The sequence below is a fragment of the Uranotaenia lowii genome, chromosome 2 (assembly GCF_029784155.1).
Source record: "Uranotaenia lowii strain MFRU-FL chromosome 2, ASM2978415v1, whole genome shotgun sequence".
Classification (NCBI taxonomy): domain Eukaryota; kingdom Metazoa; phylum Arthropoda; class Insecta; order Diptera; family Culicidae; genus Uranotaenia; species Uranotaenia lowii.
In genome coordinates this window covers 262,427,985-262,548,317 of record NC_073692.1, presented here as the reverse complement: position 1 = coordinate 262,548,317, position 120,333 = coordinate 262,427,985, and the positions used below count along the sequence as shown (strand labels likewise).

General features: G+C 39.8%; 7 protein-coding genes and 1 long non-coding RNA gene across 15 annotated transcripts; 3 read left to right on the top strand and 5 right to left on the bottom strand.

Moving 5' to 3' along the window:
* Window positions 1-38,864: 38,864 nt before the first annotated feature.
* On the top strand, window positions 38,865-39,884 carry LOC129742585 (uncharacterized). Its single transcript, XM_055734503.1, has one exon. The coding sequence runs from the start codon at window positions 38,865-38,867 to the stop codon at window positions 39,882-39,884; it is 1,020 nt and encodes a 339-aa protein (XP_055590478.1).
* A 12,877-nt stretch (window positions 39,885-52,761) lies between these two features.
* On the top strand, window positions 52,762-53,434 carry LOC129743921 (uncharacterized). The gene is made up of 3 exons (XR_008736734.1): window positions 52,762-52,953; window positions 53,024-53,199; window positions 53,313-53,434. It is a non-coding gene; the product is annotated as an uncharacterized LOC129743921 (long non-coding RNA).
* Window positions 53,435-53,848: 414 nt separating this feature from the next.
* LOC129742584 (uncharacterized) lies at window positions 53,849-54,514 on the bottom strand. Its single transcript, XM_055734502.1, has one exon. The coding sequence runs from the start codon at window positions 54,512-54,514 to the stop codon at window positions 53,849-53,851; it is 666 nt and encodes a 221-aa protein (XP_055590477.1).
* A 4,726-nt stretch (window positions 54,515-59,240) lies between these two features.
* On the bottom strand, window positions 59,241-60,890 carry LOC129742583 (uncharacterized protein K02A2.6-like). Its single transcript, XM_055734501.1, has one exon. The coding sequence runs from the start codon at window positions 60,888-60,890 to the stop codon at window positions 59,241-59,243; it is 1,650 nt and encodes a 549-aa protein (XP_055590476.1).
* Window positions 60,891-62,950: 2,060 nt separating this feature from the next.
* Window positions 62,951-66,904, bottom strand: LOC129742582 (uncharacterized protein K02A2.6-like). Its single transcript, XM_055734500.1, has one exon. It carries the CDS (start codon window positions 66,902-66,904, stop codon window positions 62,951-62,953), a length of 3,954 nt encoding a protein of 1,317 aa, XP_055590475.1.
* A 12,238-nt stretch (window positions 66,905-79,142) lies between these two features.
* On the bottom strand, window positions 79,143-81,482 carry LOC129742581 (uncharacterized protein K02A2.6-like). The gene has a single exon (XM_055734499.1). The coding sequence runs from the start codon at window positions 81,480-81,482 to the stop codon at window positions 79,143-79,145; it is 2,340 nt and encodes a 779-aa protein (XP_055590474.1).
* A 2,348-nt stretch (window positions 81,483-83,830) lies between these two features.
* LOC129746538 (zinc finger CCCH domain-containing protein 18) lies at window positions 83,831-90,375 on the bottom strand. Of its 6 annotated transcripts, none has more exons than XM_055740222.1 (7): window positions 89,437-90,375; window positions 86,332-87,231; window positions 85,570-86,273; window positions 84,987-85,506; window positions 84,833-84,933; window positions 84,560-84,767; window positions 83,831-84,502 (listed from the first exon to the last, which is right to left on the bottom strand). In XM_055740222.1, the coding sequence occupies exons 2-7, from the start codon at window positions 87,221-87,223 to the stop codon at window positions 84,321-84,323; spliced, it is 2,607 nt and encodes an 868-aa protein (XP_055596197.1). In that variant the 5' UTR covers window positions 87,224-87,231; window positions 89,437-90,375; the 3' UTR covers window positions 83,831-84,320. The 6 variants fall into 6 exon arrangements, with proteins under 6 accessions (XP_055596197.1, XP_055596198.1, XP_055596201.1 ...); XM_055740223.1 differs by having other exon boundaries at window positions 86,332-89,691; window positions 89,817-90,375; XM_055740226.1 differs by having other exon boundaries at window positions 89,817-90,375.
* A 1,827-nt stretch (window positions 90,376-92,202) lies between these two features.
* Window positions 92,203-102,141, top strand: LOC129745234 (phosphatidylinositol 4-kinase alpha). 3 transcript variants are annotated; one of them, XM_055738176.1, is made up of 15 exons: window positions 92,203-92,366; window positions 92,446-92,659; window positions 93,167-93,925; window positions 93,994-94,203; window positions 94,661-94,701; window positions 95,062-95,181; window positions 95,278-95,440; window positions 95,500-95,989; window positions 97,294-97,513; window positions 97,581-100,226; window positions 100,292-100,412; window positions 100,474-100,584; window positions 100,649-101,106; window positions 101,170-101,416; window positions 101,477-102,141. In XM_055738176.1, exons 1-15 carry the CDS (start codon window positions 92,277-92,279, stop codon window positions 101,860-101,862), a joined length of 6,276 nt encoding a protein of 2,091 aa, XP_055594151.1. In that variant the 5' UTR covers window positions 92,203-92,276; the 3' UTR covers window positions 101,863-102,141. The 3 variants fall into 3 exon arrangements, with proteins under 3 accessions (XP_055594151.1, XP_055594150.1, XP_055594149.1); XM_055738175.1 differs by lacking the exon at window positions 94,661-94,701 and having other exon boundaries at window positions 95,081-95,181; XM_055738174.1 differs by lacking the exon at window positions 94,661-94,701 and having other exon boundaries at window positions 95,081-95,181; window positions 97,285-97,513.
* The last annotated feature ends 18,192 nt before the right edge of the window (window positions 102,142-120,333 follow it).

Below are 120,333 nucleotides of genomic sequence, written 5' to 3'. Positions count from 1 at the left end.
CATCTAGTTAACAAGCATTGAGATATTGGGTACAAGTCGCTTACGACCGGTATGAGTATTGCCGATAAATGATTCAATGTGTGACGGAGTGTAGCTTGCCGCTCAATGTTTTTCTCGAAAAAATGCGTTCGATGAATTTTGAATCCTATTGAAGAAGCCCTCTATTTTCGGAATATGAACCACTCGAGTATGCACCTACTTCTGGACCAAGTTGAGAAAAAAACAAAAAAATATATTATTGATGTATTGCGTGGGAGCATGATCTGTTTGAAAGCAGATCTTGCTACTAGAAAAGGTATAGTTATTCTCGGTATAAACTGATAATTTATTAGCAATGGTAAAATCAGAGTAGTTACACTGGCTATGGTTGAGCGGTTTGAAAGAAACATTGCCAAAAATCTCACCGTTGATTTGCTCCAGGTGATGGAAACGTTCGGAATCGATATTCGTCAGGAGTATATTATCACGACGGATAATGGGAGCAATTTCATTAAAGCAGAGAAAATAAAAACAACTTCGTGCTCTCCTTGAGGCAGATGATGACAATGAAGGGAAAATTAGCTGGCAGGATGAAGATGTTTCATCGAAATTGGACGATATTGGAAATACTCAAGAGGATAAGTGAGTAAAAACTTAATGCAGTAATAAAATTAACATTCTATTTACATTTTTTCGATTTTTCTAGCGAAATCAATGACGAAGAGACAAAATCAAGTGAGTGTCATTTTACGTCCTTCAAGTAGAACTAAAACAGAAACCATAGAAAACAACGTTCTTACCCCGTTTTCTGTTCAATAAGCCCAGCAGGAAATCAAATCAGAAAAAATAAGATAAATGTAACACTATTTATGGGGGAATTATTTGAAAAGGTGTTGAGCATGTAGTTTAACGTTTGGAGGAAATTTTGTAATGTGAATTTATGGGTGTTGCATATTCAGCACATCCTCTTCATAACACTGCTCACCACGAATTTGATTCACTGTAGAAAATTTTGTGTTCAAAACTTATAGATTCTTTTTTTCAATTTATGCTGTTTGAAACAAAGTTCTTCGTCATTTTTGAATGATGTTCTAATATTGAACCCCTAAAAAACTATTTTCGTTCCCCCAATAATATTGATGAAGTTTTTCAGAAACAAAGCACAATTTGTGGTTCACCCACACATTGATGTCCGTGTTCCAGAAAAACATAAAAAAAAGGAATCCGCCGATTTCAATCTATTAGAAACACTGGACTTACTAGACAAGGCGATTGACCAAATTTCGAACTCCAAAAGTTGTCCTCCGCTTCATGTAAAAACCATCTTGAATAAATGCGAAAATTTGAAGCATAAAAAACATAGAGAAGTTTAGGGGAAAACTTTACAAAACGCACCAGCGGGGTAAGATGGCCCATTAGACTGAGTCGATTTGGGGTCATTTTGGAATTTCTCAAACCATGGGGTCTAAAAAGCTTCGTCTTGGTCCAAAACTCATCGATGATTTTTTGCAAAATTTTTAAGTATCGTTTACATGAGTAAATTTGAACTTTTAGGTTTGTATGGGAAATTTGAATATTTTGTACTAAAAATCAACATCATTTTTGTTTCGTCTGTGGAACCAAGCAAGCTGATGGTTTTTGTGCCAATTAATAAAATTCCTAAAGGAATTTTTCCGCTGAACAACTTTGTCGAAGATCGTAACATCGTATCTTACTAGGATACGAAGTTACGGTCTTCGACAAAGTTGATCAGCAGAAAATTTCCTTTACGAATTTTATTAATTGGCACAAAAACCATCAGCTTGCTTGGTTCCACAGACGAAACAAAAATGATGTTGATTTTTTAGTACAAAATATTAAAATTTCCCATACAAACCTAAAAGTTCAAATTTACTCATGTAAACGATACTTAAAAATTTTGCAAAAAATCATCGATGAGTTTTGGACCAAGACGAAGCTTCTTAGACCCCAGGGTTTGAGAAATTCCAAAATGACCCTAAATCGACTCAGTCTAATGGCCCATGCCATTCTTTCCACTAATACACTAACCGATGGCTTCGAATGATGTTTTTCTTCATTTTTATTGTAGCAAACAAGTTTTTTCATCATTCATTAGATAGATCAGAAGATCACAAAAACGACTATAGTTCTTATAGAAACAGAAGGATTAATAGAATCAGCCTGAGACTTGTAATTTTTCATGGGTAAGTTTTATGGCAAACCAGCCTGCGCAATCTGATGAAACTACAGCTTATCGTTTTTCCACTCGCATGCACTTTGGGAAACCATAAATAATATTGTTGTAATATTGTTGTATTTTACTAACTTCCCAAAAATTTCAATTAAAATCAATCATATCAAAATTGGGGCAGAATGCCCACAAGACCACGTGTTTTACGCTCAAGTTTTGAATGCTGTTAACTTTTGAGAAATACCCGATTATCAAAACAAAATGCCTTTCTTTTAAGGGGGGGGGGGGTAGGGTCTAACGGGTAAAAAAAACACAATTTTCACAATTTTTTACTAGAGCTATCGTTCAAACAAAGGTATTCAAATTTTTTGCATTATACAAAGCATTGTTAAAAGAACATTTGGTAATTTTTTCGTAGAAAAATATTGAAAAATGAGCCGGTGACGCAGCACTTTCGAGGATGAAGTTTTAGAAAACAGGATTTGCGGTGGACACTGTATCTCAGCACAGAATCATCCGAAGTCAAAAAATCAGAGCAAAATATTTTTAATAGATGTTTTTCTGGACCCCAACGTTTTTATTTAACCTTAAAATTTTTTTATGAAATTTTTGTGACTGTTTGAAGTAAAAACTACGATTTTTCACGAAAAAAATCCGCCATTTTTTATCTGTAAAATCTCTCCAAAGTAAAAAAACAAAAAAAGAAAAACGTTGGGGTCTGGTATTTTATGTGTAGAAAATATGTTCCAAATTTGAAAAGAATCGGATAAGTAGTTTTCAAATGACGATGTCCGCGGGCTTTAAAAAAGTGCTTTCGAGAAAAACGCGTTTGAAGTTTCTGCTCTTGCTTTCTTGCAATATTAGATAGGAGGACATAAAGGCCTATAATTTCTACAGTTTTGCTTCAATTGACTTGAAAATTTGACACAACATTCTTGAAATGTTTTACAATAATAAAATAAAAAAATAAAAAAATCGATTTTTTGAAAGTGTTAGACCCTATCACCCCCCTTAATAGTTCATGAATATTTTAATTAAAAAGAATGTGTCAAGATTGTAACACTGTTACATGTTGTAAATATTTACCTAGATATATTTGTATACATTTCGTAATTTATTATTTATTCGTGATAAGTACAATTATTATTGATAACATTAACCAAGAGCAACAAGACAAAATAAGCCTTTTCAAAATGCTATTACATAGAAAGGTATGCATTCAGACCACGCGCTTCACTTCATAACACTGCATCCAATCTTGCATACCAGTTCTTCTTCATAGGAAGTCGTACTTAATCGGGACTATTCCAGGCGTTCTTGATTTAGCGTCGCCTTCAAAGTTTGACCTCGTAAATGTTGGGATCCAAGGGGATGCTGCCAACCCGTGCCGAGAGCGCATCTATGACAAATACCGACGCTTGAAAGGTCGATGACCGCCTTCGGGGATCATCGGAATTCCTTTGAAAAAAAAACAGATTTTCCAAAACTTGCGACCTTACTGAGGATCCCAGGAATTCACCTCTTCCACTTTGATCCTGACCGTGATTTAAGCCCAAGCGAGTGTTTTTGTACTTGGCCGCGTTTCGTAGAAGTAATTTAACACGTGAAGTGTCCTTCTAGATTAGATTTAATTGTTCCATATTTTGTTCCTTCGTTAACAGGACGATTAAGTTTAGCTAGCTAGTCGTGCGTGTGTTTAAAACCGTGTGCTCGCCTTTAAAAAGGAAAAAGGTAAAAAATCTTTGGATTCTGTGTGTGAATGACTGTGTGAGCTAATTTTTTCGTTGAACAGCCGTTCAACGGTTTTTATCTAGGAGCTGCCACAACGCTTCTAGCGATAGCTAGCTAACCTGCCGCTCGAACCCGCTGAAGGTGCACGGGACAGGATCGAGGTTTTCCCGACCAGGAATTGTCGGAAGTGAACCACCCGTCAACACGTGGTTCAGTGGTCTGCCCGTTACAACCCCTTCCAGGCCACCAAGACTGATTCGCTGCTGATCATCATCATCACCGCTGAGTTTTCGCCAACATCGACACGCCGTAATCAACGCCGTTCCCGGTCACTGATGAGCCGGTGATACTCCGCCCAGCAGTCGAATCTATTTTCGGCAACCCCGCAACAATCAGCTCTACTTTGCCGACGTAAGCAGAAATGGTACTGTAAGTACAAATATAAAAATAGAACCCATGCGCATGTGAAGGAGATATTTTGGCCATTCTAAAATTAGCCACACACAGTTTTTGGAAACCCTTTAAGTCACGAGGTTTCCCAGTTGAGAAGGCTGCGCCAATAACAGCCCATTCTCACCCACTAAGCACACGTAGGGAAAGCAGGAAAAGGAACCCCCAAAAAGCTAATATGTAAACCTAGGTAAAATTCAAAAATAAAAACTTAGCTTAAGATTGTACAAAAATGTAAATACCATCAAGTCACCATTCACCGCCCAGACACCATTTACCGCCCAAAATCACCCTTTTGTGTGTATTTCAAAAAAACTGGAATTTTTTCTCCAAAAATAAGACCTGTGTTCTGTGTCGGCATCATTGTTCGACCATTTCACTGAAAAATCATCACTTAATTATGCTATCTATAGCCAGAAATAAAATATTTAGTTTTTCGTTTCCGGTCAAATTATTGAATTCGACGCCTGTTAGTGAACTAAGCATAACTGTGCTTCTAGGGAAAAAAGGGGTTTTGTTTACTAAATAGTACCTATTTGTCCTACAATCGACTTGAAACGATAGTTTGATTTTTGTAGAATAGATTTGCATCGGAAAATTTTCGATTTTTTCAATAGTTGTTGTTTTTTGAAGCGTTTAGTGATGGGCGGTAATTGGTGTATAAATAAAAGTGTGGGTTCCTAATTACCGGTCACGCACAATTTCTTTGTTTTTAACGCATGTATTGTGTCAAAAGTGTAAATTGTAAGAAGCATTTAGTTTGATTACGTTAGAAAATGATGTTTTATCGCTGAAAGTAACCGATTACTTGAGGCTGTTTGCCGGGAATCATCATTTTGTCAGTCAACGCACTTTGTTAAAATTTGTACAAAATTTGCGGGAAAGATTTCACAAAATGTATTCTCTCAAGATCCAAAATATGATTTTGACAGCTCGTTACATTGACAATATTAAAAAGAACAGTTTCCGTGTTGTTAGATAGTTTTTCCTTAAGAAAACATTATCGATAACCGAAAAAGTCGAGTGGGCGGTAATAGGGCCAGTTGAACATCTCAACGTTTAATTAATTATTTTTAAAAGCGTACATTTTTCGCATTCCACTAAATTTTTTATTTAAAGTAGAGCACTTTTGAGATGTATTGGAAAAGAAAGCGAATAAAAATCTGCCGTCGTTTTTTTATTACACATGTTTGAAGTTGAAAAACCGCTTAACTGGGCGGTAGATGGTGACATGATGGTAGTTATCTTTCCGTTTCATTTCGTCTCAATACAAACTTTTTCAACCGTCAATTATGTATTTTGTTGAAAAATAAGAGAATTCATGCTTTCCCAGAACATTAAGTCTGATTGAAAAAGGTGATTTCACGTGTTTATCCGTTTATTTTTTAGTTTCTAGTTTTTTGTAGTTTGTTTTTTTTACTTCGGGAAGAACTGCTCGAGAAAACAGTTCCCTCGCTTATGCTTCGGTCACCCAGGGGAAAACCGGTAAGTGAGTTCCTCCTGTGACGATCACGCAAGCGTGTGTTTTTTTCAAACGGATAGACCGTGGTTCGCGTCCCAGCTACCTCTTCGAATCGAAGGTGTAGTTTCCCTAGTACTTCTCCTTAACTTTGGTCTCCCGATCGTTTCCGCATCCGCTTTTGGATCTTTAGTAAAACCCGCCCTGAGGTTGGGTTTCTCGCCGGGCAATAAAACTCGACGAGCGGTCCTCGAAAGAGGTGGCGCTTAAATCGCTCGTTTATGAACGCGAAACTGATTAAGAGAATCCCACCCCCGCGCCTGCTATAAGATCCTATAAAAAAATTAGCATAAAGATTAAACCAATCGATCATTTGAACTCAGTTGATTCAAACTTCCGAAGCTTACTGTGCCCCAGTCTCACCTAAGCTACTAAATAAAGCCAGAGTTCTTGATGGCGAGCGTTAAAAAAAATTAAAACCCTTTTCCACCCGTCTAGTCTGCGCTAGGTAAACGCCAATGCTGCAATCTTAACTTCCGAGCCTACTATGCTCAACAACATGCTAACTGAATACATTCAAGGTGCCTTTTACTACCTTGAAGCGTGGCTTGCTGAGCCAAACCACCTCACTTGAGTGCATCAGAATGGTGCATGATGTTGTTATTTTTTTTATTTATTACCTACTGCTGCAAGGTACCAACTACAGATCGTTCACTAGTGGGTCAACCATAGGTATAAGTTCTTGGCGCGCGGAGACGAGACGATCGCGAGCAAGAAGCGAAAAAAATACCCCAGAGAGTAATGTGAGATCTTTGGAACACGATTTGCGGTGGTGAGCGTGGCCAACTTTGCGGGAAGTTTGTTCGTGACTTGCGCTAGCGCAAACAGTCAACATAGCGCGCGCGACTCGATCAGAAACGGATCTTCATCATCATCATCATCGCGAGGAGGAAAAAATCACCGAGTTCGTCGCGTACTCTTCCGTTGTAGTCTCTGGTGCGTAAGAAGGGAACCACGAAACTGTGACCGTGAAAAAGGGTTGTGGGCTTTGTTTTGGGAAATGGTGCTGTCAAAAAGTTGAAAATCAACATGCCGCTGCTACAAAGGAAAATCACCGAAAGTAGTTTTATCATCAGCATCGAAAGTGGGGTCGAAGATATCGCAGAAGAAGACCCGGTAAGGTGGAAATCAAATTGAAATAAGGGTGCTTTATCATGTAGTGTTTAAAATATTCTGTTTTGATTTCTTTTCAACGCAAATAGTGCTTTTCTAACTATTAGGTTACAGCTTTTCTAGTAACTATGGATTGCTCAAAGCAAGAAATTATCAGATGAAACTGCAGAATGGAATTGCAAATGAGATCGTGATGAATAACTCATGACCGATGACAGCTTTCAGATGTGCACCAATTTTTTCCTCATCGAGTTAATAAAAAATGTCAATGCTTAAATTTTATTGGAGCTACTAATCTTTTCAAACTCTTTGCTTGAGAAAAAGGTTGGAGTAAAATGGAAGATTAATTTTGTGTTTTACTGTTATCACATTTCAACATAATATAAAATCTTCAAACATAACAGTTTTCTTTCAATACCAAATTTCAACAATTGGTCAACCAACATCTGTAAACCAGCATATGCACTAGAAATATGCATATAGAACAACACTTGACTTTTCGGCAATAATCAATAATAGATACCGTAAAACGGGGTAAGATTAATAACTTTGTTTTTCAATATTTTTCGATTATTTTTTCTGTTAAGGGGAATGTGGCATGTTTTATATTTTTAAAACCAGTACTTGAATCCTATGAACGTAAAACATAGTTGCAAAAATTTATTAGACTACTTTAAATTAGATTTGAAAATCGATTTCGTCTCTGTTTAGAGAATTTGATGCTTTGCGGTAACATTGATCAGTCCTATTTTGACGGTTTTAACGAGTTTTCTTGATCATAAAGGATACAAAACACCTTCGTAATATTCACAAATGCTAGTTTATCAATTGCTAAGACAGTTCAGAACAAACTCAAATTATATATAAAAAAATTAATCATGAAACTCTACAAAATTGAAGACAACACTTTCGGTGGCTCAAAGATACTAAATTTGTATCTTTTGGTCCAGTGAATTCTGAGATATACAATGCTGAATTTCGGTGTTTCTTGGTTTAGATTTTTTTGCCGACCAAAAAAAAACATCGCGGTCCTTAATGTAGTAAAGCCGAACAACAATTAAAAGCGAAGGATGGAAAATGATGCAGCATAAATTAAGGAGCTATATTTTTTAACATTACTTATAACATTTTATCTGCAAAAAAATGAAATTTTGTAGTCATTCAATTCCCTAGGCCCTCGCACTATTCCCCTTTTATTTTTTCCTAGATATTTCTGCGTTTGATGGGGTTTCTAGCCTTTTGTTCTAGACTGGCTTACTCTTGGAAAGTGTTCCTATTTTTTTATCATCAATAATTAACCTCAAAATATAACATAAACTACACCAAAAACTACCAAAACTATACATTTACTAAGAAAAAAGGTTGAACTCTCACACAAATCAATCTGCTGCTCCTAAACGCTTTGATTTCATCAGGAAAGGTGTTTGTTTACGAGCCTTAGAAAAAATAGATATTTTAAGATTTTGAAATAAATTTTTTATTTACATTTGATATTTTTGAAAACAAAAAAAAAATCCCAATTTGAAACTTAATTTATAGTTCTCTAAACGTAGAAAAAAGTTTTAAGATATTTTAACTTAAGGCTAAGTTATTGATGATTATGTGGAAAAATTTCATGTTGATCTATGTTACCCCGGTAATCAATGTTGTCCCGTTTTACGGTACTTAAAAGTAATGAAATAGAACATAATGAATTTTCAAAAACAACTTCGATCAGCAAATACCTTCCTCCACCTCCACAACGAAAATTAGTTTTCAATAACAGCAGGGTTGATATCTGAGCTTTAGATTCACTTGATTACGAGTGTAAGCGTTTTGGCAAAGATGTGGCACATTCATAATCGAGGCAGAAAACATTGCCATTTTCACGATGCACTGTCAAATTTCCGTGGATTCGAACAATCAGATGCAAGAAATAAGCTCAGTTAATCATGGCGAGGATTTAAGGGGTCTTGACAACGTTGTCTAGCAACAAAGTGCTTTACTGTGTCTTCATATGTTACAAGTAATATATTTCAGTGCAAAATTTTTTGCCAAGGAGTCCACCAATAGTGAGCTAAAAATGCTAACTTTTTTGTTATTAATACTAGAGCTTTGATGTCTTCGTCAAAATTGTTTATCTGGTCAAAATACATAAATTTGTCGAATATGTCAAAGTTCTATTACATCACCCTCCGAAGTAAGAATGAAAGTAAAAAAAATACCTTGAAAAATCAGTTTTTTTTATTTGAAACGTTATGGATTAAATGGGCTTGTGATATAGCTCAGTTGGCAAGTCTGTTTTCTCCTGAGCCGATGTCCGCGAGTTCGAGCCCAAGAGCAAACATCGAACACAGTTGTACCGGATAAGTTTTTCAATAACGATCCGCCAACTGCACCGTTGATAAAGTCGCGAATGCTATAAAGATGGTAAAATGACTATAATCGAAACAAAAAAAAAGTTATGGATTAAATGGTTATATGATTAAAAGACTGTAAACGCCTCATTTTTCCCGATTTCCCTTTTTTTGTGTAAAGTTATGATTCCGATTGTAGCAATCTACCTTGCAACAAAAAAGTCATATAAACCATATTCATTTATGTAGAAATATCTGCTGAATCGATTGGTGTACGCCAATTTTTATTTTTACTACGACAAGTGGCTCATTTTATCTCTTTTCTTCCCCTTAACTTAAGAAATTTTTCAAAGAAATGCAGTCAAACAAAGTGTAATCCAACAATTTTTCATCATGAATGATCATTTTTGGTAAATTTATTCATCCTCTAGCTTGTCGCGATTCGACCAGACCGAACTGAACGCCAATTTAAAAAAAAACTGAGTTATCTATTGCAGCGGATGCGAAACATGATATCCTATCCAATGAAAATCAGAACATTTTTCCTATTTTTACTGATTTTATTAGAAAATTTCAATGTTGCATACAGTTGAAATGGCAAGAATGCGTTGTGCCAAAGTGAACTGAGAGCCAGCTTTGAGGTGAAGATGAAAAGCATGTTTTGGTCATGAAACTGATTTAGTGCGAAATATGCTTAAGTGTGTTGGTTTTTTTCTTTTCAAAACAGTTCTTCGGCTTGTCAAGAACTAATATACAGTTTATTATATTATAAATCAACGGATCACATATTGATCCAAATGAATAACTAGGGGAGAGTGGGGATACTTGATCCCCTTTTCTTATTTTCACCATATCTTTTTGGAAAAATTTAGCAACTGGACGTCTTTGATATTTTCTGACAGCTTGTAACTTCAAGTTTATATGCTCCAAAAATTAGAACGATACTTGTACCCGTTGATGAACTAGAAGCATTTTCGTGGGAGTAAAAAAAATGCGATTTTTCTGAAGTTAGGGGAGACTTGATCCCCTATTGAAGGAGGCTTGATCTTTTATTCAGGAAGCCCTAATCCTTGTATAAAAATCAAACAAAACCCCAAGATAGAATGTTAATTAACTATTTTGGTCATGTTTGTTCTCATTTAACAATTTATAGCAGACATAAGAAGAAAATTCTATAACTATGTCTCAACGCTAACAACATTGCATACTTAAAGGCGCTATTTTTTATTACTAGGAAAAAATTAATTATTTTTGCTCTTTTCTTCAGACAATTGTTTGATAAATATTAGTATTTGGATAAATATAAGTAATTTCGTGATCAGCAATCATAACGAACAATTTAGAAGAAGAATATGCCGTTTGGAAGGGGGATCAATTGTACCCAACTCTAGGGGAACAATTATACCCATAATCATCATTTTAGAAAACTTTTTCTGAAAAAAGTTGAGAGTTTTCCATTGCTTTGAAAATATGGCATTATGAAGTTCATTTTACGCTCGAACGATTGATACATTGGAACAAATATTTTTTTCATAATTTTCCCATGTAAGGAACATTTTAAAGTGATGAAAAAAGATCTTAAAGTTACATTTTGTGAAATTTTTCAAACAAAGTTCAATTACTCAAACAATTATTTTGTTAAAATTTTTTATACTACAAGCATTGTTATTTTGCTCATTTTGACACATTTTTCTAGAACATTTGATCTTTGTAAGACATTCCAGTTTCGAGATATAGCTAAGGAATCAAGTATCCCCAGGGATCAAGTATCCTCATTCTCCCCTATAGTTTAGGACAATGTACATACAAGCGGTAATCTACGTTAAACTTAAAACTCTAAGAATTTTTCTTCGGAATACATCACGCGAAACGTCAAAGTCGAAGTACCCGGAGTAGCGGTTAAATGTTTTTATAACACCGATTAGAGTTGTGTTGGCCCCATAATTGTTCAGCCGGAGAGGGACGAAGAGCTGAAGATCACGATTCCTCAGAACTCGTGGCCGTACGTTGAGTCGAAGTTCCTCTAACAATGCAGGGCAGTCTATTCTCGATGAGAGCAGATCCGCAACGACCAAGGCTCGTGTGGCGGTCCGGCGGGCTTGCAGCGTGTCGATGTCGATTAGACGACAGCGGCTCTCGTAGCTGGGAAGTCGGAACGGGTCGTGCCAGTTGAGTTGTCGGAGAGCGTATCGCAAAAAACGCCATTGGATGGCCTCAATACGTTCAGAGCCGTTTTGATAATATGGGCACCAAACAGCCGAGGCATATTCAAGGGTCGATCGAACCAAACTACAATAAAGACTCTTCAACCACTAGACATCCTTGAAGTCTTTCGTCATGCGGAAAAGAAGACCCAGACATCTGGAGGCTTTGTCGACGATGTAGTTAGTGTGAGTCTTGAAATTCAACTGTGTGTCAAGAATCACGCCAAGATCTTTCACTTGTTCGACGCGAGCGATAGCCTCGTTTCCAAGATGATAAATGGCTGATAATGGGAGCCGCTTGCGGGAAAACGAAATTACTGCACATTTACTGCGATTCAAGGTAAGGCAATTTACATCACACCAAGAGGCGAAGAGGTTGAACTGACTCTGTAGGAAGTTTACATCCTCGGGACCGTTGATGCGGCGATACAGTTTCAGGTCATCAGCATACGCTAATTTTGGTCCATCAAGGAGCAACAGCACGTCGTTGAAGTATATCAGGAATATTATTGGTCCTAGATGACTCCCTTGAGGCACTCCGGATTTGGCGGAGAACTGACTGGAAAATGATGCACCTATTCGAACAATGAGTTTTCGTCCTACCAGGTAGCTGCGGAACCATTCCAGTAGAGACCCGCAGATACCAATACGATCGAGTTTGGCGATGGCTATGGAATGGTTCACCTTGTCGAAAGCAGCTGACAGATCAGTGTAGATGACGTCGGTTTGAGATCCCATGGCAAAACTGTCTTGCACAGTAGACGTGAATGTCAACAGGTTTGTAGTCGTAGAGCGCTTGGGCATAAATCCATGTTGTTCATTTGAGAGATAAGGCTTGCAATACGAAAAAATGGGTTCCAAAACAACCAGCTCGAACAATTTGGCTATCGCACATAAGGCAGAAATGCCACGATAGTTGTTCACATTTCGTCTGTCCCCTTTTTTGTGCACCGGAAACATATAGGCCTCTTTCCATAAGGATGGGAACGTAGACTGATCGAGTAAAACTTGGAAGATTATTTGTAGAGGTATCAGCATATGTGATATATATCGCTTCAAGAAGGTAGCTGGTATGCCATCTGGTCCTGCGGAAAGGCTGTGTTTCAGCTTAGCGGTCGCTTTCAAAATGATATCGTCGTCTACAACAATTTGATTCAGCCAAGTGTTCAAATGAGGAACGTTACAAGCCGCGCTGGTAACTTGGTCTTATAAATTAAATGATAAGAAACGTTCCCGTGGCTTAAAACTTCATGTTGCGGATTGTTAACATTTATTAAAATTTCGTTCAGCCAGAATGAACCGAATCCCTTGAATTTTGTTTTCCAATTTACTTAAGGGAATGTTAGGATTTTTCACATTTTACGATAAAAGATGCTTTATTTTATTGCTTACTGTCGTTCAGAACGCAACCGGTGAGTTAAAATCAAAGATATTCCACTTTTCAAAAGTGCGAAATTTGTATGGCTCGGTTCACTCTGGCCCAACGAAAAAAAACAATTTTTCAAGCATCAGCCATACTCGTTGGGTGCTGCTCTTAAAGCGCCTATAAGTAGGCTCCTACGTTTAGAACAAATTGCCCAGTCAAATGATAGTGCATGACAATTTTTTAAACATTTTTGTTCGACCAGAGTGAACTGGGTGCAAACATAATGCTATTAAAATTCAGTTTTCTGCTTAATGTGTAATCAGAAATCAACCAGTATAACCTCGATGGCTTTTTAAGAGTCTAAATGTGATAGTAAAATTATTAAATAAAATATCTGATGAAATGGTATCAAATGGTAGGGCTGTGAACTTCGAACTCGATTTTCTTGTAATCAAGTTTATGGCGTTCAGTTCGGTCTGGTCGAATCCCAACCAACTAATCGTGTCGCTTTTTTACACAAGAATGAAAAGAAACTACTGAATACCCCCAGCTTTCCCTACATTTTTGTAATTTGTGCATAAATTTCACTGTAACAATCGAGCAATTCACATACCAAATGCAAAAACCAAGTGATTTAGTGTAATTTGTCGCTGAATGGAGTGGTGTACACCGCTTAGTGCTCAGCTTACAAAAATAGCCGCAATCACCCCGATTTTCAAAAAATCGAGCGATATATTGAAAAAAAATCATAACAAATGACTATGCATCAGAAAATGCGCAAAAATGATTGTAACAGGTGTAAAATTCATTGTTGAATCGAATGATGTACACCACTAAGCGTTTAGTTGACGAGAAGAGCCTCAATCCCCCCGATTTCCCCTAAATTTATGGAATTTCATTGAAAAATACATTGTTACAAACGAGAATTTAATTTAACAGATGCAAAAAACATTGAATCGGGTGTAAAACTTAATGCTGAATAAAATGATGAACACCGCTAAGCGTGAAGTTGATAAGAAGAGCCACAACAACCCCGATTTTCCCTAAATTCATGCAATTTATTTGAAAAAAAAAAATCATTGTAACAAGCGAAATTGCAATTGAACAGATGAAAAAACACTGAATCAGGTAGGAAACTCATTGCTGAATCGAACGAGGAACACCGCTTAGCACTGAGTTGACGCGGAAAGTCTCATTTTCCCTAAATTAATTCATAAACTCATACCGTAAATTGGGGAAACTTTGATCAACATGAAATTTTTGCAGACAATCATCATTAACTAAGTCTGAAGTTCAAATATCTGAAAACTGTTTACTACGTTTGAAAGCCTATAAATTGAGTTACAAATAAGCTAAATTTGGTTTATATTAGATGATTTTTTATATTACTTTAAATATAATTATAAAATCTTAAAATGTCTGTTTTTTCAAGGGTCACAAACAAACATCTCTCCTGATCAAATTAAAGCATTTAGGAGCAAATGAGTTGTTTTATGTGAAAGTTCAACTTTTTCTTTGTTTAGGTTTAGTTTAAGTGTTGTTTTTATGTTCATTTGGTGATTTTTTTTTGGATATTGAATAAAAAACGGTGATTCTCCATGAGAAAGCCCGTATGGTATAGTTTATTGAGGTTTAGTTTAAGTGTTATATTTATGATCATTTGGTGAAAACTTTTGGATATTGAAAAAAATACGATGATCTTCCATGAGTAAGCTTGTATATTAAAAATGGCTAAAACCCTATCAAATGGTTAAATTTGAAGAAAAAAAGAACATGCGCACAGTGCGAGGACCTACAGATTACATGAAGGCAAAATTTCAAAAAAAATGAGAAATGTTTATAATTTTTACCCCTAGATGTATGCTGCAACATTGTCCATCTTTTGATTATAAATGTTTTTGAAAAAAAACGTTGAGAAAATTAGTTTAGTCCTAACAAAAATACTGTTATTAATGTTTATGCCTTCTGTGCTAAATGGCACCATGTCAATAATTTTGAAGATGTTGAGGTACTTAAAAACCATAGTAACAGACATTTAATTATAGCTACCAATGTCTTTTGAATTTACTGCAAGCAATGATCATGTTTTATACTCCTTACCTCAGTAAGGGTTTTAAAACTTTTAGGTATTACGAAAAGCAACCCCTTCCAAAATATTCAAATCTGAATGAAAAAAGTGATCAAAGTTCCCCCAGTTTACGGTACTCTATGAACCAAAAAATCGTTGTAACAAACGAGAAAGCATCAGAAAAGGTACAAAACCATTAAAACATGTGTAAAACTAACTTTTGAATAAAATAATGTACACCGCTTAAATTCTGTTGATGAATGAAGTCCTAATTGCCTCAATTTCCCCTAAATACTTGCAATATATTAAAAAAAAATCTTGTAACATTCGAGAATGCATCAGAAAGTGCACAGAAACTACTGGACCATGTGAAAAACTAATTGTTGAACAGAATTAAATACACAGCTAGACGTGTAGTTGGCGAAAAAAGCCTGAATCGCCCCCTTAAATGCTAAGAACTAAACGAGTTATTTAATCTTATCTAATAAAAACTTTGAAAAAAATGCTGCTAATTTTGAGAGATAAAAACACAAAAAATTCAGTATTGAACCAAAAAATTTCAATTGAGGCTTAATTTAAGATTTCCTTGTGTAGATCAGTGTAACTTCATAAAAGAGTTTAATTTCTACAGCCTTATCGGTGAATGCCTTCTTCTTCAAGTAAGAAAATTTCTAGTTTTGAAAATCATAAATGGATAAAAAATGACAGGAGTTGAAAATGATCGAGGAAAGATTTTATAAGAAGCGTTTTCATCAAGCACGGACCAACTATTTTGAAGTGGTAGAATCGGAGAATGTTGAGTCCACCACAAAAGTTTTCTCAGGAAAAACCGGGACATTTTGAGAAAAAAGCGGGACGGCGCAACATTTTCTAAAAAAAGCGGAACATGTCCCGCTTTAGCGGGACGGATTTCAACCCTAACTTAATCGCCTTCAAAATCTTACCACGCAGTTTCCGGTCGACCATGTTTCTTTTACCGTTTGATAACGCGCCAGACGGTATTTCTGGACAATTTCAGCTGTTTAGCTAGCCTGAATGCAGACCACAATGGATTTTCTAAAAACTGTGCAGATTTTTTTCCCTTCTTTCGGCTTCCATGTTGATTGTTTGCAAAGTACAGTCGATTTGCGGAATGTCAAAAACAAATACGTGAAACTGACAAAATACCCGAGGGTGCCAAGAACTTCCAAATCCGTCCTCCAGGAGCGCCCCAGTATGAGCAAAAGTTTGTTCCTGTTCTAAATGAAGCAAGCTTTAGTGAAAAAATTTGTCAAGTGACTAATGATAGTGGGGGACTCTATATTTTCTACTTGCAGCTAGCATCAAAATAAGTTAATTTTGATAAAATTTTGGCCACCCATGGTTCAAAGATTTTTTATCCTAAACTATTCGTAACCGAGATTCGTAAATTTAAAAAAAAAACTAATTTAAAATAAATTGAAAGAACACAAAACGTTAAATGTACAGTCAAACGAGGCGTCATGCAACACTTTTCAACTTCGATAGCTTCTTGAAAATTAATGTCCACAGATAATCATATCGCTTGTACAATCAAAACTTTAAGGTTGATGGGTCATCAAATTGACGTAGCCAGAAAAATTATTGGTTTTATCCTTTTTTAATTTACATAAACATGCGATTTTACTCATATTAATAAAACTGGGAAAATTGCAACAAACTTTGTATTTAATAAAAATATCCAATTAAAACGTTTGAAAATTTAAAGTTTTTTAAAAGTAAATTTGTGATGTTATAACGCATAAAGCATCAATTGAAGTAATTTTTAGTTTTTTTTTCGATTAAATTTTACATTTTTCCTGTCAAAAATGTTTTTAAAGAAAAAGCATAAGGGTGCTGCATACATTTAGGGGTAAAAATACTACCAAAAACTCCTAGCTGAAATCATTAAAATTGATTGGATGTTTGGATGGATGAAATTTTTTAAATTTACAAATGCGTAATGCAAAACAATCATATTCCAGCAAATGGAAACGAGATTTAAAATGTGAATCTTTGGTTTGCATTTTGATGTATTTTAGCACAGACTGGTAGTTGAATTAAAAAAATGATAATTTAAAAAAAATTTGGTGACTGTCCGAAAATACACCAACAGTGTTAATATAAAGTTTGTAGGTGATATCATCAAGGGGGGAGTAGGGTCTAACGGGTAAAAAAACACAATTTTCACGAATTTTTTTTAGAGCTGTCGTTCAAATATATGTATTCAAATTTTTTGCATTATACAAAGCATTGTTAAAAGAACATTTAGTAATTTTTTCGTAAAAAAAAATATTGAAAATTGAGCCGGCGACGGAGCACTTTCGAGGATGCCTTTTAGAAAACAGGACACTGTATCTCATCACAGAATCATCTGAAGTCAAAAAATCAGAGCAAAATATTTTCAATAGATGTTTTTCAGGACCCCAACGATTTTATTTGTGTGGCTGTTTGAAGTAAAAACTATGATTTTTCACGAAAAAATCCGCCATTTTTTATCTGTTAAATCTCCTCAAAGTAAAAAAAAGAAAATCGTTGGGGTTTGGTATTTTATATGTAGAAAATATGTTCCAAATTTGAAAAGAATCGGTGAAGTAGTTTTCAAATGACCACTGACTTTAAAAATGTGCTTTCGAGAAAAACGCGTTTGAAGTTTCTGCTCTGCTCTGCTGCCGTATTAGATAAGAGGAGATAAAGGCCTATAATTTCTACAGTTTTGATCGATTGACTTGAAAATTTGACACAACATTCTTTAAATGTTTTACAATAAGAAAAAAAAATCGATTTTTTGAAATGCATTCGTGAAGTTCTTCGTAAGCTTGACTAGAATAGAACAAATCAATTTCTAGGTCGTTCTCTTTCGTCTAATAATAAAGGCGTTTCCGTGCATAAATGTCCTTTTCTAAAAGACAGCCAGTTTCAAGTGTCTCAAGTTTACTTCCTTGTTCCGAATTCAAGTTTGGAATTGGAGCTTGGATCCATGTCAATCTGCTTGTCACATAAGGAATAAAACAAAATACGAATGAACAGGTGCAAGTTTTTGGATGCAAGTTGAACCCGATACTTGGGCGCTTATGAGCCCCTCAACCAAACTAAGACGAATCATGGTAGAAAAGAAACGCAAAAACAAATACTGACCCCTTTAGTTTATTCTTTTTTTCTCTCATGTTAGTCTAGGAAAGAAGTGAGAAAGTAAACTAAAAAAATACTCCACTAGAAGTTTTCTGTTTGCATTCTAGATTGATATTTTGTTAATCAACGGGGTCCGGCGAAGGTTGTCTTTCTCGTTACGCTGGAAAACTTCACATGTTCCATGCGTTTGGCCAAGCCCCAAGCGCTTGAAACTTATTTCTATGGCGTGTGTTTAGAGCCGACTTAAGTAGCCACCTAATTTCGTGTTACGAAAAGACCACTTTGAATGGACATGTTTGCATGTTGGTTCTTTTCAGCCTTCTGGTTCTGGTGAATTGCTTCCTTACTGCGCGCGGTGAGACCATGATGCTTAATTGACTGACAGTCGATCTCAATGCAATAATGATTTCACTTCTAGAACGATACCTTCCCCAGGCCTTGCCTAATTTGTTCCGGCTTCGAAATTATTTAGCTAGACAAAAGAATGACTCAGCTGCCTATTTGTATCATTCTTGTCACTTGGTAAATATACCCAATAAACTTTATTGAGCCCTGTTCCGATTTGAATAGGAACCGAACTCTCTTATTGAACAAGTTTCTGCCATTTATGATGGGCAATGCATTAAGCCATTTATCCCACTTCCAAAGGCCGTAGCACTTCTTAGGGTTGGTTCCTAAATACTGCACATGCCCTAAAGGAAAGCATCATCTGATGAATATGTCTTGTCGAAAAAAATGTCCATCTTCAATAGAAGTGGCACGTCTTTTTATTGTGTTTGTACAATCAAAATATATCATTAATCAAGTCAAGATCAGGATCACTCCGTCTTATCGAAATCTTTTAAGTTCAGAAATAAGCAAGTTTTGGAAAAGTTTTACTAATTTGACCGCATGAGAGAATGTTCTAGCCTTGCCCAGAAAACAGCGGTTATCGAAATTTGGGTGCAGATGAGAGAATTATGTTTTCCATCCAATCATCAGGCTTTCAATTTCTGATTGAGGATGAGGTTATGAAACCAAAAGGTAAAATTACCTTAATGATTAAAACCTTGTTTTGATGTTAGAATCCATGATTTTTCGGAACTCTCTATAATCCAAACAACCCGTTCGACTGGGTTTACTAAAATGAGCATAAAACCAAAGCCAATCATTATCGTATCTTACTTTTTGCGAAGAATATTTCAAAATATGTTGATCAAACAATCAATACTAATTGCAACTGTTTTACAAGCAGTTACCACAAGCTCGGAGCTGTATCTATGAGAAGATTAACAACATAGGAAAACTGGAAATGGGCTCATTGTTCTAAAAATTATCATTTTGGTAGCGTTCGGAATCTTTGGTCTAGCTTAGGGTTACCATATCCCGCGACACCAAAAAGAATACATTAAGATTAAGATTTATCCAAGAAGTCAGGAGAAACGATAAACATCAGAACCCCGCTTATCCGAACTCCAGTTTTCTGAGCTCCCGCGTTATCCCAGCCATCAGGTTGACACAAGATCAATACATTTCTCGAGTTTTGCGCCAGGATGGTATGCAAAAGGATGTATCTACAGTAGATCCCCGCTTACCCGAGGTAGTCGGGGGAGAAATGAAATCGCTTGGTACATCTTTGTACCTGAAAATAATCACATTTTCGTAGGTGATGGAAAGAATTAGAGAAACATGAGGTATCAAAGAACGAAAGAACATAAGCCGTACATATCATGAATTTAGCTTAGCTTAGCTTGATTGACTACTCACATCCACCTTAAGTCATTGAAACCGAAATGCCGTTAAAAATTCGGAATTATACCTTTAAAATGATATAAAGTTCTTACTTTCCATAGTTCATTTCATCATAATAGTACTAAAGCATTTCGAATTCCATTACCGCTGGTGTGGCTCAGTAGAATGAATTCTACATCACCAATGGTTGCTACTCCGTGATTGACCGAGGCCATCAATTTTGCCCAGAGGTCAAAAGAATGATGTCTGGGATTGACTACACATTCACAATGAACAAAACTGATGCTCTCTCTTTATACCTCAATAACGGCGCCGGCCACGTCCTAGTAGTCAATAGATAGAGAGGAAAATAAGAGAAAGGGATGATAGTATGTAAAATTATGCTTTAGGACCGAGGTCACCTCTGCATCCTAGCAAAACAATTTTTGTAGGGATGGGGGGAAAGGGATATGATCAGGAGTCACCTTTGACAAGCGTATTGATCTTAGTAAACCTATTTTCCGGTGCTTTCATTGTTCCTAACAAAATGTTTTTAACTCTACACAACAAAACAAAAAATCAAGAGACATGTACATTAGACTGCCCCAAATGACCCGACTTTTGAAAAAGTTATACGCTGCAGGCTAAAATTGATCATAGGCCTAGTACAAGATCTCATGCCAAATTTGGGCCAAATCGGACCACGGGAAGGGGTCGCTCAACGAGCCTGAAGTTTGTATGGGATTTTGAGACATTTTGTTCGAGAGGAACAGGAAAAACCAGTTTTTCGTCAATAACTTTTGTCTCCTTCGACCGATTTCTTTCAAAAACGGGTTTTATTGAAGCCCTAATTATGATAAATATTTCATCAGAAGGTTGCATTTCAATTAAAGTTAAGATAAAAAAGTTATTAAACTTCAAAAATTGGCTAACTTTTTTGAGGGTGACATTCATCACTGTTTTAATGAGGCGACTAAATGTCCGACCAGAACACTCAATGTGAAATGCATGCCGTTTCGTCAAATAATGACCGATTTTAACCATTGTTGTTGCACTCGATTGCAATTTTTGATGTTTTTCTTATATTTGAGTTTGGATGATATTCACTAGATAGTTCGGAAAGAAGTAAGGGCGTAAAAATGCTTGACAATTAAAAAAAATTGCATAACCACAGGGGCTTAGGAACATCACTCATTAAAACAGTGATGAATGTCACCCTCAAAAAAGTTAGCCAATTTTTGAAGTTTAATAACTTTTTTATCTCAACTTTAATTGAAATGCAACCTTCTGATGAAATATTTATCATAATTAGGGCTTCAATAAAACCCGTTTTTGAAAGAAATCGGTCGAAGGAGACAAAAGTTATTGACGAAAAACTGGTTTTTCCTGTTCCTCTCGAACAAAATGTCTCAAAATCCCATACAAACTTCAGGCTCGTTGAGCGACCCCTTCCCGTGGTTCGATTTGGCCCAAATTTGGCATGAAATCTTGTACTAGGCCCAGGATCAATTTTAGCCTGCAGCGTATAACATTTCACAGGTTTTAAATTTCCCATACAAATTTGGGGCAGTCTAATGTACATCAGTTAACGGAAAAATCATGAAACTTATTGTGAATAATATGTATCGGCCCACTAGCGTAACAATCTCACTATTAAAACAGTGTAGATAAAATAAAAATAAAAATTTTTTAATTTACAGTTTTTCTTCGGCTGATATTTGTAAGCTACTAGGTAAACGATTTACCCCTTTAAAGAAAAACTCCTAAGCTTCTGAACTTCGTAGGTTTCCTAATCAAACTTCTGAACAATCATAAAAACACCTTTATTGAATAATAATGATGAGAAAGTAAGCTATGCAGAATTTTCAAATGATTTCTTTCAATTATGATACATTGTGAATTTTACAGGTTTGAAGGCCTCAGCCTAACCTCAAAATATGATAGATCAGAATCGATTTTCGAAAAGGGCGCAACTAAAATGCACCATTTCGGGAATAATATCGACGAATGTTTAAGCTATGTTTTTTACGAAGTTCAGTCGTGCCTTGTTTTTTGAAAATTATCATGTTTTTAATGAATACTTATAATGATTTTAAAATTTTTTTGTATTCGTATAGTATAGTATAGTTTTATAAATTTTTTGATTTTATTCTATTCAAGTCTGAAATCGTACATGAAATAAAATTAAAACTTAATGGATCACATAATTGGATGACAAATCTGAGAGATTTTATGTAAAAAAATACGTTTGAAGCATATTTTTACATGATACTTTAAAAGTCAGCATTAACGGCGTACGGCTTAAAATCGATAACTTTATAACGACTATATTTTATTCCTACACTTTGAATAGCTGACACAAAATAATACCAAAAGATTATAAAATAATATCATATGTCATTATGTTGTTTGCTATTTAAATCAAAATATGAAAATGATGTTTGTTGCCCAAAAAGCATTTTTGGGCCAGTTCAGTAAAGAAATTAGAATATAGTTGAATTCGACCCAAGTAACTTTTTAAATTCTCAACTCTAATACATTTTGAAGTATCCATAGTAAATTATTTATGATAAAAAGGCAAATAACATCTTAAATAAAATAGAAGTCAAACACTATAAAAGAAAAATTTCAAATTTATTCTTGTATGAAATTTATAACTTTTAGAATATTTTGTGATTATTGAACAAATAGGGGAGAGTGGGGATACTTGATCCCCTTTTCTTATTTTCACCATATCTTTTTAGAAAAATTTAGCAACTCGCCGTCTTTGACATTTTCTGACAGCTTGTAACTTCGTGTTTCTATGCTCCAAAAATTAGAACGATACTTGAACCCGTTGATGAACTAGAAGCATTTTCGTGGGAGTAAAAAAATTGCGATTTTTCTGAAGTTAGGGGAGACTTGATCCCCTATTGAAGGAGAATTGATCTTTTAATCAGGATGCCCTAATCTTTGTATAAAAATCAAACAAAACCCCAAGAAAGAATGTTAATTGACTATTTAGGTCATGTTTGTTCTCATTTCACAATTTATAGGAGACATAAGAAGAAAATTCTATAACTTTGTCTCAACGCTAATAACATTGCATACTTAAAGGCGCTATTTTTTATAATTAAGAGAAAATTAATTATTTTTGCTCTTTCCTTCAGACAATTGTTTGATAAATAATAGTTTTTGGATAAATATTAGTAATTTCGTAATCAGCAATCATAACCATCAATTCAGAAGAAGAATATGCCGTTTGGAAGGGGGATCAATTATACCCAACTCTAGGGGATCAATTGTACCCATAATCAACATTTTAGAAAACTTTTTCTGAAAAAAGTTGAGAGTTTTCCATTGCTTTGAAAATATGGCATTATGAAGTTCATTTTACGCTCGAACGATTTATGCATTGGAACAAATATTTTTTTCAAAATTTTCCCATGTAAGAAACATTTTAAAGTGATGAAAAAAGATCTCCAAGTTACATTTTGTGAAATTTTTCAAACAAAGTTCAATTACTCAAACAATTATTTTGTTAAAAAATTTTAAACTACAAGCATTGTTATTTTGCTCATTTTGGCACATTTTTCTAGAACATTTGATCTTTGTAAGACATTCCAGTTTCGAGATATAGCTAAGGAATCAAGTATCCCCAGGGATCAAGTATCCTCATTCTCCCCTAAATATTATGTTTGAAAATGGTTGGGTCTTACCAATTGCTGCCATAGTTTTTGTAATTCTTCCGCTTCTTATTTCATTTGATGTCTTTTCAGTTGATTCTGATAAAACATTTTGATCAAATGATACACATAGCTAAAATTAAAAATTTGCTAAATTTCCTGCTTTGAGTTCTGCAATAAAATATATTCAAAATTATTTAAAAAGTGTTCATAATAAAATATGTCTGTTTACGATGGAAAAAATAATGACGCCCAAGAAAAAACCTGATAACTTAAATAAAAAACAGCTAATGAATGATTTTGATGGAAGTTAAAACAAATAATGAAATAATAATACTTAGCTTTTGATATGACTGTAAAGTCCAGATCTGCTTCGCAGAGAACCAAGGAATACAGATTCCATTTCAATGCAAAACCACGAGTTCACATCCTTGTCGGAGACCTTGGATCTGTCCATCTCTTGAAGATCCGTCCACAATTGCCAAGCTCGAAAGGATCGAAATATCCATTCTTCAATATTCTTCAACACCATTGAAACAAAACAACAAATTCTCGAAAAAATTGAGGAGCTTGAAAACTGTGCGTCATTTCTTGGCGATGATTACTTTGATCTCATAAGCCGTACATATCATGAATTTTTAAAAAAAGATACAACGGCTCACCGGCAGGACTTGAACCTGCAATCTCCGGTTCAGTACAACGGCGCGTTAGCCAATTTCAAAATTGGCTTATAAACCCTTTACTCCACAACAAAGCAAACGGTCTAGATGCAAAACATTGAAAGGGGAAAATGCGAAGAACTATTCACTCACTCCTAAAGAGAGAACCATAAGCGTTTGTCAAAAAATAGGAAAAAAATTATCTCCATATCACTCACCCACTTGAGGAATACAGTACAAAGCAAAGGGTGTAAAAAATGCGAGTGAAAAGTTCCATGAAAACACGCTTCTATCTAAAAATAGGGGAGAATGAGGATACTTGATCCCTGGGGATACTTGATTCCTTTGCTATATCTCGAAACAGGCATGTCTTACAAATATCAAATGTTCCAGAAACTGTGCCAAATAGAACAAAACAACTATGCTGTTATCTCAACAAATTTAAAGAAAATTATCATTCGAGTTATTGAACTTTGTTTGAAAATGTGATTTGAAGATCTTTTTTTATCACTTTAACCCGTTCGAGACCGATTGCACACCGTGTGTGCAATGGAATTTCGGTGCCTTTGTCAAAAAAAATCATTCATTGTGAGTTCACTATTGCTCGGAAAATTAATATTCTTATACCAATGGAATCCGCAAATGCTAGGCAAAATGAATTGAGAAATGGTTTTGATGAAAATCATACGACATAAAAGTTATCTAAGAGTAAAGTACTATGAGTTTGAATATCGTGAAAAGGCCTCCGTCTCAAATGGGTTAAAATGATTCTTACATGAAAAAATTCTTATAAAAATATTTATTCCAATATGTCAATCGTTAAGGCGGAAACACAATACAGCGTCGGCCGTCGCGTCACGTCAGCGGTCAACGCTGTCGATAAGTACTAAAACGCGGACGCGACGCACCCGACGATTTTTGCATCACAATTCAGCGTCAAGAGACATCTTAGATGTCTCTTGACGCTGAATTGTGATGCAAAAATCGTCGGGTGCGTCGCGTCCGCGTTTTAGTACTTATCGACAGCGTTGACCGCTGACGTGACGCGACGACCGACGCTGTATTGCGTTTCTGCCTTTAGAGTAAAATATGAACTTCATAATGCCATACTTTCAAAGCAAAAGTGAACTCCTAATTTTGTTTAAGAAAAAGTTTTCCATAATGTATGTTATGGGTATAATTGATCCCTAGTGTCCAAAAAGATATGTTTATCTTGTGAATTTTTATTTTTTTTTTTTTTTATTTATTTATTAACAATTTTGTAGCAGTTGGATTAGTCTGAAGACTGTTGTCGACTGCTGAAGCCGGCGATACAGATGTGCACGTGATTAACACTTGACCCCTATGACTTCTTCGGGGGGTGGATTTGTTGGTGTTCCGGCAGGTAAACTTCAAAGTGATACTTTGCTACAAGGAATAGGATAAGCTAAGGAAGGATATTGGTAAGGTTTGAGGATTGCAAAGCTAGGGGATAATTTCCTATCCCTTTTTGCTCCCAAGAGTCCATATAAGTAGGTTTTACCGCGCCTACGTCGCGTTGCTTTAGGAGATTGTCTTGGGAGTGCTATGCAAGAATTAAAGTTTTTTATGATTGCGAAGCGAAGAGATAACCAATCCCCCGACTAACCAAACTATCTGTGTACCGTAAGGCTTCGTCAAGGTGGATCAGTACCACTAAGCTGAATTAGTTTAAGATGCGTTGAAGAGAAAAATCTTAAGGTTATTTTTGAAAGTCTCTAAATTTCTTGCGTTCTTTAAGTCTGATGGGAGTGAATTGAACAGATTCATTCCACGATAAGCTAAGCTATTTTGTGCGAAGTGTGTTCTTGCTCTAGGCAAAAAGAAATTCATGTTTTCAGCGCTTCTCGTATTTCTATTGTGAATGTTATTTATATAAATGAGTTCAAGGTTCGATTTCAGTAGGTTTCTTGAGATTTTGAAAAAGAAAGTTAAGGTTTCAAATTTGTTAAGCATTTCCAAAGGTAATAGTTTTTGACTGTATAGTAATCTAGTGGAAAATAAGGTAGGCAACTTTTTAACATATTTGAGAGCTTTGTTTTGAAGGATCTTAAGGCGTTGCAAGCGTGTTTCAGCTGCATAGCCCCAAATGGAATTCATGTAGATCAGGTGGGATTGTACATAAGCATAATAAATTTTCCAAGCTGTTTTTTCATCTAAGTATTGACGGACTTTTCGTAGAGCGAAAACATAGGGAGTTATTTTTTTGCAAATATGGCTTATATGAGCGTCCCATTTCAGATGTTCGTCAATGTATAAACCAAGATATTTTATTTCAGAGATTTGTTGAATCTGCGTTTCATTTATTGACAATGTCAATGTTCTAGAGTGACCTCTTAAGGAAAACACCATAAGTTTAGTTTTCTTTAGATTCATCGACAAATGATTTTTAGTGAAGTATTCGGACAGTAATTTTATGTCCCGTTCAATTAATGTCTTCAAATTCATCGAATCATCGGTTGCATAAAGTAGAGTGGCATCATCTGCGTACATTTGCAGTTTTCCGAAAAGCGGTGTTTGAAATATATCATTAATATAAATATTAAATAGCAATGGTCCAAGGACGGAACCTTGAGGTACACCATATTTTATTACTTTGTGAGAGCTATAATTTGATCCTATGTGAACTGCTTGAGTTCGATTGGACAAATACGATTCCATCAGTGATAATGCAGTGTTATCAAAACCATTTTCTTTGAGTTTTTGTAATAAAATTTGATGATGAACGCAATCAAATGCTTTGCTGAGATCTATGAAAACACAGGATACGATTTTTTTAGAATCAAGATTCACAGTTATATCGTTGATTAAGTTTGCAACTGCAGTTAAAGTATTTGATTTGGGAACAAATCCAAATTGGTTTCGATTAATTATTTGATTGTTTTGGCAAAAACATTGAATTTGTTCAAACAAGATTTTTTCAAACGGCTTCGAAAGTGAATTCAGAATAGATATTGGTCTGTAGTTACTCATTAGATTTCTTGCACCCGATTTGTAAACGGGTATAACTTTCGCGACTTTAAGTGAATCTGGAAATCGCCCAACATCGATTGATTGATTAATGAGTTCCGTGTATTTTTCAAGAAAGTATGATTCATATTTAAGTAAGAATCTTGGTGAAATACCATCTATACCCGAGGCAGAATTGTGTTTCAGTTTATGAATGAAGGTGCTGACATTTTCACTAGACACGTTCGAAAATGAGAATCTTATTTGTGGCTGTAGAAGATCAGGGATTGACGCATTCCAATTATTCAGTACAGTTTGGCATACATTAATGTAGTAATTATTGAATGATTCACATACTTCTTTAGGTTCTTTAATCATAAGTTCATTCTCCTCAATTTCTGTTGGAATCAAGTTTCTTTCATTTGAGGTTTTGTTAAAGATCAGTTGATTAATGTTTTGCCACAGTTTCCGAGGATCATTTATATTGGTATCAATTTGTGTCGCATAATAGTTCTTTTTAAGATCTTTTATGGACCTTGACAACTGATTTCTAATTTGTTTATAATTTTCAGTGAAAGCTGGATTACGCTTTGAGAGATGATAAAGTTCACGTTTCTTTTCAATAAGTTTCAAGATTTGTTGATTGAAATAAGGTTTTTTAAAAGATCGTTTAGATTTTATATGAATTTTCCTAGTATTACGATCAATCAGTGATTTGTAATGGATCGTGGTTGTTGGTCATCATGAAATTACTAATATCTTCCCAATAACTAATGTTTATCCAGTAATTATCTGTTAAAACTGACTAAAAATAATGTAGGGTAGAAGCACTAGTTATTGAACAGGTACCAGATCTTGAACACTAGTAAAACATGTATCGATTAAAACAATAATAAACAGTAGAAAAATGAATCCACTTGTGCCACTGTTGAAGCATTTTCTACCTCTGTTCAAATTTTTATCAAAAATCTCGGACTCTTAAAGCCACAATCCCCGAAACTTGAATATGTGTTCAAATTTCGGCTTGGTTTTTCGACTGGATCAAAAAAACAGCCTATTTTTGATTGGGGGAAAAATTAGATAAAAGACAAATAAACGTCTAAGATAATGATATGAGTGTTTTCAACTAAGTCTTTTTGAATGATTTCTGGAAGAGTAACAGCCTTTATTATCCTTATTTTCTTAAAATTTAACCAATTAAAGTGTTCAATAATTGGATCACAGAAAACGCCAATGTTTCAATTATTGAACGTTCAATCTTGCAGTACTCGTTTCGTAAAGAAATGCATGTACCAGTTATTGAACAAACATCGGTTGGTGTTCGGAAATGTAAACAAACTGTTTCTTGGTTGCTAGCTCAACCAAAATCGCCCCTGCAAGCATACTATCAAGCGAAATATCCCTAAATATATGCATTGATATTCAATGTTTACGTGTTCAATAATTAGAACATTGCCTGTTCAATATTTGAATCATTGTGTTTAATCATTGGGACAAAATTAATTTTGAATGAAAAGGCTTAAATAATAATTTCAAACATATTCCCGCGAAAAAAATATATCGATTCGAAGCTTAGAAATAAGCTTAAGCTACGCTATCAAAATTTTATCAGAAAACCTTTCGTTATTATTTATTGACCACAAATGTGTTGAATCTCAAAGATGGTGTTCAATATATAATGCTCTTACCCTATTTATTTAAAAAAAAAAACTAGAAAATTGCGCCTCAAAGTATGCAATGACTTTAGGGTAGTAAACAAACTTTTAGAATTATCTTTGTCTGATACTCACAAACTGTGAAATGAGAACTAATATGGCAAAAAATAGTCAACAGACCTATTATTTTCAGATTTAACTAGATTTTTGCCCAGGGTCAAGGCACCTTATATAAGGATCAATTTTTCTTTAGTATAGGATCAAGTCTCCTGTAACTTAAAAAATATCACTTTTTTTTAGTCTCACGAAAATACTTCTTGTTCATCTACGAGTTCATGTATAGTTTTAACTTTTGGAGCATACAAACTTGAAATTACACGCTGCCAGAAAATGCAAAAGACGGCAAGTTGCAAATTTTTTCCAAAAAGACATGATGAAAATAAGAAAAGGGGATCAAGTATCCCCATTCTCTCATGTACATATATGTATCTCAAGTAACACATGTCTCAGAAACGTAAAACTTCGTCTGATAATAGTGGGATATTTTTGACAGAAAGGTTGAAGACAAAATATTTTCAGAATTTACAGTTAGAAGTTTGGTTTTAAAGGGCTGTTCGCAATCATTCGTAGTATTTCTACAAAATTATTTTAAACAAAAATATTTTCAAAACGTTACAAATCTCTCGGTGGAGGCTTCAAGTTTAAGCTAAAAGTTTGAAATTGTGATTGTTATATTAAGTTTGCCAAATCAGTACCTGAAGCCTTAATGTTGAGTCTAAATGTGTGTTTTTTTGTGTCATGGTTCAAATTCGAAATTTTTTTATAAAAAGTACAATTTTTAATTAATGTCCTCTATCTAAATTCCAATTTTGATTCCGAGTTCGTCTTCTGCTGAGGCCTACAGTTTTAGATGCAGGAATAGATACAACATTTGTGTAACACAACACTTATTCGATTTGTATTTTAATATAATATAATAAAGTTACATATCATTTGATGTTACAAAATGCTCATAACATAGTTTCTCACATCGTGAGATAGTTTTTTTTGAAGTTTTTGATTCTCATTTTACCCCTAAAAGTATGCAGCGCATTTTATGCTTTTTCTTTAAAAACATTTGAGACAGATAAATGTGAAATTTAACTCGAAAAAACCAAAAAATACTGCAATTGGGGCTTTATGCGTTATGATATCACAAATATAGAAAAAAACGATAAATTTTCAAACGTTTTCATTTGATTTTTTTATTAAAACAAAGTTTGATGCAACTTACCCCTTTTTCAAAATAGGGTGAAAATCGCATTTTTTTGTAAATTAAAAAATAACTGGTGTAACCAAAAATTTTTCAACTACGTCAATTTGATGTCTTACCAATTTTAAAACTTTTGATGTTCAATCGATATGATTGTCTGTGGACATTTTTTTTTTAATTTTTATTTTTTTTTACATTAAGTTTTTAGAAGCCATTAAATTGAAAAGTGTTGATGCTGCCCCAATTGACGGTACCGATCAAAAACTGAACTACAGTTTTTTGTATTTTATTAATTGTATATTAGTTAACAACTTGTTTTAGTAGAATTGAATATAACGTGTTCAGATAAAGATTCGTTCTAAGCACCGCTTCTCACATGTGTTCCTTCTTCTGCTCCCAAACAGCACCGGACAACAACACCAACCAAGGATTGTGACTTTCTGGTCAACTTCATCACCGGCGAAGAGTCACTGTCGGCCAGCTTCTGCTGCAAGCTGTTCTACACGATAATGCGACTCTGCTTCTCGGCGGACGATTCCGGAACGGCCACGGCGGCAGCGGAAGCGAGGCGAAGAATCCGTGCTAGCTATCGGACCATTTGATGGGATCTCTCAACAAGCGTTGCTGCTATTCATACAGTATTGAATAGCTACCTACTGCAGAAACGCGAGCCCTTCCAAGTTTGTGCTAAGTGTTAGTTTCCATCTGGGGCACGTAGAGTGTCGCAAGATGTTTGCCGCTGGTAATTTCGTAAGGCCGCGTCTTATCGAGAAGATTTGTAGACATAAACGTACAGCCAACCCTCTTGGTGGACTTTAAATTGTCACACCTATGAGGAAAATTGCATTTAGAGCTATTTGGTAACATTAGAGAGGAAAACTATTCGAAATTCAACTCAGCCAAAGACGCAACAAGTGAAACAAACGAAACCAGTGCTAAATCTCAACATTGATCTTTTCAGTCGGGCTAAATTTAGTTTCGCTATCGAGCAATAAAGTTTTTATAATTTATAAGTCATATCGTAACTAGCTTTAAAAAATACAAAACAAAAAAAATGCCGATATAAAGTCTTGCCGTTACGTTAAGCTAAAACACAGTTGAACAGTTTCAATAAAAAAATAATTTTAACATCGACCAATGTTTTCTCTAGAGTAAAATTTATAACCGCTGACATAATGAAAGAAAAATCTTCCAATCGATTCGTTGAACAAATCGGATTCAAATGAGAAAAATGGAACAAAAATTATTGGATCTTGGATACATAAAATTCAAAGTTTTTATTCAAAATAGGCAAAAAAAACTAACAATCAAAACTGAAACTAGATGTCTGAATCGACTAGGAAAATCAAGCTTGAGGCAAAAATAAAGAATTATTAATGTTCCTGCATCGCATCTGAGTTCAAAATCATAGTTCAGATTCTCAAATGCCAATTTCATCTCAAAGTTGCGCAGTTAACCGACATTGTTTGCATTAATCATCACTACCAAAAAAGTCTAACTTTTTTCAAACTCTTCCATGCGTGGTAATAAATCACATCGCGACATGAGCCACATTAGAAGGTCTTACGATCGGCCGGCGGGATCCACGTGTTGGACATCGTTGTTCATAATAATTGTTTGCTTCGGCATTTTCAGACAAGCTTTCGGTTTTTTTCTTGCCATCACCATTATCATCCAAGAGCCAAACCATTCCAAGAGTGAGATCAAGGCCAAGCCTCTTGAGCTGCCGGCGGGCTCACCGAATAGGTAAGTAAATAGCGCGAAGCAGCGTGCGTGGTAAACACACTGCAAGCAATGGCAATCGCGAAAAAGGAAGGTAGGTGGAATGGAGGTAAGTAACTACCTTTAGTTTGCACTTGAAGGGGTAAGTGACCTTCCGCTTCTCTCGGTTTTCTGCCTTTGGTATTCAGTCGATTGAAGCCGGTTCGCGCAAATGGCATCTCGTACGTACCACCATAAGTATGAGCGAGATGGTTAAGTAGTATTGAATTATTTCCCTTACGAGTTTCGGTGATGCAATCCAGATTCGCGATCAAATAATCGTAAGATTTTTTTTCATTTTTAGAAATTTCGTAATAAAATCTGCGTCTTGTAAATATATTCCTAAAGAAAACCGACCCTTTGTGCTACGATAATTCATTTTTGCTCTATTAGTGAATTACAAAAGTTTTCCAAAAACTATCTACTTGACGCCGGCACAAAACTGAAGCCAATAAGCGCCTTTAAGTATGCAATAGTCTACCTTCTAGTAGGGGAAACTGGGTATACTCGATCTCATTTTCTTGTTTCCAGCATTGTCGTTTGCTGAAAAATATAGTGATTTTTTTGCGATTATACTGCCGTAATATGATGAAGTGACGAATAAATCATTTTTGTTTTTCGACAATAAAAGCGTTTTTCTCTTCTTCCTTATTTTTCTTAAATTTTCGGCTTTTAACGCAATATTGTCAATGCAGTTGAAATCCGATGTTTTCGCGCTGGTCATTGGCAACCTTGCCAACTAGCGACGATGAACAATTCATCAAACGCCACGGCAATCGGCAGCCCTTTCTTCTGTTTGGTTCCGCCTTTTGGAGAATGTTTGATAAATGTCTGGTTAACATGAAATGTCGTCAGTGATGTCGCCCTCGCCGATGTTGACGAAAACTCCGGTTGGGGGATTCAGCGAAAATACAATATGTACAAGCAATTCTAAAATGTACCGTCAAACGGGGAATCCTGAAACAGCAGGGTTAGATGCAACATTTTTTACCACAACACAACACTTATTCAATTTTTATTTCCGTAATGTGGTGATGCTATTATTTAATGATTACAAAATGATGATGACACACCCAAAATTCAGCCTCTGTGCCAATGGCGTGTAGTCAATTTCATAGCATCATTGGTACAAGAAGATAACGCGACCGGCACTGATTCGATTTGCGCCCACCGGCATTAACCCCCCAGCGCAACCGAATTGCGTATGTCTGAAGGAAACAAAATAAAAACGTTTTCGCGTCCCTCCCCATCGCATCACAAGCCGAAGAAGGATGGAAATAAATACCGGCCAACACCAGGCAGCCAGCGAACCGAGCACTGTGCGTGTGAATGTAGCAAAAGCAACAACAAAAACATCCTTCTAATTCAATCAACCGGCAAACACGGCTAAGCTGTGCGTGTGTGTTGCGGTGGCTACGACCGATCTTCCAAACCCACCTGCTAACTGAACGGATCTACGCCAATGCTCACGCATGACATTTGTCTGAAGAAGGAAAAGTAGAAGAACAGTCACCAAGAGCAAAGTTTTGTTAAGTCATCGTGCAGAATCCGTGCCGAATTTATTTCCATATTAGTAGCCTTTTATCGGAATTTCAGTGATTTCTTTATTTGAGAATAGTAAGTAGTTTGCAATATAATTCCCTTATTTACTAAATATTAAACTGCAACACTTTTGTTCAGATTTATTCCGAGATAAGAATTTGCCAAGGTTTTTGAAGGTTAGGACGTGTTAATTTGGACACCATAAATTGTAAGTTGAACTATCTGAGAAAACGTACAATCTTTAATAAACTATGTTTGTAGTTTTAGCTTTATCATTCACCCACAAATACGGTGTTAATTGATCCGCTCAAAAAGGTGCCGAAACTCCTTCAACAAACTAAAAAATTTATGTTCGACATGCCGTCGGGACGAAAAACGATTGAAAAGATTCCCCAGGAAGATGGCACGGTGTTGGATGCCCAGGCCGCTGTCGTGAGCAGCTGTCAAGCCTGTGATAAACCGGACACGAAAAGGATGGTGATGTGCGATGCTTGCGACGCTTGGTATCATTACCAGTGTGTCGAGGTTGGTGACAGTGTGTGCGACAAAAGTTTTGTTTGCCCTAAATGCAAGTCTATCGTTGCACTCACTGGCGCGGAGAAAACCGGAAAGGAATTGCCAGAACCTTCGTTGGCCAGTTCGACTAGTTCTAGAGTAGGTTCTTCGGCATCTACCGCACGATCCCGTTTGAAGCTAAAAATAGAAAAGCTCGAGGCCTAACGAGTTTTGCTGCAGAAGCAACTTGATTTGGAACGTCGAGCAAAACAAGTGGAGAACGAGATCGAGTTCGATCGACGGCAACTCGAGTTGGACCAGGCCTTTCACCGGGAGAAGTTTTTACGTTTAGAGGAAGACGAAAACGCTGAGAACGATGCTAGAAGCCAGAAGTCGATACTAAGCAGCATTCGGAAGGTTCAGCAGTGGAAAATTCGTACTGATGCTGTGATCACCGAGAAACTGGGCGAGCTGAGGATTTTAGATCCAGTAGGGACAGGTATCGTACCCGGAATTCAAGGTAGGCCACAACGTGCAAAATTAAACGCAATCTGTGAGGAAAAACGCCACCAGGGCGCAGTATTAGAAAGCGCAGAGTTAGGTCCCTGTTATACGGGTGCAATTCCCAAGACTTCTAGACAGATAGTTAGGAAGGCAGGTGAAAGACTAGAGGCTCAAACAGTACCGGTCTATCGAGACAAAGATTATTCCCTAGATATTTCTCCGATTAGGCCAAGCCATTCGATTGATCCAAAGTTTAACGCCGCCGATAAATACACTCCAAATTTTCCTCTTGACTTGCCCGAAAGTACTCAACTTCCCTCGAAGCGCTTTTCTCGCGGTCAACTCTATTTGGAATCGAAAGTGATGAGTAATTCGGAACGTAACCCTCCTCAAAGTGGTCGAATGTGTGAAGAAAAACCCAAATGGCATGGTGAGCAAGCTGTAATAAGTGCGATGAAAGAGCGAGAAAACTACGAAGGTTTTCCGGGCGCGACGAAACCGGAAGGGTCGATGAATGTGGCTGGCCATCGACGGAACGCTGGGTACTTGGAGGATAGAACACGTCATGACGGTTCATGTGGCGACGAAGCTAGTGTGGTGTGTGGAAACACAGAAGCTGATTTACGATTCCGGCGTGTAGGGAGTAGTCATCGTGCTGTTAGAAGCTATAATCCTACGCAACAGCAGCTATCCGCTCGGCAATTGGCGTCGAAAGAACTACCTGAGTTCGACGGAACACCGGAAGACTGGCCACTATTCATTTGCACCTTTCAGAACACCACGGACGCATGCGGATATTCCGATGACGAGAATTTGCTGAGGTTGCAGAAGTGTTTGAAGGGGCCTGCTCGGCAAATGGTTCAAAGCCAATTAATGATGCCGTCAGCTGTTCCTAGCATCATTGATACTCTGCGTACTCTATACGGAAGACCGGAAGTGCTGGTGCACTCCTTGCTTTACAAGTTACGACAAATTCCTGCGCCAAAATCTGACCGGTTGTCTGATTTGATCAATTTTGGGATGGCGGTCAAGAATTTATGTACGCATCTTGAAGCTGCTCAGCAAACCGCTCATCTCAATAACCCAACCCTTCTATTCGAGCTTGTGCAAAAGCTTCCGGCGAACCTGCAGCTAGATTGGGCTTTATATACGATGTCTTTCGATTTCTACGACTTGAGCACATTTTCTTCGTTTATGACTCAACTTGTCACAGCAGCTTCAAGAGTCACATTGAGAGTGGAAATACCAGGTGTAAACTCGGCTCAACGTGGTGCTAAGGCAGTTAATTCCCGATCGTACTTAGGCGTGCATGCAGACGTTGTTTCATTTCCGGTCGATGCAAGCACGGGTTTGGCCGAACAAAACTACACTACTACTGCCGATAGTGGAGCCGTTAGAATCGAGGTACAACCGGGGCCATCTTGCTTTGTTTGCAAAAATCCAGCTCATCGTGTAAGAAATTGTTCGCAGTTCGAGAGGTTGTCCGTTGAAAATCGTTGGAAGAAAATTCGGGAGCTAGGAGTGTGCAGAATTTGTTTGGGATACCATGCAAGACGACCTTGCAAGTCTACAAAATTGTGCGATGTGGATGGGTGCCGAGAGAAACATCACCCAATGCTGCATGACGTCAACGTGGATGGTGAAATCAGACCCACGACATCTACAGCAGTTATCAACATGCATTGTTCCAATCGCTCTACACTCTTCAAGATGTTGCCTGTAACTTTGTATGGGAACGGGAGATCAGTCGAAGTCTTGGCATTCATTGATGATGGCTCTTTGATGACATTATTAGATGAAGAAATCGCATCTCAACTAGAAGTCCGAGGAGAACCTGCTCCGTTGTGCCTCCAGTGGACCAGCAACGTGACACGCAGCGAAGCGGAATCCCGACGAGTTAACCTGGAGATTAAAGGTCGATTGAAATCTCAGAAGCTTCCACTAGAAGTGCGAACAGTGAGTGATTTAGAGTTGCCTATACAGTCAATTTGTTACGCGGAAATGCTCGCAAGGTATCCGCATCTACAAGGATTACCCATCCAGGATTATCAGAACGTTAAGCCTCGGGTGTTAATCGGAAACGATAATTCTCACGTCGGAGTGGCTTTGAAGATACGAGAAGGAGGACCAGGAGAGCCTATAGCTGCGAAATGTCGTTTGGGCTGGACTATTTATGGAGCCATTGGGAAAGGAATGAGGGAGGCTGGCAGTTTCCACATCAGCGAATGCAAGTGCGATGGAAAACTTCACGATCTGGTAAATGATTTTTTCTCACTGGATATAAGTGGAACATCGAATAATCCCGAGCCAGACTCTAAGGAGAATATAAGAGCGAATCAAATAATGGAAGACACAACGAAACGCCGGGGTCAGAGGTTTGAAACCGGACTTCTGTGGAAATATGACGACTTCGAATTTCCAGAAAGTCGAAAAATGGCAGAACGTCGGCATCGTTGTTTGGAGCGTCGTATGAGCAGCGATCCAGTTATCGGAGAAAGTGTCAAAAAGCAGATGATGGATTACATCAAGAAAGGTTACATACATAAAGCCACCCCGACAGAGCTGGCCGCGGCCGACGCTAAACGAACATGGTATCTACCGCTGGGAGTAGCTTTGAACCCTAAGAAGCCTTCGAAGATACGGATATTTTGCGACGCAGCAGCAAAAGTGCAAGGAGTTTCGCTAAACACGATGCTACTTAAGGGTCCCGATCTGCTGAACTCTTTACCTGGTGTGCTTTTTGGTTTTCGGGAGCGACAGATTGGAATATGCGCCGACATTCGCGAAATGTTTCATCAAGTGATGATTCGCGAAGAAGATCGAAATTCGCAGCGTCTTTTGTGGCGAGACCGTTCCGATAAACCACTTGAAACATATTTTATGGATGTGGCAACCTTCGGTTCCTCGTGCTCCCCTAGCTCAGCACAATTTGTAAAAAATCAAAATGCTATGGAATTTGCTGAGAAGTTTCCTGCGGCAACTGAGGCAATAATCAAACACCATTATGTGGACGACTGGTTGGATAGTGTGGACACAGTGACAGAGGCGTGCGAGTTGGCGGCAAACGTCGAATATGTTCACGCTCAAGGCGGTTTCAAGATCCATAATTGGCTCTCCAATTCTACTAAGTTCCTCGAGCAGATAGGAGTTCGAGATTTGGCTGAAATTAAAAATTTGAATTTGGATGGCAGTACGGAACGTGTTCTGGGCATGTTGTGGCGTCCGAGGGAGGATGTCTTCATATTTTCACTAAATCAAACTTTGCAAATTGTACATCCTACGAAACGAGAGGTTCTACGAGCTGTAATGTCAGTGTTCGATCCTCTTGGGCTGATTGCATTTTTCGTCGTTCATGGTAAGATCCTCATTCAGGACATCTGGAGGTCAAAAACGAACTGGAATGAGAAGATTGCAGATGAGTTAAAAGGTCGATGGCAGCAGTGGACGGGGCATTTCGAAAAATTGTCGGAGGCAAGTATCTCACGGTGTTATTTCCCAAATTGTCAGAAAGACGACGTCAAAGAAATTCAGCTTCACATTTTCTGCGACGCCAGCGGGCAAGCTTACGCCAGTGTGGCTTATTTACGCGCTCAAGTAGACGGTTACACACGATGTATTCTCGTGACCGGAAAATCGAAAGTTGCACCTCTGAAAACAGTATCAATTCCCAGATTGGAGCTGCAGGCAGCTGTGCTTGGAGTGCGGTTGCGAAAATTAATTACGAAATTCCACCGATTGACTATCACTAAAACGACTTATTGGACTGACTCGCAGACGGTGCTTTCGTGGATACAATCCAGCCACCGCAGATATCGACAATACGTTGCTTGTCGAATTGGGGAAATTTTGACTGAATCCAGCGGGGACGATTGGAGATGGACGCCGTCGAAAGAGAATGTTGCTGACGATGCCACGAAATGGGGCCGAGGGCCAACGTTTTCATGCGACGCTAGATGGTTTCAGGGTCCACCGTTTTTATACTTACCGGAGAGTGAATGGCCGATAAGCCAAAGGACTAATGCTGGAACCACAGAAGAACTAGCAGAGTGCCTGCTTCATGTTGCGGAACATAGAATTCCTCTGCTGATCGAATGGGAACGCTTTCCTTCTTGGAAATTGTTGTGCCGTGCGGTGGCGACTATCCACAAATATTTCGATTTTTTGCGTGGTAGAGTTAAAAGTGATTCGCCTTTAACCAAGGAACAGCTAATAAGAGCTGAAAGAACTATCATCAAATTAGTTCAAAGAGAAGTGTATTACCGAGAATTGCCCACATTGGAAGAGAATAGAGAAAAGGGAGGCTCTACCCGATGCCAGAGTTCTCTGACTAGTAAAAGCAAGTTGTTTAAGCTCTCACCGTTCGTAGACGAATTTGGAATTATTCGTTTAGAAAGCCGTATCGTTGCGGCGTCTTACGTGTCATTTAATACTAGGTTTCCCATAATCTTACCCAAAGATCACCTCGTTACCAGCTTGATAATTCTGGCGCTACATGAACGTTATCTTCACGCAAATGCCACGCATGCCAACAGTGCAAAATCAGATTCGCAAAACCCCTTATTCCTAGAATGGCGGCTCTACCTGCAGCGAGATTACAGGCTTTCACCAGACCGTTCACCTACATTGGATTGGACTACTTTGGTCCACTGACCGTGCGTATAGGTAGAAGCACAGTGAAACGATGGGTGGCACTCTTCACCTGCTTAACAATACGGGCCATTCACCTGGAAGTGGTTCATTCGTTATCCACGGAATCCTGCAAAATGGCCATACGACGCTTCATTGTTTGCCATGGTTCTCCGCTGGAAATATATAGCGACAACGGAACCAATTTCGTCGGCGCAAACAACGAAATCAAATATTCTGTGAAACAGTTAGCAGAGTGCTTTACGAACGCGAATACGAAATGGATTTTTAATCCACCATCAGCGCCACATATGGGCGGCTCATGGGAGCGCTTGGTCCGCTCCGTAAAAGTGGCTATGGCAGCGATGCAGACATCGAGGAACCCGGATGAAGAAACATTTGCGACGATCGTTCGAGATGCTCAAGGAGTTGTGAACTCGCGTCCCTTAACATTCATCCCCATTGAAAGTGAGTCTCAGGAAGCTCTCACTCCTAACCACTTCATCCTGCTCAGCTCGAATGGAGTCTCTCAAACTCCGAAACCACTGTCTGATGATAGCTCGGCACATCGGAACAATTGGAACCTGCTCAACGGGATGGTAGACCATTTTTGGCGAAGATGGATACGAGAATATTTGCCGACCATTGCCCGGCGAACAAAATGGTTTAGTGACGTAAAACCGATTGAACAAGGTGACCTGGTGATTATCGTTAACGAAGCGGAAAGAAATGGTTGGATGCGTGGACGGATTTTAAATTTCATCGAAGCGAAAGACGGTCGACGTCGACAAGCAGTGGTCCAGACTGCGCATGGTGTTTTGAGAAGACCGGTTGCTAAATTGGCGCGTCTAGATATAGTATCCGGTAACCCAGGATCGGTGAAACGATCCACCGACCTTTCTTACGGGCAGGGGGATGTTGCGGTGGCTACGACCGATCTTCCAAACCCACCTGCTAACTGAACGGATCTACGCCAATGCTCACGCATGACATTTGTCTGAAGAAGGAAAAGTAGAAGAACAGTCACCAAGAGCAAAGTTTTGTTAAGTCATCCTGCAGAATCCGTGCCGAATTTATTTCCATATTAGTTAGCCTTTTATCGGAATTTCAGTGATTTCTTTATTTGAGAATAGTAAGTAGTTTGCAATATAATTCCCTTATTTACTAAATATTAAACTGCAACACTTTTGTTCAGATTTATTCCGAGATAAGAATTTGCCAAGGTTTTTGAAGGTTAGGACGTGTTAATTTGGACACCATAAATTGTAAGTTGAACTATCTGAGAAAACGTACAATCTTTAATAAACTATGTTTGTAGTTTTAGCTTTATCATTCACCCACAAATACGGTGTTAATTGATCCGCTCAAAAAGGTGCCGAAACTCCTTCAACAGTGTGTATGTAGCAAAAGCAACAACAAAAGCTTTCCTTCAATTCACCGGCAAACAACACCGGCCAAGCTGCCCGGCTTTAGCAGCTGTGTATATGTAGCGTGTGTATGTAATAGCAGGCAGTAAGCAAAGCACAGTTCTCATTCAATGGGTTTCCCGTTCCTTCACTCCCGTTCCCTTTCCCGTTTCCATCTTAAGACAAAGGAATGCATTGAAAGGAGGCCAAACGCCGGGAAGCAGCCGTTGTACGTTTTTTGTGATTGATCGGTAACAGAAAGCCTATGACAAATATACCTCGTCCTGCATGAAGCTCGAATAGTACACTGGTTAGAATGTCGGACTGGCAAGACGATACAATTGGTGATGTGAGTTCGATTCTCACTACAGCGCTGTGGTTTTAATTTTTATTTTCTTGTTTCTGGGATGAATTATCCAATAGGAAGGAAATCCCATAAAATGTTTTTCTTGTTTCGCTTGAATGTAGTGGTCATCATTTTGATTGGGAGCCGAGTCCTTATGCCAGTTACGGTTTTTCAAACATACCGTCTTCGGCACAGTGCACATTTCAGCGCATTATCGGCACAGAGATTTGCTAAATAGGCATTGGATTTTTGCAACCTCTTCTATGGGTGCATAGTTTCTCACACCGCATGGGAAATGTCCGGGCGAGTTACTTGAGCTGCGAACGACAGCCACCGCTTCTCCGAATAGCAACTTCTTCATTTCAGCTTCTTCTTCCACACCATTGGGAACCGACTTGCCGAATCTCACGCTCGGATCTGCTGGAATGGACACCAGTTTCACATCTGCCATGTCAAACCGCTGAATAGGAGATTATTCAGCGGTTTGGCGACGTACGCTTGTTGATCGAACGGATCGATCCTTCGTAATTCGGACTCCTAGGCAGTAGTTGGTCTCACCGAGATCCTTCATCTTTATTGGCAGGTGCTGTGGGAGAATCGGTCTGGTTCAGACTTGAAAGAGCTTAAATCAAAACGTGTTTGTTCTAGCAAGTATTTATTCTGACGTTGGTGAAGATAAAAAAAATTGTAACAAACTGTTCGGCTAGCTGACAACTATGCAGAAACCTGTAACAGTTATTATAGTATGCATATATCAGCACACATTCGTTTATGTTAAGGCCAAAAAATAGAATCACAAAATCCACTCAGTGTGGACTTTAAATTGTTGCACCCCTCGGTCAACTCAGACGTCAAGCAAAATTGAAAACCTGATTTGCTCCAGTGTAAAAGGCGAACGGAAAAAAAAAGAAAAATAACGCGCAAATAAGTTGACGTGGAAGGTGGAAGTGACTTGCGTTTTGGAAGGCGTGACTGGCCGGCTCGACGAGGCGTTCCTGGCCAATCTAAGACAGACCGGATCATCGGAACAACCATCCGAAGGAACCAACTTTACCGGATAGAAGGCTATTAGCAAACCTTTGCCAAATTCTGATTAATCCGTTGGATTGCGATCCGGTGCTCTGTTGATAGCCAGGAGTAAAAAGTTCCGAGAGAAGGCATCCCGGTCGAGTCGTTGGCTTCCGCAAAACCAGAACAAAAAAAGCGAACACCTTCCCGGTGTCAGCCACAATTCACCACAGCGCAGATTTGGCGAGGGAGGAACCTGACCATGGAAAGAAAGAAACAGCCCCAATATTGGGTAAAAACAAATAAAAAGCAGAGCATAGAGAGGAAACTAATCTCGCTTCATCCTCAGGGTTGTCTTTTGCTTGGCGCAGTTCTCACAAGGCTGCTGGTGTTGGTAGCCTCGGTGCCTAAAATCGAGCCTAGCTACGAGGGATCATCGCCTAGAAAGGCATTCGTGTTCAGCAACAAAACGCCACCAGGCTTCAGAGGTTCGGTTCCTGAACACCTGGTTGGTATCCTCGGGTGGATAACAAAGATAAATGAGGTCAAGTCGTGTGTCAGGAGAAAGTTCATCGGTACGGGGCTTGTGAAATACCCCTCCAGGCCGTCGTCGGGTACAATCAGAATCCGGAAGCTCACCAGGGTCCGAGCACGCGGGAAACATCTCGTTAGGCAAGTCAGCGAATCTCTTCGAACAGAAAGGGGTTGGAGCGGAAGTTGCGGCAGAAGCCAGCGAACCAGCTGTTGATACAAATCCATTAGGGTTTGGAAAGGCGGGCTCGGGAAGCCTATGTGGACTTGTGCGGCATACTCACGTGTCGATTCGAAGGAAACAGATCCGGTGGTGTGATTGCCGAAAACCTGTTGGTCGCCCATTGGGCAGTGTGCCGAGGAAGCAGTTCCAGAAAGGTGAAGACGTGGGAAGGTGCAAGAGGTGTAGTAGGACGATCTCGGCCACCAACAAAAGGGCTTCACACGCCTTGCATCCCAAATGTCTGCATAATGACCTATAAGAAACGGAACAGGGCAACTGCCCACATCAAGGAATAACATCCAGAGACATGTAAGTGGCCTTATCTTTGTTGTGCTGATAATATATGCAAAATGAAATCTCATTCCGTTTATGTTTGGATGGGCATTACTTTTTGATTGAGCGTCTCTTAGTTTGCAGATTCGCCTTTTCCAATGTATAAAATCAGTTATAAACCCCCCGAACAACACCTCAGGGTCGGCTAAAGCTAACGCGAATAATACCCAAGAAAACACTTTAACTTCACCCGTCGTAATTTCCCACTCTATCTAACTACGAACACACTGCACTGGTAAGTTTTGTGTTCCACTACCCACAATTTGCGGTTCTCATCGTAACTCCTACCTTAAAATGATGCTGTGGTACGGCGTGGTAAGGCTGCGGAATATCCACTCTTACTTTCGTCTTCGGAAAAATATCTCGGTGTTGACGAACTAGCTGCTGGCTACCACGATGTAACAGTCCTCTAGGTGGCGGCTTGACGAGCAGAACTTCCAGCGTCGACTCAGTGCCGCAGGCAGACCGCGTGGGGTGGGTGCCTAGAGGATCCACTGGTTCCGGCCTCGGAGCAATTTCCACAGTTGACCTTGGGATTTATGCGCTCCAGATAGGCCTAACGGGGTGGCAAGCTTCATAAAGTTTTAAGCATAAACTTCGGGGTCCTGGGAACATGATGGGGAATTTTATGGTGTTAATTAGGGTGAATGTCTACGCTGGCTACGGGTTCGGTTTTTGCGGTTACCTGGATGTCTTGGTTTTGACAGACTCACGGGCACGGACTAACGGAGTCTAAACCACGGTTCTGGACTTTGCTTCCAGACCACTTGAATTTAGCGTCTTCACTAAAAGTCGATGTGTTGACATTAGCAATGGCGAACCAGAATGAGCTGTCTCAATGCGGATATTGACCTCTCAGCTGCGTATGGTAGCCCGTGACGTCATCCTTATTTCGCCCCATCATGTTCCACAATACGCCATTTTTCAGGCCCTGATGGTAGCAGCCATCTGTTGGTGAAGTTCCGAACTTCTCTTGTCGTTGGGTGTGGGTTGGCGTAGTGCTTCACCCAAAATTCAGCCTCTGTGCCAATGGCGTGTAATCAATTACATAGCATCATTGGTACAAGAAGATAACGCGACCGGTGCTGATTCGATTTGCATCCACCGGCACTAACCTCCTAGAGCGACCGAATTGCGTATGTCTGAAAGAAACAAATTAAAAACGTTTTCACGTCCCTCCCTATCGCATCACAAGACGAAAAAGGATGGAAATAAATATCGGCCAACACCAGGCAGCCAGCGAACCGAGCACTGTGCGTGTGAATGTAGCAAAAGCAACAAAAAAACATTCCTTCAATTCAATTCGCCGGCAAACAACCACGGCTAAGCTGTGCGTGTGTATGTAGCAAAAGCAACAAGAATATATTCCTTCAATTCACCGGCAAACAAACACCGGCCAAGCTGTCCGGCTTCAGCAGCTGTGTATATGTATGTAGCGTGTGTATATAATAGCAGGCAGTAAGCAAAGCACAGTTCTCATTCAATGGGTTTCCCGTTTCCTTCACTCCCGTTCCCTTTCCCGTTTCCATCGCAAGACAAATGAATACCTTGAAAGGAGGCCAAACGCCGGGAAGCCACTGTCGTGCGTTTCTTTTGTGATTGATCGGTGGCAGAATGCCTATGATACTATCCCTCTTCCTGCATGAAGCTCAATTAGTACACTGGTTAAGATGTCGGTCTGGCAAGACCATATGGTTGGTGATTTGAGTTCGATTCTCCCTAAGGACGCTGTGGTTTATATTTTTATTTTCTTGTTTCTGGGATGAATTATCCAATCGGAACGAAATCCCATAAAATGTGTTTCTTGTTTCGCTTGAATGTAGTGGTCATGCATCATTTTAGTTGGGAGCCGAGTCCTTATGCCAGTTACGGTTTTTCAAACATACCGTCTTCGGCACAGTGCACATTTCAGGGCATTATCGGCACAGAGATTTGCTAAATCGGCATTGGATTTTTGCAACCTCTTCTATGGGTGTACAAACGGATACAACGCAGGTGGTTAAGCTCGTATCCAAAGGCACCGATACTAGCACGATGCGCTTTGTGTCGTTCAAAGTTGGCGTTGATCTCGAGCTAAACGATATGGCCTTAGACCCTGAAACTTGACCAAACGGACTGAGTTTCCAGGAGTTCGTCAACTACGACCGAAACAATCAGTTTCTCCCACGATTTCAATGATCGACATCTGCTGTTTGGATCTCCGGGGCGCACCGAATTTAGCTTTATAGAAGCCCCTGAGACCTTCGTCACAGTCGCGCAGTGTTCGAAGAAGGCAACGGGGCTGTCCATCCTGTGCATGCAGGCAAGTACTTATGTTCACCGTTTTATCCGACCAGTCATTGCCCTTCGCTTTGCAGACCTTATTGTGACCCGTCTGTGAGTTTTTTTTTTGTTTCGATTATAGTCGTTTAACCATCATTATGGAAATCGCGACTTCACCCGTCTGTGAGGCAAGATGTTCTATGCATGGAAACATGGTTGGTCGGCTCTTCTCAAACAACAAAGAGCCGGGAGCAAACAACACTGTTTTCAGTTTGGCTTCCGAGTGTAATCCTCTTATGCTGATCGTGCTCCACTCGTTACCCGAGTTTACACGAGCTGTAAGTGACTCGGACGGCTAGTGTGAGAACAGTCGCATCTGAGTGGGAGATAGAGAATTATAAACAAAGAGCGCCCTGTGTTTCAGTCATACACCTCAGAGTAAATGAAGAAAAAAAATTTAGGCCCTTATTCTGCGCCGCGAGTGACGTGACAGTTGGCGAGTCACCCCACCGTCACTCGACTCTTGTCACCTTATTCCGACAGTCGGTTTAAGTGAGGTGACAGCAAGTGACAGATACTCATTCCGAGCTGAGTGACTGGATGAACCCATCTAGAAAAATGGCAAAATTTGCTCTGATTGTGTTGTGCCGGTGTTCGCGATTCGGGTTTTGAAAATTGAATTTAAAATAAACGAGTGAAAATTGTGCCCCGTCCTGGACAATTATCGGATTGTACGGTGTTAGCAAGCTGATCAAGTGGAAAAAAAGGACAAATTTGGCTACAAAAGTGGAAATTACAGCCCAGCCCGGATTTCAGAAACAGCATCAAACTGGAGCAACAAAAACTCGGAACAACATGCAGGGGCGACTGCTGTCTCACAAACCGGTGCGCAAAAAGGCTTCCGAATCTGCGACAACCTCAGCAGCTATTTCAGGTTGGAAAAATAAGTTGCTTCTTTTAATCTCACCATTTCTAACTTTTGTCTACCTATTTTAGGTTTCCCGAAATGAGAAAAACACAGTGGTTATCGTTTTGACCATGGAAACAATCAGCTGTATCATCGGTGTTCAGGTTCGTCTTGCGCTTTTCGATGGAATCCATTTAACTATTCCGACCAGTCTGTTTGTTCATTTCGTTCTTTATACGGCGGAAGAAGATACCTTGGAACACCGGATATATCGGTGGTGACGTCTAGAAAGACGATCTGTGGGATTTAAAACCGAATCTTGAATGAGACCGAAAATACCGATGTATGTATGTGATGTGGGATGTAAGTGGCGGCTTCCCCCAGCGACGGGAATGTGTTCCGAAAAAGCGTAGGGTTAATAGTGGCATGTTATCCAAACAAACGGGAAAAGATGCCCTATAATATCGAATTAATGGAACATGATTCGAATCTGATACAAATAAAGAACAAGTAAATGATTCAATGTGTCTGTTTAATTAACTTAACCATAAGTCCATAAGTCGGTTTTATGGGGACACTTTTTAACGAACTTGCTGAATGCAATCAATTAACTGTTATTGTTTATATCATAATCAATCTCATTAAACAAGAAAATTTTCAGGTTGGAATTTTGATACAAAAATCAAGGCCTTAGCTGCAGATTCCAATTAGCATTCCAGGTTTAGATTTTGGAAAAAAATCAATCGAATTTGCATAATAATATTCCGACTGCAAAATGTAAAACCTAGAATCCGTTTTTGGTTGCACTTTTTTAACTATGCAATTTTAAATGCTTCAAATAAAGTTGAAAACTTATCAAACAAGCTTTTTCGTTCAGTACTAAGGTTATCGTATCCCTTTTATCATTTTAAATCTCTTTTGACACGAATTTTTGTTAAAATTTTTGCCTCGTCGGTACCTACATCCATACCGACAATCCTCACCTAAAATCGTCACCCGAATGCGACAATTCTCACCCACGGTGACTACGATAATAGGGTAAGAACTCACAAAGTTCATCCGAAGTGACAATCCTCACCTAAACCGACTGCTGGAATAGAGTGACTTGGGTGACACGACTATCATCACGTCACTCGCGGCGCAGAATAAGGGCCTTAGACTCCCACTACACATCGTAGAAAAAATAACAACAATTTTTCCTCCGCTACCATGCCCACTGCTGTTAGCTGTTTCAAATTGTTTTTTCTTGCAAAAGGTAGTGTTCGAAGAAGAGGTGCCAAGTGGTTTCGTCAAAAAATCAGGACACCGCGAAGAACAAAAACAGGATTTTTCGGGACACCAGTAGATTGGTGGAAATGAAATGCAGCTCTTCTAAGATTGCATAAATTGAGGCGAAATAGCGGTGCAGTATACACAACAGTTTATGGAACAGAAGAGATCAGAAGTTAGGTGACTTGTAGTTTATACCGAAAAACACCGTTCAAATATCATCTGAAACGAAGATTACCATTGGTTTAAAAGGTTAAACTGTTTTTACTACAAAATCAATTGCAATTAAGATCAGGACGGCTTCTAGAAAATCAGTACACCTGTGAAACCTTTGATTCGGAGAGCAGCATCTTTTCTCGTGAACGTACCAAGAATAAACTGAGTTAGCTCTCAGATTTCTCCTCAACACAATGCGCGACAGATTTTTCTGGAGAAGGGAATTCTCTTCATCAGCGGATGTGAATGCTCTCGCTCACTCTTATGTGTTGACAATCTCACTCTTGATTTCAGTGCGATTTATCTCTCCCCGCATAGATTGGGGTAGCAGACGTAAAAAAATGCACTCTGTTTCACTGGATAAGCCGATCTGAGGATTATTTCCATCCATGCATGGAAACGTCGGGAGTAAACATCACCACTCTACTGGAAGACACGAATGCCAAAAGGATGGTAAAGTGTCAATAATAAAACCTTATAAAAAAAAAGTCTACTGGGTTAAGGGGGGGGTAGGGTCTAACGGGTATAAAAAAAACACCATTTTCAAGATTTTTTTCTAGAGCTATCGTTCAAACAAATGTGTTCAAATTTTTTGCATTATACAAAGCATTGTTAAAAGAACATTTAGTAATTTTTTCATAGAAAAATATTAAAAAATGAGTCGGTGACGGAGCATTTTCGAGGATGCCGCTTAGAAAACAGAATTTGCGGTGGACACTGTATCTCAGCACAGAATCATCTGAAGTCAAAAAATCAGAGCAAAATATTTTTAATAGATGTTTTTCTGGACCCCAACGTTTTTATTTAACTAAAAAATATTTTTATGAAATTTTTGTGGCTGTTTGAAGTAAAAACTACGATTTTTCACTTAAAAATCCGCCATTTTTCACCTCTAAAATCTTCCCAAAGTAAAAAAATCAAAAAAGAAAAACGTTGGGGTCTGGTATTTTATATGTTTAAAATATGCTCCAAATTTGAAAAGAATCGGATAAGTAGTTTTCAAATGACGATGTCCACGGACTTTAAAAATGTGCTTTCGAGAAAAACGCGTTTGAAGTTTCTGCTCTTGCTTTCTTGCAGCATTAGATAGGAGGAGATAAAGACCTATAACTTCTACAGTTTTGCTTCAATTGACTTGAAAATTTGACACAACATTCTTGGAATGTTTTACAATAAGAAAATAAAAAAATAAAATAATCGATTTTTTGAAAGTGTTAGACCCTACCCCCCCCTTAACTACCCCGGGACGCAACGAATCAGGCTTTTGGGAGTCCCCTGAACCCATCGACTCAGTCGCGCTGATTCCAACGACCGTCAGTAGTCGTTGCGCCCCTGAGACAGATTGTGGTGACGGGGTTCTCCAGCCTGCCCCCGCAGGCAAGTACACAGTTCCGATTAGTTTTCCGCTTGGGTTTGTGCGGTCTATATCCCTCCGGATTGCACACGAGATGTAAGTATTGCCGATTCGTTTTCCAGCTGCCTCACCAAAGTTATGTCGCTTGCCCCACCTGAAGACGAAATATTGATCATCGCTGATTTCAATTTACCGGGTATCAAATGGTGTTTCTCTCAAGGCGGGTTTTTATATCCTGACCCAGCTCGTTCCTCATTCTCGGCACTTTCTGGAATTATTTTTTACTCCTTAAGCACAGCCACACTTCATCAGATCAATAGCGTCGAGATTTAAAACGGACGTACGCTTGATCTATGTTTCGTGAATGAAGGAATTAGAATGCCGGCAATTGAATTAGCTCCCGTGCCTTTGGTCATATTGGTTCGTCATCATCCAGCTTTGCTCATCTCGATTGAAGTTTCTGGCTTGGATCTTTCTTCTGAGATAACAGCTGATTTCTTTCTCTATTATAATAACGCAGACTTTCAATCTATCGCTGTAGTGTTAGACTCTATAGACTGGGAATCCTGATCCCAATGCTGCGGCTGAAACTTTTTCACATGTCATCAATTACATTATTGATCGTCATGTTCCGAAACGTTTGGTGAATGAAAATTCAAGAGCTCCCTGGATCACCAAAGAATTACGCCAGATGAAAACTTTAAAATTAACATTGTTTCTTCTATTCTCAAAGGTTTCCTTTCCTATTTTATCACTCACCCTGTTGGGGCCGTTTGCAATGATAAACCGGTTCTACCAGCACCGTCTGCATCTTTTGGCTCTGTTTGGCTTGACGTGTTCATCTTCGGGGCTGGATGTTGTAGCGTGATGTTCAGCAAACCGTTGCCTGGGTGTTAAGATAATGGATGTTTATCCGATCTGCTTTTAACCAAATTGTTTTCGCTCACCTTCCGCCGATGCGGACCTACCCGGTCCTTTAAAGGTTACGGCTTCGGTATGCAACGGCTTCCGCCACACCAACAGAAACGGTGAATTGTTTTGCTGTGCAATGTTGTTTTGTTTTTTCTTTGTTCACGTGCATAGCTCAATACGATACTCCATATCTTCCATATTATTCCGTTCTGATTACATTAATAGTAACGTTCCATTATGTGTCTTGGGCCAATGTGCATTAGCTAGAAACGGATATAATATTATTTATGAAAGATACGGTTAATATTCTAAGAAATAAATTGCTTATTTTTGCAACGCACTGAAATGATTCAAAATTATTTCTTTAAGATACAATGAATCGTTTTGAAAATAAAATGATTTTTTTAGCAACACGCTTCAACTTTTCTGCTGTCAGACTACACGCGGTCTGATTTCGGAAAAAATATACTTCGAGCAAAAGAGTTCGCGTAAATTTAACGAGCTGTGGTTCTGGCCAGCTCCAGACCTCCGAGGAATAAAAACTGCGCAAGGTTAGAGGTAAGTTAAAGCACGTGAAAATAAAGTTTGTTCTTAGAAGGATTCTTAATATTTTGTCTTAATTGAATATTGTTTCAGGTTCGGAGGAAAAACCCTGCAGCCGGAATCTGCTGGAAGCAACACCAACGTAGCAGCAGCGCGAAGCTGGTAGCTGGAGAATCGCAGCAAGAAACAGATACCGCAGGATTGAACCAACGACCAAACGGACACTTCCTCAATATGGCCAAAACAGATCAGTGCAAGCAACACCCATGCAAATGGTGCTATTAACATAATCCGGAAGGCGTTATTTGGAACATCCGGAAGGTGCTGGAAGTTTCATGATAAGTATTTTAAGATAAACTTTATTTACAACAAATAAAATAAATGTAATAAATTAAACTAAATGTTTTTCATTCTTTCCGAAAATCAAATTAAAATTATTAATTTTGATCTTTTTATCAACACTACACGATATGCTGTATCGTTATTTTTCTTATGAGACAATCATTCAGAAAAGATACCACGTATGATATAGCTCGCTTCAGAGCAAGTAGAAAAAAGCAAAAAAATTAATCGTTCATTTACTTAACAACCCGTTCCCTGTATCGTTTTTTGTGTCTAAACGATTCCATTTCATGAAAAAACGATTAGTATAATCGTTCATTAATAATCCAAAAACGATAAAGGGAATCTTTTAGGTGTCTTGGGAAGAAGATAATGGGGATCGTCATCGTATGATACTGTTCCATGCGGGACATGCACGCTCATTTTTTTCAACCATAAATGACTTTTTTTGAACCATTTTATGGTTTTTCCGACAGAACTGCCATTATTGTTATTATTCAACCATTGTGTTCGGTTGAATTTCAAGCATTTCTTAAGTTCTGGTGGTGAACTTAGAAAATGGTTAAATTTTAAACGCAATTTGTTTAAAAAAAAGTTGCCATTACTGGACGCGCAGTTCGGTTGTTAGTTTTCTACGGCTGTGGGTCGGGTTTTCCAGAGTTTTTAGTTATTATGCAGCTCCCGGAGGATTATTTGATCATATATCGGGTAAGTATCTACTGAATTGAAGAATTGAACAATATAGTGATGGCAATTTGAAATTATATTTCACATCCTCCAAATCCCCCTCGTCAATAACCTCCAAATTTTTTTTTTACTCAAACAGAACGAGCGGTTCCGAAAATTTAATACCATCGTGGTGGACCACAGCCGCTCTAAATGGCTAGCAGTTTCTAAGGAAAACAGTCCCGTTCGGGTGGCGAATCTGAAGCTTCAAAAGAATTCGTATCAGGAACTTCCAGCAGCAACACCAACGAGAAAGTGGTGCAAAAAAGACGAATGGTCCTCCCCCTAGAAACTGTGGCTTTTCATCTGCGCACCGGGGGCGAAACTCCCGGTTTATTTGAAAATCTGCTTGAACTACTCAGCTTTGGAATCTTCCAAAAGGTAAGCTAGCTACAATTTTTTATATTGCTATTTTGTTTACAATGTTCCATGGAACATTTCAAAGAATCATTTTTTTTATCTTTTTATTGCAGATGATAAGAATGATGAGGAGCTTCATCTAATTCGGCAAGTCTGTCCCATCCTAAGCTGCTGGTAGAAGAACAGCACTGGAAAAGGGCAAAACGGGATCAGCATCGGGTGCAGTCACCGGGGAGTGAAAACCAGCGGATCATCCGGAAGTGGCCGACTTAAAATATTATTTGCACTCTGTCGTGATCGACACATATTACCACACACCCCTTTAGTAATTCCATTTTCCAATAAAAGCTTTTTTGAAAATAACACGGATTTAATTGTGCCATTATACATGGTCTCTTCCTTTGATTTTTTTTTACGTTTAAGCGAATGAAATATAAAAATTCTCGATTTTCTGCTGATTTTCACTTTTTCGACCATGTTTAAAAAATAACCATAATCCAAGTTCTCCTCCAAATCTCATTTTATGAGTTTTCACTGAAAACTCAAAAAATGACTTGATCCACAAAACTTCGATTATGGTTATTTTTCAAGCATTAATGGTTCAATATGGCCGAGCGTGTGTGTTTTCGTTTGACAGGTTACACTCTTAATTCTAAACAGTTAATTTTGGCTCGAATTTATACACGGAAAAAAATTGCATGGGTTTTTCGAATACAGGATCATGATAATTTTACTATGTCCACGATCTAGTATTTTCTACCACGATTTAGTATTTAATACCAGAAATCTGGGCTAAAGTACTACGACATAGTATTTTTACTATGCGAACTTTGACAGCTCATAGTAATTTCCTCGTGTCTAAATTACCATGCGCATGATATTTTGATATGGCACGGTTTGTGTCCCTGAAATTACCATGCGCATGGTAATGTTGACACATCGTCTTTGTGTTGTCGAAAATACTATGCTCTTGATAAATACCCTATGCTCAAAGTATTTGTATGGTTTAGTTTCTTTCATTTTACTCTTGGATTCAAAGTACTTCTAATATGTGCTTCGTTTGAGTGTATTTTATTTTGTTTTCGAGTCATCCCGCCGCGAATTGGAACACGAAATTGAAAATCGCGGATCAAATGGTAGTTTTTCGGTCGTTTCGGTCAACTATTGATGGGCAAGTTCTTCAACGCGGACAAGGCCTTCCCGCAGGCCGCAGGTTTATAGAACATTTCCGAATCGACGTACAGGGAGCCAGTGGACAGCACATAAGTCTGGCAGGAAAATGCATTTTTCAAGGTAAGTTTGTGTTCTTTTTAACCAAAAGTTACCTTTTTGAAATTGTACTATTTTTTATTTATTTATTTAGTTTCCCGCCCGAAGAAACCTCCATCGACATTTCGGGCACAATAAGCCAACGTCGGAGGACATTGGAACATGTACTCTGGAGATGGGACGAAAGATGCCGTTTCGTTAACTAACCCGCACTGGAAACGGGCGCATTATCAGGTGGCATCGGTCGGCCCGAGAAATGCATTCATTAAGGTGAGTTTATTGATTTTTTCCTAATTTATCTATTGCTTATTAGATAAGCGAACTGTTTTGAACTAATCAAATGTTTTTCCGTTTCTTTTTTTATTTGTTTACGTCTGAATCAGGAAAGCTCTATTCGATGCAAACAAAGTCCCCCTGACCGTAGGAACACCTGTTTATTGGAGGCCCGCTGTCTGGATTGTTGCCCTCTAGAGAAAAACATCGCAAATCGATATGAAAAAAAAACGTAAGTTCAACCATCAATAATTTTGATCTGCTGATTAATTGTTTTTTATTAATTTTTTTCAGAATTTTTGATGAAACATCAAGGGCTGAATCGGTTTGGCGTGCTAAACACTTATGGTGTTATGAAAGCTGTGGCAAAGGAATTTCGACCGAAATACAATTAAAAACGACCGATTACAACGTATTAAAAAGGACTTATATTTTTCACGTCTAATCGTTTAAAAGTTTGGAGACAAAAGGTAACGTCGGCAGTTCGCCTGTTGAAGACAGGGTTGCCGGTCTGTCAGTTTGTAGGAACAAGGCGATAGATTACACAGGTACAGCAAATGATGTAGAGCAACACTCCTCCTTAATCATCGCCAGGTTTTTCCAGCTTCGATGACCTTCGGTACCAGTCCCATCGATCCAGCAAACTTCAGGTTCTTGTCAGCGCATCAGCAATCATTTCTTCGGTACACAGGTATTCCAAGCGGATGCGACCTTTCTCGCATAAATCCTTCACGAACATCTGCTTCGTCTCAATATGTTTCGAACGCTTGGTAATTCTCTCGGAACGTACGAAAGCGATGCACGACTGATTGTCTTCGTACATCACAGTTGGGCCTTGCTGTTCTGCGTCAAGATCTGCTAACAATCGTTGTAGCCACAAAACTTCTTGTGCTGCCTCGCTGAGAGCGATATACTCAGACTCCATTGATGAGAGAGAGACTGAACTTTGTTGCTTGCTTCTCCAGGCTATGGCAGTTCCACCCAAGGTGAAAACGTATCCTGACGTAGATTTCCGGGTTCGTTGATCCCCAGACCAATCCGCGTCCGTATATCCTCGTAATTTCATATCTACGCCGGTAAATTTCAACGTCCAATCAATAGTACCACGTAAGTATCGAATAACTCGCTTAGCGGCGATCCAATCGGCTTCAGTTGGTTGTGCGACTTTTCTGGCAAGTACGGAGGTCGCAGCTGCTATGTCCGGTCTAGCGTTAACAGACACGTAGAGCAACGATCCTACAAGACTGCGATAGTCGATGTTATTCGGCAATTTCGGACTATCAGCATCCTCTCGTGCGTAAGCGTCCACCATTGGGGTACTCGCGGCCTTGGCCTCCCCCAATCCGAACTGCTCGGATACGCGTTGGATGTATCCCTTCAAACATATCCCATAGCGACCATATACACGGCTTACCTCCAGGCCCAGGAAGTATTTCAGTTCACCTAAACCTGTGGTTGCTTGCCGATCTCTTCATGGATACGATCGATCTCGGCCTCATCTTCACATCCAATAACAACATCATCAACATATAGAATAATGTAAGCTTTCTTACCATTTCGATCAGCTACGTATAGGCAAGGATCAGCCGAACTTGGAGTAAATCTCATCTGCTTCAGAACGTCATTCATGCGCAAGTTCCAGCATCTGGCTGATTGCCGGAGGCCATACACGCTCTTGTTCAGTCGACATACTAATCCTTCCTTACCAGGTTCTGCATACCCGGGAGGTTGCCGCATGAAAACCTCTTCCGACAATTGACCGTTAAGGTAGGCGGTTTTAACGTCAATGTGCTTCAGTACCATTTTACGATGACTGGCTACAGCTAGCAAGGCGCGAAACGTTGTTTGAGTCGCTACTGGAGCGTACGCTTCCTCAAAATCTACTCCTGGTCGCTGATTGTAGCCTTGGGCTACCAATCGTGCCTTGTACTTGACAGGTTTGCCTTCTGCGTTCCGCTTGATCTTGAATATCCAACGACTTCCGATCACTTTCTTGCCTTTTGGGAGTTTAACAAGATCCCACGTCTTCAGCTTACGATGTGACTCAAGTTCTTCGGTCATTGCTTCGAGCCACTCCTTCTTGTGATCGCTATTCACAGCTTGGCCGTACGTTCCGGGTTCATTCTCCTCCTGAATCCGGACAGCGTTGGTTTCTTCGATAAGCCGGGCAGGCGGTCGACCTTTATTCGCCCGTCCCGAACGTCGCAGGTACTCATCCTCGTTGAAGCCTTCGAAATCCTCTTCTTGCTCGTTAGCAGACTCGAACTCTTCTTCTTCTTCAGGTACGACGTCGTCTTTAGATTCTTCTGGCGGTTCTTCAAACTCAGCAACACCGCTCTCACTTCGACTGGTCACTATTTCACTCGTCTGGTTTTGTTCGGATTCACACTTTTGTTTCATTATCTGCCGATTGTCCTCTCGACCACTAAGTTCTTCGAGAAATTTTGCATTACGGCTCACAGTCACAAAATTCGTTTTCGGATCGATAAAGCGATAGGCTTTCTGTCCATCGATCTGTCCATATCCGACAAACACCAGAGGTACACTTTTACAGTCGAGTTTTCTTCTTTTCTGTTCCGGCACTTGCACATACGCCAACGAACCGAATATCTTCAGGTGCTTGTAGCTCGGTTTCTTCCCGTACCAGAACTCGAACGGAGTTCTTCCAGTGGTTGGGCAGGGCAGCAGGTTCAACAAGTAGTTGGCGGTGTTTATAGCCTCACCCCAATACTGTTTGACCATTCCTGCTTCTTGTAGTAAACAACGGGTCATCTCGATCAAGGTTCTGTTCTTCCGTTCGGCCTTGCCGTTTTGTTCCGGACTATACGGCGCCGTCTGCTGAAGTAAAATGCCTTCCTTCTTCAGCATTGCCCTGAACGAGTTGCTAGAATACTCGCCCCCACCATCACAACGGATTATCTTCGGCGTTTTCTCGAATTGCGTTTGAGCCATACTAATGAACTCACGAACTTTACCCTCTGCTTCCGATTTGTATTTAAGCAGGTATATGACGCAATAACCACTATAGTCACCTATCATCGTCATCATGTAACGCTTTCCGCTGGGAGTTGTAGCCTCCATTGGTCCACACAAGTCGGTGTGGATCAAATCTAGCACAGCACTGGTTTTCGATTTCGACACTTTTGGGAACGATGCACGCGACAATTTGGCCTCACAACAGGTGGTACAAACAGACTGAATACCACACTCCGAAATGTTCAAGTCGCTTCCCAGTTCTTCGCGAACAATTCGCTGGATATCTTCGAGATGGCGGTGCCCCAACCGACGATGCCATACGTGTTGGCAATCTTCCCGATGTTGTTGACCCACTAACATCGACTTTTCACTTTCCGTTTTCAGATAGTAGAGGTTAGCCACACGAGCACCAGTGGCGATTTCTTTTCCCTCTTTCACTATATTGCACCCATCACTACCGAAAACCACATCGAACCCCTCGTCGGTAATTTTGCTGACCGACAGCAGGCTACTTTTCAGATCCGGTACGAACATAACATTCTTCAGCTTTATGCTCACTTGTTCACCGTTTCCATTCAGACCACTCATTTGCACTTGGCCAACTCCTTCTGAACGCACTTTATTCCCGTCAGCCAAATAAACGGTATCTTTTCGCGAACGATCAACCGATTCTAGTTGCGACACGTCACCAGTCATGGGCGAAGTACAGCCCGAATCCAAATACCATCTTCCGTCCAACTTTCCCGCAGGAACACCAAAACACACTTGCTTTTCTTCTTCAGTGTACACTTTGTTGGCTCTGTGTGGTGGTTTGGACCGCTTATTTTCACCAAATCTTCGCTGTTGATCCGTCTTCAACTTTGGACAGTTGCGCTTATAGTGTCCCGTAGCACCACAGTAATGACACTTAAACTTGGGCTTCGATTCAATCTGCAGTGCCTTCTGCGAATGCCTCTTATTCTCCCCGACACTTTCACCTCGACGTCTCCACTCATCCAGAAGTCGCCCCTTCACAAAGTCTAACGACAACTCTTCTTCTGGGCGCGATTCCAACGACATTATGAGCGAGTTATACGAGTCTGGGAGACTGGAAAGGATGATCGACACTAGCCAATGTTCACTCAAATTCTCACCGACGGCAGCGAGACGACTGCTCAGTAACGTGATGTGAGCCAAATGATCGGTCAAATTTTCACCATCTGACATCCGAAGTGAGATGAGTTCACGAATCAAAAACACTTTTCCGGTCATCGATTTTCTTTCGTGGTATTGGTGCAATGCATCCCACATGGCCTTCGATGATGTCTTCCCCATTATGTGTGGAAGTTGCGAATCTTCCAACGACAATCCGATAATCGATTGTGCCAGCCCGTCGCGCGAAATCCATTCGGCGGATGGCTCCTTCGGTCTGTCTCCGATTATCACGGCGGTCAATCCTTTTTCTTTCAGCACTTGATCGATTTTAAACTTCCATAGAGGCCAGTTATGATCCCCTAGTTTCTCGATCGAAACACGGTCCGCCATTTTGTTTTCCGATGGCGCAACAAATTTTCACAAGGATGACGCCGAACTTATTTCCCGAAAAATTCGATTTTCGCGGATTAAAACAACTTTCCGATGCAACCAATAGCTGGGCCCATAACCTTATGGTGTTATGAAAGCTGTGGCAAAGGAATTTCGACCGAAATACAATTAAAAACGACCGATTACAACGTATTAAAAAGGACTTATATTTTTCACGTCTAATCGTTTAAAAGTTTGGAGACAAAAGGTAACGTCGGCAGTTCGCCTGTTGAAGACAGGGTTGCCGGTCTGTCAGTTTGTAGGAACAAGGCGATAGATTACACAGGTACAGCAAATGATGTAGAGCAACAAACACCATCATGAAGAAAAGTTATTTGATTATTCATTGAAAAAATAAAAACAAAATTGTTTGAAAATGAATATTATTCGTAAGCTTTCCAAAATATCATAAAATGCGATAACAATACCATGCAACATAGTAATTTTATTATTTCTATCATGTAACCCTAATCATTTCTAACATAATAGATAATTATTTTTATCATGCAAAAATAGCACTTTTACAATGTACGAAGTAAAAGAACTCATGCTGTCATTGCCAGTTTAAACACGATTGCAGTCGAAATTACCATGAGCATCCAAAATCAAGACATAGTAAAATTACCATGCGTGGAGTATTTTTAAGAACAAAACATTATTGACTCAAAAATATGGTTGCGTGTTGTTCATTTAAACCACGGATTTAGTAATTTTACTATGTTTTTTGTGTGTGTGTACAATTACTGCAAGCTCATTACTTAATAATCACAAATACTTAATTATAACGCTACAAGCTTTTCGCAATTATAATAGGCACAAATCACAAGGCGCTAAAGACCATTACCGTAAACTTAATTCTGCGTATAAAAAAGCTAGCAGCCGATGCTGTAGGAACTATTTGACGCGACTGCAACGTAACTTCAAGAAACGTCCCAAATCGTTCTGGAAACATGTCAAGGATCAGCGGAGTGAGTCTGGACCACCAACCTCTATGTTCCTGGATGGCGAAACGGCTTGTTCGGACCTTGATATTTGTAATCGGCTCGCTAAAAATTTTTCTAGTGTTTTCACTGATGAACCAATCTCTACCGATCAAATAGTTAACGCTGTAAGAAATGTCCCTTCCCTGAACTTCTCTCTAAACAACATTGCCATAGAAAAAGGAACTATCTTGAAGGAGACTGCTAAAATGGAAAACTCCCTTTCCTCGGGCCCGGACGGTATACCTGCCACACTTTGAAACGCTGCATGTGTTGTATTCCGGGACGTTACGGACACAAACATAATAAAAACGCGAACGATTAACGAATTAAAAACTAACTTTAATAACGTGTTAAAATGTACGGCCACGATACTCGATTCTAATAATAACAATGATAATGTGTTCTTGTTGTTTGTTGTTATCCGCTGCTTCGCGTCGATCGGCTGACAGACAAGCTGCCAGCAGTGAGCCCAGCGGGTTTCTTCATAGGGTGTTTCACGCCCTAACATCTCCTCCCTTAATACAGCTGGTACGGATCAAACCGGATCGGCGGTCTTCTAGTCCGAGAAGATCGACGAGGCAAGTGTACAGCTGTTTGCTCGATGGCTGATTGAAACTCAACTGTATCAGAAGAGCTTGATGGTGAGGTAGTAGAAGACGTTGAGGGCAATGGTGACATCGGTGGGATATCTGGTGACTGCCTTGGTTCTCGCACAACAGTGTTCGGTGTAGAAGTTGGCAGCGAAGCTGAACGACCATGCGCTGTTGATGGTGGGCTGGATTGCGCAGAGGTTGAGGCCCGTGTTGGAGGTTCTGGCAAGTTCCAGGCGTCCAGCAGAATGGTTAACGGAAGTTGCGATGGTTTTGGAGAATTCATTGGCCCACTTGGAGTACGATTACGAAGCTGGTTTAAGTGGGATCGCACAAGCTTACCGTTCTCCAGACGCACGTTGAACATGACGTTTCCGATTCGTTCGACAATCGTTCCAGGTGTCCAGTGCCATTGGTTTCTTGAAAACACCTTCGCGTAAACCGAGTCATGGCTCTGGAAGCTTCGGTTGAGCTCTGCTGGTGGATTTTCGCTGTGAACTGGTGGGCGAAGTAGATCCAAGGATGTTCGGATTGGCCTGCAGAACATAGCTTCGCTTGGCAACTTCCCTTCAGGCGTCGCTGGATTGGGTGTGCTTCTGTAGGTCAGCAAAAAGGTACACAACGCTTCGCTTATCGGTACCGAGCTTCTCCCCTCTCGAATTTTTCGTATGGCCCGTTTGAAGGTGTCCACAAATCGTTCAGCTTGGCCGTTCGATTGTGGGTGGAAAGGTGCCGTGGTGAGATGCTGTATGCCGTTTTCAGCGCAGAAGGTTTGGAACAAAGCGCTGCAAAACTGGGGCCCGTTGTCGCTCACCAAAGTTGTCGGCATTCCAAAACGAGCGAAGAGATCTCGGAGAATGTTGATTGTAGCTGTGCTTGTGGTGCTGCTTGTTCGAACGATCTCAGGCCACTTGGTGAAGGAATCGATCACAAGCAGGAAGTAATCTCCTTCGATTGGTCCAGCATAATCAATGTGCACTCGTTCCCATGGCTTGGTGGATTTGGGCCACAGCGAAGGTGCAGAGTGTGGTGGAGATTTCGCTGTCAGTGCACAGTGTCGGCAAGCCTGGACGTAGCTGGAGATTTCGTTGTCAACATTCGGCCAATAAACGTATGAACGAGCGATGGCTTTCATAAGCTGAGTGCCGGGGTGGCCACGATGAAGCTGGTCAAGACAGCGCTTGCGGAATGGAGCTGGAATGGCCAACCGTTCCCCGAAAAGTATGCAACCGTCGACAATCGTGAGGGATTCTCTTCGGTCGTAAAAGCGCTTGAGCTCAGGAATGGATAGAGCTTTTGGATCAGGCCAACCGTCTTGCAAAAAGCGGTAGACCTTCTTCATAACCAGATCGGTTTGCATGGCTTGTTGAATGTCGCTAAAAGTAAGGGGAAGTGCATTAAGAGAATCGGAAGCAACTGACCTCAGGTGATCCTCGAGAACCAAAGAAGCGATCACATAATCCTCGTCGGGCTTTGTATGGTGTTTGATCAGCCGGGAAAGTACATCGGCGTCCCCAAACTTCGCTGTCGGCACATGTTCGATGGAAAATCGTACAGGAGCAGCATCAGTGCCCATCGTTGCAGGCGATTCGATGTGTAGACCGGAATGCCCTTTTTCGACCCAAAAATCCGCAACAAAGGAGCATGATCGGTCTTCAGGAGAAAGTGGCGGCCAAATATCATTTTGTGGAACTTGGTCGTTGCAAAAATGATGGCTAATCCTTCTCTGTCAGGCTGGCTGTAATTTTTCTCCGCAGGTGTAAGCGCTCTGGCTGCATGCTGAATGACTTTTACAGAACCGTCCGGAAATCGGTGACTAATAGTAGCCCCAACCCCGACTGAAGAAGCGTCCGCCGAGACGACTATGTCGAGCCTCGGGTTGTAGTGGGTAAGCAGAAGATTTGAAGTGAGAATCTCCTTGAACTTGGTGAACGATTCTTGGCATGCAGGGGTCCAATTGAACTTAGCTCCAGCTTTCAAGAGCTCATCCAGCGGGAACCGAAGTGTCCTCATGTTGGGCACGAACTTGCCATAGTAGTTTTATGTTTTTCCTTCTAAAAGAAACCACGTCTTGTAAGTTTCAGACCACTAAATAAACTGACCATGATCAGCCACTTAGGTTTATTTATTTCTTTCCTTCGAAAGCTCAATCGTCACTCGCGAGCGCAGAAACGCAGAGATAGGGATTACAGAACATAACAACTTCTTTCCCTTTCAATATGCTTATTCTTCCGTATTCCAACTTATGCTATAACATTCGATTCATGATCACCATAAAAATATATTAATCTTTTTTTTCTGAATCGTTTCCATTGAAACACTCCTAATTCTTGAAACTTCAAATATGCTTAAATGAGAACTTTTCTAAAATTCGAACTATCTTTAAATATGATCAGGATCTGTACAATTTTAAATATAAATTTCCAATTGTTTCCAACTAGGAATACGTTTTCTTCTTTTTCTTTAATCGTTCAGATCGCCTTGGTTGATATGAAGTCGAAGGCTGGTTTGCTTCATTTAGCGATTCTTCAACTTCGAAACCCAAAAACTCCTCGTCGCTGGATGCCTCCCTCTTCCTCTTTTGATTCGTTTTGCAGGGTATCGCCATGTTTATGCCGCGCTCAGTACGACCCTCCTGCACCCTCAATTGCGCGCGATGGGCCTTCGCCACGACGCTTCCAATTGCCACCTGGAAGACAGTAGGAGAACATTGTTTGATGAAGGTTGCTTTCACCCAACGCGAACAATCTTTGGTATTATGATTTTTGTACCAAATCAAATCTCCAGTTTTAAGTTTATGAATTGGGTCTTTATGATTGGTATTATTTTTTGAAATGTCACTGTACACATTGCCTTTAGTATCTTTAGCGTCAACATTCTTTGGTTTTATGCTTTTCTTTGGATTGACAAGATCTATAAGTGTTCTTGGTGTAAATTGGAATAGTTTTTCTGAAGGGAAAACTCCCTCGCTTGTCGAACAACTATTTCTATAATATGATAGAAATAAGTTCAATTGCTCCTCTGTCTTAAGATTTTTTACATCAGTATCAAATAAAAATTTCTTGAAAACTTTCTTAACAACCCTTACTAACCTTTCGGCCTGCCCATTACTTGAAGGGTTGTAAGGAGGACTTTTCATCACTCTTATGCCGTTTCTTTCTAAAAAATGTATAAATCTTGACGAGTTGAAAGGAGGTCCGCCATCAGTTACTACCACTTCAGGTAACCCAAAACGCGTGAAAAGCTTTACAAATTTTTCAATGACTTTATCTGCATTCGTTCCCTTTTTCATCCAATCAACTTCTATCCATTTAGAATAACTATCCACAATCAACAAAAAAGTTTTTTCGCCAAAATGAAAAAAATCTGCGTGTATTCTTTCAAAAGGTTTGTCAGTTGGGATCCATTCAGTTTTCGTTTTTGGTTTGGGAACTACTGACATGCGTAAACAAGTGTTATGTCCTACTTTGGGAAAGGACATTCGGATTTAACCCGGATTTAACTCTCCAATAACTGGTACGAAAACAACACGTGGTTACTCAGTTTAACTATTTATTATATTCTGTTCTATCTAATACAGTGTTGCTAGGTGCTTTCAGAGAATATAACAATTTCCCCTTTTCCTGAGTTAATTGTTCACTGTATATCTGATAAGTTCAAATCGTAGTCTTCAAAACGAAGAGGTCTCTTTGTTTCTCGCTTTGGACGACCAACATCTCCATCGGCTGCATTTCTGGACCCACTTTGTTTGATCGGTGTGCTCGAACTAATTGTCGTTGCGCTCTTCACGTTCGGTGTCATCCATTCGCTTGAGAGGTCCTGGGATTCATTTCCGTCCACGTCTTCCTCGATCAGCTTTTTAAGATGAGCTGAGTTCCGGCGGTATTTGTTTCCGTTGTCAGTTTCAACCACCACGCTATTTCCTTTCCTGGAGACGACTGTAACTGGTTCCTTGAGATACATCGGGGACAACTTGTTCTTCGGGATCAAATTACGCATCAAGACACGGTCATTTGGTTCAAGATCGGATGACTTAGCTCGATGTTTCGAATCGTATCTCAGCTTTGCATTTTGTTTGTAAGTCATGTCGTGATCTCTGATGCTTCCATCTTCATTTGGGACTGTATTCAATTCAGGTATCCAATCGCGGAACTTCCTGCCGAATGCCAACTCTGCTGGTGAAAGGCTAGTAGCAGGGTGTCGTACAAGAGAATACACGTAGTTTGCCTCTTCTAAATCCTTCTTCCAGTCCGTCTTGTTTAGTTCGGCTATCTTCAGAACTTTTAGTATTGACCGGTTCTGCCTTTCGACCTCGCCGTTACTTTGAGGCCAATAGGGTGTCGTGTGCTTCAGTTGGATACCGTATCGTTTGCAGAACTGTTCCATTCGATGGCTTGAGAAATTCGACGCGTTGTCTGAGAGTAAGACGGAAGGAAGTCCTATTTTCATGAACGTCCTGTCTAGCCTTTCGATAATGTCTTCGGAAGTTGTTGTTCGTAGTACTTCCGTCCAACGATATCGACTATACATATCGATTAATACCAAAATGGATTCAGCTGATGGTAGTGGACCAAGCATATCCATTGCTATCACTTGCCATGGTCTTTGTGGGAGTTCTCTTATCGCCATATTTTCAGGGGTCACGGAATTGCTGACAATTTGACACTCCAAGCAAGATTTCACTACTTTTTCAGCATCTTTGTCAACATTGGGCCACCAAACCTTGCACCGGAGTCGTTGTTTGGTCTTCTCGATCCCAGGGTGGCCAATGTGCGCTAGTTTTAGAACGCGTTTACGAAGGGCTGCGGGGATAATAATTCTATCGTTTCGCATAACTATGTCGCTTATAATACATAGTTCTGCACGGAATGGAAAGTAATTCTTTATGCGTTCATTCCATCGACCAGTATTTAAAGACTCTTTCACCACAGCAAGCTCATCATCTTTCAATGTCCCATCAATTATTTCGTTTAAAGTGATAGCGTTTGGCGTAGCAGATTCAAGAATCGCCAGTAACGTTGTCTCCCCATGTTGGTCATACGTTTTGCATTTCTCAAATTTAGGGAGTCTTGACAGTGGGTCGGCTATATTAGCTTTCCCGGAAATATGGACAATTTGAAAACGGAAGGATTGTAATCTAATAGCCCAGCGTTCGATTCTTGTACATTGTTTACGATTAGAGCCAAACATTACTTTAAGCGGTTCGTGGTCAGTAAGCAATTTAAATTCTAGGCCTCTAAGGTAGGATTCTAATCTCTCGGTAGCCCAAACTAAGGCTAAAGCCTCTTTTTCATTCTGCGCATAAGACTTCTCGGTGGTTGATAGGCCCTTGCTTATATAGCATATCACCCTAGCTTTCCCTTCCCGTTGCTGGAGCAAAACCGCTCCAAGCCCAACTGGGCTGGCATCGGCAATAAGAATTGTTTCATCATATGGGGAATAGTATCCAAGATTTTTGGGATCAGCTATTTGATTCTTGATAGCCTCGAAAGCGTCTGTATGTTTGGACTCCCACTTGAATCGTGTATCTTTATGCAAAAGTTCTCTCAATGGCGCAGTAAGAGTGGAAAGATTTGGTATGAACTTACCTAGGTAGTTGATTAGGCCTAGAAAGCTCCGTAGTTCTTCTGCTGATTGTGGGTTTCGACATCGGCGAATAGCGTCAACTTTCTCTTCAGATGGACTGATTCCGTCCCCGCTTAGCTTGTGACCCATAAACATAACGCCTTTCTTTCTTATTTCACATTTCCTTTCATTGATCGTGAATCCGTGTTCTCTCAGACGGTCGAAGACAATTTTTAACGTTGAATCATGTTCGGATCGGCTGCGCCCAAACACTAATATGTCGTCTATGAACACCTTTACACCAGGGATTCCTGCCAATACTCGTTCGATGATGTTCTGGAACACCTCAGCTGCACAGTTCATTCCGAATGTGAGGCGTTTATATCGATAATATCCGTTGTACGAAGCAAACGTTGTAATCGGTCTGGACTCTTCGCCTAACTCGACCTGATGAAATGCCTTGTTGAGGTCGATTTTCGAAAAGTATTTGCAGTCATTCAAATGAGGAATAATTTCATCGAAGATCGGAAGAGGATGATGCTGGGGAACTATGGCTTTATTGGCATCACGCATATCGACGCATATGCGGATTTCGTCGTTGTTCCCAGGTTTTGGTCGAACCACTAGGCGTGATATCCAAGGAGAATCAGAGGGAGCGGGCTCTATTATGTCTTGTTCAAGCAACTTTTGCAGCTCTCTTTCGACTTTGGGCTGCAGCGGTATCGGAATTCGGCTTTGTGTGTGTTGGACAGGCTTTATTTTCGGGTCGATTTGAACTGCGACAACTACTCCTTTGACCTTTCCGATCTTTTCCATGTTTGTTCCAATGGTGCAAATCGTGGTATCGATTTTAAGAATCCCCAGCTTGATTGCAGCGTTCTTGCCGAGAAGATTCACACCATTTTCTTCAACTACGAACACCGTGTCACTTACAGCTGACTTTTTCGTGGCAATATCGGCTATGAACATTCCTTTGACCGAAAGCTTGTGCCACCCATAGGTGTATAGCTTCTTCGTTACTTGATCCGTTTGGTACTGCAGTTGTACATTCTGGCTTTTCAAGAACTTCCAAACTTCGGAGCTTATAACGTTTGCTCCGGCCCCGGAGTCGATCAGCCAACGTAACGGAACTCCACCGATTTTGCACTTCACCATATTGGCAGGATCGGGATTCATGGCAAACACATAATTGACATTGCTTGTTGCACCGCTATCGCTTTCTTGGTCGTCGCTTTCGTCACTGCTGGATTCTTCCGTGACTACCTGGCGTACACGGCTCTTACGGTGTCTCTGCTTCTCGTGTTTCTTACCGCGGAGGTCTTTTGTCTTGCAACACTTTTTATAGTGACCCATCAGATCACATCGCTTGCACTTTTCGTATCGGGCCGGGCATTCTTGGTCGTTGGCATAATGACCTGATTCCCCACAACGAAAGCACTCGCCTTTTTGACCGGATATGCGATTAATTTCCTCAACACGCTGCAGGGTTTTACGGTGTTTAGCTATAGTTTCGAGGGAGCGGCCTTCATCGAGAGTCTGTGCCAGCGTCATGTTTCCTTTTGCTAATATTTTCGCTCGCAACTCATCGGAAATACCCTTTTCGAAAATCTGCTCCTTTATGTTCTCTTCCAGCCAGTTTCCATATTCACACAGCTCACCTTGTTCACGGAGTCGCAATACGAATTTCTCAATAGACTCGTCGGGGCTCTGTTCGAGGTTTCGGAAGATGTGTCTTTCTCGTGGCAAGCACTTCAATGGCAAGAAATAGCCGTCCAACAACTGTACTGATTCCTGGTACAAGTCGGAATCGTTTGGCACTTCCAACTCGTTCTCTCCACGTAAGTTGAAGAAGATATCTTGGACATCGGGACCCGCGTAATGTAGCAGGTACGACCGTTTGCGAGCGGGTTGCGTTACATTATTCACTTCGAGAAAAATTTCGAAGCTACGTTTCCATTTCTTCCACCGACTGGACACTGTAGACGTATCAGTTGGGTCAAATCTTGGTACTCCTGCCGGTTCCATTCTCTTCCGACGGATCTGATTTTTTCAGTCCGTTTCGCGCACTGTTTTGCCAATTTTTTTCTTTTGTTTTGTTTTTCACTTCTCGTTCAACGCTTCAACAAATTTTGTTCTTATCAATTTTTTTTTTTTAGTTTTATCAGTTCACTATTTTCTTAACGTTTTCAGTCCAATTTAATGATATTTCACATTATTTTGCTGCTCCGACTCGTCGCCAAATGTTATGTCCTACTTTGGGAAAGGACATTCGGATTTAACCCGGATTTAACTCTCCAATAACTGGTACGAAAACAACACGTGGTTACTCAGTTTAACTATTTATTATATTCTGTTCTATCTAATACAGTGTTGCTAGGTGCTTTCAGAGAATATAACAACAAGGATCGCAAGTTTTGACAAATGATTCAATATCTTTATTAATACCAACCCAGTAAATAGATCTTCTTGCTAGCTGTTTCATTTTAACTATACCAAAATGACCTTCATGTAAAAGTTTCAAAACAATATTTTTCATACTAGAAGGGATAACTACACGTTCTTGAAAAATTAAGCATCCATCATAGAACTCAATGTCGTGTCGATTTGAAAAGACGTTTACAAACTGTTTGTCTAATCTTTCAGGCCATCCATTTTGATGATAGTTAATAATTTTTTGTAAGAAGGAATCTTTAGCCGTTTCTTTAGCCACCATAGAATGATCTACTGGAAGGGTTGCGCTTAAATTGATATTCTTAACAAATTCTTTATCATATTTCAAAGGAACACTTTTTGGTAACGGAAACCTTGAACAAAAATCAGCGTTCCCCATATTTTCCGCTGGTCTGTAAATAATATCAAAATCATAAATGGATAACTCAAGAATATACCTTTGTAACCTTGTCACATAAATAGAATGTTTCCCGTTCTTCCCGAAAATTCCAACCAACGGTTTATGGTCTGTATATAGAACAAATTTCTGACCAAAAAGATACTTGTGAAATTTTTTTACCGTACAAACTACCGCCAGGGCCTCCAGATGTAATATAGGATAATTATGTTGTGCTTTGCTTAAAGAAAAAGATGTAAAACTTATGGGTTTCTCTCTTCCATTCACTAAATGAGAAATTACTCCCCCTAACCCATAACTGGAAGCGTCGGTCGATACTATGATGGGTTTTTTAGGATCATAAAATTCTAATATATTTGCTGACAACAAAGCTGACTTGCTTTTTTGAAAAGCTGTTTCACATGAATCATCCCAGACAAATTTGGCATCTTTTCTTAAAAGTTGATGTAGACAAAAAAGTTTGGATGACAATTTTGGCAGAAATTTCCCATAAAAATTAAGAAACCCCAAATATGCTTTCAGTTCACTGACATTTTTTGGTGTTTTTGCCTCATTAATCGTAGCTATCTTGTCAGGACATGGACGTAAACCTTCTTCTGATATAATATGACCTAAATATTGTAGTTCTTTGACAAAAAATTTGCATTTGTTTACATTTACTCGTATGTTAGATTTTTGCAATCGCTCCAACACTTCACACAACCTTTTTTTACAATCATTCATATCTTTACCAGCAATCAAAACATCATCCAGATATACAAATACAAACTCGAGCCCCGAAAGAACTTTCTCCATAATAGATTGGAAAATGCCTGCACTAGAAGATGTTCCCTGAGGAAGTCTATTGTATTGAAACAAACCTCGGATCGTGTTTATGACCATAAATTTTCTAGACCGTTCTGATAAAGAAAGTTGTGTGTACGCTCCTTCTAAATCAAGTGCACAAAAGATCTTACAGCCTGATAACTTAGCAAATAAGTCCTGTGCTATTGGTAAGGGGTAGGTGTGGGGAATGATTAATTTATTTATTGAGACCTTACAATCTATTACCAAACGTATTTCATTGTTTTTCTTCATGACCACCACTACGGGAGAAGCCCACTCACTGGTTTCAACAGGAGTAATAACACTTTCTTTTTCTAATAATTCTAAATGCTTTTCCACTTTTTCCCGCAATCTGTATGGTACTTCATAAGCCCGTTTAAAAATAGGAGTATTTTCTTTAAGTTTCAAATCCGCTTCATAAGCAAAAATCGGTTTTGAAAAATCCCGCTCAAAAACATTGGCATATTTTGTTTTTAATTGATCCACTATATCTTTTACTTGAAATTCAGTAATGTTGCTCACCCTTGAAACTCCAGTAAAGGTATCCCTCCAAGAAGGTTTGAATTTGTCGAGCCAATTGCGTCCCAGCAAAGGCAAAAATTCGTTGGAACAGTCCAAAATAATCAATTCTAATTTCTTTTTCAACCCATTCCATTCAACATTTACCATTGTTTTACCATAGATATTTAAACTTGAACCATTAACAACAACTAACTTTTTCTCACAACTTTTTACAGGTAAATTAAAATATTTGAAGAATAAACGCTTTCCAATTAATGAGACAGAAGCCCCACAGTCAATTTCCATCTTAATGTAAACATTTTCTAGTAAAACGCTAGTGATACATGGTTCACTAGTAGTAGAGTTGCTGAAAACCATCATACAATATAAATCACCTGATTCGTCGTCGTCCGAAGATTCATCAGTTTGAGTGTTAAAACGCTTGAAAAGCTCCTCCAGTTGTAAGTTTTTGCCTGGACTGAATTGTCCTCTTGTCTGTTCAACATCCGCAAACTTTACTGTAGGTCTTCGATTGTCGTTTATCCACTTAAAACACTTCTTAACAACATGGCCCACTTTGTTGCAGTAATGACAGACTACTGGTTGGTTTCTGTTAAAATACTTGGAATTATCATAAACATTTTGTGAAGCCATGTTTCTTGAATCTCCGTACCTCTTCCATTCAAAATCTCTGTTTATGTTACGACGAAAATCATTTTTATTGTAGCGGTTATTTGACCGACTCCTACTTCTGTTCCTTTCAAAATTCTCGCGATTGTTAAAATCATTAAAACGCTCCTTTCGTCCTAAACGAGTTTTTACTGAACCTATCCCCTGTATTCCATTGCCTGAAATCATTTGAGCTCTTGCACCTGCCAACTCCTGTGTGGGCTCAACTCGACATGAAGAACCAAAGCATGAATGCTATCTATCGTTGAAGCTCACCATCGTTGTTATGCATCACTAAGGTAACAGACCTCTCCTTTACCTACACTTCGATGAGGTGATGATGATCCACTTTGGCATTATGTGGTTTTCACATTTGGCGATCCTGCCAGGAGCCTGTTTTTGGCCAAGTTAAGTGAGAAATTTTTTAATATCATTTTTTAAATTTCAGAAAGAGTCTTTCCAATATTGACTATACTGAACCAACATGCTGCTTTTGAGTTCTTATTCAGAAAGCTGTGGTTGATAGAGATTCAAATTGCGAGCCGAATGAGCTGCGCCTGCGAGCTCAATGGGCTGCGCTTAATTGCGAGCTGGAATGCTGCGCTGAATTGCGAGCTGAATGAGCTTCGCTTGTGAGCCGAATGAGCTGCGCATGCGAGTCGAATAGTCCTATTTGCCGCTGGTAGTGTTCGTGAATTTTTGCTGGTTGTTTCACCAACACTTTTCAGTTTTGGGACAATTAACCTCAAAAACGACCATGTGTGTCGACCGGCTGCCCGTTTTTTGTACCGAGAGTTTTTGAGGTTAATTGTCCCGTCTCATCTGCACACGCTCAGCGAGTGTGCGTAAGAAATGTCAAAAACAACTCTATAGACTGCGCCAAATTGCGAGCTGAATGGGCTGCACTAAATTGCGAGCTGGAATGCTGCGCTGAATTGCGAGCTGAATGAGCTGCGCTTGCGAGCCGAATGAGCTGCACCTGCGAGCTGGAATGGGCTGCGCTAAATTGCGAGCTGGAATGCTGCGCCAAATTGCGAGCCGAATGGGCTGCGCTAAATTGCGAGCTGAGTGAGCTGCGCCTGTGAGCTGAATGAGCTGCGCGTATGAGCCGAATGGGCTGCGCTAAATTGCGAGCTAAAACAGCTGCGCCGAATTGCGAGCTGGATGAGCAAAAGGAAGCTCTGCCTGAATGCAAGCCTAAAATGTTGCACTTGGATCTTAGCCTACACCAAATTTCAAATAGACTGCGCTTGAACGCAAGATGTCTATGCTGCGCTTAGTGGGAAATTAGTTTGCTGCGCTGAATGTGAGCTGATCATTCTACACTCAAGAATTTGAGTGCTGCATCAAATATCTGGTGAAATGTGTTGCGTCAGCGAGTAAAGTATGTTGCGCTTCAATGCGAGCATAAAAGCTCCATCTATATGCCAGCGAGTGTTTCGCCTTGCATGCAAACTGCTGCACTACACCGAGAGTTGAAGCTACACTTAGATGCAAGCCGATAGTACTGCGTCGAAATGCGATCTACAAGTGCTGCGCTTGGGAACAAACTGTTGCGGTTCATCTCGAGCTTAATTTGCAACGCTTAGAAGCGGACCTAATGTGTTACTCCTTCATAGTTACAAGCTAAACGTGTTGCGCTGTTAGCGGACAAAAGCATAATTGTACTGCGTTACAATGCTAGAGTTAACTGAGTTAACTGAGCTGATACTAAAATAGACTATTTCGCCTGCACGCGAGCCTGCATATAGTAAAGATTTTTACGGCGAGCAATGTTATACAACATGCGAATTAAACTTGCCAAAAGTTGAAATGCTCAGTAACGAATAAAAAAATAAATACTCCTGAAAAGCAAGATGGCTGGACGCATAAAAATGTAAGTCAAAGTTGCTGCGTAAATCACAAAAGAAAGCTATCCCTAACACCAGTGGCAGCTTGCTAATAGCTTCTAAAAAAGCATAATTGGAAATGTAAACGAAAAGCCCTTCAATAACTGTGTAAAAAAAAAAATCTGTAAGTTCAGGGACAGATTAACTGCTCTCGATTGCGCTTGTGTGAAACGTACTGCCGAAATCTTCTACGAACCTATATGAAAACCTATGCGCCAATCGAAATATCACGGAAAAAGTGAAGAATGAAAATGTTAAGCATGAGATAACAATTAGAAAAAAAATATCCCCGGCCAAGGATTGAAAAACTCATTCAAACGAGCGACGGAGTCCGCATCGCTCCGATTTTTGCTCATAAAAATGCCCTGGAACCAGAGATGCCAATATGCCTGATTTTTCAGGGATTGCCTGATTTTTCGAGGCTCTGCATGACAACCTGAAAAGCCATTGAATTTCCCTGATTTTTCAAAAAATGCCTGATTTTGCCTGATTTTTGCGAATGAGATGAAAAATGGGTAGTAAGGAACTAAATTAGGTACCATTGCTGAAGTTAAAAAGCGAAAATGTGGCTGAATGAAACCAATCGAAAGATTCCCATTAATTCATATCTTAAAAAGGGAATGAAAAGGAATCTTTCGGCTTTGATTCAGTAGAATTATGCAACCAAGTAGGCCCACAACACAGGAAAAATGTAGAGTGATGACCAAAAAAAAAAAGGTCATCACTTTTAGAGGAATTTCCGTTACTTATGTAGCCTGATTTTGCCTGATTTTTATTTCACCAGTTCCCTGATTTTCGAAAATATATGTTGGCAACCCTGCCTGGAACGCGAATCAGGTGTGAGCGAGGATCTCCTGTTCTCACGAATCAAGCCCGACCAAAACGAAAACACGACCAAGGCTCCTGATTCCTTTTTGCCTTGCTTCCTTCTCCGAACACAAAATCTAGCATCAACACGACGAGTGCGTAGCAGCGAGCCGATTCATGAAACTTATTACCAACCCGCTCATGAGCCGTGTTAGTAATGGTATTATTCTTTCCCGTTGAAAAATGTTCGTCCCTTTGCAAAGCTTGAGCTTGAACAAACACTAACAGCAACAAAGATGACGCCAAGCCGTGTTGGCCAAAATGAATCGAAAATAAGAAGAACAGTGTGCATACGGCCGGCACATCCAATCCATTTAGGTGATGTTATTATTCTTTTTAGGCAAATATGCCGAGCCAAAAGAATTGTTTGCTTCTTGCTAGTGCTGTTATTATTGTTTTCTACGAAAGAATGTGCGTCAATTTTTGAAGCTACGAGCTTGAAGGAACATCAATAACATCAACAGCAACAGAGTGCCCTTGTGTAGGCCAAGCCAATCTTTAAACGATCGGTGCCCGGACGGTACGGACGGTTTGTCTCTGAGAAGGACGAGCCGAAAATTTCTTTTTCCTTTTTTTTTTCTTCCTACTGTTTTCTTCTGAACTGGCGTACTTCTTTCCCTAAACAGACAGCAAGCTCGGTATCAAAATTCTCATGAACCAAATTCGAGTCTCTCGTGATCCTGTTTCTCAGACTCGCTCATGAATGTTTTTTAATACGAGCAGCAAAGAAACCTTCGTCGTAGAATCGTTTTAGTTACTGTTCGTGATTGTATTGAACACAAACGAATAGCGAGCCGGCGGCGAAGCATTTTCGTGTGCGTTTCGAGGAGTGAGCGATTTTTATAGCCCTTGTCCCCGGCAGATTGAAGACGAAAAGATACCAGCTGATATTTTTCTATCATTTTTTTTCTGAGAGGAGGGTGATTGTGTGGGCTCAACTCGACATGAAGAACCAAAGCATGAATGCTATCTATCGTTGAAGCTCATCATCGTTGTTATGCATCACTAAGGTAACAGACCTCTCCTTTACCTACACTTCGATGAGGTGATGATGATCCACTTTGGCATTATGTGGTTTTCACAACTCCCAATTTATAATCATGCGCTCGGCGCTAGCTAGCGTTAGGTTTTCCTCAGCCAACATCTTTTGCTGCAAATTCTTATCAAGTACCCCCATCAAAAGTTTATCGCGAATAGCCGTATCTTTAAATTCGCCAAAAGCGCAAAATTCTGCTTGTAATTTTACTGCCAAAACGAAATTTTCTGCAGACTCATCCTGTTGTTGTGTACGCAAGTAAAATTTAAATCTCTGAATCAAGTCAGAATCGCTTTTGTCGAACCTACTTTTTAACTTCTTCACTATATCATCGAACGGTATCCCAGATAAATCGCTAGCTGGATATAGAAGTTTGAGTTCTTCGAAAACCGCCGGCCCTGACAAAGTAATAAACAACGCTTTTTTTGAATCCGCGGGAATTTGGTTGTATTGAAAGATGAATCCTAAACGTTCAATATAGTTACTGAACGAAGTACCGGGAACATAGGGTTCAATCGAACCAACAATATTGCTTGCCATAATTGCACTCTTCAAGTTTTTTCAGTAACTTGCTTGTGGTAGAATGAAGTTACGCTTAAAGAAAATATGATTATTTATTAATTATAGAAAACAAAAAAAATGCTGACCAATGCACCTTTGTATCATTCTAATATGAGTATCAGAAATCATAGTAAACTGTGGTAATTGAAGATTGAATTCATTAACAGTATTGGTGTGTTTTCGATCGACTCGGAAGATTCTTAACCAATACTTCAAGGAATAAAACATTGCGAAAACGATTATGAATGATGTGCGTCAATCTTTCAACGAGTTTTGATGGCGGAGGACGTGCGGGAATATTGTTCTGAGTGTAAATTAAAAGTGAAGTGAAAGAAAATATTATGACTACGACCAGTGGTCCGAATATCACTCATTTTCAATGAATGTTCCTGATTGCACTTCGCAACTGAACGAATAGCGATCGGGTTTTGTTATTGATTGCTACTGGACCTATCCGATCATCGTTCGTTCTATTCATCGCTAACATATAGATCACCTCGCACGATGCTTGCTGTCAAAACAGTGCAGCACTATCATCCAATTGGAATCTCACCAAAGAGCGATGCATATGGCGAATCATGTTCGTCTAGGATCAGGAGTGAATGGTTCAGGAAGTGAGTGAGTGATACATTCAACCGATCATTAGCAAATGTTGTTTGTTTTTAAACATAGCCAATTAATAAATTTATTTGAATTTACAGCGTTTTTTACACCAGTAAGAATAAAATCAAATTGTAGTTGTCTTTGTGAGGGAAAGATGTTCACTTCCGCCGTGTTTTCGATTTCAAAAAAACCAGGCGGATACTGAGTGAGTGACATTCAGAATGGATCAGTTTGTATCTCCCTCATCTCTGATATGCGATGTTTGCAAAATCGATGATTCTGAATGATGCGACTCGGTTTGCATAGCTGAGTGGAGCGCTGATCGAGATTGCATACCAGTCGGGCGAAGCAGTTGCGAGAGGCGCTTTCCTATTATACAGTCAGAATGTTTCAAATAAGAAACGTATCCTGAGTGTTTATTTTGATTGATTTTCTGACCATTGACTACGACAATGGCGCAGCTTAGGCTCCCAGCTGAAAGTGTAAGTATAGCGTAATGAAAAAAAAAGTAAATTGAGAGTTTTCAAGGGGATTTTATTGGAAGCAGTTTTTGTGAAAGTCTGATTAGAATGGTGAATGAGATTGTAAAGATTGTATTATAAGCATGAATGGTGTGCAAGTTCGGTTTGAGAAATGCCGTGGTGATTAAAAAAAAAGTGATGATATGAATGGGGTAGAAGTACCCCAGAATAAATTTTGTCGTGTGACAGGACACGACTAGTTAAACAACATAATAGTAATATAATGGGACGGAAGGAACCCAGAAAAAAAAATAATATGGGACGGAAGGAACCCAGTTAAAATGAAATGATGGGGACGGAAGGAACCCAGATGAAATATATATGGGGACGGAAGGAACCCAGTAAAAATAAAATCACAGAGAAACAGACGGGACACTCGAATTTCATTCTTCGCAAATCGGCTTCAGAAATCTAGAAGCTAGGCAATGTCGACACTAGAGTACACTGCTATCGAATAAAAGATTCTCGATCGTGGTAGCCTTCTGTTTTTTCCATATCACCATGGTCTTCGACGTTATTCAAAATAAACATAAACAAAGTGCCTTCGTGTTCACAAATTATCCTTCGATCTGAAGGAAAAGTTTCAAATTCTGTAGTTTTTCCGACATCGATAACTTTGGGTTCCGGAATCGGTTGGATGGAAGAAAAACCATATGAGATATTCGTTAACGGTTGTGTAGTTTAAGTGACAATTCATATGTATTTCGGTGCAAGTTTTTTTTTATCGGCATATTGATCAGTACAGTGAAATCGGAACAACTCCTTCATTCCCTCTTAAAGCCTGGGTAGTAGATTCCTGGAGATTTGGCAAGTCTGGAAACTTGAGCTCGCTCAAGATTCCTGTTCATATCCTTAGATGATGAAATTTATGCTGTAAGTTTACTCAAAAGAACTAAACTGATAGCTGCGAGACTGGACCGAAGATAATTGGTATTGAAGCAGAACCCAATGTGAATTGTCGCTTTTTATCATAGGTTTTAATGAAATATATGTTGAATTGAATAAGTATTCTTTATTTCGAAGCTATTCTCATTTCTTTTCATTCTCGTTTTCACAATTGATATTGAATTGATGTTTATGTTGGTTATCAAAGTCTACTCTGGAGTGAATGAAAACTATGTCAGTAACAATATAGGAATCTGAAACTGAATAAGCTGTAACTTGTTTCAAAAAGCAAAATGATGCGTAACCTTTTCTATTCCGAAGCACAGAACATCCACAATTACAATTTGTTTCCCATAACTTGCAGAAATATTTACATGCAGATTCGCAAAAGTTTCGTTTGCAACAGCCATTCTTGGATGTTGATGAGCATGAACTTAACGAAAATAACATTGCTTAGTCATACACTTGTTGCTAAACATTTGATTGACTCGTTGAATGTGACTGTATGTACTTCGTAGCCAGCAGAATAGGTATCTTATTCAAACCTAAAAAAACATAAACTTGAGTAAGATTGTTAAAAAAAGAATAATCCAATACCTCTGAGCAAACGATGAATTGATTGTTTACAATCGGACTTGAAACGCCAAATTGTCAGAGGTGACCATGATCCATTTCTAAAATTATAAATTATTGGTAGGCAATGTCGCCAACAGATGGCAATGCAGTAGTTTTTGCGAAGAATTGATCGGAATTTCTTCAGAGTGTCCTGTCTGTTTGTCTGTGATAAAATTATGCGACGAAAAAAAATTAAATTAAACAGAAGCTGTGCGGAAGAACAGAGGAAAATTTGTATCAAAAATCGATTATAAATATTTAAGAGATAAATTTGTGCGGAAGAACACTGGAAGATTCTACATGTGTGACATGGCACGAATATTGAAAAAAAAAGAAGAAAATTGTGCGGATTCTGAAAGTAATATTGTTCAAAATTATGTGGAAGTACATGAGCAAAAGAAATTGTGGTAGATATCTGAAAACGTATAGGCTATACAAAAAAAAAAAAAAGAATTACTGGAAATCGTGTGTCAGATCACGAATACTTTTGTATTGAACCGTGTTGCGTGTCTGAGATAGAATAGGAAGCATAATATTTAAAAAGGATTTAGTAAAACGTCAGAAAAGTTACAGAAATTACCATACGTTTTGTTTCTATTATTCTTGGAATGACGTGAAATTGTAAATACCTTCGATTTATGGAAGAACATGTTAATTTAAGAGATTTGAGAAAATTCGAGATCGAGTTCTGAACAATTTGTGCGCAAAATTTGAGTAAAACTACTATACAAAAAAAATCATACGAAAATAATGCAATAAAAAGTGGGCGTGAATGACATTGTTTGATCATTATGGTGTTATGGTTACGGAGGCGATATCCATTTCTAGCGAAGAGTGAATGAAAAAGTTTGTGTGTCGATCAGAAAAATTAGAATGAGTTTTACTGTATTGGTAACGGTGTCAAATTAGATTGTGTTGTAAATTAATTCAGCTAGCTTGTAGTGTGAATTTAAATACACATGGAAACACGATCAAGCGTTCTTGCTTTGACATATTGCTGTAAATAAAAATGCGACCATCGGAAAGACGAACTTCCAGCTCTTTCGTTACGCATGTATTTCCAATAGGTTAGTCCGTGTAGACAATATGCGGTACTACGAAGGTCTTCGTAAAATGATAGAGATTTTTTAATTAGCCACTTGAAACATTTTTTGTTATGTTAGAACCAAGTCAAGCCAATATATTCCCAAAGCTATTCAAAAATTATTGGTCATAAATAGCTGCTCTAATATGAGAGTAGAGACGAGAGCGAATGTGGTAGAATGAAGTTACGCTTAAAGAAAATATGATTATTTATTAATTATAGAAAACAAAAAAAATGCTGACCAATGCACCTTTGTATCATTCTAATATGAGTATCAGAAATCATAGTAAACTGTGGTAATTGAAAATTGAATTCATTAACAGTATTGGTGTGTTTTCGATCGACTCGGAAGATTCTTAACCAATACTTCAAGGAATAAAACATTGCGAAAACGATTATGAATGATGTGCGTCAATCTTTCAACGAGTTTTGATGGCGGAGGACGTGCGGGAATATTGTTCTGAGTGTAAATTAAAAGTGAAGTGAAAGAAAATATTATGACTACGACATTGCTGATAGTTTTTTTTTGTTTGTTTAAATGAAATTTGCAAATACTAGTACCACCCTAGCAACAATCGCAGAAACTTGTCACGCGACAAACTCAAAAGGTGTCACACTAGATTGTAGCACAGTATCGAAGGAACCTTATCAGCGCTGGTACCAAACAAACTAGTATGCTGGTAGATGCACCAGTATGCTGATGTGATGTAGAATTGCGCGGAAAGCGTGGATAGCCGTTTAACAAAAGGTGTTAGCCAGCTTTGTTCTTGCCCAACTGCTTATCTGGCGCAACAATGCTCTACCTACAATAAAAGAAATAAGTACCGATTAGATACACTTTTTATCACAATTTCTTTTTCCTTCAATTGAATTTCTGCACTATTTCTTTATAAATGCCGTTGCATTCCTGTTTGCAAAAAAAAACCCCGGTGAGATAACTCTATCAGCAAATCAATTGCCCGTTGGCTAACAGTACATCATATCTCAGTTTTTTTTTATATCTCAACCAATGATCTACAAACCGATCAATCCAACGCACTTATGCACAACCTTTGTTGATTCCAAAAACCACAAGTTACTTCACCGGACAAATTATCTTTTTCTCGTCGCCACTTTTTATGTTTTTCCTTCTAAAAGAAACCACGTCTTGTAAGTTTCAGACCACTAAATAAACTGACCATGATCAGCCACTTAGGTTTATTTATTTCTTTCCTTCGAAAGCTCAATCGTCACTCGCGAGCGCAGAAACGCAGAGATAGGGATTACAGAACATAACAAGTAGTTTATGGCTCCGAGGAACGAACGGACTCCGGACACGTCAACTGGAGCGGGCATCTCGTTGATGGCTTGCACTTTGGCTTAATCTGGACGTAGACCATGGCGATCTAGCAGGTACCCCAAGTATTTTATTTGAGGCTGAACGAAAGTGCATTTCTCCGGGCGCAACGTAAATCCGAAGTCGCGAATCCGCTTGAAAAGCGCTTCGAGATTGGCTAGGTGTTTCTCTTCGGTTTCGCCTCCGACAACAACGTCGTCGAGGTACCCAGAAGTGCAGCTGAGACCAGCTGTCATGGTGTCAATCAGCTGCTGAAAAGCTCCGGGTGCTGTTTTGATGCCAGGCGAAAGGCGATTGTACCGGTATAACCCGCGATGCGTGTTGATGGTAAGCAGGTTCCGGCTATCCTCATCAACCTCGACCTGTAGAAAGGCATCAGAGAGATCGATTTGGCTGAAGACGGTGCAATTGGACAGATTCGTGAAAATGTCTTCAGGGAGCGGAAGCGGGTACTGGTGGGGTTGCAAGGCTTCGTTCAATCCGGTGGAGTAGTCTCCACAAATGCGTATCGACCCGTTGGATTTCCGCACGACCACGATCGGAGCTGCCCAGTTGGAGAAATCAACCGGTGAAATGATGCCTGCGCGATCAAGCCGATCGAGCTCATCGTCGACAGTACCTAGCATTGCGTAAGCCACTGGGCGCTTGGGCCGGAAAGCTGGCTGGACATCGGGCTTCAGTTCCAGCTTTACTTTGGTTTTGCTGCACAATCCTAGGGCACTCCTGAAGACGGTCGGATAAGCTGCTTTTAGTGATTCCAACGCTGTAGATGGTTTGGTAATCTGGTTGCAGAACGACGAAATTGGCACTGACCAGAGGCCAAACGCATCAAGCAGATCGATGCCAAGCAGATTCAGCGCTTTGTCCACCACGTAGAATGTTCCACGGCGAAGCTGACCGTTGACGTTGACGTCACAGTCAAATTTGAACAGGAGCTGGAGAGGGGCACCAGAAGCAGTAGATGCTTTTTCTAGTGCGGGGGTGGTGGATGGCTTGCCGATTTTCTCCCACACACGCTTCGACACGACACTGATGTCGGATCCAGTGTCTAACTGGAGTTTCACTTCAACACTATTTAGTTTCGCCTGCACAAAACGCCGCTTTCGTTGCACTGTGTTTACACTTAGTGTTCTTGCCCGAAAAGTGTTAGTTTTTCTTTTTCGATAGGGCTTTTCACTTTTTGAGGTCGCACAATAACCTTCTCGGTGTCCACTTTTTCCGCAATCACTACACTTGTGGATTGCACCGCACTTCCAACACGGGGATGGGGGAATGTTTTTGTTTGCACTGTTTGATTTCACTGTTCTCTTCGGAGGTGTTTGAGAAGTCTGCTGCCGATGGTTACTCCGCTTCACAAACTGCACCGCTGATCCGGACGTTCCTTCAATCATGGCTATGTCTTTTTTCAAGCACAACAGCCGCTGGCAATCCTCGGATAGTTGCTCCAGGGTAACGTCGCTCCGATCTTCGATTTTCGCAAGCAGTCTAGTGCGCACCTCAGCATCACATTCCGTTTTCAAGCCGCAAACAAATAACAAACACTTGAACTGCTCTTCAGTCAACTTGCCCAGTTCAAAATCGACACAACTCTTGTTTACACGGCAAGAAAACGAAATATAATCTTCGGTGGACTTTTTTGCGATCTGCATACACCGGTAACGTTTGCTGATAAGGGATTCCGTGGCACCAAAAAGTATTCCCAGTTTTCTGACGGTTTCGTCGAACAGAAAATCTTTCGGTATTTTGGGTAGTATAAAGTTTACATACCGCTCATGCTCAGCAGATCCTAGCTTCCGGAGGAGTAAACGAACTTTCGCTTCACTATCGAGCCGGGAAGCGTCTTGCTCGAAGAGGTCGTTGTACCTCGCATACCAGGCCACGAAAGTGATGTTCTGGTCTGGATCGTATCGAAACTCTTTAATGTGGTGCGAAAGTGAATCGAGTATCACTTCGGGATTTGATGGCACCTGAATGTTTATCGACGACATTGTGGGGATAAACATTTCTTGTTGCTGCCGCATAAACTCCTGCTGCTGGTTCAACATTTGGGTTGTAAACGCCTGCTGCTGCTGGAGGAGCTGCGTGAGGAGCGCATCGGATGCTGAGAGCTGATGTGGTGATGACTGCTGCGAGAAAATGCCTTCGGTCGCGGGGGAGTCTTGCATACGAGACTGCTGCTGTTGCTGCCCGAGGAACTGCGTTGCGAGTCCCGGATTCGGTAGCTGCTGACCGAATTGTGTAGCACGAAGAAAATTCTGCTGCATTCCGGCTGGTTGGAGCTGCTGTCCAATGGGAAGACCGTTGATGGTTCCACTAGCACCAGCGGGTCGATCCGGAGTGAGGTTACGTTCACCCGAATCCATCTCACTCGTCTCGCACCGACGTCGTTTTCGCGTGGGTGACGTAATTTCGCGATCGAAAACAGCGGATGTCGCGAATAATTACGACCGACTCGTCGCCACTGTTGTATTCCGGGACGTTACGGACACAAACATAATAAAAACGCAAACGATTAACGAATTAAAAACTAACTTTAATAACGTGTTAAAATGTACGGCCACGATACTCGATTCTAATAATAACAATGATAATGTGTTCTTGTTGTTTGTTGTTATCCGCTGCTTCGCCTCGATCGGCTGACAGACAAGCTGCCAGCAGTGAGCCCAGCGGGTTTCTTCATAGGGTGTTTCACGCCCTAACAGCATGCCTCAATTATTGTTTCCTATGAAACGAATATTCCAAGCATCGCTCGATAAAGCTGTCTATCCTCCGCTGTGGAAGGACGCTTACATGTTCCCTGTGCACAAAAAAGGGGACAGAAGGAACGTGAATAACTACAGAGGAATTTCCGCATTATGTGCCATTGCGAAATAATTCGATGTGGTTCTATTGGATCCTATCTTCTCTTTTTGTAAGCAAAACATTTCAAATGATCAACATGGCTTTATGCCCAAGCGCTCAAAGAGTACAAACTTATTGACTTTTACATCTTTTGTGCAAGACAGCTTTACAGCGGGTATCCAAACTGACGTAATTCATACGGATTTGTCCGCTGCCTTTGATAAGGTAAATCATGAAATAGCTATTGCCAAACTCGGACGTCTAGGCATCTGCGGTTCCTTATTGGACTGGTTTCGCAGTTACCTGAGCGGAAGGAAACTCACCGTTAGATCGGCGGATTCGTATTCCAGACAGTTCCCTGCCACATCAGGGGTTCCACAAGGAAGCCATCTTGGACCGATTGTTTTTCTAATTTATTTTAATGATGCTCTTCCTATGCCTGACGGACCGAAACTCGCCTACGCCGACGATCTAAAATTTTTCAACGCAATTAAAACCCCAGAGGACACTGCTTCACTGCAAAGGCAATTCCACCTGTTCGCGCACAAACGGCACCCTATATCTGCAGATTATTTTCTTTTGGACCATCCAATCGCTCATGTGAACCACATCAAGGATTTAGGGGTGATTCTTGACCCAAAATTGGACTTCAAGATACATACCAACTAGGTATATAGTTGATAAAGCTTCTCGATGCTTATTGGGCTTTATATTCCGTGTAACGAAGGATTTTAAAGACGTTTACTGTTTAAAAAGCCTCTACTGCAGCCTTGTTCTCTCCATCCTGGAGTATGCATCGGCTGTTTGGAGCCGTTTCTACCAGAATGGCGCTGATAGGATCGAGGCTGTACAACGACGTTTTATGCGGTATGCTCTACGCCATTTGAATTGGTCTGACCCGTTCCAAGCTACGAGAATCGCTGCAGCCTTATTTGCTTGGACACGCTACAAGCCCGCCGAGGAGCAACTCGAGCATTAATTTTCTACGATATTTTGGCGTCGAGAATTGACTGTCCTTCGCTTTTGGAATCGATTAACCTCAGTGTTCGTCCTCGATGACTTCGAGACCGGAATTTACAGCTCTACATTTCCCATTCGTCAAAACAACTATGGGGTTAATAGTGCACTGATTGGCGTTATCAGGACGTTCCATCGTTATTCCGAACATTTTGATTTTGATACATCGAGGGATTCCTTCGCGCAGACGAATCTTTCTGATGGTGCACCGGTCGGCATTGAATTTCTTGGCGATGTCATAGTACTAATAATTATTCAAAAATAACAAAATTTCCTAGACTGCAAACTCATTTTTATTAAAATCATTTTCAATGTTGGCGATTTTTTCTACGTCGAGTTTCGTTCTCCTACGGAGGGTTAACTTTCCAGCAGAAACAGCGATAGCACCACCCCCACCGGCTGGTAACGGCTCCGATTTGTCGAACTTCTTGAAATCACCTGATCGGTTCGAGCCTGTTTGTTTTTCTCCCTGGTTCCTGGGTCGTTACGAGGTTCCTATTTCCTATTACTCGGGTCCGATAATAAAAATTTCACAAAATCACATTAGAAACGGTTGTTTTTATTTTGGTTGGGACACAAGAAATGTCATTTTGATACAGCAGGGCTGCTTAGAAATTTCGGAATTCATCTGGTAGCACCAGCATCGAACGGATCGCTTTCGATATCGATTAGATCCAATGCTATGAAGGCAATTAAAGCTTAAAAACGAGATTCACTAATACTTAGCAAACAGGTTTTGATAACACGTTTTATAGAGTAATGGTATAACGTTGCATCCCTCTGTTATGGCTCTTATTTTGTTTTGAGAATATTTCATATTTCTTTCTATTTCTGTAAAACCAACAAAAAAAAGTTGTGTTTCCAATGTTTTATTAAAGATATATCACTATTTATGCTTTATCTATTTCTAATTCAAGAAAACAGAGATAAAGATGTTTGGTCGTAGGTAACACGACATACGGATGAAAGATTAAGTTATTCTTCTTTCTGTTTCTCCACTGCTGTTGTTTTCCAACTTATACAATGTCCCTTTACAATACTAGCAAACAGATTTATGCACGTGTTCAATCTGTAGAAAACTATACGCATAAATACCGCGTATTCTCATGAACAACTCTACAGCGAAATACCAAGGCGTTAAACCTTTAAGTTAACGGTACGATTAAAATCTAGCAGAATGATAAGGTGTGGTTTTAGTGTCAAAAGTGCCTCACATATAGTTAGTGGGGACAAATGAGATAGTTTATGTTAACACTACATTGATGTGGGCGAAAAGCTGTCAGCTTTGAAAATTAATGGAATAAATCGTCGGCATTCTAAAACGATTGCTTTTTTTGAGGGGTTCAGGCTATTTTGGTGCGCTTTCGTGCGATCGCTTCTTCTACAGCACGAAGTTGTTTGAGCAATTCTTCCCGTCGGGAGGATTTCTTCGATGCATTGGCAGCGGCTTTTTCTAATGCGGCGCTGGACGGCGGAACTACTTGTGCATTCGGTTTGGAATCGCTGGACTTTTTCATATCCGAACCTAAAAAACAAGAAGTCTTAAATTGGAACACTTACAACTCCATTGTTGTGATGTTACCCTTCTTTATAGCCGCAGACAACGATGATTTGGACGTCTTTTCAGAAGTCTTGGATTTCTTTGCAGCTGCTTTACCGCGCGACGATGTTGAAGAGCTCGATGAGTACGAGCTTTCCGAACCGGAATCGCTTGAATCAGACGAACCGGAACCAGACGAGCTGGAACGCCGACGACGTTTGTCAGTCGAAACTTTGCGTATTGGTGATGGCTAGAAAACAAAGGTGTTATATAACAAAACCCAGCTTTTGAGCAGTCCTGATTCATGATACTAACTTTCTTTGATCTATCCTTCCTCGAAACGGCTTTTTCTATGACCCGTTTGTCCGGGATTGGTGAAGGGTTGCGTTTCTTTGTCAGCGGAGACGTTTTGCGTGCTGAAAAAAACCTTATCAATAAAAGACCTCACAATGCATCAATATAGTTATACCATTACCCTGTGGGGAGTATTTGTTTCGGCGGGGACTTGCACTGGGCGATCGTGTTCGGATAACCTTCCGAATGTGAGTAGCATTTCTATCGCTCTCTTTGGATCGATGGCTATCATAACGATGTCGCCTGCTGTTCGGAGAAGGTGAACGGCTAGAATCGGAACTTGAGCCGGACCGAGAGCTGCTGCTGGAGCTTGAATAAGAGGAGCTTTTGCTATAGCTACGACGTTCTCGCCGAGTATTTCGTTTATCATGACCGGGAGATTTAGAACGCATCCATGGATCATTCCACTCATCCGCACGTTGGACAATAACTTCACGAGTCGTAGCGCGGTTTCGATTCTTGGAAACATCTTCGTCTCCGTATTGGGGCATCCTGTGCGATGGTAGCTCTCTATAGCGTTGTGTTCTGCCGAACTGGTCTTCTTCAGCTGTAGGTCCTGCTCGAGAGAATCGAGCAGGTCCTTGGGGATAATCATACCCAGCTGACACCGGTCGGGCGGGCGCGAATGTTGGGGACTGGAAAAAATGAGTATAGATTACAAAATTTATTAGGCGATTTATATTTTTTAGAAATATTACCTCAGGAGATGCTCTGTTGTAGTAATTGTCCTTCTCCATTTCATCTTGTGTTAAAGATAGATTCATCTTTTTGTCCTCAAAATCAATGTCCTGTTCCTTGCGCTTGGTTGCTTTGCGCATCATTTCTTTTGCAGTACGCAATCCCCGTTCCCAAGCACTTTCAGCCATCGGTTCCGATGATCTTGTCTGAGGTGGCAAAGCTTCAGGTGGTGCCCGACCTCCGTAGCCTCCAGAATGGTAAGAAGCCATGTGATGCATTGGAGGGCGCTCAATGCGATAATCTGGCGGGTACATCATAGGGTGTGCTGCGTACGGTGGAGGTTGATGCGAAATAGGAACCGGACGAACCATATCGAACATGGTGTAGTTACCTTTATCGGTAACTCCAGGGTGCAAAAATCTACAACTCATGCCCCAAGTACACTGGCCACGAGTGTAAAATCGACAAAGAGGCTTAGGTTCGGTTTCTTCCGGTCTTTTTTCGTCCTCGTCCGAAACTTCTCCCTCTTCCAGTTCTTCTCCTTCCTCTAACTCATCATCCGATGCTTTTTTCTTCTTTTTGTCTGATTCAGGAGCCTTAACTGGTATTTTCCCAGTTTCCGTCTTTTCAACTTCTTTGGGAGGATCGTTACATTCGCCTTCTTCTGCTTCAAAGTCCAATGCATCTTCATCGTTTTTGTCATCTTCTAATAAACTGTCGTGACCTGAAAAACCTTCTGCTTATAGTAACTATTTAGCTATTCTATTTCAAGTTAAACGTACCTCGGGCACCATTTGTCTGTTTATCTTCATTGTTTCGTTGTTGATTTTTCTTCTCTTCCAACTTTTGCCTTAAATCTGTTATTTTTCCTTTATCTGAATCACGTCTTTCAGACTCATCAACCATTGATTCTGGTTTGCTCTTGACGCGTTCCTCTTCATGATCTTCTTCCTCGCGCTCTTCTTTCTCACTTTCGTGATCGCTATCTTTCACAACGTCGTCATTTTCGTTTTCACTCTCCAAGCTCACGTCACTGAGATCTTCGTGGCTCATATCAAGGGTATCTTTCACATGACTCGTTCCATGACCCATTGATAAATTCCGATCATCTTGCTTTTCATCATCCCGACTTTTATCCTTATCTTCCCGATCGGATTCCATCTCGCAATCGGAAATCTCTTCTCCCTTGAGTTTTTCACTCAAATTTGAACCACTTGAATGCCGCGAAAGCCTACGATGGCGTTTCGAGGAGCCATCCGAATGATTTGATCCTGAACGAGAACGATTATATCGTCCCAATGTCTCGTCAGGTGTCACGCTGCGACTACGGCTACGAGTGGATTTCGGGAGCGAATTGCGTGAATTTTCCGCACTGCGGAATGACGGTGAATTAGACCGCGACGGAGGATCATCGTAGTTTTTTGGACTTGATGGTGGACTACTCAGCTGCTGCCGTTTATTCGGTCTCGATGAACCAGACGCCAAGCTGTTAGACCTCGAACGGGATCGCGATCGAGATTCGGACCGAGAATGCGGAGACCGTGATCGCGATCGGGACCTCGAGCGACGTTCTCCTGTGGCCCCATCGCTGTGATCTTTCTTCGCGACCGGATTGTCCGAGTTCGAAGAACTATTTGAAGCTGATGAACCGGGTCGGGAATCATCGCTGTCCATTGCGAAGGCTGGAACGAGACAATATGCGATTAAAAACCGCACTCAACACTGGTTTTCTACTGTTAGGCGACTGTGCGACGTTCAGTGTTTTTACACGCTTTGATGTATTGTAAATAAATGAAACACAGCTTAATTTGAGCAGAAGTTTTATCAAATTGCCTTTACTTTCATTATCATGATTATTTTTAATATTAGAAATTAACCTACGGAAGACCTTTAAAAGGCTAAAAACACTCTCCTTGATAGAATAATTTATTCCCCAAACTTGGAGCGTATTTGTTGACGTAAAATCCATTCTATTCCTGTACATTTTTTCATTTATACTTTTATTTAGTTACCTATTACCTTAGTTCGATACCTATTAGAAAATAGGGACTACATTTCTAGCTTGAAATTAAGATGCAAGCGGTTGGTATCTACCCAACCAAAACGTTAAGTCGGGCAACTCAAAGATTTGTGAGATCTTTCGTTGCTAAATAATGAATGTGAATACAAAAAACAGGAATATAACTCTGATACAGGAAATTAATACAAAAAAAGTTTTGTAGATACAATTTTGTAAATATTCATGTTTGATGTTTTGTTTTTTTTGCACACTTTTTCGTATCGAAATGCCAAATGTGCCCAAAGCAACAGTTACCTTTATTTAACTCTAAAGCTACAGTAATTTTGAGGAATACATTAAATAAAATTGATTCGTTGCGTAATTTTTTGAACAAATTTCATAACTAAGCTTGAGAAATTAGTCCGAAACCGGCTTTTATAAATGTATGTATTATAAAATTTTGAAGATGTTCTAATCAATCTCATTCCATTATCTATTTGCAAAACAGAAAATTTAAGTCAGTCCAATCAGTTTTTTATGGCAGATCATGGACCTGAACAATTTTTTTAATTAACATGATTATGACATTTTAAGGATCAAACGTAGCAATTGTAATTTAAAAAGCCAATCTGTACCAACACGTGAAAAGGATGTATCTCCATATACGGCGAATCGAGAAAAACGCGTTTGAAGAAAATTTAACCTTTTTTAAATCGCTAATTAAAAATCACTTGAAATGTTTGCATTTTATGACAGACAAACGATGTTTAGAAGCATCCTCTATATGTTAGAATAGAGGAATATCAATTTTAATGAAAAACGAACGCGCTATCGTAGATAGAACCTAGCTCACGTTATATTTTGTCTCCTTTGTTTATACACCCTTTGCTATTTTCTCATTTCTAGCTTTAGTTTTAAGCTCGCGTTCATTTGTAACTATGATTTTATGTTGAATAAAGTGTCAAATCTTTACCAACACATAAAAAGCATCTATTTCCATATATAGCGTATCAAGAAAAACGCGTTTGAAGAAAATACAACCTATTTTAAATCCCTAATTAAAATCACTTCAAATTTTTTGTTTTTATGAAAGACAAACGATTTTTAAGAAGCATCCCATGTTAGAATAGAGGAATATCAATTTTCATGGAAAAAAACAACGCGCTATCGTACATAGAACCTAGCTCACGTAATATTTTGTCTAACCTGTTTATACACCCTTTGCTATTTTCTTATTTTTAGCTCTAGTTATAAGCTCGCATACATTTGCAACTATGTTTTTATGTAGAATAAAGAGTCGAATTGATGATTTTGAGTTTGTTTGCGGAGTAGTAGCGAAAAATTGTTCCGGAGTAAAGGGTGTATATCCATGTGATGGCAGTTCTGGTTTTAAAATGTTTATAGATCCTTTACTCAAATTGAGTTTTCAATGTAACGAAATATCATTTTCTCAAAAGGGTTTTACCGTTAAGTAGGGCAACTGTTGGCCTATCATGAGGTACTGAAAATGGTTTTTGTTTACTTTTGGAGATAGATCCTTTTCACGTGTTGGTACAGCAATGTATTTTGGTTCTGGCACGTTTGTTGAATTTTTAAGATGGGTTTCACTTGACAACCCACTGTCGAAAAACAATTAGCTGTAGATTTGATATGAAAATGCCAAATGTACCTAGAAAAAGATTAGTAATTATTTTATCTTTTAAGATATTGTTGAGGCAATTTGATGCATGAGGTTTGCTTGTTTTATTTTTTTTTTTTTTGTTCTTACCGAAATAAATAAACCCTTTAACAAGATTGGGAAATTTATTTTATAAATGATTAAACCTCTAGAATTGAATGTTGTTTTGATTTATTTTATGATTGAGCCCTTAAATTCACTGCGTCTTACCTTCTGTGAACTAATTTGATTTTCTTCATCATGATTTATCAAGGCTGATCCCAGGGACACAGAGGGTTTAATATCCCTTTCCCAGGAGCAGTTTTCAATAGACAAACACCAACTCATGTTGATTCGTTATGTTTTTTAATAAACTACTACATTTGCACTTAAACTTTTCTACAGTCTTTTGGGATTTTAATGTTATTTACAAACAAAAGAAGCTAACTTTTGCTAGTTTCATCCCACAATTTTCAACATTGAATTCTGAAAAAAAAATTAACCGTTGTTTTTAAATTGGAACTGCTTAGTTGATGGGGACTTTTGCCAATATCAATTAAACCATACGAAAGAAACTGTTAATTGAACAAAACGAAAAAAAAAAAACTCACAACTTTTATGTCCATTTCATACTGATCTTCTTCTTATTGTTCCCGAAACTTTGTTCTTCCGGAAATATGCCGAACTTTTCAAGGGCGCATTTCGACAACCTAATCCAACACAAACTTTTATGCACTTAATTTGCTCTTAGAGCAAAACACCCGTATTCGATTACGTAAACAATGGTAATATTTCACTAACTTAAGTCCATTTTCTTCAACTAATAACGAATGTCCCAGAAAATTTCACAATGGTGGATCGATTTGATCCTCCCGTTTTTTTCACACGCCTGCTTTAATCAAAGGTTTAACTTTTTTTTTCTTTCGAGAATGGTGAGCTTTATCTTTCGAGATTCTTACCTCAGAGAAAAATCAACTTTTCTGGACGACGTCGAAAGATCACTCTTTATCTTTACGTTCAAAATGCGAACCAGCTTTCGAGGCAGCTAGACGATGATATTCCGGTACGAATAGAGCTTAATTTTTCGCTAGAAAACGATTTCTCTGAATCGAAAATTTTAAGCCGCCTGTAGAAAACTCACGGATGTTGGATCTGCAAAAATGGCTTCTTTTTCTGCTCCGCGATTCGCTGGCGTTGACAGTTGCTGAATAAAATTGCTGAATGTTTGGCAGGGTTGCATTCGATGTTCTCGAAGGATTAGCGATGCCAAATGTACTGGATTTTCATCACTGTGCTGTTTTTTTAATCAAGGGGCCGTTATGGACAGAAAAAGTGAAATTTTGGTCCTCTTTCCGCGGGCAAGTGCTGAAGTATACAAATGGACATCGCAGGCGAAACCTTGTACCTTATTGTAAAAATAAAACAGATCCTTCTCTTGGTTTCTGGCTTCCGACCTAACCAGACGTGTTTTTTTCTTTTTTATTTAAATACGTAAGAAACCTAATATTGCTCTGACCCAAAATAATAAGTGATAAAATAAAGAAAACTTCGGTTACTTCATTCACGTGAACATAATTGGAAAAAATTCTAATGTTATGGCTCAAAAACGCCAAAGTTCTTCGAAATAACAGGCCCAGATTTAGAATAATGACGTTGTTGTTACATATACAAATATAAGCAAGCATTAGCAATAATTGCTTAATTAGTGTTTGTGAGTGAGTGAGTGAGATAGCATAACACTGACGACGATTTATGTTTTTTTTATCGGGTTAAGTGCAAAACTGAAGGGGGGAGAAAACAAATGCGGTATAAATTTCATGGTTTGAATAAGTTTTTTCGCAATCGGCCCTTCTATAATGTTTGCACAGAAGTTAGTTCAACATCTGCTGAATTACTGGCAGCTCTGCCATTTTCTTTAAACACAGCCCTGAATGCGGATTGCAAACAAAGGTGCCAGGGTTTTTTTTTAATCAGAACACCGCGCCGATTAAAAAATCAGGATTTTCCAGGACACCACTAAATTGATGGAAATAACATATGCAGCTCTGCTTAGATTGCATAATTAAAAGTGAATTACCTAGGTACCAAAGACGGCTTAAATAATGCAACTGAAGCGAACAGAATCTGGGCTGGCCTGCAATTTATATCGAAAAACACCATTGAAAAATCATCTCTAAAGATTATCATCAGTTAACTTTTTTACTATAGTTGGGTTTGATGTTTTCGACATTTTAACTATAGATCCAGATATTATTTCAGACTAAAAATTTTTAATATTGTTTTGAAAATCGAAGGGGCTGAAAGAGAAAGAAATTTCCGAACTGACATTTCAGTACCGCACTGACGTTTTGGTACCAAAATGCCATTGAAATCAAAGGGGAACTGACGTTCTGGTTCCAAAAAGTCGGTACGGTCTGTTTGTTTGTGATTTGACAGTTGCTTCAGTCCTTTGTGAAAATCAGGACATTATGAAGATTATTTCTGAAAAATCAGTATAATAATTCAAGCGTTAAAAAAATCTATGCGGTCTCTCGCTCTCTCGAAACTCAGGACAAATCTTGAAAAATCAGGACACTTGGCACCTCTGATGTCCAAAAATAAAAAAAAACAATAATACTAGCTTCAGTTATGAAATAGACACAAGTGATGAAATAAAAATTTCCGTAAATAATTTTCTTATACGATTTTGAAAAATATTTCAAAAAAATACTTTTTATTGATCGTTTGATTGAGGCAAAAATTAAATCAGTTTCAAAAAAATTGAAGATAATTTTGATTTGAAAACCTTTTTTGTTTAAAATTGTTTCATACCGAATCAGTTATTTTTTATGTTCTCAGGAAATCATTCATTTTCTTGGTTTATTATAAAAATTTTGCTCGTATTATCTATAGTGGTTCAAGTATAAATTTAAAAATGCTTCGAATATTGTATCGTGATGCTTTTTAATAAATTTAAAATTCAGTTAAGTTCTATTGAAATTTAGTTCTAGATTTCACTTCGTGTGATAAAGAGTGTGAGTGTAAAAATAGCAGAGGGATCGATTTTGTGAAAATTTTAAGAAAATTCGATCATGAGGGGGAATGATCGATTTTCCTTCCAAAATACGGTGCACTGCTTGGCCCGGGTGCTTGCCCGCATCAAACCAACACCCTGGGAAAAGGTACGACGTGTTTCGCTGAAGGGAATGAATCATTTTTCTTCTGGAAGTCGTAAAGTTTCATTTTTTTTCTTCCTCCAAGGTTCAAACCCTGTTCCGCTACTGTCCGCAAGAAAGCGCATCCGGAGTGTTTCGGTTGGACTCGAGGGCCCAAGATGCAGTCATTGCGTTGGGTTTGTACTTCCTCGAAAGCGATTACCAGTACGAGAAGGAAATCATCCCGTACCTGCTGAAACTTTCCAAGGCCTTGCCCAAAGCTGTTTGGATCGATGACGTCAAACCAAACAAAATCGATAGTGAGTATGATAAATGAAAAAAGTCTTGATTCAAAATATCATTTCTCGATTTTGTCGTGTCTTGGACACGGACAGTTTTGGAGAAAAAGTTATTGAAAAAATCATTCAAGCCTTGCGATAGTTTTAGATGCAAATTAGTTTAGTTCATTATTCGAAATTAGGGTAGCCTCTAAGTTACATATGTAACTGTTGTACAAGGCCAAGGATAGATTTTTACAGCCTTGTGGCAAAAAACATATTTCAACCAATTGAGAATTTAATTGGTGTAACTTCTTTTTTTTATTAACTGGATGACTTTTAAATCTGACTGACTGTGAATTTGCGTTAACATAGCCACTAGGTTAAAACAACCTTGAAACTATATACCTAAACTTAATTCGTCTCTCTTACAGTAGGTAAATTGTTAGTAAAAATCAGTTGTACAATTTCCGTTAATTTTATTTTTATTGCCTAATATTTCTCGTATTTTAATTTGTTTATTTATTGCTGCTTCTTTTATGTTTTCAGAAATACCTACTGCTGAAAAATTCAGCTTCTGTTTGAACAGTTTGCTCTCAGATATCGCAGTCGGATGTCCGGAAAGTCGCGATGAAATCATCCATACCCAAGTCGAGGTTCTTACCTCGCTCACTAACATGATAAAAGGAAGTCGCGAGAATCAAAATCTTCAGCCGATAATACTTTGCAAAGCCACGGTTCCGCTCCTGTTGGGTATAGGAAGATCCATGGGTCGATATGCGCTGAACGATCAACCTTTGTTGTGCAGATTGTTCCCTCGGGAAGAGTTGCCCGTTCCTAAAAACCAGGAACCATCGCTTGGAATTGAGTCCAAATCCCAAGCCGCCATCAGTCAGTTTCGTTCCATCATTCCGCGTTCCATGTCCGGAAGTCTGACAGCTGAAGCTACCGAAGAAAAATCACCCAAGACGCAAACTAAAAAGTTAAACTCGTTCTATTCCATCCCTTACGATCCGACCACATATTTTTTCGCAAAATATGGTTCAAGTTTCAACCAATTTCCGAATATGCGTTTCTGTGAGTCGCCGGAGAAGAAAAATCGCTTACAGTTTCCCATCAACCATCTGCAAACGATATTTGCCTTGGCTAAAAAATTACTCACCAAAGAAACGCTGGAACATTTAGACGAACAGGCAGGAGATATCTACTCGTTGCATCAGATTAAACCCTACGGTTACAAGAGCTTTTCCGAAACCATTAATCTGGTGATGGTAACCCTGCTCAGAGAAATTCTCCAGAATCAAACAGGTTTGGAAAAATAACGACACCGTTTTTTTCTAAGAAAATTTAAATTAAGTACTATTTTCTTTTTTCAGATTTGCCGACACCATTCACCAAGGATGTTCAGGAATTCGTCAAGCGATTATTCTTGATTGGACAGACTGAGCTTCAAAACAAGCAACATGATAGTAATGTGGATCGTGTGAGTGATCCGAGCAACGTTGTGGTCAACAAGTATAAGATCAACGTGATGGCAAATGCGGCTTGTGTGGATCTTTTGGTGTGGGCTATCGGCGACGAAACCGGTTAGTATGATTTTTCTTGTTTTTTATATTTATCATTGTATTTGTATAACTTAAAGAAGCTGTAAAATTGTAAGAATATGACTGGGTTTGTACTCGATTGTTGTACAAATCATCATACATTTAAAATATATTCCTATCATTTCAGTTATTTAAAATATTACTTTTCTTAGTTTCAATTTGATTCCTTTATTTTCTGAAACGATTTATGCTGTATGATTGATTGATTGTTTGATTAGAGAGACTTCAAACTTAAAAGTTCATTCACCTCTAGGAAATCTGTATGATTGGAGCTTTAGGGGAAAATATCTTTTATCTTATACCAAAACCAACTGTCTTATCGTTATGTTTCAGTTTACGGAAAATAATGTTGGAGTATTGATAGTCATCAGATCACATGTTTATTATTCAAACTCTCATCTTTTTCATATCTACAACATTATTTCGATTCCCATTTCAGTGGACGACGACTACACGTTGGCTGCTCTCCAACAGAGCTTGTCCTGCGTGCTGGACCTAGACGATAGCATTTTTAGTTTACTTCACTATCCGGGCGAGGAATTGGACTTCCTTGGTTGTTTTTCTTATTTTTTTTTTTTAAATTAAATGTGATGATTTCTTTGCTTTTGACTTTTCTACTTTGTATGTTTTGAGTTAAACAAATTTCTTCCATAAGAGTTGTAGCAGTTGTTCGAATAAAAAAAATGACGGCTTCCTCTCGAACGAATTGTGCAGAGTAAAACAATACGAGTGATTGTTTGTCCCTTGCTATTTGGCTGTTGATTGCTTTATTATGCCATTGATGATTTGGTTTGACTGATTTTTATTCTTGAATAATTTTTTCTCGATTCAAAATCTAATCGGTTTCTGTTACTTTCAGAGGCCGACAAACTGTGCAGCCGTTTGTATCAAAAACTAAACTCAGTGCTAGGACACAAGATTGTCATGGATCACATGCCGCTACTGATGGTCTGCTTGGAGGTGAATTTGAAAATGATTGAATAATGAATTATTCATATCAATTATGTATTGATAATTCAATAATTATTAACCATATGAATGTCATCAAAATTCCAGGGCTTAGGAAAGTTGGCGCAAAAGTTCCCAAATATTGCCGGTACATCCATCTCGTATCTGCGTGATTTCCTGGTCGATCCAAGTCCAATATTGACCAAACTCCACGCTCAATCACAGGCGCAGAGCAAGAAGGACAAAGAGAATGCTCCATTCAGGATTGTCGGTATGTTATAAAGTGCTTTTTTAGTTCCCACTCAATAAAGCAGATATCTTATCTAACAGTTCAAGGATCGGATTTCAAAGCACTCGATCAGCAACCAAATATGCGCAAGGGTCTTACCAAATCAGCCCATGAAGCTTTCGAAGCTCTGCGAGATGCAGCTATTGAGAACCTAGCAATCGCCTTGAAAGCCGCACATGCGCTTGATCCCTACTGCGTTCCAGCTTTAGTTGCAAACGTATCGAATCGCTTGTTCACGGCAGAAAAACAAGAAAGTGAATCCAGCTTGGTTTCGCTGAACATCATCGTCATGCTTGGTCACGTGGCTGTGGCTCTAAAGGATACGCCGAAAACTACCAACAACATTCTGCAGTTCTTCATTCAACGTTTTTGTAAGGTTCCTTCGGAGCAGAACGTTCTTATCGTGGATCAGCTGGGCTGTATGATCATTTCCAAATGCGAAGCGCAAGTGTTTGAGGAAATTATGAAAATGTTTTCTCGTGTTACCGTCCAAGCCGCCTCGCTGGCGTATTCTACCAATCCAGAGCAAAGGTAGGTTTCATTTCACAGTGAAAGTGAAGTTTTCGGTGCTTTCCTATACTGTGCGGTTATGGATTCTGTCCTCTGTCTTCTTCGGCATAATCCTCTACTTCTACGGTGGATGTGTTTTCAGATCTCCAGATCACCTCCAACTTTCAGTTCGTATAAATAACGGGATAGATACAGTCGTTAACTAGTATTCTAACGAGTGTTTGTTTTGTGGTATTTTTGGGTTCATCAATCATATAAAAAATAATTCGATACAAATTTACAACAGGATAATTAGTCATTTATTATTCAATGCAATATGTTCATGTCAGGTCCAGTGAAACCACTGTCTTAAAAAAGAATTGTAGTAACGAATTTCGAAGTTTATTGAAGTTTATTGAAACGAATTTCAGAAACTTCATTCATGTGAAGTTATTTGTTATCTAAATTACCAAAAATGAGAAAATGCGTGGAAACACGTTCTTCCATATGCTAATAATATTTTATCAAAAACGTCGTCAGCGAAACGTGCAGGTACCTATATGAAAAAAGTGGCCTAAAAAAGGACGTAATGAAACAAAAAAGTGCCTACTTACGTTTTTTTTAAATAACAGTTACCTACGTAAAAAAACACAATCATCACAATAGCTTTTTTGCGTTCACTGAAACATTTTCTTTGTTTTTGGTTCTGATTCGAATCTTTGCTGATATGTTTTAAAATCTAATCATTTTTGCTTTTTTTGTTAAACCAACTTGATATCAGATGAGAACAAAGTTATACATTCTGACAGTAGTCAAATACGTGAATTTGTTTTGTTTTCGCAATTTCATCAGTTTTTCAATCAAATGGCTTTTGCTTCATAAATTCTTTGTCTCGTTGAATGTTGAAAAATAATCTAAATTTTTGTGGGTGTATAGTACATATTTACGTGCACGTCATGACGTCTATTTCAAACACAGTAACATTAGATTTGCTTGCTTTAATATCAACTTGAAACAGAAGGTCATCTCTAATCTACTAACATAAATGTGTTTTTTTGTTCGGAAACACATTAATTTACATGTATCATTCAATAAGTATTTATAACCTGCTGCTTCCATTGTACAGTTTGTTTTTCAATACACTAACGTTTTGAATATTTTTATTCAGATGAGCAACCAATAAAGTGATCTTCTATTTTTATCCTTTTCCGTTTCGTCCAACCAAATGAAAATGAACACTCTCACAAACAACACCCACACACCTCGGTAACACTTCCAAAAATCAACGTTCCTACTTTACTGCTCCCTATGCTCTTTGGTTGGTTCACATGCCCTAGTGTTTACAGAAAATCCTACCACCACGTGTCGGATGCGGTTGTCAATGCGCTGGCCAACATTGCTGCCAACATCCAGGGGGAGCTGGAAATGCTGGACCTGCTCGGCAAACTGCTGGAGCTGTTTGTGCAAATCGGTCTGGAGGGAGAACGATCCTACGACAGCACTTCGGGAGCTCAGAAGGCCAGCTCCAGTGCCGGCAATCTGGGCATGTTAATTCCGGTTATTGCGGTAAGTTTATTTTATTTTGGCGGTAGATCACATTGCATGAGATGAACTTCAAATTTCTGCTTTACAGGTATTAGTTCGGCGTTTGCCACCTATCAAAAACCCGAAGCAACGACTTCACAAACTGTTCAAAGACTTCTGGCTGTACTGTGTGGTGATGGGATTCACAAATTCACGCCTTTGGCCGTCTGATTGGTACCAAGGTGTGCAGCAGATCGCCGCCAAGTCTCCGCTGTTGATTACACAAACAGCGCATCGTTCTGAGATACGGGAGTTAAACTATTCGTCGGCTATCCGATCGGATAGTGTAAGTTTAAACGAACTGAGAAGCCAAATTTTGGTTTTGCTAGATCATCCTCCAGCAGATATAACGGCTTGCATCAATAAGCTGTCGTTCGCTCAATGTACGTACTTGTTGAGCGTTTATTGGTTGGAAATTTTACGAGTAGAGAATGCATCGGAACCGAGCTTGGAACCAATTTTGAGCTATCTATGCGACAATGCGCTGTTGAAGGACAAATATGGCATGTGGCAATGTGTTCGATGTATCGGAGATCAGGTGTTTGAAAAGTTTCGCTGTGTGTTATTGGCTCAAGATTTGGTTCGAGAAAAGGTTTTGGAATCCCAGGCAATGTTACTTTTGGTTTACTTCAACCATATCCATAAGCAAATTCAGATGGTTGCGGATCAATTTTTATCCCAGTTGGTAGACAAATTTCCACATTTGCTCTGGAATAGAAAGGTATTGTGGTGCATGCTGGATGTTTTGCAGTTACTGGCCTTTTCATTGACATTGGATCCTAATGAAGAAACCCCAACCCTAAGAGTGGCTTCCACACCTTATAATCTCCAACTGATGGATAGTCTGCCAGCCCGTGAAAGTCGGGTAAAAGATTTTGCTGATCGATGTCAAGGAATCGTAAATGAAGCTATGAAGTGGGCTCCAAAGTTTACGCGGAGCCATCTGCAAGAGTACCCAAATCAGGTACCAACCACAACGCTGTCTAATCATAGCGGTTTAGCGCTGGCTGTTGATTCTATTTTGCATACATGGGTGACGAATGCCAGTCTTCAATCGACTTCGAAACGACCCCACTGTGTCAACAGTGATACATCAAAGTTCGTTTCAGTTCTTTGTCTGCGTAGCAAATACGCAGGAGAAATTTCAGGATTATTGTCGGTGTTGGAAGACGAAGAAAAACAGGGTCTTGCAGATCGTTTGGTTAAAGATATATGGGATGCTTGCTCTGAAAAGAGTGATGCCAAACATAGAGGGGCACTTTGGAGAGCTACTGCTTATTTGATTCTCTGTTCTAGCGCCGATAGAAAGCTTCTGCATGCAATATCTTCTTCTCAAGTACAGTTGTTTACGGAATCTGTAATGGAAACGGCTGTTGAATGTTGGCTTTGGATTCTAACCGCACGACAAGATTTAGAGCTGTGTTTTATTCAAGAGATGGTAACCGCTTGGCAGACAACATTTGACAAGCGTATTGGTCTTTTCACGGAGGAATCTGATATTTGCAGTCCATTAGCTGCTTACGAAGGATGTAAACTTGTCCCAAAGCCAGTTGTTGTTGCACCTCATTTAATTTGGCTTCAACTGCTTTCGGAGATGGTGGACACAGCCAAATACTGTAACAGGGATAAAGTTGAAATGTTCTGCATGTTGCTGCACCGTTGTTTACCATTTAGTCGGGATTTCAAGCAAACCAGACACATATCCACTGTAGGTTGCCGATTCAAACTTTTACAATGCGGGCTCTCACTGTTGCAAGGAAACACTGTTCCAAAATCTTTGGCAAGGAACATCCTCAGAGAGCGGATATACGCAAACGCACTGGATTATTTCTGCGGACCTCAACTTTGTCCCAGTCAATCCAGGGAGGCATTATTGGAAGATATTAACATTTTACTAAAGTTTTGGCAAACGATGAGAAGTGAGAAAAAACACTTGGTTGCTTCTGAGGTCAGCGATTATGATTTGAATCCAGCATCCCAAAATCTATCAGTGAATAAAACTTCTCTAGACACAGCATCTCTAGCAGGAAGCGAAGTGGCGCGATCGACTAGCAGCGGAAATGCCGGATGGTATAACACCATTCCACACTCCACGTCAACCCTATCGAAACGATCTAATCGTATCAAACGTCCACCATATCAAAAAGATGCCTATGACAAAGACTACATGAAGAAGCGAAATCTTATCCTTGAACTGTTGGCCGTCGAAATAGAATTCATGCTTATCTGGGCGAATCCCTTGGCATCTCCAGAATTACAAATAGTTGGGGAAGAATCCGTTACGGAGTGGCGTGCTCGACCAGTTAAGCTCAATGTTTGGCGAGACTACACTCGTCTGGCTTGGTCCTACAATCCGGCTTTGGCAATTTATTTACCACAACGAATTCGTAACGCTGAAACCATCGAGGATGAGGTGACTCGCCTTGTCTGTTCTGACCCTCTCGCTGCTATTCACATTCCTGAAGCTCTGAAATATCTTGTTACCACCAAAACACTTCTTCATGAAGCTCCAGAATTGGTCTACATGCTCACGTGGGCTAGAGTTAATCCCATTCAAGCACTGTCATACTTCTCTCGTCAATATCCCACGCATCCTTTGAGTGCCCAGTATGCCGTTAAAACCCTAAATTCTTATCCGGCCGAAGCCGTCCTTCCGTACATTCCACAACTGGTTCAGGCCCTTCGACATGATACGGTAAAATAAGCCGACGGTTTCTCAAAATTGAATGTTAACTAACAATTTCTTTTAACTAATTTCAGATGGGATACGTGGTAGAGTTTATCAAACACATTTCCAAGCGATCGCAAATTGTGGCACATCAGTTGATCTGGAACATGCAAACTAATATGTACATTGACGAAGAAATGCATCATAGAGATCGTAAGTCTTGAAAATTAATAACATCTTCATAACTGGTTATTGATCATTTTTTTCTCCACAGCGGTACTTTATGAAGGTTTGGAAGGTCTTTCGAACAATATAATTTCATCTTTGTCTGGTCCGGCAAAACGGTTCTACGAGCGAGAGTTTGACTTTTTCGGCAAAATTACTGGTATGTAAAAAAATTGCCATAGGTATTTTCTTTTAATGTGATTTAAAACTAATGTTTCCAACAGCTGTTAGTGGGGAGATTCGATCATTCCCGAAAGGACAGGCTCGTAAGAAGGCGTGCCTGGATGCGCTCAGCCGGATCAAAGTCCAAGCAGGATGTTATCTGCCATCGAACCCGGAGGCGATGGTTCTGGACATTGACTATAACAGTGGCACGCCCATGCAAAGCGCTGCAAAGGCTCCCTATTTGGCGAGGTTCCGAGTGCATCGTTGCGGTATCAATGAGCTGGAAACAATGGCGATGGAAGTTTCAAACAACCCCAATAATCAGTTAGATGGACAGAACAAAGCGACCAGCTCGATGGGACCGGAAACGTGGCAGGCCGCTATCTTTAAAGTTGGTGATGATGTGCGTCAAGATATGTTGGCTTTGCAAGTTATTTCCATATTTAAGAACATTTTCGCTCAAGTTGGACTTGAGCTGTTCCTATTCCCGTATCGAGTCGTTGCAACTGCTCCAGGGGTAAGACCATCATCAACAGCTGCGCTCTCAAGTACTTATAAACTTTTTTTTTCATTTTTTCAGTGTGGTGTTATTGAATGCGTTCCGAATGCGAAATCACGCGATCAATTAGGTCGTCAAACAGATTCGGGATTGTATGAGTATTTTTTGCACCAGTATGGTGATGAAACCTCCAAGGAATTCCAGGCAGCCAGAAGCAACTTTGTCAAATCTATGGCCGCTTATTCCGTAATTGGCTATCTTTTACAAATCAAAGATCGTCATAATGGTAACATAATGATCGACAAGGATGGACACATCATTCATATCGGTAAGCAAAGTATACCCTCCAATTTCCAACCAGATAAATAGCTCTCGATTTTTGTTTTAGATTTCGGATTCATGTTCGAATCATCTCCCGGAGGAAACATTGGCTTTGAACCAGATTTGAAGTTGACGGACGAAATGGTTATGGTTATGGGTGGCAAAATGGAGGCGGCACCTTTCAAGTGGTTTTGCGATCTGTGTGTCCAATCGTTCTTGGCAATCCGTCCTTATCAGGATGCTATTGTGACGCTGGTTTCGCTCATGTTAGACACGGGATTGCCGTGTTTCCGCGGACAAACAATAACGCTGCTAAAACAGCGTTTTGTGCCAAACAAAAACAGCAAGGAAGCTGCAGCTCACATGCTTGGTGTTATAAGGAACTCCTATCAGAATTTCCGTACCAGGACATACGATATGATTCAGTACTACCAGAATCAAATTCCGTATTGAGCTGCTGGATAATTAAGGTGTGGAGAACTATTGGGATTTTTTGGGAAAAGCATCGTGGGGGTCAAAGGTATGTGTATTTAGCTCTAAGCTATGTGAAATATTTGGGGACTTCCTAAAGGATATTTCCTTCTGTTGGTATTGTTGAATATTCTGTAGTAGGTTCGGACAAAGTCATGATTATATTATAACATGTTCTATGTGATGTTAAAATTAGTCACAATATTATGGCATGGTGTGTTATAGGATATTAAACATAAAACTCAACTTGTTTCGAAATCAGCAGTCTCCTGTTTCAGTGTGTGTAGAATAAGAAAAAGAAATATCCTTAAAAAGTGACTTGTAGATGTTTATTGCGAAAAAGTGGGTAAATAATTGAAAATGTCAACGGTTACCTTGAAGTGAAAACACGAAGATAGATTGAAATTGCTGGAAGAAGTGTTTTTGAATGAGATTCCAAAGAAATTTATTACAAAATGAATCAGTTCTCCGGTGACTGGAAGGCTGGAGTACGAGAATATCTGTTGGTGAAAGCACTTGGGCAGTGGAAAGGAGAGACTTTACTACTTGAGGTAAAGGAATTTGGTAAGCATATTTTCTTTTTAGTATTTTTTCCAGTACGAACTCAAAGTCCGAAACTTTTCCTCTTAAACTTTAACACGTTCTAGGGACCCATAAACGGGTAGCGGCTCTCTTAAATCTATAATTATGAAAGTGATCTGCGAAATTTACATTTGAGTGTGTTTCGTGAGACATGAAAATCAAATTCTGATGAAACTCGGTTGAACGTTCGAATTGTTCTTATGAGAGGTACACTTACGCTAGATATCGCTCGGTTTTGCTACGCGTTGTATATCTGGAGCTCTCTCGCTTTACTTCCACGCTCCGAGATTTTTTTGAGTGACGAACGAATTTGACACTTATGGAAGTTTGGCGGTTTGTAACATTCAGGGGATCCAAAGTTCCAAGATGCAATAAGGTACACTGGGGTACGCCTGGACGGTTTTTCGTATAGTTCAACTTAAAAAAATCAGCAGTGGATCAATTTTGATAAAATAATGTTGTTTACAAACGCCGAAGAGATGAGCTTACACGGAAAAAAATTGCATGGGTTTTTCAAATACAGGGTCATGATAGTTTTACCATTTTACTATGTCCGCGATTTAGTATTTTCAACCACGATTTAGTATTTTCCACCACGTTTTCCGTCTATAGACACAATGCGAGAAAAGTTATCACGTACATTGTTATGGACTGCTTAGCTGATGTCTTCACTTACCCCGCTTAATGGAGTAAGAGGGAACGGTAGATTTTCCCTTTGATTTTCCAGGAAATTTTCAGCCAATTGGTGTTTTCTTGGTTGAGTACCTTTCTTTATTGCTCGAACCGTCCAAAATTTGGGGCAGAGTGGACTCCCTGATTTGATCGGTTAACTGTATAAAAACCATACAAGATAATTACAAAAGCTTTGTACTTCTGAAATCTACATACAATGCCATTTATTTTTTATTAAGTCTTAAAAATGATATCGTTCAAATGACGACCTTGACAAGCGATGCACATATTCAGCCGTTCAATGAAGTTTTGAAAAAGTCTTCGCAGCATATCTGGCGTTAGATTGTTCAATAGACGCTCTCATCGCCATTATGTTCTTTGATGTCCTCACACTCTTTGGTTGTCCGACTGGTTTTCTAGGCAGTGCACATCCTGTCGCCCGTACACTTGTAATCCCTTTCCTTATGGTTTAAGCATCAGGAACACTTCATGACGATCCAATCCAAACCGTATACAAAATGCACGCGGAGTGCGTGAGTCGCCACCACACTATCCTTATTTTTAAAGAACGTTTCGATCACTTTCCTTTCCAGTCCACGGCATGGTGACTACTAAAAATGGCGTCTTTCCGCGCGCGCGAGCTCTTTAGCGACTGATTGAAACTAGGGAGTCCACTCTGCCCCACCCTGTACCTCAAACAATAAAAACGATAGTCGAACCCCTCCAAAAACTGTAGCTGTTAATAGAAACATAGCTATTAAGTAAAACTATTTAAATAATATAAATGGTTGTTGCAGCACTTGGGCAGTGGAAAGGAGAGACTTTACTACTTGAGGGTAGAAACTGGAATACTTTATTTGACTATCCTAACATCCTATTTATAGGAAAACCATCCCTATGGTTACATGTTTGATTGTTTATTTATTATGTGTATGTTGTTATTTGTCCCATCGATTGCTTCGATTGGACAAATCTCAACACTCCTCCTCAACATACACACTCGCAGTCTGCTTACTGCCTCCGGCAGCTCCTCTTGAAGATAGGGCTACTCCTCTTCAACGCACGCACCGGAACACGCTCCTTTTGCAACTCGATGACCTTCTATGGCACCAGTTCGACGACCTTCGCCTCTACGCCTTTCCTGAGGCCTGCGCCTCCCAGTGGTTCCAGCCCGACGACCTTCACTTGGCATTCCGGTCCGACGACCTTCCATGGCACCGACTTGACGACCTATGATACCGGCCCGCCTACCTTCCATCGGATTCCAGGCATAGGTTTCGTTCAACGACCATCCTTCGGCCTTTGGTTCACTCGACGACAACCTTCCTGCGGATCACTCGAAGACAAACTTCCGTCTGGCCCGACACCCTTCTTGCTACCGATACCGTTTCACACGGCTCGACGCCCTTCGCAGCGAATCGAAGCTCTCCGCCTCGATGCTCCTCGTGAGGCCTAACGCCTCCCAGTGGCTCCAGCCCGACGACCTCCTCCACTTGGCGTTCCAGTCCGACGCCCTTCCATGCCACCTGTTTGACGACCTTCCGTAGTTCCCGGCTCGTAAGTCCACCAGAGGTTCCTGGTCCGACGACCACCACCTGGCCTACAACTTGACCACCTTCCACGGCACCGGCCCGCCAACCTTCCATGGCTCCCGGCACGACGAACCGCCTGTGCTTCCAGTTCGCTCTCAATGGCTTCGGACCAACGACCCTCCAAAGCTCCTGCCCGACGACCTCCCTCTCGTGTCTCCTGGCTTGCCGACCTCCAGCTGGCTTCCCGGTCCGATGACCTACCAGGCTCCTGGTCCGACAACCTCACACGGTTCTGGCTCGACGACGTTCCTCTGGATTCCCGGCGCTGGCTCGTTGTCCTTTCTGGATAAACTGCCACTACTGCTGATTCCACTCCTCCTTTCCACTAGTGCTGGGCCCATAACCTGTTGTGCAGCACCTGGGCAGTGGAAAGGAGAGACTTGTTCTGGTTGGTGGTAGAACTTGGAATACTTTATTTGACTATCCTAACATCCTATTTATAGGAAAACCATCCCTATGGTTACATGTTTGATTGTTTATTTATTATGTGTATGTTGTTATTTGTCCCATCGATTGCTTCGATTGGACAAATCTCAACATAAATCAATTAATACCACCCTTAAAAAAGATGGCCCATTTTTGAAGCCTAATAACTTTTTTATTTTAACTCAAATCGATTTGCAGTCTTAAGATAAAATATTTGTCATAATTTTGGCTTTAAGAAAACCAGTTTTCAAAAGAAATGGGCCGAAGGAAACCAAAGTTATCCACGAAAAACTGGTTTTTCATGTTTTTTTTTTTTTTTTTTTTGTAAATTCTTTATTTGAAACGGCTCATACCTTTAGGCTTTAAGGAGCCAAACTCATTTTGTTTGATAACAATTGTGTGCTTATATCTAGTTCACTTTTTTAAGAAAAGATAGAAGATAGATAGGGAAATGTGAAAATAAAAAGAATTATAGACGAAGATCAATAGCTTTTAGGAAAAGATATATTTCGAACATGTAGTCCAAATCTATCACAGCCAGCACATCTCTCACTGGAACATAGGGTGGTTTTCCTCGGGCCCTTAGGGAGTCTATTAAATTCGTTCTAGCGACAAGATGGACCTCGCACGACCAAACAATATGCTCGATGTCATGGTAACCTTGACCGCAACCACATAGATTGCTGCCAGCAATATCAAAACGATAGAGTACCGCGTCTAAGGAACAATGATTGGACATGAGACGGGAAAATATACGAATAAAATCCCGACTCAAGTTCAATCTATTGAACCATGGTTTAAGGCTTACCTTTGGGATAATCGAGTGGAACCACCGACCCTTGTCATCCTCGTCCCATTTGCGCTGCCAGTTGACAAGAGAGTTTCTTCGCACCAAATAGTAAAATTCGCTGAAGACGATTTCACGTTGATACGTGTCGCCTTCCATCGCTCCCACCTTTGCCAGAGAGTCTGCCTTCTCATTGCCCACTATCGAGCAATGAGAGGGAACCCAAACAAAGGTGATGGTAAAGCGACGTTTTGATAAAGCACTCAAATTATTTCGTATCTTCTCGAGGAAGTACGGCGAGTGCTTTCCCGGTTTTATAGAATGGATTGCTTCAACAGAGCTCAGACTATCCGTTACAATATAGAAGTGTCCATCTGGCCGTGATGCGATACTGTCCAAAGCCCAGTGAATAGCTGCTAACTCCGCTACATATACAGAGCATGGTGACTGAAGACTGTGAGAGGCGCTATATATTTCGTTGAACACTCCAAATCCTGTTGATTCCTCTATAAGTGATCCATCGGTAAAGTACATTTTATCAGTATCGACGTGTCTATATTTAGCTTCGAAAATTCTTGGAATCAGAAGAGGGCGATGCGAGACCGGGATTCCACGAATTTCCTGCTGCATAGACAAATCAAACTGGACAGAAGAATTGTCGTAGTCTGGGCTACAAACACGAGTTGGAGAATACGAAGAAGGGTTTACCTGCATTGACATGAGGACATAGTATATAGACATAAATCTAGTTCGAAGATTTTGCTCAAGTAACCTTTCAAAATTCACAATCACCAATGGGTTCATGACCTCACACCTGATGAGGAACCGAAGTGATAGTAGATTGTATCGATCTTTCAAAGGAAGTATTCCTGCCAAAACTTCAAGACTCATGTTGTGCGTTGTGGACATACAGCCCAAAGCGATGCGAAGACAACGGTATTGGATACGCTCGAGTTTGATGAGGTGAGTTTTGGCAGCCGACTGGAAACAAAAGCTACCATATTCCATCACTGAAAGAATTGTTGTTCGATACAATTTTAAAAGATCTTCTGGATGGGCTCCCCACCAGGTGCCAGTGATTGATCGGAGAAAATTGATTCTTTGTTGGCATTTTCCTTTCAGATACTCAATATGGGCTCTCCAGGTACATTTGGAATCAAACCAAACCCCAAGATACTTAAAACACCTCGATTGAGTGATCGTCCTACCTAGGAGTTGAAGCTTAGGTTGAGCAGGTCTATGTTTCTTAGAGAAAACAACCATCTCCGTTTTCTGAGGGGAAAACTCAATCCCAAGCCCCAAAGCCCAGGAAGACAATCTGTCTAAAGTATCTTGTAAAGGTCTGTGCAGATGAGACTCGGAAGATCCTGTGACAGACACCACGCCGTCATCTGCAAGTTGTCTTAGAGTGCAGCCTTCAGAGAGACAACTGTCGATGTCACTTACATAAAAGTTGTACAAAAGTGGACTCAAACATGAACCCTGTGGAAGGCCCATGTAGGAGATTCTTCTAACTGCAATATCTCCGTGAGCAAAGTTCAGATGTTTCTCACAAAGCAAGCTGTATAAGATGTTGTTCAATAGAGGAGGCAGACCCCGGGAGTGCAACTTGTCTGACAAAACCTCTATTGAGACTGCATCAAAAGCTCCCTTTATGTCTAGAAACACTGAAGCCATTTGCTCACGTTTTGCGTACGCCATTTGTATCTCTGAAGACAGCAAAGCAAGACAATCGTTTGTTCCTTTGCCCCTTCGAAACCCAAATTGAGTATCTGAAAGGAGACCATTTGTTTCCATCCATTTATCCAATCGGAACAAAATCATTTTCTCCATCAATTTCCGAATACAAGACAACATCGCTATTGGACGGTACGAGTTGGGGTCAGACGCTGGTTTTCCGGGCTTTTGGATAGCAATGACTCTCACTTGTCTCCACTCTTGGGGGACAATGTTGTGCTCCAAAAATTGATTAAATAAATTTAACAAGCGAAATTTTGCGGCATCCGGAAGGTTTTTCAACAAGTTAAACTTGATTTTATCAATTCCCGGAGCTGAATTGTTGCAAGAGAGGAGGGCAAGTGAGAATTCGACCATCGAAAAGCTGGAATCCAGATCGCATCTGTCTAGGGACACATTCCGAACAACTTTTCGGTTCGGTGTGGAATCGGGACAGACTTTTCGTGCAAAGTTGAATATCCATCTATGTGAATGTTCCTCGCTTTCATTTGTTGAAGATCGATTACGCATGTTTCGTGCTACTTTCCACAAGGTATTCAAGGACGTTTCTCGTGATAACCCTTCTACGAATGTACGCCAATGTGCTAGTTTTTTCCCTTTAATCAATTTTTTGAATTGATTTTCAAGGGACAGATATGCTTGGAAAAGATCGAGGGTTCCATGTTTTCTAAAATCTTTGAATGCTTTTGATTTGTCCTTATAAAGCTTGGAGCACTGGTTGTCCCACCATGGGTTAGGAGGTCTTCGACGTACAGATGAATTTGGGATGGGTTTCGTTTGAGCACAGACTGCGCTTTCATGTATCAAACAAGCTAGGAAGTTATACTCTTCCAAAGGAGGAAGAACATTCATAGAATTGATGGCTGTTGTAATCGTGTCCGCATATTTTTTCCAGTCGATGTGTCTTGTAAGGTCATATGCCATATTTGTTTGATTCGAAGTGCTGGCCCCATTGGTGATTGTAATTTTGATTGGTAAGTGGTCACTACCATTGGGATCAGAGATTACCTTCCACTGGCAATCCAATGATAGTGAATTTGAGCAGAGTGAGAGGTCAATTGCACTTGGTCTTGCAGGAGGTTTAGGTACTCGTGTTTTTTCACCCGTGTTCAAAATTGTTAAATTGAAAATGTCACAAATGTCATAAATAAGAGTAGAACGACTATCGTCAATTTGTTCTCCCCAGACAGTTCCATGTGAATTGAAGTCACCCAGGATCAACCTTGGCTCAGGAAGTACTGAGCACAGGTCCTCTAGGTGACTTCGATCCACTGCAACTCTATGAGGCCAGTACAAACTGACAACGCATAAGTCCTTACCTCTTATAGTTGTATGACATGCAACAGCTTCAATTCCTCCTGATAAAGGGAGGTGGATTCTAAAAAAGGAGTGGCGCTTATTGATCCCCAAAAGCACCCCTCCATAAGAATCGTTGCGATCCAGACGGATAATGTTAAAATCGTGGAAGGAGATGTTTGATTCGGAAGAAAGCCATGTTTCAGAAAGGGCAAAAATATCGCAACTAGTTTCATGAAGAAGAAATTTGAACGGATCCAGTTTAGGGATAATACTACGACAATTCCACTGTAACACAGTGATATCTCCGACCTCTCGGCGTAAATTAGCCATCGAGAGAGATAAACACTGAAATGAGGGGCCAAGTTTGCATCAATTGCTTTAAAAATGTCTTCACAATAGGAAGCATTGAGAGTACAATGCTTCTGATTGATTCTGATACGTTGAAGAACTTGAAAACTCCATCCAAGATATCCGACAACTTAAAAAGTCCCGTTTGGGAAGTTGATTCAGGTGAAACTACGTTGGGATTGAAGGTATTAGATGTTCCCGCTACTTCGGGTTTATTTTGAGGTGTAAAACACATTCGGAATCCAGGAGGAGATGGTTTTTCTTTCTGTACAGTTGGCGCTTTTTGTCTTTCGACGACTGGAGGGTTCAACGTGACTATTTTTTTGGGGATTCTGGTGTTCTTAGAAGCTGGTTTTGGACGTTTCCGGGAATTAGCAGTAAACACAACTGGAAGTTCTTCGTCGGCTGTGTCCGTGTCTACATTGTCAACTGGCAATACAGCAAAAATATTACTCGAATGAGTTTGGATCGGAGGCGCCGCGCCCTTTAAAATGGCGGCATAAGACCGCCTTGACCGTTCCTTTAAAGAGCGCTTTTGATTATCCCAGCGACTCTTAAATGCCTCACACGAAGAGATTTCATGGGGTGAGCCCCCGCAATAGACACATTTCTGTTCTATTGCTGAGCACGCTCCATCCCCATGATTCTCCCCGCATTTGGGGCACCGCGGCTTGTTGCAGCAGTGCGACGCAGTGTGCCCCAACTTAATGCAATTTTTACAATCCATTGGGCGAGGCACAAAGAGTCGCACAGGTAATCTTAAAACTCCGTCAATCAAAACGTAGTGAGGGAGGGCGGTACCCGCAAAGGTCACACGGAATGAGGCCGAAGGGGAGTACTTTTTAACTCCATTCACGACGGTGGCAGTTTGGAGTTGGCGACAATCCAAGATATCGACCGAAGTCGAATCAAGGCTCCTAAACTTACCAACGCCGTTGGATTTAACGTACTCCGCCTGTAGGCTCATTTCAGTGATCACGCCCTCGATCTCTACGTTTCGAGACGGGATGTAGACGTGATATTCTAGGTTTATGAACTTGCTGGCCACAATCTCATTTGCGGCTTTCCAGTTAGCCACCACAACGCGCAGCTTGTTCGGACGCAATTTCGTAACACTGGTTACAGAGGGCCACCTCGCCAGATCTTTGGTGATCTGAACCACATTTAGATGTTTACCGTTCGCTTTGGGCCGGATGAAAACCACCCATGGCCCAGAGGAAGATGAGCCCTCTGTATATTGTCGGAGCCGGTTGACTCTCCTCTCAACAGGGGATGATGCAACATTGTCATCCATCCGAGAACGATTTGCATCTGAAGGACCGGCATCAACCGAATCCTCCAGATGCTCCTCATCTTCATAGGAGACATTTGCATCATCCCCAGTTGGAAGGTATAGTCCCCCGCCTTCGCTCATATTTCTCAACGGGAAAACGAATGTTCTCCGTGTTGAAAATATGAGCGAAGCTCAAAATGATCGAAATATATATATTTAAAGGGAAATAAGATAGAGGAAGTAAAAGTGAAAAAAGAATAAAAAAAGAACTCACTATTTTTTGCACTTATTAGAGTGGTATTTTTTTCCAGTGTATATGGACTGCTCCAACCACGTGGTCCTCCGTTGATTCTCCAAAACAACGTCAGCCGAAGAACCCAACAAGACGAGCGCAGGCCCTTCCTCTTTGGTTCAAGATGGTTGCCACTTCTCGACTCGGTCTCGGGCGAGAACGACCAGTTTGATGATGATGAAGGTAATGATGAAACTCTTAGTTCGCCGAACAATGGCGGCGGACCTCGTGGTGATCGATCAGCAAGGCAGAAAAAACCGCTTTATTCACCAACAATTGATGATTGTACCCCTTCTGTGAGCTGGGGTTAATCAATGTCGCCGCACAAAACACCAACCGTCCTGACGGCACGAATCCCCGGATTTTTGGACGAGATCTCTTACACTTTGAGTCGCGAAGATCGGGAAACTTGAAAACGCGACTTTATGGCTCGAGTGATGCGAGACGAATGGTTTTTCATGTTTCTCCCGAACAAAATGTCTCAAAATCCCATACAAACTTCAGGCTCGTTGAGCGACCCCTTCCTGAGATCCGATCTGGCCCAAATTTGACATGAGATCTTGCACTAGGCCTAGGATCAATTTTAACCTGCAGCACATAATATTTTACAGGTTCTGAATTTTCCATACAAATTTGGGGCAGTCTAATGTAGATTGGGAAGTATGTAGAGGTCAGTCTCCAAACCCCCTTGTCCTTCCTCCAACTGGTGTCATGAGGTTTTAGTTTATTATCTTGCACTGCATTCTATCCATATTCAGCCGAAGTGGCCTGCTCTAAACATTAAATTTTCTTCCCCGAGTTATTTAAACGCCTACAAAAATGATTTTTTATTAATTTTATCTCTTGTTATGTAACGTTACGTTCAACAAGTCCCGGACAGTCATTTCACAGTTCCCTTTTGATCCATCAAGTTACGTATTGATCACATTTAAAGCACTCAGGGTAGTGTCCTATCTGAAACTCAAATCAGCGTATGCGGGCTTTTCGGATTTCAAAGTCAACAACGCATATTAGTCTTGTTACACCGAACATATGATATCTTTATTGTTGAAAATATAATGTTTTGCTTGCGTACAAAAGTTTGGATTTGCACTAGTTGTGAAAACGAATGAAAACACTGTGGGTGCACAACTACACGAAATACTTCCAGTAAAGTTTGCTTTGTTCTAGGTTTCACTTTATTGTTTCACTATGTATTTAATTTAGTTTAGGGTTTTCTAAAACGCTGCTTTGAAAAGGTATCTTGCTATTATTATTTTTTCAGTTTATCATAATGCGCTTCTTTATGTTTTTCTATTAGTTTTTCAAATCATGATAAACGGTCTAAACTTCGGCTTGTTAGGAAGCCGATCATCAAAAACTGTTCGATTTGTAATTTAACTATTTAATTATTGGGCGGTACTCAACTCGTTTAGTTTGAATATTGTTTGGTGTGATGTTTCTTTTCTTCATCTGTTTAAATGTGCTATTATATAGTTTTGCCTTCTATGGTGTGGGTTTACTGGTAAAATCTATCGTTCCTGTTTAACATTGTTTTGCTTGTGTACTTCACTACTTTGATGCTAGTATACCTAAAAGCTGTATTAACTACACACTTTATATGTAAGTACGGCTTAAAATAGAAACGCTCGAGAAGGTGAGAACTCCAAACTTTAGCCGCCCTACTGAGATGTATCTTTATTTTTTTTTCGTTTGCAAGTACAACATTTATACATAAACAGTCTAAAATTAACATAAGTTCCTACATTCAGTCCAAAACTGAGATCGAATTAAAATGAGATTCATTTTAATGATTTTTTTTATCCACACTACATTTTTAGCTTATGCAACAAAAAACTAGCCAATCTTCCTTAGAATGTGTGGCTTATTAGTTAAAGTACTTCAAAAGTTTAAACGATTTTGATAGTCAACAAATATAAATGCATTACAGAGGGTTTTCATTAATCAAGATTATCACTTACGATCAGCAAGATACAAACGCAACTTAATCGAAAATATTCAAAAAGACTTTGGTAAAAGAGTTAAGCTGTTAACACAACTAAAAGGTACACCGGGCAAGTGTAAAACAAGCCTGTTTACACCCACAAGAATCAGTGTCAACAATCAATTTTCTTCCTAAAATTGTTCCTTGAGTACCTATCAATAAACAATTTTAGGAAGAAAAATAAATTTTATTATTTCTATAGAAGTGGAATAAATCCAGCCTTGCTCTTACTTACCTCTTGTTTAAGTTTGCCCCAGTGTACAATAAAAATTCTATCAGATTTGTTAATCTTACTGAGGAAGCCAATATGTTTGAGAAAAAATTTCAGAGAGAACAATAAAAAAAAGACAAGAGCGCGACCCATCAGTTGCAGTGAAACACTACTTGAATATAAAGCAAGTAAGAGGCGAACCATCGTGTGGCAGAAAACCTCTCAAATAAAGATAAAAAAGAGACTATAATGACAGTCTTCTGAAGGATTAAATTTAAGGTTTTTGAAGATAAAATAGGGATTCGATAAACATTTTAACCGTACGGGAAATGTTCAAGCTTTTAAAAATCAAGAACTAACAATGGAAAAGGCGTTTGTACATTTTTTTGAGATCTGAGAAGTGTACAAATGAGAAGTTTTTCATAACAATCCGTGTTTCGGCTAGGAAAGAAAAATGTCTAAATTCGTTATTTTGACTAGAAATTTTGAATTCTTTCATCATAGTGAGTGCAGATAGATGGAGAAAATTTTATTACGAATTTATTTTTTCCAAAAGCGTTTCTGATTCTAAATTATTTGTTTTCCTTCTGTAATTTAACTTTTTGCTAGTGTGGATAAAATGAGAGCAGAACATTTGTATTTTTTTGCTATTAAATCCCTGTTATTTCATTTAGATCTTTCTTTGTTGGCTTTCCACTTTTTCTTGATTTTCCCTTCTATAGATTTAACATGATAATCATAATGGTAAATAATTAAGGCAAGAAAGGTGATTTATTGATTACCTTATCCATTATTTTCGAATGCTGAATTACCATTGTAACTTAATTGCAGTATGGTTTTGTTAGTCGTGTTTTTAAAATGTTTTTGCACATGAAAAATTAGTTTTCTTTTTCTTTAACTTAGCTTCCGTTTGGTCATCGTAATTAGGAGACATGCATTTATACGACAACGTTCTCTGTTTGTCTTAACGAATAGGGTTGCAAGGTATAGCCTGCCGTTTTTACTTTTCCATCCTTTTCTAGTTCTTAACTTTGTAGTTTAGGTTTTTACGACAGTTATTATAGTGTATATAAAAATGAACTTGAATAGTCGAACGCACCTTCTTTAGAGTCCACCATTGTAAGCGTAATCTGCCTTGTTGTGCATGACCAAGCAGTTATCGACGAAGTAGAAGCTATCCGAGCGTGTTTCAAACGGATTCATGATCATTTCGTTGACTGAAATTTCAGGAGAATAAAGAGAGAATTAAGAAACATGTTAACAAATTTTAATTTCACTTCAAGGGCTAAATCTAAAACAATAATAACTTAAATTTGCTACTTAATTTCATCGGTTTTATCGGTGAAAAGTGATGTCCATTTTAATAAGAGCATCTGAAGAAATTATGCACACTTTCTCATTGCTGTGTATTGTTTATATGCTGTCAAACTCAAAGTCGTGTTTTGGATTAAACGAAAGTGGAGGTGAACCAACGCGAGTCGAGAACACCTGGAATTTCCTGATCTGTACAACCGGCAGTTGGAAAAAATGTTGAATATTCACCATTCAACTGTCTCCAGAGGGTTGAAGCAGTTCAAGGAGCGGACCCTAGAACAAAAAGACGGAGGGAAAGATGAAGCGGAAGATTGAAGCAAATCCCAACGTCTCAAGCCGTGGGATTCGAAAATCACGATGAACGGCAACAATCGACGACTAAAACTCGGGCACGGAAGCTCTACGAGAAGATGCTGACAAAATATGGCTGCTGTGTGATGGACGACGAAACGTATAAAAAAGCCGATTTTAAGCAAATTCCGGGGTTGGAGTTTTTCCCCGGCAAAAGCAAGTTCGGTGTGGAGGACAAATTTAAGAAGAAGAAAATGTCGAAGTTCGCCTCCAAATATTTCGTTTGGCAGGCCATCTGCTCTTGCGGACTGATGAATGAGCCTTTCGTGACAAGGGGCACAGAAAATGGCGAGATCTACAAATCTGTGTGCCTCGAGACGCCTTTTGCCATTTTTTGCAGCAGCACGACGCTATTTTGGCCAGATTTGGCATCATGCAACTATTCTAAAGTTTCCTGGAGTGGTATGAGATCAATTCTGTCCTTTTTGTTCCAAAGTACATGAACCCGCCAAACTGTCCGCAGCTGCGCCCGGTGGAGCAGTACTGCCCGAATAGGATTGTACCATGAATTTCATATTCACTGACCATAAATTACATAGTTGACACAATGATTATTGTCATCCACGATACCGTGAATGCACATTGCAATTCATTTTCGACCATACATTTTATTTCGTTTTGTCGAAAATAACCATGAAAAAGGGGTATTGTTATGCAGCGTGACCATGGAAAAATGGCACTTTCCCATACATTGGAAAGCTGAAAAATGTGAAGTTCATGGTTTTTACAGCTTCCATTTTTTCACAATAAAATCATGAAAACCCATTGTTTTCCATAATATTAAAATTATTGCATGGATGATGAAAGTTATTGTTATTAATATTTTGCGATGATGGAATAAAATTTTATTTTAATTAAGTTTTGAATTTTAATTTTTTCCCTAAAATGCACATCACATCACAATCACATATCACTTTGTTTTATTTTTTTATTTATGTAGTATTCCGTCTCACGACATAACTTGACAAACATAATTCCTAAAATTCACTCGGTCCATGGCAACCGTTCTCCAATTCCTCGGGCACCCCACGTTCGCCAGATCACACTCCACTTGGTCTAACCACCTCGCTCGTTGCGCCCCCGCTCGTCTTGTTCCTACCGGATTCGTAGCGAACACCTGTTTTGCAGGACAGTCGTCCGGCATTCTCGCAACATGTCCCGCCCAGCGTATCCGGCCAGCTTTCACCACCTTCTGGATACTGGGTTCGCCGTAGAGTCGCGCGAGCTCGTGGTTCATCCTTCGCCTCCACACTCCGTTCTCCTGTACGCCGCCAAAGATGGTTCTTAACACTCGTCGCTCGAATACCCCGAGTGTACGCAGGTCCTCCTCGAGCAATATCCAAGTCTCGTGCCCGTAGAGAACAACCGGTCTAATGAGCGTCATATACAGGTTACACTTCGTGCGAGGGCTAAGTCTTCTCGACCGCAGTTGCTTGTGGAGTCCATAGTAGGCACGACTTCCGCTGATAATTCGCCTCCGGATCTCACGGCTGGTGTCATTGTCTGCGGTCACCAGTGAGCCGAGATAGACAAAGTCTTCGACTATCTCCAGCTCGTCGCCGACGATCGTGACCTTGTTATTACTGGACAAGCGGGTTCGGTCGGTCTCGGATCCGCAGGCCAGCATGTACTTCGTCTTGGACGTATTAATCATCAACCCAATCCTCCCTGCTTCGCGTTTCAGTTTGCGGTAGATGTCTTCCACCGCCGCAGATGATCTGCCGACTATATCAATGTCATCGGCAAAGCAGATAAGTTGACTGGATCTGTTGAAAATCGTGCCCCGCATTTCGCCCACCGCTCGTCGAATAACACCTTCTAGCGCCACGTTGACCATCATGCAGGATAGACCATCACCTTGTCGAAGCCCCCTGCGCGATTCGAATGAACTCGACAATTCACCCGAAATCCGCACACAACACTGCGTTCCATCCATCGTCGCCTTGATCAGTCTGATCAGCTTCCCGGAAAAGCCGTTCTCGTCCATGATTTTCCATAGCTCGTTACGGTCGATCGTGTCGTATGCGGCTTTGAAGTCGATGAATAGATGGTGCGTAGGGACTTGGTGTTCCCGGCATTTTTGGAGGATTTGCCGTAATGTGAATATCTGGTCCGTCGTTGACCGTCCCTCCATGAAGCCGGCCTGATGACTTCCCACGAATCTGTTTGCTTGTGGCGTTAGGCGGCGGAGTAGGATTCGGGACAGCACTTTGTAGGCGGCATTGAGGACAGTGATCGCTCGGTAGTTCTCACAGTCCAATTTGTCGCCCTTCTTGTAGATGGGGCATATTACCCCCTCCTTCCACTCCTCCGGTAGCTGTTCTATGTCCCAGATCCGGACTATCAACCGGTGTAGGCAATCGGCCAACTTGTCCGGGCCCATTTTGATGAGTGATATCACTTTGTTAAATAGCAAATAAATCATAAAAAAAACATGTTGAACATAAAATATTTTCTGGAACAACCGCGGAGCATAAGATGGCCCGAGCAGACTTTTATTGCAAAATTATACCTAATTTTGCTATCATGCCTTGAAAGTAAAATGAAGTATCATTTTGCACGAATAAAGGTAGTACAATGCCAAAATTTGGGTCTCACTTTTCATATACGGATACCTCGATTATACCAAGTGTAGGTTTCACTGAAACCTTAATGATGCCTCGTTTAACCAAACTAAATTTGAGGGCAAAATGATGCCACTTTTAGGATTTATTTACAGCCAATAATTTGGTATCGTTGTGATATCAAAATCTTTTTTTTTTAAACGCTGTCAAACGAGGCATCAATAAGGTCCCATTAAAACCAAAATTTGGCGTCACTGTGCTTTCTTTCAATCAAAAACGATACCCAAATTTTGGTATTGTACCACCTTTATTCGGGAAATATTATACCAAATTTTATATCAGGGCATGATAACAAGTATTATTTTACACTAAAATTTTGCCCGGGTTTGCCTTTAAAAACCCTTATGCAAAAGTTGCCTAAAGAGGTCTCATCAAGCTAATATTCAAAGAGAAGGTTTGAAGAACCTCTAAGCTGAATGAAACTATATGATTTCAAAGTAGTCGATGATTCCTTTGAATTCAGCCACAGTATTTGAAAGACCCAAATATTGACTAGTATTTCATTAGCTACTTGCTAGCATCCTCAGTGGACCTTCGAATAGGCAACGACAATTTTGGGATAGAAAATTTTGCTTTTTATGCGCATGCGTTGGATAGAAGCTCATGTTTTTTGTCAGATTTGATTACGGTACTCAAAAAAATGGTCAATCGTGAGCAAACAAGTCAAATAATACAAATTGCTATCATGCCATGTTAGCAAAATTTGGCATTATTTCATTTGAATAAAAAGACACAATAACTAAATTTGGTCTCAAAATTTTTACTGATACGACAAGTTTTGATATTATTGAAGGCCTAATGATACCTCGTTCAGAGTAACGACTCATATCTGGTAATAAAATTCCCTGATTTTCCAGTCATTTTGCCAGAAAATTCCAGGTTTGAAAAACAACCTGAGGAAGCAACTTAAAGTTATAAAAAAAATATATTTCCTCCGAAAATAAACGCACAGAAAGCTTTGAGTCGAGAATACGATAATATTAATAAAAGTATTAACTGTGATATTAAACATTTTCAGATAAGTCAGCTAGTTCGGATCCACTTGTAGAAATTCTTATGATTTCAGCATAACAATTTTCTCTTGCAAGCTATCAGCCTTCTTCTGTGCGTCTTCCAAAATTTTCCTTTTTCTTCTGATTCAAGAGCTTCCTTTTTGCGGCGATCTTTGTCTTCCAAATACAGAGCATGTAAATTTCGAACTCTCTGAATAAGTTTGTTGGAAATTTGGACTGATTTTATCCCTCCAGCATAAAAAAAACAGCATCATAGATTTGTCGTTTAGCCACCACTTATTCTTCACGCATATTTTCGAAAAGACATTCGGAATTTACTGAAAAACCACGTTCAACATTCGCGTTGCCATGTGAAAGACAGCAAATCATTTTGACGATTTTGAAGAATTCTGGACACTTGTCATTTGCTAGCACTTCACTCCAAAAATGATCCAGCTTTTCTTTGCTACGGTCATAATTATCAAATTCATCGCCTCTGGTAATCTCTCCGGAATACTGCCGTACTGCTAAATCTGCCGAGGATCCACTAACGCGTCCAGTATCTGTCAAAGTCTTCTCAAATCGTTTTTTGGCCAATTTGGTATCGCTGCTGATAACTGCCGGATCAAGGCAAGAGGCGGCCTTGGTCAGAGGATAAGTTAATGGCGATCGCTTCATTAACCTTTTTTTTTTTTTTTTGTATGGGTTTATGAGCTACCTGGCTGACCCGGAAAAGAAAAACAGATCGGGGGACAGAAGAGGAAAATTTACATGAGAGTAGAATAGCTTAGAGTAGGATAGCGGCAACAGAGCCCGAGGGTTCTGAAGCACCAGTTGAGGGAAGCGTTAAGATAGTGCTCGACGGACTGGGACAATTGGGCCCTACTTGAGCTTCGAGTTAACCCAACCTCCAATTCAACCGAGCAGTAACAATATGACAACATACGCCAAAGTCTCGATATCATTGTCAGAAGGGTTCACTATCTTACCGTAGTTGAGTTATCCCTACCTGTCACCTAACCTTACTTGATTCAATAACTTTGAATTTGTGATCGTTTTTACTCGAGATTGACATAGATTGACTAATACAACATATTTCCCGAATTCAGAACAAAACATCTAGATAAGAAGCTATCTCTCAATGCAGCAATTATCTAATAGAATTTTGCTAAACACAAATAATAATTGTACCAATTTTTTAGAAAATTAAAAAATAAAATAGAGATACAATTATTAATTGCACGATCAATATCTTTTGTACTATCATTGACTTATCAAAACAACAGGATATAAACCATAATGCAAATGGCGATACTATTCTTCTAAAACCTCATTGCTTATTTTGAACAACTTCTCATAACAACCTTCCTCAATCTTTAGTTTGGTTAAAATGAATGTCAATTTTTAAAACCCCGATATTCTTTTTCTTGACGAGTAGGTTCTTGTTTATCAAAATCATACTTTCGATCTTCTACATCCTTATCTGAATTTCAGACATAATCGAGCTATAGATCGAACTATAAAAAGTATTAAAACGAGAAAGGACTAGATCAGATGGATTGGGAAATCGAAGATATTTCCCAATGTGTGATTCTTTAGGGATTTAAAATAAATACGCGGCTGGTTTGTATTTATATTATTAACTTGGATATCCAAGTATACAAAACAGAATTTCTAATTAAAGGTGTCTATCACTCCAACTTTTGTAATAATTTTACGTTATACAAACAATAAAATAAATAAAATGATTGACTTAATAATCGAACTTAACAGACGGACCATACTGCTAATGACAATGTAGTTCTTCTAAAATCTCGAACTCTTAACAACTTCTCAGAGCAACTTTCCTCAATCTGTTTCGGATGAAATAAATTACACTCCTATTTATGAATCTCCAATATTATTTTCTGGACTATCATATATCTTTCACTTCATAATTTGAATTTCACACCTAACCAAAAAATAGACA

Excerpts from the sequence above, each read along its gene's own strand:
- LOC129745234 (XM_055738176.1), top strand. The coding sequence starts at position 92,277 with ATGAGGGGGAATGATCGATTTTCCTTCCAAAATACGGTGCACTGCTTG. Across the intron at positions 92,367-92,445 it reads AACCAACACCCTGGGAAAAG|GTTCAAACCCTGTTCCGCTA; the intron begins GTACGACGTGTT and ends TCTTCCTCCAAG. Across the intron at positions 95,990-97,293 it reads TCTACCAATCCAGAGCAAAG|AAAATCCTACCACCACGTGT; the intron begins GTAGGTTTCATT and ends TAGTGTTTACAG.
- LOC129742581 (XM_055734499.1), bottom strand. The coding sequence starts at position 81,482 with ATGGATTCGGGTGAACGTAACCTCACTCCGGATCGACCCGCTGGTGCT.
- LOC129742583 (XM_055734501.1), bottom strand. The coding sequence starts at position 60,890 with ATGGGCACTGATGCTGCTCCTGTACGATTTTCCATCGAACATGTGCCG.
- LOC129742584 (XM_055734502.1), bottom strand. The coding sequence starts at position 54,514 with ATGGTGGACGCTTACGCACGAGAGGATGCTGATAGTCCGAAATTGCCG.
- LOC129746538 (XM_055740222.1), bottom strand. The coding sequence starts at position 87,223 with ATGGACAGCGATGATTCCCGACCCGGTTCATCAGCTTCAAATAGTTCT. Across the intron at positions 85,507-85,569 it reads ACAACAGAGCATCTCCTGAG|TCCCCAACATTCGCGCCCGC; the intron begins GTAATATTTCTA and ends CATTTTTTCCAG. Across the intron at positions 84,934-84,986 it reads ATACTCCCCACAGGGTAATG|CACGCAAAACGTCTCCGCTG; the intron begins GTATAACTATAT and ends GGTTTTTTTCAG.
- LOC129742582 (XM_055734500.1), bottom strand. The coding sequence starts at position 66,904 with ATGGAACCGGCAGGAGTACCAAGATTTGACCCAACTGATACGTCTACA.
- LOC129742585 (XM_055734503.1), top strand. The coding sequence starts at position 38,865 with ATGGCGGCTCTACCTGCAGCGAGATTACAGGCTTTCACCAGACCGTTC.